We start from the raw sequence: 144,179 nt of genomic DNA on the forward strand, positions 1-144,179 counted from the left end.
ACAGAGGAACATTATTCAGCCATTAAAAAAGGGGGGGGATACACCTGGGTGGCTCAGTCAATTAAGCGTCTGCCTTTAGCTCAGGTCATGATCCCAAGGTCCTGGGATCAAGCCCTGTGTCTGGGCTCCTGGCTCAGCAGGGAGCCTGCTTCTCCCTCTCCTCCCCTGCTCCTGCTCTCTCCCGCTATCTCAAATGAATAAATTAAATCTTTTTAAAAAGTGGGGAGGAGGATTTTGACATTTGCAACATGAAAGGACTTTGTGGGCATTACGTTGAATGAAATAAGTCAGAGAAAGACCAATACTACATAATGTTACTTATATATGGAATCTAAACAAAACAAAAACTGAGCTCACAAAGGACAGACTAGTGGTTATCAGAGATGAGGTGCAGGTTAAAGTGAGCAAAAAGAGTAAACAGGGTCAAAAAGTATACAATCTTTCAGTTATAAAATACATAAGTCATGGGATATAATGTACAGTATGGTGACTACAGTTAATACTGTGTTGTATTTTTGAAAGTTGCTAAGAGAGTAGAAGTTCTCATCAAAAGATAAAAATTTGGGGCACCTGGGTGGCTCAGTGGGTTAAGCCGCTGCCTTCGGCTCAGGTCATGATCTCAGGGTCCTGGGATCGAGTCCCGCATCGGGCTCTCTGCTCAGCGGGGAGCCTGCTTCCTCCTCTCTCTCTCTCTGCCTGCCTCTCTGCCTACTTGTGATCTCTCTCTGTCAAATAAATAAATAAAATTAAAAAAAAAAAAGATAAAAATTTTAACTTTGTGGTGCGCCTGGGTGGCTCAGCGGGTTAAAGCCTCTGCCTTCGGCTCAGGTCATGATCCCAGAGTTCTGGGATCGAGCCCCGCATCGGGCTCTCTGCTCAGCGGGGAGCCTGCTTCCTGCTCTCTCTCTCTCTCTCTGCCTGCCTCTCCGCCTACTTGTGATTTCTGTCAAATAAATAAATAAAATCTTTAAAAAAAAATTTAACTTTGTAACTACAGTATGGTGACATGTTAACTAGATTTATTGTGATCTTTTCACAATATACACAAATATTGAATCATTATGCTGTACACCTGAAGCTAATATTATGTCAATTATACCTCAATTTTTAAAAAAGAGAGAGAAAAGGGACTCCACCTTAAGTATTTGGAAATGTTTTCTCCATGACTCAAGTTGTAAATTCCCACTGCTCTAAAACTATTCCTTAAGCAGTTCTGAAGACTGAGAATACCACTTCCTTACAAGCAGCAAACTTAAGACTCCTATCCTCCCAAACAGCTTCCCTCAATTGTCCTGACCTCTTGAACCTCAGTTTTTTTATTTCCAATCAGTGCATGACCACTTCCACTAAGTTTCTCTGCCATTAAACAGAACTCAAAATCAACTGTTTCCTTTAATATCTAATTTGTACTGAGAATCTCCTAGTTACTAGCAGTCTAACTTCAGACTCTCACTTTCATCTTCAAATCCTTCTATTCCTTTTTCATTCTATCATCATTGCCTCTGTAATTATCTCACAATAGAATTGTTACAATAGCCTCCTTCTTGTTTTCCATTTCACTATGTTATTTTACCCTGCTTAAAAATTTGGGGCTCAGGGGAGCCTGGGTGGCAAAGTTGGTTAAGGTCCAACTCAGGGTTTTGGCTCAGGTAGTTATCTCAGGGTTGCGAGATCAAGCCCTGTGTTGGGCTCCATGTGGAATCTGGTGAAGATTCTCTCCCTTTCCCTCTTCCCCTCCTGCTTATGTGCACCCTCTCTCTCAAATAAATAAACCTTTAAAAAATTTTTTGAGCTCACCCCAACATGGCCTTTAAGATTAATCTCCAACTCTTCAGGCTATTTCAAAACTTTCAATAATCTAACTCAACTCTACTTATTCATTTTCTACTAATCCTTTATATATACCTAACTAGTGATAAATTAATTCCTGACTATACTGTGTTGCTCACATTCTACTACTTGAAATGGAGCAACAGTAAGTGCTCAAAAAATGCACAAATGTGTATTCTAGTTCTGGTTCTGGTAACCTGAATAGGGTTTTTCATTTTTAAGTTGGAAACATTTTCACATTACACTATTGTTCTAAGGAATGGAAAAAACACACATGCACAAAATTCAACACGGTGGCTATCTGCTGTGTTCTTCAAAAGCTCTCAAAATCCATTTATTCAACAAATAGTATCAAAAGTAAAACTCTATTGTATATAAACATTAGATTGATACAGTGAACAAGACATAGTTTCTGTCCTCATGGAGTTCTCAAGAGGATAAAAACAAATGTTATTTTAATAACTTTACAAATAACTGTAATTTAGATCAATGCTAAGAAGATCTGCTCTATTTTAATGCATATCACTCTACATTCCAATTTACCTCAGCACTTACAGTTGAAGACATTTGATTCATTATAACTACCTACCCAAATACTACTTTCATGTTATTTAAATGTCTCTTGAGTATATGACATCTTTCTAATTAGACTGTGAACTCCTTAAGGAGTATTTCTCTGTAAACATGATAATGCTTACATACACAGTAGGCATTCATACTTGTTAACCCAGAGGTTTCTCCCCAAAATCCAATTATCAGCTTGCTAACCCTGGAGCTAAGGCCATATTCACTTTCTCCTACTAACTTTCTGGTTACAAGACGTATATGAATATGCAACATTTCTCCTAAAATAACATTTGTACCCAGAAGCATCATTACAATTTGATTTTGAAAAGCCTCAAAGAAGATCTCTAAGAGGGAAGTTGGCTGGCAGCCCAGGCAAGTTACCATAACATAGAATTTATCCTAGTGATTTCATCAACATTTAGGGGCTAGCCCTCTCAGTCCTAAAAGGTCTTATTTTATGTGCAGAGTAGATCAGTTTTTCACAGGCAGATTCACAGCCTGGAAGTGAACAAAGATTGATGATGCAATGATAAGAATCCTCACTTCCTAGCCTCCAGTGTGAAAAAATTGGCAAGGGACCAGATACTTAAGATTTTCCAGTTAACATATTCTCTCTATACAGACATTTTACCTGGGACATCAAAATATAAATAGAACGACAACGAAAAATATAACTACTAATGGGAAACCCTTTAACTGTTAATGGTAATGAGTACATGAATCCTTCGGTTTGCATAAACTCGCCAGTTAGGCAGAACCGGAAAAATAAGAACGATCAACGGAAGGGGGTCGACTTAAAAGATCTGGCACTTACGAGGAAGGAGACTTTCTGAGACACATTAAAGACGACTTAAATAAGTGGGAACATACACAAGCGTTACAAAATTGACTCTCGTAAGCACGTCAGTTTTCCCCAAACTGATGCTAGAGAGCGCCAAGAGACGGAACGAAACCCTTTGTCTATAGGAACCAACTAAGATGAAACAAAACTCACCTCACATCACTCCAGCCTCAACGTGAAAGTCCAGGGAAAGAAATACTCTCGGCTGACATTTAACGAAAACAGCTCATCAGGAGCCCAGTCTCTCTTCCGCGGCTTACACTGATAAGGGAAAAAGCAGCTCCTGCTGCGTCTCCCCTTACCCCCGGAAGAGAAGAGATCCCAGAAGCGCTACTGACAATAAAATAAAACTGTTCCCAGAGAACAAGACAGGACCGTGACGCCTAAGGGTCCTGACAGACAGATCCTCTACTTTTCAGGCGAACGAGGCTGCTCCCTCCCTCAGCTCTCCGCAAAGCCCGCAGCCGGCCTCAAACCTCCCAGGACGCCGCGCCGCCTCCCGCCGCCGCCAGCGCTTCTTGCTGAAATCCCGCCTCAGTCCGCTCCCCACTTGCGGGTGTTTTTCTCGGGCCCCTTTTCCTCTCGTTTATACATCAGAAAAGGGAAGACAGAGACTAAGAGAGCGAAATTGCTCACCGAGTTCACCGCGTCCTGCAGCTGTGTGAGCCGGTCCGCCATGTTCCTCCTGCAAGCTAAGGAAGCTAAAGCAGCTGCTCGTACGCGATTGGGCAGTTTCAGGACTCGTGGTGACCAATCACAGAGGAGCGTTCTTAGAAGGGGTGGAGTCAGCAGAATTCCACGCCTGGCGAGAAGAGGGTGGGTGGGACTTTCCCGAGGCTTTATTTAGGCTAGATCCATCAGCGAAGCATCTCTGCTGCACGTATTTTGAGTAACTTGGAGGTTGTTGGGAGTCCATTCGTGATTTGCGTCCAACATACTGTTCTCGAGGTTTTTGGGTGTTAAACATTCTACAGGGATTGTTAGATTCTGCGGTTTGAAAAGTAATTTTCTGGGGCGCCTGGGTGGCTCAGTGGGTTAAGCCGCTGCCTTCGACTCTGGTCATGATCTCAGGGTCCTGGGATCGAGTCCCACATCGGGCTCTCTGCTCAGCAGAGAGCCTGCTTCCCGCTCTCTCTCTCTGCCAGTCTCTCTACCTACCTGTGATCTCTCTCTGTCAAATAAATAAATAAAATCTTTAAAAAAAAAAAAAAAAAAAAGAAAAGTAATTTTCTCAGCCCTCCCTTGTATTCATGTTTAAACATTGCCTTGAATACTTGTGTTGCATTGGGTTTCCAGGTGGAACGCAAAACATATACACAGCAGGCAACTCAAGAATCCTTGGGGGTCGCGATACCGATTTTAACGTCAACAAATCCAAATTAAAATTCACCAGGCAGTCTTGGTAAGCATTCGGGTGCCGCCTCTGTTGCTTTTGGAGGCGGGGGTGGGGGTGGGGTGGGGAGGATCTCCCAAGTGGAGACTGGTTGCATACTTTAATTCTGAGTGTGGGTGTGCTGGGGAAGCTGACACACATGGGATGGAAAACATCCGAAAAATTAAGTACTAAATCGAACTATATTGATGGTGTAAGAAGAGAATGGTTAGAAAAGAGAGGTTTCTGTGGGCAAAGGTGAGTGGCAGAAGAAGAGCCATTTGGAGTTCAGAGGTAAGGTGTGAGCGTAGGCAACTAGTAAGAATCTCATTCCTTTGACAGCGAGGAACTCACTGTGGAGAACAAAAGAGGGTTTGTGGAAAGGAGATTGGAGGTTGCAGTGTGTAGCTGGGAGAAAGAAGATTCCTGGAAAATGAGCCTTATGTGTAGGTAGGGTGGCAACAGTTTTTAAACAGGTAAGATGTGCAATTTAGACTTTAGCCTTGAGACCCGTTGAGGGTTTAGGTGTGAAGGAAGATAGTAGAAACTTGGTATCTGGCTGCTTCGGTGACTGGAGCATGTGATGCTTGATCCCCTGGTCGTGAGTTCAAGCCCCAGGTTGGGCATAGAGATTATGTTAAAAAAAAAAAAAGAGAGAGAGAGAGAGAAGAAAGAAAGAAAAGAAAAGAAAAGAAAAGAAAAGAAAGAGACTTGGTATCTAAAAAAAGTTATAGCCTGGGGATAGTGTGGCAAGAAATGAGCCTGAAATCAGCAAATGACTGGTTTGCGGGCTTGGGACAAACTCATCTCTTACACCCTGCTTCTCTTGTTAATTATCCCTGATCAGCCTACTGGGGTTGGGGGAAATTAGGGAGAATTATCCACTGAAAACTCAGCTTGTCGGATTTACCCCCAATGCTAGCTGGTAAACTGTACTTCTGCTTCACCACTCCTTCCTCTCAATCCCTCTTCATATCTGCTGGGACCTAATTAGAAACCTCTCCAGAGGGGCGCCTTGGTGGCTCAGTGGGTTAAAGCCTCTGCTTTCGGCTTGGGTCATGATCTCGGGGTCCTGGGATTGAGCCCTGCGTCAGGCTCTCTGTTCAGCGGAGGGGCCTGCTTCCCCCTCCCTCTCTGCCTACTTGTGATCTGTCAAATAAATAAATAAAATCTTAAAAAAAAAGAAAAGAAAAGAAAAGAAACCTCTCCAGATGAGACACCTCCCCTGACCACCATGGGATTAATGAGAAAGGACTCTAATTTTTTTAACCGCAATATGGAATAATCTTGTGATTGTTTCTTCTCAACCTCAGTTTAGAGTATACCTTATTGAATGCTTGCCATGTACCAAGAAATATGTTAGATGCTGGGTTTGCAAAGATGAATAAGCCAGGGCCTCACTGGGAGGAGGGCTTCGCAGTTCCAAGAATGAAATGGGTTGGGCCTAGACTAGGGGGTTGACTCTGATAAGAGAAGAAGAAAGGCTCGTTTTGAAGGAAATGTTAGCAGGAGTTGGGCCCAGTTAGATATAGAGGGATGGGGGCACCTGGGTGGCTCAATCAGTTAAGCGTCTGCCTTCTGCTCAAGTCATGATCCCTGCGTCCTGGGATCAAACACCACACTGGGCTCTTTCCTCAGCTGGGAGCCTGCTTTTCCCTCTCCCTTTGCCTGCCATTCTGCCTGCTTGTGCTCTCACGCTCTCTCTCTCTCTTTCTCTGTCAACTAAATAAATAAAATCTTAAAAAAAAAATAGAGAGAGGGATGAATAAGAGAGCCCATACTGTTTTGGAGAGATTCTGTTTTGGAGAATACTGTTTTGAGGCCCAATTGAAGAGAACTTGGGCACCTGGCAGAGAGGTGCCACTTGAAGACAATCATGTTATGACAGAGCTTTTGTCCTGTCATTATCTTCTTACAGGTTTTCAGTAGCTCCACTGAGCCCTCAGGCTGGTGTCTAGCCATCTCTGCTGAGTTTTCAAGGGTCACTATGATCTGTCTCCAGAGAACAAATCCAGCCAACTCTCCCAATAATATTTTGAGTGAAATCAGAATATTCACCCATGGGGACATCTGGGTGGCTCAGTCAGTTAAGCATCTGACTTTGGCTCAGGTCATGATCCCAGGGTCCTGGGATCAAGCCCAGTATCAGGCTCCCTGTTGAGCAGCCTGTTTCTCCCTCTGCCTGCCACTCCCCCTGCTTGTGCGCACATTCTCTCTCTCTCTCTCTCTCTCTCTGAGAAAATTAAATAAATAAAATGTTTTAAAAAAAGATTATTCATCTATTATTTATCCCTGGACCCCTGGGCTTCTTAAGACTGTTTTGGCCATGGACACCTTTATGAATCAGATGAAAGCTATGGACCCTTTCCCCAGATCAGGCTCAAAATTTTGCATACATCTTTAAGGGGGTTATGAATCTCTTGAAGCTGTGGACTTCAGGGAAAACTCCACCCGCCCAAAACAGTCTCTTGTGTCTAGCTTGGGATTTCTTTTCTTTTCTTTTTTTTTTAAGATTTTATTTATTTGACAGTCGGAGATCACAAGTAGGCAGAGAAGCAGGCAGCAGAGAGCCTGATGCGGGGCATCCTGGGATCAGGACCTGAGCCGAAGGCAGAGGCTTTAACCCACTGAGCCATCCAGGTGCCCCTAGCTTGGAATTTCTCAGCAGCAACACTATTGACATTTAAGCCTGATTATTCTTCCCACCCCTTCCACCCCCAGTGCTGTCGTGTATTTTGTAGAATGTTTAGAATGATCACTGTCCTCTACCCATGAAGTAATGATGGCAAACACCCCTTCCAGTGGTTACAATAAAAAATATCTCCAGATATCCCCAAATGTCTCCTGCAGGGCAAAATTGCTCCCAATTGGGAACCACTTCTTTAACTCTTTCCTCATTCTTTACCTTCATCCAAATGATTTCTTTGCTGTGATTTCTTTACTCTTTTACAGTTTTACCTTTTTTCATATAAATTTTATGAATTACTGGAGTCTACATGGACCTCTCCTTTTTTCCTTATATGATTCTGTCACTTTTTCATATGCTTTTTCACTTGCTGTTCTTGCATCTCCAACTGGATTACATGGTTTGAAGAGCAGAAACCCAGTATTACGTATCTCTTAAACATATAATTTTGGTATGTTCTTTTAAACTTCATATTATTTTTATTTACTTATTTTTGCGGTAATTTTTACATCCCGTGTGGGGCTAAAACTTATAACCCCGAGATCCAGAATCACATGCTCTTCCCACTGAGCTAGCTAAGCACTCTTAAGCTTCATATTATTATAAGTTTCAAACATATACAAAAATTAAATAATAAGGGGCACCTGGGTGGCTCAGTTGTTAAGCGTCTGCCTTTGGCTCAGGTCATGATCTTAGTTGTACTGGGATCAAGCTCTGCATTGGGCTTCCTGCTCCACATTGGGAAGCCTGCTTCTCCAGCTCCCACTCCTCCTGCTTGCGTTCCCTCTCTTGCCGTGTCTCTCTCTGTCAAATAAATAAATAAAATCTTTTTAAATATAGAATAATAAGGTGGACACTCATGTATTCATCATCCAGCTTTAATTATCAACTCATAGCTAATCTTGTGGTTAGTACTTTCATTTTTTCAAATCTGTAGTGACTCCTTATCTTTTCAGAAAAAAAATAATTAACAATTCTTTAACCTAGCATTCTAGACTCTTAACTACCTTTATTAGCTACTTGACCACAATTTATTAAATATGTAAAACATTTCAAGCACTGGGATGAAATACTATAAATAAGAATTTGCAGGCACCTGGGTGGCTCAGGGGGTTAAAGCCTCTGCCTTCAGCTTCGGTCAAGATCCCAGAGTCCTGGGATCAGCCCAGCATAGCTTAGGGATCTCTGCTCAGCAGGGAGCCTGCTTCCTCCTCTCTCTGCCTGCCTCTCTGTCTACTTGCATTCTCTATCAAATAAATAAATACGATCTTAAAAAAAAATAAGAATTTGCTATACTAGATTCCCTTTGTTTCCTTGTTAACCATCCACTTACCTTAATTTAAATATTTCTTGTTTTTTATAAAACCCTCCCTGAAACCCTACAGTAGGGTAATTGTTCTCAATCTTCACCACAATTGTTCCTTATACTTTTGTTATTGCACTTAGCATATTGAAATGTAATTATTCATACATGAATAATTGACTCACTACCATGAGCTGCTTGTGGGCAGAAACATTTAAATTTCCTCCATATTTCCAATACCTAGCATTTACCTGGCACATAGAAGCCAATGCATGCATACTTCTGGACCAAATGAATACATTTTCTAGGATAACAATTTCCATATAATAACTATTAAGTAAACATTTATTGGATTTAATTTAGTAAACACAGTCAAAATAATGTAACCCATAGAAACAAGAATTTAAAAAAAAATACAGAGCAAAAGTGAGATTAGAGTGAGATAGGATGAACGGGCAAGTTTCACAGAACGTCTTTCTTGCCTTTCCCCTAGAAAGATGGAAATATTCTGTTCCCATCTCTATCCAAGGTCTTGGGTTTTATAAAATATCTAGGATAGGTTACTTGTCTTCCTTCCTTCCTTTTCTAAATTTTAAGCAGACTTTAAGGCACTAGTAGTTATCTTTATCTTCGGTTTAGGAATCTTCTCAGTTTTTGCATTTCCTTTCTTTTTTAAGAAATAATTTATTTACTTATTTGACAGAGAGTGTGAGAGAGCAAAGGCCAGGGGAGTGGCAGAGGGAGAGAGAGAAGTAGACTCCCTGCTGAGCAGATATCCAAACATGGGGCTCTATCCCAGGACCCTAGGATCGTGACCTGAGCTGAAAGCAGACACTGAACCAACTGAGCCACCCAGGTGCTTCTGCATTTCCTTTCAATTCATAAGAGTGACAAACTCATCTGCAAAGCTGCTGAGCCCATTTGTTTCACAGGTTGCCAGTGGAACTCTGACATGAGCAAGGAACCTCAGCCAGTATTCTTCCCAAGCTGTCACGGTATTTCAGAGCCAAGGTACTAAAGCCCTCTTCTGACTGCTGACACATCTGTCATCAGCTGTCCTCTGCAGGCAAAGGGAACTGCGATGCAAAGGTATGGAGGGGAGACAGTGGGATGAGTTCAGGAAACTGTTGGGCGCAGCTATGTACATAGCAGACAACATGGCGCTTGTGCCTGCGGCTAAACAGAGGACTTGCGCACCACCTGAAAGATGATTAGCTATGCCCAGAACAGGTAGCCCGAGGACACTGCGTGCTTTTTATCATGCTATCAGGCTTCCTTTCACATGTACAGTCTGCTGATGGGAGGAGCGGGGATACAAATAGGGGTAAAGATCCGGTAAATTCGCAAGCTTGTCACTCCGTGTGTCCGGGTCAGTTCTTGCTGGCGAGAGTGACAGGAAACTGCAATTAATTCAGTGTGGCTAGCGTAGAGGAATTGAGTTTAGTTGCCACACGAACCTGGAGAGGTGGGCAGGGGCTATATTATGAAAACAATTGTGTCATACTCAGGAAGGTGGACTGTTATCCTGAATGCTTGTATAAGAAAAATCTTTAAAATTATACATCTCTTTTAAAAATTAATATTTTATTTCAAAGCAATGCATATTCAATGTTGAATTTTTACAGAGTGCAGAAACATGGAATGAAAATCATTCTTGGGGCACCTGGATGGCTCAGTCAGTTAAGCATCTGACTCTTTGTTTTTTTTTTAATATTTTATTTATTTATTTGACAGACAGAGATCACAAGTAGGCAGAGAGGCAGGCAGAGAGAGAGAGAGAGAGAGAGAGAGGAAGCAGGCCCCCTGCCGAGCAGAGAGCCTGATGAGGGGCTTGATCCCAGGATCCTGAGATCATGACCTGAGCCTAAGGCAGCGGCTTAACCCACTGAGCCACCCAGGCGCCCCAAGCATCTGACTCTTAAACTCATCTCAGGGTTTTTTTGTTTTGTTTTTAATTTGAGAGAGTAAGTGAGAGAGAACATGAGAGGGGAAAGGATCAGAAGGAGAAGTAGACTCCCCGCTGAGCAGGGAGCCCGATCCCCGATGTGGGACTGGATTCCAGGACCCCGGGATCATGACTTGACCTGAAGGTAGTCGCTTAACCAACTGAGCCACTCAGGAGCCCTCAGCTCATGTCTTGGATCTCAGGGCCATGAGTTCAAGCCCCGCACTGAAGTTAATTATTAAAAAAGTTAAAAAATAATCATTCTTAATCCAATCACCCAGAGATAGCTCTTTAAAACATTTTATTTTTTCAACTTTTCTATGTATATAAATATGACTAAAGTGAAAACAAGATAAAGCTCATATTGGGTATATTTGGCGCTTTTTAACTTGCCTTTTCATAAACACTTCACAATGAGATGCTTTCTAAAACATGATTTGAGAAGGGCTACACAGTATTCTACTATACAGATGCATCATGGATTATTTAGTCAATTCCTTATTGCTGGGCATTTAGACTGGGTTTTGTTGCTCTAACACCTTGATGAAGGGGCCACTGGGTGTCTCAGGTAAGTGTCCTACTCTTGATTTTGGCTCAGGTCATGATCTCAGGATTGTGGGAATGGGCCCCACGTGGGGCTCTGTGCTCAGTGTGGAGTCTGCTTGTCCCTTTCCCTCTGCTTCTCACACTGCTTATGTGCTCATTCAAATAAATAAACAAAATATTTAATACTCGGTAGTTTTGTGCACTAATTTTATACAGGTATGTAATGTTTGTACATATATATGTACTTAAATCTCAAAGTGGAATTATAGTACCAAAGGTATGAATATTTGTAAGATTTTTGTGCAGATTATGTTATAAAAACTTGTCAATACATTTCCAAAGTTTCCAAGAATGTCTGCTTCTCAGTTCTTGCACCCACACTGGATATTCTTCTAAAATATTTACAACTTAGGTCTTAATTTTTTTTTAAGACTTTTGTTTTGGGGGTTCCTGGGGAGCTCAGTCGGTTAAGCATCTGCCTTCCGCTCAGGTCATGATCCCAGAGTCCTGGGATCCAGCCCCACACTGGGCTCTCTGCTCGCGGGGGAGCCTGATTCTCCCTCTGCCTTCGCCTGCCACTCCCACTGCTTGTGCTTCTCACTCTCACTCTCTCTCTCTCTTTCTGTCAAATAAATAAATAAAATCTTAAAAGAAATAAGGATTTTTGTTTTCTTTCTTTTTTTTTTTTTTAAGATTTTATTTGTTTATTTGACGGAGATCCAAGTAGGCAGAGAGGCAGGCAGAGAGAGAGGAGGAAGCAGGCTCCCCACTGAGCAGAGAACCCGATGCGGGGCTCGATCCCAGGACCCCGAGATCATGACCTGAGCCGAAGGCAGAGGCATTAACCCACTGAGCCACCCAGGCGCCCCAGGATTTTTGTTTTCAATTTATTTGAGAGAGAGTGCACATATGCAAGTGGGGGGAGGGTAGAGGCAGAGGGAGAGAGAATCTCAAACAGACTCCAGGCTGAATGCCTAGCCTGAGGCAGGGCTCCATCTGATGACTGTGAGATCATGACCTGAGCTGAAATCAAGAGCCGGAAGCTTGACTGAGCCATGCAGGCACCCCCCTCAACGTCTTAATTTGATTTTTGTTGTTTTTGTTACTAATGAGTTCAAATGTTTTTCTTTTATTGGCCAGTTTTCTTTTCTTTCTTTCTTTCTTTCTGTCTGGTCATTAAGTTGGCTTTTATTTCTTCTTCTTCTTCTTTTTTTTTTTTTTTTAAGATTTATTTATTTATTTATTTTAGAGAGAAAGAGCATGAGCAGGAGGTGCACAAGGAGAGAGAATGTTAAGCAGACTCTGGGCTGAGTCCAGAACCTGAGGCAGGGTGGATCTCATCACCATGAGATCACAGCTGGAGCTGAAGCCAATAGTCATTCACCTGCAGGACTGGGCCACACAGGTGCCCCTTGACTTTTCATATTGCTGTTGGAGTTTTTTGACTTTCATAGAATTTTAATTTTTAAGTAGCTAAATCTATCTTTTCCTTTATGGTTTCCTCCTTTGTTTTTTTGCTGAGAAATTTCCTCCCCTGAATGCTTCTACCCACTTCCTGCTTGGTGCTTCCAGATTCAAATAGATTTTTGCTTAAATGAACTCTTTTAAAAGGAGGTTCCTTCCACTTTGAGATCAAGTTTTGTTTTGTTTAAAAGCATTTATTTCAGGTCACCTGGGTGCTTCAGTACGTTATTAAGCATCTGACTTGGCTCAGGTCCTGTCTTGCCATCCTGGGATCAGCCCCACCTCTGGCTCCCAGCTCAGCGGGGAGTCTGGTTGATCGGCTTTCTCTGCCTCTATCCCTACTCGTGCTTGCTCTCTCTCTCTCTAACAAATAAAGCCCTAAAAAATAAGAATCACGTATTTCTTCTACTCTTATGGTTTTAACGAATACTTTGGAATTTCATTTTGCTAGGGTGAGATAAGAGTTCTAATACTGCCTCCCCAACAGGGTGCCATCAGTCATCAGATTAACTCATTTGATGATTCAGTTATCATCAATGGTTGGTAACTGAATGGTAGATAAAATAAATCTACCCATTGATTCAAATGTTACCCTTATTATAACCACTCTTACCATCATCCTGGGATTTCATCTACTGAGAGTTACAGGAATGAGGACATGTAGGAGACAGTAGAGGGAAAACAGGAAAAAAATTGTGCCCTTTCAGATTACGGTGATTGCTACTGGTTTTAGTTTAATAGTGGAATAACCGAATGTGTATTTTTCAAGATAGTTGCTCATTAAAATACCTAAATGAAAAGTTTAAAGAGCAGGCAAAAGAAAACAGAGCAATCTTCCCCCAAATAACTGAGTCTCCATACCCAATTACTCAATGCGTTCCCGAGCTGTCTGTCACATGGTCTGCTGTCCTTTAAACAGCCCTCAGGTGTCAAGTTTGAGAGAGCAAGCTGGGTCAAGGTCTAAAGTCTTCGAGGATATTTCGCTCAGAGAAAATGAAACTTTATTGTTAAAAGTGGAGCTCACCACTACAGAAACACGACCCGCCCCGCATTTTCCTACTAACATCGGCCTGAGCAGCGAAGGGAAAGCGCCCACTGATCGTGGGTTTTGAGTCCGGGCTTCGTGTCTTTCCCTTTGGCGAAGGGCAGTTAAGCCCGGGAACAGGAGCCTGGAGACGTTAGGCCGCAACAGAAAGTTATTTTTTACTCTAACGGCGGTTTTCGTAAGCGATAAAGATACAAAACTGAGAAGTAGGGGTTACACCACAGAACTTTCCGGGGTCTCCTCTGCCCCCACCCCCCGCGCGCCGGGCGGCGAGGACCCGCGGGTGCGCGGCGCTCAGCAAGCCGGCTGGGCGCAGAGAGATAGGCGCGCGCCGGCCGGACCCGCCCCTCCGCCTTCGCCCGCGGCGCGGGGGGACCCGCGGCGGTGACGTAAAGGGGGCGGGGCGAGGCGCGGTGTCTGCTTGCGGGGTTTCTGCCGGAACAGGAAACTTCCCGGTGGGGCGCAGGCGTGCGGCTAGCCTTGGACGCCCGCTCTGGGGGGCCGGCAGGTGTGCAGTGGGGGCGCCTGGCAAGTGATGGGACCGTGCGCCAGCGCCCCGGGATAGCGCGGGTGAGGCGACAGAGCCCCGCCCGGGCAGCCATGGGGCTCCTTCGGCTCCTGGTCCTCGCGGTGCTGGCGTCCGAACCCCGCGTGGCCGGAGGAGCCGAGACCGTCGGGAATTCCAGCGAGGGTAAGGGCAGGGGAGCCTCAGTTCTGCAACCTCAAGTTGGTTTTGCATTTCTTGCAGGTCCGCAGTCCACCTCGGGATCTGTGCATTTCGCAGGGCGGGTGGTGAATTCAGAACCGGCGGGAGTGGATCAGGGTCTTTTCCAGCTGAAGGAGATTCCCATTGCCAAGGAGGCCTCACCGTCAACCTACTTTAGGCTGAGGGAATGGGAAGGGTTAAGTAACTCTCCTGGTCAGACACGTTTTTAATCTCCCTTAGGGAGCAACCATGTGTTTGTAGGTTTAAGTTGACTCATGAAAACACTTCTTTGCTCTCAAGTGGTGTATCTGAGACTCGCCTGGGAACTTAGTGCAGAATGAAGGGCTTTATTAATCATGTTCCCCCAAGCTGCTGCGGGTTTTTACACTCCAGAATCTAGATGCTTTTCAGATTGGTTATGCTCTACGGAGTTTGAAAGGAAAAGTGAACCCAGAGTGGGACTTAGGATGGTATAGGTCATGTGCTCGGTGAATGCGTTTTAGCAATAGCTCCTGGTTTGTTAATATAAACCATAAAAAAGCAGTAATTGTGCTAGGCTGATGATAATCATGTGCTTTTCCGTGAGCTTAATCACATTCTTAGTTTTATTTTGAGCTTAAGAGACCAGTTGCACTTCTGAACCAGTGTATTTTCTGAATAATGTGGTTGTGTTCCTAATTGCTCATCTTAGAAAAGCTTTTGTGCAAACTGAATCTTAGAGTCATTGCACAGGAGTTAAGGCCAGAGCTGAAAAGGGCAGTTATATTTATGCAGAGAAAAGCCTTGTTAATGATAGGGCACTGACATTTCACTGTGTGCAGTAAGTGCCAGGTGCTTTCCATGGCATTGTTAATTAATCCTCACAACCCTATGAGATCATCACCCTCCTCAGAGAATGGTAAGGCAGAGGATGAAACTGGGGCCACGATGATGTTCATTACACAGGTCAACAGTTAAGAGGGGCACAGGTAATATTTGAATTCATGTGTGTCTGGCTGTAGTTTTAATTTTCATGGTCCTTCCACTTCGGCAAAGCTGGCCTCCAATAAAGATATTTTACTTAGTATGGTGCTTTACATTTAATTCTGTGAATTCTCATTCCTCAAAATAACCTTATGAGAGAGGTAACGGTGATATTATCTCCATTTTATTTATTTATTTATTTATTAAATATTTTATTTATTTATTTGACAGAGAGAAATCACAAGTAGTCGGAGAGGCAGGCAGAGAGAGAGAGAGAGAGGGAAGCAGGCTCCCCGCTGAGCAGAGAGCCCGATGCGGGACTCGATCCCAGGACCCCGAGATCATGACCTGAGCCGAAGGCAGCGGCTTAACCCACTGAGCCACCCAGGCGCCCCATCCATTTTATTTTTTTTAAAGATTTATTTTCGAGCGAGCGATTGCGTGCAAGTGGGGAGGGGCAGAGGGAGAAGGAGAATCCCAAGCAGACTCCCCACTGATTGCAGAGCCTGATGTGGGGCTGACTCCTCCGACCCTGTGATCATGACCTGAACCTGTGCATTTGTATTTAATATTATCTTCCATTCTTGTTTTACATTCATATCTAGTAGTTTACATGGAATTACAATAGTAATTGGAGTTGAGCAGAATGCCATGTGGGCCTTCTAGTATTTGTGTTATTGCTGGTTCTGGATTTAAGGCAGCAGGCTATTTCATGTGGTTCATTGCAAGTGATCTCTTTTAAAAGTATGTAAAAGGTAGTGTGTACATTTCTGTGTTTCCTTTCAGCTTTTTGGGGTAATGAAAATTCGTAAGATATAAATAAGATATGGGGAGGGGCAGTTGAATGCCTACCAACTTAAGTATCTGAACTGTTTTTTTTAATAGTTCATCTGAAGAGGATTATGAAGACAAGATTTCACAGATCTAGAATTTGGTTGTGTCAAAGCACAAACAAGTAAATTTTAGTAAAAAAAAAAAATAGAGTTGGATAATTATACGGTTCAAGTTTAGGATCTGATTGAGAAAGAAAAGGAAAAGATTAGTACTGGTCAGCTCTTTTTAGAAAGAAATTATTAGAAGGAAAAATAACTTGGGGTGGGAATGGAGGAAGGGTATGAAAAATAGAAGAGAGTTCCTGGCTGTGGGTCAGATGGCAAAAAAATACCTTTGGCAGAAAAAGCAGAGCCACTGTTTTTTAGAGGAGAGCCACAGCCAGAGTGCTCTGTCTCCATGTTATCCATTTGCCTGCAGTATCATTTGATGCGCTGTCTTTTTCCTTCCCACTCGCAAAGTCACAAGATCTAATTATGCCTCATAAAGTGAATCCTTTTCCAGGTGGCTTAGAGGAGAAGTTCCTGTTAACTTCTTCAGGGTATAGTTTGGATACATGTCTTCTTTTGCTTTTGTCTGTTTTATTTTATTTATTTTTATTTTTAAGATTTTATTTGGCAGAGAGAGAGGGGGAAGCTGAACAGAGAGCCTGATGTGGGGCTTGATCCCAGGACCCTGAGATCATGAACCGAAGGCAGAGGCTTAACGGACTGAGCCACCCAGGTGCCCCTGTTGTCTGTTTTTATAAGTAGAAATTAAATGCATTTTCTGCCATTCTATAGTGTTAAAGTCTTGATTTTTTGTATTTTTCCTTGTCACTCCTTGGAAGTCTCTTTCTCATTTTGATGTTTATGATGGACATGCTGGACATGTATAGTCCCCTTCTTTCTACTAGTTTATTCGTAGGGCCATATTGAATCCCTGACTTCTTTTTTAAGTAAGGAGATGAGTCCCTGAAATGCTGGGAAGCTAAGAGAAGTTCATAATGATACTTTATTGTGTAGCGCTGGACAGTTTAAAATTTGTTTCTCCTATTTATTTTATACTTTCAGCAGCCAAATGATGTATGAGGTACGTGACTTCCATTTCACCTTGGGGAAACTGAGGCCTAGAGGAAGTAAATTACTTTTTTGAGGTCATAACATTCAGCCATCCTTCACTAAACATTTACTGTGTGCCAGCTATGTGATTGGTACTGTACTAGACACCAGAGTGTCAACTATAACAAAGCCCTGCGTAGCCACAGCTGGTTTGGCGAATATTCAGTCTTCTCTAAAATTGCAAAGTGATTTAACAGACTGCCAAGGTAATACTGCCAAAGGATTTTCACGCAGAAGTTAGGTTAAAGATGACTAAGAATGGGAAAAAATGTATTTATCCTTTCCTAATTCATCAGATATCATGTTAGGAGTTCTCAGACGTGGCTGAACATTAGAATCAGCTAGAGAACTTTTTTTTTTTTTTTTAAAGATTTTATTTGTTTATCTGATGCACAGAGAGAGATCACAAGTAGGAGAGAGGCAGGCAGAGAGAGAGGAGGAAGCAGGCTCCCTGCTGAGCAGAGAGTCTGATGAGGGACTCCATCCGAGGACCCCAAGATCACGACCCGAGCCTAAGGCAGAGGCCCAACCCACTGAGCCACGCAGGTGCCTTGTCCTGGAGAACTTTTTAAAAAGGCAGTTTGTTGAAGAGACAATTAGAAATTGAAATGTAAAAGAAAAAATGAATTTCTGTTAGCATCAAGGAACATAGAATATTTAGGGGTAATTATAATGGAATATGTAAAGATCTTTACAGGAAAAACCATATACCATTCTTGAGACAAATTGAGAAACTAAGTAAGCAGAGGGATATCTCAGATTCATAAATTAGAAAATTTTATGTTATAAGGATATCATTTCTTCCTCAATTAATACATTCATTGCCATTCCAATCAGATTGCTGGCAGCTTATTTTGTGGAAATCGACAAGCTGCTTTCAAAAATATATATGGAGATGAAAAATGGCCAAAATAGTCAAGACGGTCTTGAAGAGAAAGAACAAATTTGGGACAAAATCGACACCAATGCAATATTGGTGTTAGGATAGACAAATAGACCACTGGAATACAAGTAAGAGCCCAGAAACAGACCAACACATATGGTCACCTATGTGAAAACTGAAATTGCAGAGTAGTAGGGAAATGGTGGTATTTTCAATAAAGGGTATTCTGTCAACTCAGTATGCATATGGAAACATGAACCTTGACCCTCTGCCTCACACCATATGTAAAAATCAACTTTATATTGATTTTAGTCTTAAATATCAAAGGTAAAACAAAGGTTTAGAAGTTAACATGGAGAATGTGTCTTCATAATCTTAGGATATGTTGGCAAAGATTGGGTTAGAATGACACAAAAAGGACTAAGCATAAAAAAACCTCAAGAAATTGGTCTACATTAAAACTAAAGTTTCGGGGTGCCTGGGTGGCTCAGTGGGTTAAGCCTCTGCCTTCGGCTCAGGTCATGATCCTCAGGGTCCTGGGATCGGACCCCGCATCAGGCTCCCTGCTCAGCAGGGAACCTGCTTCCTGCCTACCTCTCTGCCTCCTTGTTATCTCTGTCAAATAAATGATTAAAAAAAAAAAAAAGTTAAAACTAAAATTTCTGTTAATCTAAAGGTAGTAAGAGTGGAAAGGTGAGCTAGCAGAATAGAAGTACACTGACAGAATGCTCATATCAGTGAGGTATAAAGAACTAAAATACAGTCATGACTGTCTTTTTTTTTTTTTTTAAAGATTATTTATTTATTTATTTGACCGAGAGAGAGATTACAAATAGGCAGAGAGGCAGGCAGAGAGAGAGGAGGAAGCGGGCTTCCCACTGAGCACAGAACCCGATGCAGGGCTGGATCCCAGGACCCTGGGATCATGACTTGAGCTGAAGGTAGAGGCTTTAACCCACTGAGCCACCCAGGTGCCCCAGGACAGTCTGTTTTTAAAGTGGGCAAAAGTCTTGAACACAGACCTTTTTACAAAGGGAGTGTCCAGATGGCTCATAAACAAAACAAGATGTTCTTAACCTCGTTAATGATTAGGGAAATGCAAATTGAAATCACAATGAGATACTACTACGCATCCAACAGAGACACTGATGATACCAAGTGTTGGTGAGACAGTTGGGCAACCACAATACTTTTCCACAAGTTGATAGGGGTATAAATTGGCAAAACCATGTGGGATAAGTGTTTGGCAGTAGCTACTAAGGCAGAATGTAAGTGTACCCTATTACCCGATGATTCTACCCGTGGGTTCTATCCAATAGAAATGTGTACGTATGTGCACTAAAAGACATGTACAAAAAATTGCTTGGAGTTACTCATAATAACTTCATATTAGAAGTAATCCAAATGTTGATTAACAGAAGAAAAGATAAGTAAACTGTGGTATATTCCTTTTATGAAGTATACAACAATGAAAATGAGTAAGTCATGGTTACTTAAGAGTAGCTTGGATTAATTTCACAGGTATGCTATTGATTTTTAAAAAGCTAGACACAAAAGAATTCATCCTTTGTGATTCTACTTAATTAAAGTTCAGAAATGGGCAAAGCCCATCTGTGGTGTTTGAAGTTAGGATCATGGTATTTCTGGGCGGGAGGGAAGGCTTAGTGATTGAAAGGGACCACAGACCTCTAAGATGGTAGAATGCTCTTTCTTCACCTACCATGTAAACTTCATGTTCTTCTCTGTATGTATGTTCAATAAATGTTTTTTAACTGACACTTGTACCCTAGCCCCTTTGATTTTTATTTAACCAGTCTGGATAGGGGCCCAGGCAGCAGTAGTTTTTAAGGAGCCCCTCCAGATTGTTGTAATGCACAGCCAGAAAGGAGAACCACTGTATTAGATTTCCTTCCAATAAGGCCACCTTATGAGTGCTGTAGGAAATTCGAAAAGTAAAGAAATGTGCAAAGAAAAGGGAAAAAAATCGTTTAAAATACACCCCCAGAGGGCGCCTGGGTGGCTCAGTGGATTAAGCCGCTGCCTTCGGCTCAGGTCATGATCTCAGGGTCCTGGGATCGAGTCCCGCATCGGGCTCTCTGCTCAGCGGGGAGCCTGCTTCCTTCTCTCTCTCTCTGCCTGCCTCTCAGTGTACTTGTAATTTCTCTCTGTCAAATAAATAAATAAAATCTTTAAAAAAAAATAAAAAAATAAAAAAATAAAACAAAATACACCCCCAGAGGCAACTGCTTTTAAACCCCTACTTATCTTGTAAAGTGATCAGGTTTTCAAATCGTGGATACGGTTTCTTTTATTATCTTGTATCTGCCAGGTTCCTGCTACAGGTATTTGATTGGGGAAAAAGGGTTAGTGAGGCATCATCTTTCACATAGCTTCTGGAAATCCAGGAATTAATAAGTGAAAGCTGTAGCCAGGTGCTTTTCTTAAATTTAGAAGCAGAGACTGTAACTTAATGTTTTGATCCTAATCATTATATATTTTCAGATGGACTGCTTGTTTTCATTTCTGATTTTCTTAGAGAGCAGGACTTCTTAGGTAGTTAACCATTTAGGATGAAAAGTGATCTGTTACACTGTCACAGGAAAAACCTCAGATAGGTTTTACTGCCTGAAATGTATGTATGCTTTCTAGTAGACTCTTTTACAGAAAGAACTATTTCTTTATTTTTATGCTGGAATGGTAACAGCTGGTATGTTCATCAGTACGGGATTTGTTGAAAAAATATGGTTACATACAGCATGAAATATTATGTAACTTGTAAAATGCTAGAGCTAGAGTTATCTATGTTGATATGCAGAAATATCTAAGATCTATTAAATGGGCTATACCAAATGTATTTATATTTTTCCATTGTATGTAGAAATATTTATTATATCTGCCAAAGTCCTAAAAGATATATGCCAAACTGTTAATATTGATTATTCCTGCAGAGTATATTTGCTGTGGGTATTGATTTTCTCTGCATTTCTTACCTTTCTATAATAAAGGTTATGTATTATCTGGAAAAATATTACGATTTTAAGGGAAAAAGAAAACAAGTGATGGAAGTGTTGAGAGAGTATCATCATTTTGTCTAGGTTCTTATTTTATCTGTGTTCTTGTTTTTATAAATTTGAGATGAAGACTTGAGGTAGAATCTGTGTTTTGAGTGCTGTCAGGAATGGAGGATTTTTCCAAATTGTACAGTTTCAGTTTTTGGTAAGAACATCTCACCATCATTATAGAAATTTGATAAACTGTGAAATGTGTAAAGAAAAGAAAAATCCCTTAAAATATACTCGCAGTAATACCTACTTTCAATACCCATACTTACCTTAAGTTACCAGTTTAATAATGTGTTTTAATTTTTTTTTAAGATCTATTTATTTATTTGACAGAGACCACATGTATGCAGAGAGGCAGGCAGAGAGAGGAGGAAGCAGGCTCGCTGCTGAGTAGAGAGCCTGATTCGGGGCTTGATCCCAGGACCCTGAGATCATGACCTGAGCTGAAGGCAGAGGCTTTAACCCAGTGAGCCACCCAGGTGCCCCTGTGTTTTAATTTCTATGGTTCTTCTTCCTTACTGTCATTTGAAACACTGAAAGTTTTGGTTCTCCATGTATTTTTGAGTTGCAATTTACTTTCACCCCTGTGTGATAGGTTACGGGAAGATTAAGAAAACCTTGACACCAAGACTTAACTAGTTGATAGCTTTATTTATTTAAAGAGTTTTTATTTATTAGAGAGACAGAGAGCGCACCCACAAGCAAGGGGAGTGTCAGGTAGAGGGAGAAGCAGGCTTCTCACTGAGCAAGGAGCCTGATGTTGGGCTCTATCCTAGGACCCTGGGATCATGACCTGAGCCAAAGGCAGAGGCTTAACCCACTGAGCCACCTAGGCGCCCTGGGTAGAGTTTTTATTCAAGGTCTTTGTAATGGGGGATAAACATACAAGATTATCTGAACAGTTTCTAAGATATACTCAAAGGCAAATTAGTGAGAATTATAGAAATCTTGGACAGCCTTCACATATACATTTGAACCAGTTTTGATCACAGTACCCAATAGGCAGAACAGCTGGTCCATAAGAACTTCATAAATATTTGTCAAATAGAGAAAATGGGGAAGAAGAGGAGAAGACTTAAAAAAAAAAAGACTGAAAATATAACTAGAAAAGGCAGTGAAAAATTAAAAATGAGCTTAGTGCTTTGAACAGTTAAAGGATGGACAGTTAAAGGACCAATTAGTTCCTAGGAAAATAAACATACTGCTTTCAGATTGGCAGACTAGAATTTGTGGGTATTTTTAAACCTTGGAAACTGAGGATAGATGGGACCAAAATTAAAGTATGATACATGCAGTATTTTTAGTGCCACTTAATGAGACTTACTTAATTTTATGTATAATTTGGTTCCCTAATAAAATAATCATGATGATGGGAAAGCCTGAAAAATGTAGAAGTGTTTTTCTTGTTTCCCTTTATAAAAAGGGACTTCCCTGTCCAGAGTCTATTAAATTCTTCCTAATATTTTTACCTCTGTTCTGGCTGGAGCTTAGTTTTACATAAAAGGTAAAATGTGGGCGCCTGTGTGGCTCAGTGGGTTAAGCCTCTGCCTTCCGCTCAGGTCATGATCTCAGGGTCCTGGGATCAAGTCCCGCATTGGGCTCTCTGCTTGGCAGGGAGCCTGCTTTCTCCTCTCTCTCTCTCTGCCTGCCTATCTACTTACTTGTGATCTCTCTCTGTCAAATAAATAAATAAAATCTTTGGGAAAAAAAAAAAAGATAAAACGTGTTTCTGCTTACATAATTGGGAGGAAATATACCATCTTCATTTGTCATTGTTGCCACTAATTAAAATTTTCCCTGGAGTTTCAGAAATTAAATTGTAGCCACCAGTAATTTTTTTTTCTATAATCAATTATAAAAAAATAATGAAGGTAATATAACGGCATCACGAAGTTTGGGGAATTTAGGCAGAGTGAACTTTGATCTCAGCCTAGCTTTATTCATTTATTCTGTTCCACTTCTTGGTTAACCATTGTTCATAGTCTTTTTAAAATCATCCAGATGGAGGGGCGCCTGGGTGGCTCAGTGGTTTGGGCTGCTGCCTTCGGCTAGGATCATGATCTCAGGGTCCTGGGATCGAGCCCCGCATCGGGCTCCCTGCTCCGCAGGAAGCCTGCTTCCCTCTCTCTCTCTCTCTGCCTGCCTCTCTGCCTACTTGTGATCTCTGTCTGTCAAATAAATAAATAAAATCTTTAAAAAAATAAAATAAAATAAAATCATCCAGATGGAGTATTTGTGTTTAAAAAAAAAAAAAGGTGTTGGAAATTAGCCTGTTTGGGAAATAATACATAAGAATGAGTTTGAAGTTTAATGTCTGGAGTATTTTCCTTTACCACCCACTGACTCTAATTTCCTTCCAAAATAAAATGATAGTTCCACAGTGGGACTTACAATCTATTGTCAACTGTTTCATTTCATTTTATTTTATTTTATTTTTTAATATTTATTTATTTTGACAGATATCACAAGTAGGCAGAGAGGCAGGCAGAGAGAGAGGAGGAAGCAGGCTCCCTGAGGAGCAGAGAGCCCGATGCGGGACTCGATCCCAGGACCCTGGGATCACGACCCGAGCGGAAGGCAGAGACTTTAACCCACTGAGCCACCCAGGCTCCCAACTGTTTCATTTTATTAAATTTAAATCTTTTTTTTCTATTTTTAGACTTGAAATCTGCCCCACCCCCACTCCTAAGGACTGCTTATGTAATGTGTGGGAGCTCCTCTGTTATTTCTGCAGAAAGATGCCAGCTACAGGGTAGAGGATGGGACGGGCATCCAGGACCACACACATAAAAGCAACCTATTTAGTGGATTGTTTGAGAATTGGGTTGATGAAAGAAAGAACTGGGGTGCAGGTGGGAGAAAGACACAGTGCGTGGATGACTAAAACACAAAGGGAGGCAAGCAGACAGATGACAAAGGCTTAGATGAGGTGTTGTAAAACTCGTGTGGACTTTGAACTTGATTCTTGAACCAAAAGCTCCTTTTTCCAGCATGCCCAGGGTTCAGGACTGCATGTGAAGTATATGGTGTAGGCACTGAGACATTTTTTGTCAGTGTTGATGGCACCTTCCTTTGCAAGCTAGGTAATAACAGACTCATTTGACAGATGAAGAAATAGAGCTTTAAGGGGATTAAGTAACCTGCCCAAGATCACACAGCTTATAACTGGTGGGATAAAATTGAAGCCCCCATATCCCTCTGGGCTGGGCTGACTTCAGAATTCACTAGATCAAGTTCTGTATTTAATATCAGTGTATTCATAATTGTTAGTGCTTTCTTAGGGTTGTTAAACCCTTAAATTCATGGGCTCTGTTTTTGTTTTTAAAGGTTTTATTTATTTGAGAGAGAGAGAGAGAAAGTGTGTGCAGGTACAAGGGGGAGGCGGGGCAGCGGCCCCAGGACCTGAGCAAGGCAGATGCTTACCCCATTGAGCCACCCAGGCACCCTGTTTTGTTTATTTAATTAAAAAAGTTTCGCTTTAAAGATTTTATTTATTTATTTATTTATTTTAAAAAAGATTTTATTTATTTATTTTACAGAGAGAGATCATAAGTAGACAGAGAGGCAGGCAGAGAGAGAGAGAGAGGGAAGCAGGCTCTCTGCTGAACAGAGAGCCCGATGTGGGACTCGATCCCAGGACCCTGGGATCATGACCTGAGCCGAAGGCAGCGGCTTAACCCACTGAGCCACCCAGGCGCCCCTAAAGATTTTATTTATTTAACAGAGAGATACAAAGCAAGAGAAGGAACTCAAGTAATGGGAGAGGGAGAAGGGAGAAGCAGTCTTCCTGCCGAGCAGGGAGCCCAATTCGGGGCTCAATCCCAGGACTCTGGGATCATACCTGAACTGAAGGCAGAGGCTTAACAGCTGAGCCACCCAGGTGCCTCAAAATAAGCTCTATACCACGTAGGGCTTGAACTCATGACCATGAGACCAGGAGTCACATGCTTTACTGACTGAGCCAGCCAGGCACTGCCTGGGGCTCTGTTTTGACTGGAATTGTTAAGGCTGCTTACGACGGGGAATGTTCTGGCTCTGGGCACTGGGCATCTAAGGCATCCTGAATACTTTTTTTTTTTTTTAATATTTTTTTTTATTTATTTGACAGAGATTACAAGTAGGCAGAGAGGCAGGCAGAGAGAGAGGAGGAAGCAGACTCCCTGCTGAGCAGAGAGCCTGATGCGGGGCTCCATCCCAGGACCCTGGGATCATGACCTGAGCTGAAGGCAGAGGCTTTAACCCACTGAGCCACCCAGGTGCCCCCTGAGTACCCAGGTGCCCCCTGAGTACTCTTTTGTTCGAATCTTTCAAAACACCTATCTTATGCTTTAGTGCTCAGTTACACAATTGAGTAGCTGCTTCCCCTTCTTAAGCTTAACTGTCCTCATCAGTAAAATAGGGGCAGCAATAATTATCTCCCCAGGTTTTTCTCAGGATTAAATTAAGAATGCATGTATGCTTATGTCTGTGATTTCTACAAGTTGATATTACAGGTATAAATGTCACAATGAAACGTTTCTCCCATGGCAGGTCTTCTTGAATTTTCCGTAGGGAAGTTTAGATACTTCATGCTCAACAGACCCTCTCCAGAGGATGCCATTTTGCGTCATATTTCCAGCAATGCATCTTTCCTTATTTTCCAGATACACTCACAGTATCAGAATACAACAATTTCTTTTACTAAGGTAAGTACGGAGAGTTATTTCTTTAAACACCATTTCCAAATTTGGGGGTCTTGTATTTAGTAGAAACATGAGAATTTGATGCCTCTTTATGTGTGACTTTATGTCCTTCAAAGAAAAAAATCAAGATTGGAGCCTGTCAAGTAGGTGGTTTAGACTGGCTAAGATGTGTGCATCTCAGGCCTTTCTTGAGTGTGGTGACCTCTGACTTAAAGAGGGGGTGAGCAAGTGCCATGTTTCAGAGTAGGATGGTCTTTACCGTCTCCTGGTCGCAGTTAAGCTTTTCTTGTGATTTCTCACCATTTTTACTTTCTCTTCTGGATCTTTAATGATTTTTACCTCTGCATATGTTTTAGTAGGTTTCCATCCTTGTTCAGCCATATAGTGTTTATTGAGTTTAAATATAAAAATATATATTTATATTATATAATAATTTATATAATATGACAGTTATAGCTCAGTTTTTTTTTTTTTAAGATTTTATTTATTTGACAGAGGGAGAGAGATCACAAGTAGGCAGAGAGACAGGCACAGAGAGGGGGGAAGCAGGCTCCCTGCTGAGCAGAGAGCCCCGTGCGGGTCTCAATCCCAGGACCCTGAGATCATGACCTGAGCTGAAGGCAGAGGCTTAACCCACTGAGCCACCCAGGCGCCCCATATAGCTCAGTTTTTTAAAGAAACTTTCCAGAACATGAATTCTTTAGGGGCTCATGTTTTTGTTTTCATAATGATAAAGTTAATTTGTATATTGGACCTACAAGATGGAGTCTGCCTCAGTGGCCTGCTCCATGTCACAAATCTAAACCTGAGTTAGCTTGTACTTACCGGGAAACACCTGTCCAGGAAACCTAACATGACAGTCACCATCCTCCAACTCTGCTGTAGTTCCTTTACGAACCATAGAGAATAGGACCTGCTCTCCTTCCTTATAAGGAAATTCCTGACCTCCTAGCCAATTATGTCCCGTTTCTGTTTCGCTTTTTCTAACACCATACAACTCACTGTTGCCCCAGATCCCTCAGCTGCTTCTTCACTGCTTCTAAGGCACTACACTGCCCTAATCTGTGGGTTGTTTTTCCTTGAATAAAGGACACCAAAATGACACCAATAAAGGACACTTTACTGAATTGTTTCAGTGTTGTTATTTGACCGTAGTCTTAGTACTTGACATAGTGAATCTTAATTTGGGGAATTGGAAAACTTGGGAATTAAACTGTGCATCTCCTATTCCTATCAAAGATCGTGTATTGAAATAGTTCTTTGTGCATATGTGTGAGCATCTGCGTGTAGAGATGGATTCTTTTAAGGAAGGTCTGTGTTTCTTCCTTCTTGTTTTGAGAAGGTTTGGAATAGGACATACAGACGAAATCCAGCCTAGAGTTGAAATATTTTGCTCAACTCCCTATTCACAATGACTCTCTTCTACCTTATTGCAGACTGTCCTTCACAATACCTCAGGAACAGGCACTGACAAAGGACTGGTTTTCATTCTTAGACCAGAGCAGAGTATGTGCACTTGGCACTTGGAGACTTTAGACGCTGAGCCTGTCCAAAACATGGCCATCCCACTCTCCTATTCAGAAAGAGGTAACCTTTCTATCTTCGACTTCCTATTGACTCTCCAGAATGTGGAACTTATTTATGAAAACTTAAGGGAAACTGTAATCCTTGTAAAAGTATTGATTGCAAATACAGTATATTGAGTCAAAAATTTTTAACAGCAGGGGAGCCAAAGAATTACATGGTGATTGAAAGCCCAGGTAGGGGTGTTGGAGAATGCAGTCATTAACCTCCCCAAAATTTAAGGAGGCCTTGGAGAAGCAGGAACAAAGGCAAGACACAGTCCTGAACACTTTACCAGGCAGAAGAAGGCATGGTAGAAGAACTGAGAGTATTTGGAGAATGGCAGAATGGGGGGTGTGGTTGAAGCCTGGAGTGTGAAGGGCCTTGTATGTAATTTGAGGTTTGTATTCTATTCTGAAGGAGCACAAAGAATTTTGAAGCAGAGGAATGATATGCATTTCCTCTGTCAGAAAGTTAACTCTAGAAGCGGTGTGGGGAGTGTTGTGGAGCAGGCATAGCAGGGTCAGGACTCAGCTCACCTTTAAGGGCTCAGAGTGAGAAAATGGAGGGTGGCACTGATGAGACACAGTGAGCAGTGGTTATGGATTATAAAGGGAAGAGCATAGGCTTCCCATTTGGGCTGCAAAGAGATAGTGATGCAAAATTGGGTTGAGAGAGAGTTGTGCTGAGCAGTTTATGCGATCCGGATGGGAAAGATGGTGACTTTGGTTTAGGACAAAGGAATCTGAGATGCTGTAGGACATCTGGGTGGAAATGTGTAGTAGGGAGTTTCAGGGCATGGAGTGGAGACCTGAGGTTAGATATCCACCTGCAAGGTTCTGAGTAAAAGCCATGGCAGCGAGTAAGATTGTCCAGGCGTATACTCAGAGATTTAGGGGGAAAAGCAACAGTGGATACTTTCATAGTGCCTACCACGTGTCAGGCACTGTTTCTGGGCGTTGCTAACTGCTGAGGAATTAGCATACGACTAAGGAGGAGTCAGGCGGGTAAGAGAAGAGCCCAGAGGTTCTGCTTTAAGTAAGGAGTGTAAATAGTCTGTTGTAGAGAGGTTAAGGAAGTGACTCAAAGTGTCCATGTGATAGTGCAGTGAAGGGTGGCCTTTAGGGAGAGTCATTTTAGTGGCACAGTGGGGATGAAAACTTGATTACGGTGATTGAGGAATAAAGGTGAGCTGAGGGTATTTAGACTACTCTTACGCAGTGTTCTAGGGAGCAAAAGGTAATGACCTGGTAGAAAACCACAGACTTTGGGTTTTCATCAAGGGTAGTGTACAAAGAAGAATTAGAGTAGAGCTTCCGTTGCAATGCATATCATTTTCTCGGGTGTGGTAAAGATTTGTAAATGCAGGAGAAGGAGAGTGTGGAAGAAGATGGAGACAGATATGCATGTTGGGTTTCTCCATTCCAGATCTGGCCAGGGGGCGTCCACCACCAGAATTCCAACAATTGATGGAAACCAGGACCCAACTGTGGGAATGATTGCATGAGTGTATCAATTTGAGATCTTGAAGATCTTTAAATTGGTTTACCAGATAAGATCTGTCTTATTTTAACCTTTCCACTTGGGTCTATCTAGACGGTTGTTTGCATAGAATCGAATGCATGTTAAGTGACTTCTCTAAGTTTTGTCATGCTTAAGGTCATGAATAGGATTCCTAATAAGAAAAGAAGAGCTGTTTTAACCACATTATTAAGAGGATGTAAAATTTGTATTAAATATCCAAATGCTATTCCAGTACATGGTCTTGGGAGTCTTTTGAGGTCTTTTTTATTTTTACTCTTTTATGTGCACAAAGACTCCTCCAACACTGAGGGTGATGTCATCTTTCTTTTTTTTTCTTTTTTTTTTTTTTTAAAGATTTTATTTTTTATTTGTCAGAGAGAGAGCGAGCGAGAGCGAGCACAGGCAGACAGAGTGGAAGGCGGAGTCAGAGGGAGAAGCAGGCTCCCTGCGGAGCAAGGAGCCTGATGTGGGACTCGATCCCAGGATGCTGGGATCATGACCTGAGCCGAAGGCAGCTGCTTAACCAACTGAGCCACCCAGGCATCCTGTCATCTTTCTAACAGTTTAAAGGAGCATGTGAAAAGTAGACACCCCTTTCTTTACTGCCAGTGGAGTTCCTTTTCTCTTTGGCACTGTTTTTTCCCTTCTGTCCCTGGATTCTTAAGCTCTTTTTATGGGATCACAGACACCCCCCCCCCCCCCCCGAAATCTAATAAAAACCTCTCACCTTAAGAAATGCATGCATTCAGGGTGCCTGGGTGGCTCAGTGGGTTAAGGTCTCTGCCTTCGGCTCGGGTCATGGTCCCAGGGTTCTGGGATCTATGCTCAGCGGGGAGCCTGCTTCCTCCTCTCTCTTTGCCTGCCTCTCTGCCTACTTGTGATCTCTGTCAAATAAATAAATAAAATCTTTAAAAAAAAAAAAAGAAATGCATGCATTCAACCTTTGGCATACAATTTCAAGGTGTTCATGGGACCTCCAAAGCCCGTTTTTGGATACCAGCTTAAGAATGTCCGTCTCCAGACCTTTTCAACTCTAGAGCAGGGTTGACAAACACAGACCAAAAGTCAAATCCAGCCTCTGCCTGTTTTGTACATAAAATTTTACTAGAAACAGCCACGTTCCTTTGCTCATTTTGCCTATGGCTGCTTTCGTGCCTCGAGGGCAAGGCTGAGTGGTTGCCGCAGAAACCATCTGGTGTGTGAAGCCTAAAATATTCATCATTTTACCCTTTACAGAAAGGCTTGCTGACCTCTGTTCCAGAGCCCTCAACCTCAGTCAGGTTTTCCCTCTTTAACCTCAGTTCATGAGGTAGTTACAAAACCAGAAGCTCTATTATATTTAACTCCTAAATGGAAAGTTCTTACAAGAGTAGAGTTCTGTTTTTCTGAGTACAATTTGAATGTAGAAGGATTCTGTGTTGAGTAACTTCCTTATTTTTCATACAGATCCTGTCCCTGGAGGCTGTAATTTGGAGTTTGATTTAGATATTGATCCCAACATTTACTTGGAATATAATTTCTTTGAAACAACTATTAAATTTGCCCCAGCAAACCTAGGCTATGCAAGGTATGTCTATCTTCCTATCTCCTAAAACTGCTTATAGGACATCCATGAGTAGCTGTTGTGTTGATTCAGTGAACTCCCCAAATCCATGGTTCTCTTTACGGAAATGGTTTAATTTTTTTTGGAACGGAGGTCATTTCAGCGTTGTAAGTAATAGTTGATCTGTCACAATTAATATTGTTTCCCTCCATCCTTAGAAAGAGCTAGATGTTGAGTTTCTGTTGTGAGCTTAGAAGTACATTTAGTTTCTGTAGAGTTTTGAATATAGAAAGCATTCTGAAACCATGAAACACCCTGTATTTTTTTTAAGGATTTTGTTATTTTAATTAAAACTCTGCCTTAGTTTCTACTTTAATAGTAATGGTAGCTAACATTGAGTAACACTTCAATGCTGTCTGTGTATCATCCGTAGTGTTCTTGGTCACTGAATCCTGACAGTTTTCTTAAGAAGGGGTGGTGGTGCTTTTACCGAGTGGCGCCCAAGGGTCAATGAGATGAAGTGACATGCTCATGTCCACACAGCTAACAAACGGCAAAGCTGGCATGTCCCTCTGGGCCTAACATGATCATGCGGTTATTTCACCATACTCCCCCTCAGTAGCTTCCTTTTAGTCATAATGCCAAAATTGGAATGGATGCAGAAGTTTGAAATTTGAGCTTTTGGTTCCTTTTATAGATGGGACATGCATCACAAGAGATTGATGTTCAGTTTTGTTGGTTGACTTTAGAGGCACAAATCCTCTGCCGTGTGACATTGGGACGGGCCGGGACTCTAGGTGGAGGTTGCTGTATGATGTCTATCAGTATTTTCTGCCCGAGAATGACCTCAGCCAGGAGGGTTTGCTAAAGCATCTGCAGAGGATGGCAGAGGTGCCTCAGGTGAAGGCCAATGCAATCAAGGTAAATCTGGTTCTTATCATTTGTGTGGCCGAGGCTGTGGCCCTATTGTCAGAGTCGAGAAAGGAAGAAGCTACCAGGAGCTTCTTCCTTTACTGTTCCTTGGTCTTTCTGGGATTCTCACTTTATTCTCTTTCATTCTGTTATCATATCTATTATGATGTCACTATGCTAGTGATATCCCCAAGTAATGTTGGCTTTTGAGGAGGTGCATGTAAATTATGTTATGTTTTAATTGCTGTCACATACATGACCTGGTAATCTTCAGCTACAGATGGAAGTGATTTTTCTTTGTATTCCCATAACTATTATATAAAAACTTTTGGCAAGTATAAAAGTTATAGTGTCTTTTAAAAAACAAGGAGAAACTGTTTCAGGATATACACATTGTCATTAATATTTACTTATTTATTTATTTAAAAGATTTTTGTTTTTATTTATTTTAGGGAGAGAGAGTGTAGATGTGCATGTGGAGAGAGGAGATGGGTAGAGGGGGGGAGGGAGAGGGACCGGCAGACGTCATGCTGAGTGCAAAGCCCCATGTGGGGCTTGATCTCATGACCTGGAGATCAGGACCTGAGCCAAAACCAAGAGTCAGCTGCTTAACTCACTGAGCCACCCAGGGGCCCCTGACATTAATATTTAAGCCCAAACTCAGAAGTCTCTAACTTGAAGCAGAAGTTTTCTCCGACCTTTGGAAGCCCTGTAAATTCTTGGAATACCAAGTGTGGGGTATGGGCCAGCAGCATTGGTAACACCTGCGAGTTTGTTAGAATTGTAGACTCTTTGGCTCTACCTGACCTACTGAATCAGAAGTTGCATTTTGAGGGCCCCAGGTGATTCCTATGCATATTAAAATTTGAGATTCATGCTATAGATGATTTTTGTGGAGGGCAGGATTTATGTCTTAAAAAGTACTTGATAGCAGTCTGATAATATAGAAGTTCATCCTTCAGTCTAATGGTTTATGGGTATAGTTTTTCTAGACTACTCTGATTCTTCTAGAAGGTTGATAGTTTACCAGATTTTATAGGAAGCAGTGGCCTTCGTGATTAGCCTAGGCCCTCAGTCTGTTGCAGAGCAAGATCTCATTTTGTCGTCTTGTCACCTAGGATGTCATGGTCATATGCTAAGAAGGAGCCTTACACAAGAAAACTCATTGTGCTTATTCACAAATTTGGAAGCTCTTTTGGATAAGTTTACCGGTTGCCTTTTTACGTAGAAAATTTTGAAGATCATTTTATTTTATTCTCATGAAGAATGTAAGAATCATATACTTTATAACTTTCAGGGAAGAGTTAGAATTTTGTATGCCAGAGTTGAGGGAAACCCTCGTTGACTAATGAGGGCATGTTGAAAAGAGTCAGAGCCTGTTTAAAGAGGCTTGCCCTGACCAACTTTGGGGCAGTTCAGTCATCAAAAAGAGTAATGATTGGTTATAAGTTTTGAATAAATAAAAATAAGCCCATATATGGGGCGCCTGGGTGGCTCAGTGGGTTAAAGCCTCTGCCTTCGGCTCAGGTCATGATCTCAGGGTCCTGGAATCGAGACTGGCAGGGAGCCTGCTTCCTCCTCTCTCTCTCTGCCTGCCTCTCTGCCTACTTGTGATCTCTGTTTGTCAAATAAATAAATAAAATCTTCAAAAAAAAAAAAAAAAGAATTACATGTGATGACTTTATAAAAAAAAAAAAAGTCCATATAAATACTAACGAAAGGGGGTAAAAAAGAGAAAAAGAAAACTCCTCAGCTGCCAACATTGGAGGAGACTCCTGTACCAAGTTACTCTGGAAATCAATACAGGGGAGGAATTTATGCTGTGTTTTCAGAAAGAGGCCCTGTAATTCATCCTCCTGGATGAGAGAAGGCTCTTGGAAGAGTGCCAGCCAGTAGATGCGGAAGGAATAATAGGATGAGAAAATCACCATATTCCACCCTCAGTGAAATAAGTCAGGCAAGGATCAGCAGGATCAACGACTGCTGGGGAACAGGATAGTCTCAGCATGCTCAGATTAATTCTGTTTGCAAAGGAAAAACTTACTTTTGGAATGGAATGATTTGGTGGTCTTGGTCTTATCTCTATGGTCTGTGGGGTTCACTGATAGTGGGTAGCTGGCCTTATGTGCTCATATGACTCCATCTGACAGCGTCATGACCACCTGTGAAATGTTCTAGCAAAACATGTTTAACCTGAATTCAGTCCACTGGAGTTGCTGTTTATAGGATTTACATGGGGTTAAAGAATAAGTTGGACACCTTGAGCATATCCAGACTGTGGAATGTTCTATAAGGCAACTGCTCTTTTTTTTTTTTTTTTAAAAGATTTTATTTTTATTTTAAGAGAGAGTGTGAGCAGGCGGTGGGGGGTAAGGGCAGAGGAGAGGCCAGAGAGGATCTTAAGCAGCTCCAGCACTGAGTGTGAAGGCCATCGAGGGGCTCAATTTCACAACCATGAGATCACAACCTGAGCTGAAACCAGGAGTTGAAGGCTGAATTGTACCACCTAGGCGCCCTTTAAGATTTTATTTTTAGTAATTTCTGTACCCAACCTGTGACTTGAACTTAGAACCATGAGATCTAGAATCACAGGCTTTACCAACTGAGCCAGCCAGGTGCCCCTGTAAGATAGGTGCTCTGGGGGTGCCTAGGTGGCTCAGCATGTTAAACAACTGACTCTTAATTTCGACTCAGGTCATGATCTCAGGGTTATGAGATTGAGCCCTATATTGGGCTCTGCACTGGGCATGGAGCCTACTTAACATTCTTCTCTCCCTCTCCGCCCCACAATAAAAAAGCAAACAGAAAAAGACAGCTGCTCTTAATCTCTTTAAGAATCATTGGTGGGGGGCGCCTGGGTGGCTCAGTGGGTTAAAGCCTCTGCCTTCGGCTCAGGTCATGATCCCGGGGTCCTGGGATCGAGCCCCACATCGGGCTTTCTGCTCCGCGGGGAGCCTGCTTCCTCCTCTCTCTCACTCTCTGCCTGCCTCTCTGCCTACTTGTGATCTCTGTCTGTCAAATAAATAAATAAAATCTTTAAAAAAAAAAAAAAAAAAAAAAAAAGAATCATTGGTGGGGCACCTGGGTGGCTCATTGAGTTAAAACCTCTCCCTTCCGCTCAGGTCATGATCCCAGGGTCCTGGGATCAAGCCCCACGTAAGGTTCTCTGTTCAGCAGGGAGCCTGCTTCCCCCTTCTCTCTGCCTGCCTCTCTGCCTACTTGTGATCTCTGTCTGTCAAATAAATAGATAAAATCTGGGACGCCTGGGTGGCTCAGTTGGTTAAGCAGCTGCCTTTGGCTCAGGTCATGATCCCAGGGTTCTGGGATCGAGTCCCGCATCAGGCTCCTTGCTCGGCCGGGAGCCTGCTTCTCTCTTTGCCTCTGCCTGCCTCTCTGCCTGCTTGTGTGTACTCTCTCTGGCAAATAAATAAACTCTTAAAAAAAATAGATAAATCCTTAGAAAAAAAAAAGAATCATTAGGTGGGTGGGAGAGAGCGATGGGTAGGACTGTCCTAGATATCGGAGGTAAACAGCATGCATAAAATGGTTGGATTTTGGTTAAGGGGGAAAAAGCTATGAAAGACATTGTAGGGGCATGTTTCTTCTATTACATATATTACCTTCCTAAAAACCACCTTTAAAATGGAAGGTTTTTTTGAATTTATTTTTATGTGAGAGAGAGAGTGAGAGAGAGCATGAGAGGGAAGAAGGTCGGAGGGGAGAAGCAGACTCCCCGTGGAGCTGGGAGCCCAATGCAGGACTCTATCCCGGGACCCCAGGATAGTGACCTGAGCAGAGGGCAGTTGCCTAACCAACTGAGCCACCCGGGTGCCCCTAAAATGGAAGTTTTGAAGTGAAGAACCACGCATAACAACTTGCATGGAATGTTTTCTTATTGCAGAGTCTGTTGACAAAGATAGCTGGGTCCTCTCCACAAGATGTTAATAAACACTTGTCTGTTGGCAGTTCGTAGCTAGTAGTAATAGCTAACATTTGTTGAACACTTACTCTGTGCCAAGCATTGTGCTAAGAACTGAGGAAAGAAGGACTAGGGAGCAAGATAAATGCAGTTCTTGCTGTTGTGTTGTTTACAATCTAGTAGACGACAGGAATTTTTTAAAAATTTTGTCCTGATTAGTGTTTACACTTTATATCTTATTTTACTTAAATTGTTACCATTTGATGCTGTGCAAAATCTTTAGAAGCATATTGTATAAGAACTTGCTTATATTAGCACATATAACTATAACTGTGCAGGACAGTTGTTTGAGAGAGCTAACTGGATTGGTATATATTTTAAACAAGAATTATAATATAATTTAATATCAACTGTAGGTGGGATTATAATAGAATAGCTTTTTAAAAAAAATCTGAACACTAATCACACATTACTTTTGGCTTCAGGTGGTTACCCTAACAGCTAATGATAAGCCAAGCGTTTCCTTTTCCTCTCTCCGAGGACAAGGTGTCATTTATAATGTCATTGTTCGGGATCCACTTCTCAATACATCTGCCGCATATGTTCCTGTTCACACGTACGCTTGCCACTTTGAGGCCAAGGAGGGTAATTGTTCTTCCCTTGGTGAGTATGTGGATTTAAACTTCGAAAATTTCTTCTTTGGCTTTGCAGATTGAGGACAACCAATCCAAAACTTAAGAAGATTAAAAAATGCTTTTGTCTGGTCTTCATTCATTCAGCAAAGGCCTTTTGAGCCCCTCTGTTGTTCCACTCTCTGTTTTAGGCACAGGGATATAGCAGTGGAGGAAACAGACAAAATACCCGCCGTCCTGGAACTTATGTTTTAGCAGGGGCGATGAGACAGACAAGATAAATTTGTAAAATATTCATCATGTGAGAAACTGCTGAGTGCTAAGAAGCAAGCATGAAGTAGGAAAGGTGGGTAATAAGCAAGTGACAGTGAGGGAGGAAGTTTGAGAGCAACGGCCTGAGGTGGAAAAGCTAACCTTTAGGTGGAGACGGGAGGCACAGCGGGGAGCGCTGCCCGCCTTTGGGCAGTAGTGCCTGCAGAGGGAACAAAGACCCTCAGCAGGGAGCCTTGTAGTGTGTTCCACGAACCCGCTGGGAGAAGGGACGCTGGGGGAAGGGGAGAGGTGCAGCCTGCCAGGTCTCGGCTGGGTGGAAGCTCCTATTCAGAGTGAAATAGAAAGGCAGGGAGGGTTGAAGCACAGAGTGCGGTGATCTGGCTCCTGTTTTGATGGGATCACTGGGCTGCTTTTCTGAGAAAAGTCAGGGGCAAGAAGAGGAACAGAGATGGATCAGACTATCTGGTAATTTCCGGTGAGAGAGGACAGTGGTTTGATAGAAAGGACAGTGGTTTGGATAGGATGGTGGTAGTGGAGGTGTGGCAAGAGCATTCTGTGTGTGTGTTTAACATTTTATTCTGAAATAGTTTCACAGAAATGCAAAAACACGAAGAATTTCTATGTAATTTTTACTCATATTCCTCAAATGTGAACATGTTACACTTTGCTTTCTCTTCTTTGTGCTAGCGTGCACGCTCTCCGTATGTATGTGCTCAGATACTACTCTCTCTGAGCCACTTGAGAGTAAGTTGCAGACATAGACATTTTTCCCTTAAATATTTCTATTTTTTTCTTATGTAACCATAGTAAAAATGATCACATTCACAGAAATAACTTTGATGCAGTACTATTATTTAACCTATAGACGTCACTGAATTTCACTAGTTATTCCACTGATGTCCTTTATAAAAAACTGTCACGTGTTACATTTAACTGACTTGTCTCTTTAGTGTTCTGTAATCTGGAACAATTCCTCAGTCTGGTTTTGTCTTTTAAGACCTTGACCTTTTTGAGGAGTATAGGCTGACTTTTTAGAACGTCTTCCAGTTTGGGTATATCTGATGTTTCCTCATGATTAAATTCACATTATGCATTTTTGGTGGGAATACAAAAAAATGATATTGTAACCTTCTTAGGAGGCATTAGATATCTATTTCTCCCATGACTCATGGTGATAACCTTGAATATTTGCTTAGTGTTATGCCCGAGTTTTCGGGTCCGAGAGACCACCAAGGAGCCAAGCACTGATGGGATCACATGAGGGTTTATTTGACCAGCTTAACCTTGGGCCCAAGTATACCCCGCATAGCCGAGTAGGGACTTGGACCCGGAGCTTAGTTAAGGCAGGGGAATTTATGGGTAGTTACAAGAGGCTGGGGGCGAGGAGAGAAAATTTACTAAAGCAGGGTGGGGGTTTCTGGAACCAAAGCAGGGTGGGGCTTCCTGGAACTAAAGTAAAGTAGGGGAAAGTTCAGCCCTTGGGTACAGGGGTCTGAGATGGCTGTACTTATGCTAAGGCTAAACCTGAAGTGGGATGGCCTTAATTTTTCTCGGCCTCCACAGTTAGGGGTGTTTCAAGGGAGTGCTGGGATAAGCCTTCCTGGAGTATGTTCAAGAACAAGTAAGAGGAAAGAAATTGGAGAAGAGTCCAGATAGCACTTTCCAGGAGTTTTGCTCTAAAGAATAAAGTCCATTGTGTTCGGGGACAAGGCTTCCTTCTTCTGCAGTAGAGCTGTATCCCATCTGTCTTCCATTGCCATGCTCAGGATCCTGGAGAGTTACAATGTAGGAAACCCAGGCAGTTATATGTTCTGCATTTTTCGCTGGTAGACTTAACCTAGGTTCCTCTAGGCCCCTTCCCTTGAGCCCATCTACACCAGAGCCTCCCCCAGTCCGAAAGCCCCTCTCCCCTGGGTTTCCATCTCTGTGTGTTAGTTGAGGAGAAAGGGAGCTCTGATCCTATTCCTTCAACTTAGAGTTGACTACTCCTGGTGATGTTGGTCCTATTGTTGCTTTCATTTTCAAGCTTGATGTGTATGAGGACATTTTTCCTGAGGTTGGAGTAGGGAGGAGGTATCCACATTGCCTTTTAATTAAAACCTTGGCCCTACGTATCATAACCTAGGTGATACTGTGATGAATAAAGACTCTACTAGGACTGTCTTCTGTCCTTCAGACCATTCACCCCTTTGTCTTCATTGCCCCCCAAAGTGCCCCTTTTGTCTTGAGAATTGTCTCTAGATTCTACTTCTTATGAAACCTGCCATCTGGTTTTTCCTGTATCATTTTTTCCTGTCCTTTCCTGGTTCTGTGATTGGGGTTTCCATTTAGTTCCTCCTTGTTGTCTGGTATCATGGAAGCAAGCTAACTGTGTGTCTGTTTTTATTGGGTTGGAAGATCTTGCTAACCTTGCTGGAAACTGCCACTAGATTTTCATTAGAAAAACTCAATCCCAGCAGACTCCATGCTTGTGGTATAAAGATTAAATCATAGAACAACAATCAGCCACAGTTCTGAAATAAGCAGAATGTGGTGTCTTATCTTTTGTTTCGTCTTTCTTTTGGGTGCTTTGTTCTCAGAAAAGCTGCTGCGTGGGTATGTATCATGTCCTGCAAATTCTGGTCTTCTGCCTTGTGTTTCTTATTTCAATGCAGGTCTTCCTGGTATCTCTATCTGAGCACTCTTAGGTGTTTTTTTTTTTTAAGATTTTATTTATTTATCTGAGAGAGAGACAGTGAGAGAGAGCATAAGAGGTGAGAAGGTCAGAGGGAGAAGCAGACTTCCCATGTTGCTGGGAGCCTGATGCGGGACTTGATCCTGGGACTCCGGGATCCTGACCTGAGCCCAAGACAGTTGCTTAACCAACTGAGCCACCCAGGCGCCCCCACTCTTAGGTGTTTTATGTGTTTTGATCTATGGTTACATTGTAACATTTTCCACATGAGCTTGTATAGGTGTTTTGTTTTTGTTTTTAGTTCAGGGATTATTTTCTTCTGTTTATCTCAAAGGAGGCATGATGGTGAATTTAGTGTATTTTTCTCTTTGGTTAGTTGTATATTTTGGTTCATGTTATTTATATTTGAGTTGGTGCCTATTAAGGGCCATGAGATTTGGGATTCGTTGGCATCATGAGGTATATTGTGCTTGATTGTTAGTTATAATGTTACATTTTTTTCAGAAGCAATATGTGTAATGAATATAGGCAATGATTTGTTCATGTGTGACTTATGGTCTAGTACATGTTCTTTTATTTTAATGTGAGTTTCAGTTAAGATTTTTTATGGTGAAGAACTTCAAAGAACCTTCATATACTAATTTTTCAGCATTAATGATTTTGATTCATGGTTTGGATTTCAGCTATATACCCACCTGAGTCTTGGCCTCCTAGCGCTCCTTTATTACTGATTTTTTTTTTTAATAGCAAATCTGTGGCCATCATTTTGTTCACAAAATTTCAGTGTGTATGCACATACTGTGTGTATGTGTGTGTGTGTGTGTGTGATATAGGCACAGTAATCACTGACGCAAGTTTCAGTGAAAAATACCAAAGACAATTCCCTAATACCATCAAATTAACAGCCAATATTTACATTTTCCCAGTCATCCCAATTGTTTTTCTGTTTTTTGTTTTTTGTTTTTTTAAATTTGAATCAGGTTTCAGATGATGTCTATACATTGTATTTACTTGGTGTGTCTTTTAAGTCTTTTAATCTGTAGTCCTTTCCATTGCCCTCCTTTCTTCTTGCAGTTTGTGAAGAAATGAAACTATTTTATACACACACAGTTCCCCAAGAATATGTCAACAGTAGTGCTGCATATTTTGTCGGAAGCAGAGATTGTCTGGTTCCTCTTTTGTTATAGTAGTAGCATTGATGGTCATTGCCCACATAAAACAATTTGTTAAGGATGGCGAGGGTATTTCCAAAGTAGGTTTATAATTCATATGCTTATATTTGTACATGATCTATTATAAATTAAAATAAGTGTACATACTATTGTCAGTGCCCTTTGCTTTTTTCATGAAGCTTTGTTCTCGTAATTAAATAAAAGGTTTGGATATATTACCCACTAAATTTTTTATTATTTTTAGGAAGAGTATCAACCAAAGTGTTCTTCACCCTTTTTGCCCTGCTTGGTCTCTTCATTTGTTTTTTTGGACACAGATTCTGGAAAACAGGTATTACTGATGTAGTTGCTGTTTACGTGACTTATGGGTTATTTTGCTTAAATTCTGCTGGGGAATTTGAATTTTAAGGAGGCGAAGCAACTGCTTATCTCTAGCTGTCTTCATAGATTTGTGGCTGGGTTCTTTTCAGTAAAGATTTTACTTAATTTACTTAGTTCAGTAAAGATTTTACGTAGTGCATTTTAATTTTTTCTTTTAGTAATGGATTATAACCTCCTCTTACTAAGAGGGGAACAAAACTGGATTTATTCAGTGAACTTCAATTCCTAGGTCGGCTAGCTGACTAAAAGTAACTGGGGTTGGAAATCAGGACATTTGTGTAAGCATGTGTGGATTTTGACAGTGGTGACTGATGTGGTTTCACATACATCGAGCAGCAGGTCTGTGGTATAGGTATATTGAAATGTCTCCTTAGTCCTGGGAGGTTCAGACTGCAGATAGGAGCTCCACAATCTTCTCTGCGAAACCCATTTGGGGAGTGGGACACAGTAGTTCCCTCTTATCCGTGGGGCATACTTCCCAAGTCTCCTAGTGGATGCCTGAAATACGGATAGTACTTGAACCCTATACATATATATATATATATATTTTTTTTTTCCTATCCATGCATATCTATGATAAAATTTAATTTATAAATTAGGCACAGTAAGAAATTAACAATTAATAATAAATAGAATAATTATGGCAAGATAATAAATAGAATAATTATGGCAAAATATCTTATTGTCTTGCACTTGTGAGATGATAAAATGCCCATACAATGAGATGAAGTGAGGTGTAAGATGCAGGTAAGAATTGTGACATGGTGGGACGCCTGGGTGGCTCAGTTGGTTGGACGACTGCCTTTGGCTCAGGTCATGATCCTGGAGTCCCAGGATCGAGTCCCGCATTGGGCTCCCAGTTCCATGGGGAGTCTGCTTCTCCCTCTGACCTTCTCCTCACTCTCTCAAATAAATAAATAGAATCTTTAAAAAATTTAAAAAAAAATTAAAAAAAAAAAGAATTGTGACATGGTGTTAGGCTATTGTTGACCTTCTGTTGGAACCTCAGAAGGAGGATCATCTGCTTTTGGGCTGTGGGGTAACTGAAGCCATGAGAAGAGAAACCGTGAAGAAGGGGACTACTAGATAAATTATGCTCACTGAATTGATTTGAATTTTAGGGCTGCCCTTTGTGTAACAGTGTTGGCAATCACTAAAAAAAAAAATCCTTATTCATTAACACGAACTATAACAGAGCATCAAGGAAAGAGTGAAAATAATACTGATCTCAGACTTTTTAAACTTGCTTTAATAAATTATGAATTGTGGGGGTGCCTGGGTGGCTCATTTGGTTAAGTGTCTGACTCCTGATCTCACTGTCATGAGTTCAAACTCTGTGTTGGGCTCCATGCTGGGCCTGGAGCCTACTTTAAAAAAAAAAAATTATGAATTGAAATATGCAACCCCTTTATTATTATATTTTCTCCTTGATTGAGTAGAAAATATTCTGAAGAATGTTTAATTCCTCAAAGTATAGAATGATTCTATAGTAAAGAATATAATTGCTTAGCTCTGGGCAAGGTTCCAAAGATATTACTAGGTATTTTAATGGATGAAGAGAATGATTAATTATTCAGCATAGATAAGAAAGGATGAATTAAAGGAAGGTATAGAAATTACTTTAAAAAAATATTTATTTATTTATCTGTCAGAGAGGAAGAGAGAGTGCATGCACAAGCAGGGGGAGCAGCAGGCAGAGGGAGAAGCAGGTTTTCTGTTGAACAAGGAACCCAATGTTGGACTCGATCCCAGGACACTGGGCTCATGACCTGAGCTGAACACCGATGCTTAACAGACTGAGCCACCCAGGCTTCCCAAAAGTCACTTTTTACTTTGAAATATTTTGTTATTTTTCCTTACATTTTATTTTTCTCATGTAACAAATTAAATCTATTGTGTAGTTTCAGATCAGACACAATGACAGAAATATACCATTCTTGTTTTCAGTGGGAAGCACATGTATATTAAAATGAGCTATGAAATTAACAGTTAACGACTTACCAATGATACTGACCTCTATGCAGTGTATCTAATAGTTAATACTTTAATACTGTATTCATTTAATATTTACTCCCAGCCACTTGTAAATTTTTCCTGTCTTTCAGGTGTATCTTTCCTCAGAATGTCCTAATATGTGTGAATTCTGAATGCTTAAGCATGTATTTGTAGGTTTGAAATTTAAATTGCACTGTGAAAAGAATACCTAACCATAACTTCTATTTTTTTTTTCTTTTCTTCTTTTTCTGGTGGTTTGCTACTAGAATTATTTTTCATAGGCTTTATCTTCACGGGTTTCTTCTTCTACATACCAGTTACAAGACTGACACTTCTTACGTATGATGGTAAGTGAAAATAATAGAGTTTGGGAAGAAAGTGGTTGTGTTCATACTCCCCCTTTCTTTCTATAGTTTGAACAGTACTGTGTGTGATAGCTTGTTATGTGTGTAAATAATGAGCCACTTACACTTGAAACAGCTTTTCTGTGCTGCTCATTTAGACTTTCTCTTCTGGAATTTTAATTAATTTATTTATTTGTTTTTAAGACTTTATTTATTTATTTGACAGACAGAGATCACAAGCAGGCAGAGAGGCAGGCAGAGAGAGAGGGGGAAGCAGGTTTTCCGTTAAGCAGGGAGCCCGATGCAGGACTTGATCCCAGGACTCTGGGATCATGACCTGAGCCGAAGGCAGAGGCTTTAACCCACTGCGCCACTCAGGCGCCCCTCTTCTGGATTTTTAATTTGCTTGGTGAATTCCGTGGTACTTAGGGAAGTGAAGGGCTTTGTTGCTGTAGTCCACCTATGTGGTATATTGAAGATATGAGATTTACAACTATCAAAATATTAAGATTTTCTTTATCTTCAAACACAACCCATCCTTCTTTGTCACATTTAGCAGAATGCTTATTGCCCCTTCTTCCTTAGCCCCAATTTAAGGGTTGTGCCACACCTATCACTTGCCCAGGAGGTTTAGCTCACCTGCTGGTTTCTGCAGCTCTGACCAGCCTGTCCTTAGGGAAGGCCTCCCCGTGCTGGAGTCCTGACATTGCCTCAGTGCTTGACCCACAGAAAGGCTAAGGCTTCCTCTGGCAGTGGCATCGTGTGTCTAAGGCATGTGGTAGAAAAAGCTGCCTCTGGTCAAACAGTTCATCTTCTCCTTCCGTGCAGTTCGTCTGATTTTGACAGCCGTCGCTGGAAGCGTTGGTGGGATTCTCCTGGTAGCTGCTTGGTGGCGATTTGGAATCCTCCTGATTTGCATGCTGTGTGTTGGATTAGAGCTGGGCTTCCTCATCTCCTCAGTGACGTTCTTTGCCCTGCTGGGTAGGAGAAGTGTAATGTTTTCTGCGTTCAGTTTACTGTTTGCAAGACCTCGTTTGGGTTCTCTAGGGGCAAATACTGCCCCATCAGGGACTTGGGGCCTTGCCTGTAGAGTTCTGGTAATTTCTATGGATGATATGGCACTTGAGGGAGGGCCAATACAAAGTGACTCATGAGCACTGAAGCCCAGTGTATCCCACAGATGAGCTTGCCACAGCTGTGCTGGCAGCTGGGTTGGGAACCTGGTGCTTCATTCCTGGGTTGTCTTTTATCCTGACCTTCACTCCCACCATCTGCCAGACTACGGGCGTTCTCACATACCTACTAAAGGGTGGCAGCATGGGATGGTTCTGGGGATTTTTTTTTTTTTTTTTTAAGTAATCCAGTTTCTATCAGTTTTAAGAATGTGGTTAACTTGTAATTTAACTATCTTTTGTAGGGTTGGAGAAATTTCCCTTTATCCTTCTAAGGTTCCTCAGCTGGTCTAGTCATTAAATTAACATAAGATAGATTAACAAAAGGACAAATTTAGTTTTGTATGTATAGGAGCCCCTTAAAAATATGGGCCCAAAGGCTGTCCAGCAGCTGAGGCTTCATTGTCATCCTAAGCTAAGGAATGGGGTAGGCGCCTGGGGTTGCAAGGTGGGGAGTGCAAGTCGCAAGCAAAGAAGAGCAGACGTGTGGTAATCAGCTGTTTGCCTTCCCAGGCAGGTGAGCCTCTCAGATAGAATAGTTACCATGCGTAGCTGCTCTCTTTCTGGGTCAGGCTCCCTGTATAAATGCTTGTAGGCAGTTAGTGAAGCAGTTAAAGTTTTTCCTGACTCTGCTGGGTCCTGATTGCCTTCAACTCAAAATAATCCACATGCCGAAGTGTGCATTTTGGAGTGGCACGTTCTCTCCCCTTCTACTTTGCGGTTGTATAAGAACTTAACGTTTCCTGATTGTTGTCAAAAATATTAAAAAAAAAAAGTATTTATATTCTAAGGTACTCTGCTATATTGTTTTCTTTTTGTGGTAATGTTTAGTTCTTCTGTTACGTATATCAACATCAGATTAAGGTTGATAGAAATGTTAGATCTAAGAACTATCTCTTGAGGCCGTCATCTCTTGAGCACACATGATATAATTTACAGAGTGCGGGTGGCTCTCTGAAGATATTTTTTTCAAGACCAGACAAGCAGTGTGTTTACTGTCCATCCCAAGTCCCTTTGTTCCGATTTTAGCCAAACCTACAGTCAGGTTCATTCTCACGGGTCCCCTTGTGGGTAGCTTTTTAATCTAGATTGATACAAAGTAGCAGTGTTTAGATCTGGCTAAAGGATAGGTTCGCAGGGACATTTGTTGAAAATGCAGATTCAGGGCCCTACTCCCTAAGTGCTAAATGAACTGCTTAATGAGCTCCCTTCCCTTTCTTTGCCAGTGCTTGGAGAATAGAGGCATGATTGGTTCGCATTTTTAATAGTTAATGTGTTTATTTGTGAACTGTCTCATTGATGAAGGGCAGTTAGGGTGACCTTCTCCAGTGGGTGCAAAATCGTATTTTTTAAGCATTAAAATTTGAGAAATACTAACCTCTCAGATCTAATGCAATCTCTACTGTTTTCACTTGATGATGTCAATAGCAAAGAGTTTATGCTCTGAAAGGGTCAGTCTTCACATGCCTGCATCACAACTACTATTTTTAATCCCTGGATTTCTTGACTTTTTTTTTTTTTTTAAAGCTACATGTGTCTTTTGTGGAGGTTAATGCAGTTAAACTACAGAATATGATCCATAAATTCACCTCCCTGCAACCTGTTGCAGTTCACTTTCTGAGAACGTGGAGTCCCAAGGTCACATCTTACTATGGAACTCTCCCCCTCTTCCAGGATTTCTGGGTCTCAACATATGGGCCACCTCCAGTTGGACTGAGTGGTGGTGCCAGTATCAGTATAACTGTCTGGCTTACGTCCTTGATATTTAAATGTAAGGGTTTAGTGGAAGCTCTGGCAAGTGGTTAGCCCCCGTCTTTCCTGATCTTCCAAGATGCAGGGCCTGGCAGGAAATTCACTGATAGCAAAAATCTAGTGAATGGATTTTGCTGCTCATATTGGGTAGGAGTTCATATAGTTAGCTCTGAATGCCATTTACTTGCACTTTTTACTTTACAGTACAACATCATAAAGTGATAGAAACATAGAGCAAGGAAGGATGATATGGAGCTTGGACACGAAATAGTTCAGTCTTCTCATTTTATAAGTTAGGAAACTGGGTCCTAGTATCATGACTAGTGAACGGAAGAGCTTGGACTAGTCCAGCCTTTTCTAAATTTTCCAGGGACTAAAAGCAGAGCATTTACCTGCTTGATTGTCCTCTCACTCCTCATCCTTCTCAGACACATCCTTCAAAGGGGATTGTACTGGCAGTTAAACGAAAAACATCAGAATTCATTCCTAATTGCCAGCCTGTTCCCTGGTGGTCATAATAAACCTTCGATGCCTGTCTGTGTTTAGATGTTGAGAAAATGAAATTGAACTTGGTAAACCTGCTATTAACTCTTGCTTTCTTTTTGCAGGAAACTTGAAGATTTTTCAAGACGATGGTGTGTTCTGGGTGACCTTCTCTTGTATAGCTGTTATCATTCCAGTAGTTTTCATGGGCTGCCTAAGAATAGTGAGTGTTTTCATCCAGTGAGATTTATTCATGCTACTGTCCCGGGCCTTCAGTTGCTGTTCACTTACTGCATCACTTTGTATGTTTTATTTACTGGGGAGAGCTACATGAGAATCTTTAGGAGATGATGAATTTTATTTTATTTTATTTTATTATTTTTTTTTTTTTTTAAGATTTTATTTATTTATTTGACAGACAGAGATCACAAGTAGGCAGAGAGACAGGCAGAGATAGAGAGGGAAGCAGGCTCCCTGCCGAGCAAAGAGCCTGATGTGGGGTTCGATCCCAGAACTCTGGGATCATGACCTGAGCTGAAGGCAGAGGCTTTAACCCACTGAGCCACCCAGGTGCCCCAGAGAGATGATGAATTTTAAATAGGCTTGTTACTGTGAAAGCAAGAGAAGTTCTGACTACAATTAGTACACAATGTTTTTTTTCATCAAGTGGGGCAGATCGCCATTGTCTGTCTGCTTTAAATGGTGGGAGCAGAGAGGTTGGGCTCATGTAAATGCACAAGCAGATAGATTGTTCATTTCAGCAGTCTCTCCAGATGAAGCGTTCTTCGTCTAGTTAGACTTTATTAATGAGGTCCTTCCCCAGGAAAGAACATTTCTATGATTAAAGTAAACCATGTTTTAAGAACTCACTGTGGGTGTCAAAGGTGGTTGTCAGTTTAACCTTACAGGTAACCTTTATTCAGCTCTGAGACTTTACCCCGTTTCCTGTGCCCTAAGGGAACAGAAGTGAGTTCCTGTGAGTGGGGAGGGTTAGAATCCACTCCTTGTTCTGCCAGTGGCGACGCCTAAACACTTGGACTCTTCCACAGCTGAACATACTGACTTGTGGATTTGTTGGCTCCTACTTGGTGGTGTTGGCCTTTGACAGTTACTTGTACACAAGCCTTTCTTACATCACTTTGAATATACTCAAGAGAGCACTCCACGAGGACTTCCACAGAGCTTTCACAAATGTGCCTTTTCAAACTAATGGTAAGACTAAATCTGGAACACTAGCCCACTTGTACTAACAAGAACACTTGGTAACTAGATTGAAAGAAGGTTAACTGGACAAGAGGAGGAAACTCACACTATACAGATGCTATTAGAGTCTTCTGTTAATGTTCCCTTATGACCATAGGAGCAGAAAATTCAAATTTGTAAGGAGGTTGAAGTTCATACTTCTAAAAATCTTCTAAATGAACTTTGTTAAGAAATTTCTTAACCAGGATTACTCTGGTTACCTGGTCCATTTCCAGTTGGGGTGGGATGAGAATGACAGTCTGATTTTTTTTTTTTTTTTTAAGATTTTATTTATTTATTTGACAGAGAGAAATTACAAGTACACTGAGAGGCAGGCAGAGAGAGAGAAGGAAGCAGGCTCCCTGCTGAGCAGAGAGCCCGATGCGGGACTCGATCCCAGGACCCTGAGATCATGACCTGAGCCGAAGGCAGCGGCTTAACCCACCGAGCCACCCAGGCGCCCGACAGTCTGATTTTTAAAGTTATTCCTTTGTTTCCCTCCTTTAAAGAAGCATGTAATTTGCTACTTGAAAGAGAAAAAGTGATTTTCAATCAGTAGGTGTTACTGTTTCTGCAATTTTAAGATGCTACCCATTAAAGCTTCTCCATTAACTGTTTGAAGAAAAAAAAGTACTAAATTAGATTACTAAATTACTAAATCAGATGTTCACAACAATGTGTAGTATTGGTTTCAGATATGTTAAAATATGGAATATGGAAAAGCATGTCTTGGAATTGAAGATCTATAAGCATAGTCCTGATTGCTGTGAATATTTAAGGGCAAATCTTTCCCTCTACCATCCTGAGCCTGCCCTCACTGGATAAGAGGTTGATGGTAGAGACCTTGAAATCTACGTGTCTTGCAAGTTTTACATACAAAACAATATATTTTTTTAAAATTTTTTTTAAAAATTTATTTAACAGACAGAGATCACAAGCAGGCAGAGAGGCAGGCAGAGAGAGAGGGGGGGAAGCAGGCTCCCCGCTCAGCAGAGAGCCCGATGCGGGGCTCGATCCCAGGACCCCGGGACCATGACCTGAGTCGAAGGCAGAGGCTTAACCCACTGAGCCACCCAGGCGCCCCAAAACAATATTTTGTCCAACCTTTGCCAGCAGCTGTTAGTCTGTTGAACTGTTGAACCTTCTGTACCTGCTCTGCATGAAGGGGTGGCCCCCGCATTGAGTGGAATGGGAGAAAAGAGAGCAGAGTGGCGTCTCATGGTCCGCACATGTGTTCCGCAGATGTGTTCCACACATCTCATGATGTGTGTTTGTGGGGTATAGCTGGAGGACTGGACTACTTTCTCCCCACCCCAGCCCCAAGAAAACACAATGAACAACCACACCTGTGGGCACTGGTCATAGAGTATTAGAACTCCAGGGATCCAAAACGGACTTTACAGCCTTTCTGGACTTTCAAGTGCCTGTAACAGAAAATTCCCATTTTAGAATTTAAGACTAGCTTCCTTATTCATTCCTCGGTTATAAGTGAGGAAATACACATTTGGCCAAACTCACCAGAAAGTCTAATATTGCTGAGAAAGAATGACACAGATTTAAACTCTGAAAGGTTAAGTGTTAGAGCTCTTTTAGGTTGCGAAATACAAGAGTTCAAACTGCTGTTCCGCTGTTTTTTTAGACTTTATTATCCTGGCAGTATGGGGGATGCTTGCCGTAAGTGGAGTGACGTTACAGATGCGAAGAGAAAGAGGGCAGCCATTTTTTCCTGCCCACCCGTACAAGTTATGGAAGCGAGAGAGGGAGCGCAGAGTAACGAACGTTCTGGACCCTAGCTACCACATCCCTCCATTGAGAGAGAGGCTCTACTGCCGACTAACCCAGATCAAAGAACTCTTCCGGAAGGAACAGTCAGCTGGAGAGAGAACACCCCTGCTTCTGTAGATGCCAAAAGGCTTGGTCAGTGTGATCTTGAAGTACAAGTCAAGCGTTGCCCCAGCTTTGGTGTGTATGCCCAGTCTGCTTCAGCCATCTCCAGTGCAAATCTGAGAAGAAAGTAGGCTTTTGTATCTATCTGTGCTTTGTACTATATTGTGGTGTCCTTATTGATATATTATCAAAAGGTACCCTTCTTTCGTTTATTTTTAACTGTGGTAAAATTACACATTTACTGTATCAATCATAAAGTGTATAGTTCAGTAGGCACTTTGTTTTTGCCTCTTACTGCTTAAAATGCTAATTTAAATATTAAATTATGTCAGTTAATTGAAAACAGGTCAACTTATATAGATAATAAAACTTTGATATGGATATAATGGCCTCCTTTTTTCCTTTAAAGCCCTTAAAGGAATGTTGACATCTCATTTCCAATTTAAAGTGCATTAGAATTGTTTCTTAGGAAACCAGTTGGCTCCTACCCCAATCTGTAGTCCCATAAGTAAGGAAACCTTCTAAAATTTGCATTTTGTAGTTCTTTCTACTAAATTGGTGGGTATTAGCATTGATGTCAAATACAGGTTTCAAAAATTTTCTTTTATGTACTTTGTACCATCTGTGTTTTAGTGATGAGGAGGGAGTCAAAAAGGAGTCATGTAATTTAAAGGAGCTGCTTTGAATTAGGACCTTGGATTCTGTAAGGAAAGTCCTTTCAGTTTTGACCCTTTTCCTCCATAAGCGAGCCCGTGGATGCCCTGCACTGCATACTCACTCCTCATGGCCTTTTGTCTTAACTGTCAGAGAGGCTGCCTTTGGTTCTGCTGTGGATTGTAAGCTGGGGACTGTGGCATGCCTGAGTCATAGTGACGGTGCTTGTTGTTGGTTGCATATATATCTGTGAGTTAACCACTATTTAAATGATGCTGCTTTTCACAGTTTTTCGTAGATTTCTGAAGTTTCAGGTAACTGGAAAATTTTCAGTTTTTGCATTTAAAAGTGTTTTGGAAAGGCTGAAACAAAGTGCAGACATACAAAACTAATCATTTTTGCTTTGCAAAATTAAACACAGGTGTTAACTATTCTGTAATCCTGTTTATATTAACTTCAATAATACTTGAAATTTTTTTAATCCCTTTAGGGCTTCTGACTTCTGTCATATCTTTGCACATTCTAACAAAGTTCTGTGGAATGTTTGTGAGTTATTTTTCATACCATCAAAATGTATTGCCACTGAAGACTAAAGACAGAGCACACTTTTTTGGAGGCTTGAAACAAATTGTTTAAAAATTTTCATAATTTGAGTAATAAAAAGCCACTTTGTATAATTTTTTTTAAATAATAAATGCCTATTTTGAAAAAATGCTGAAGTCTCATTAAATTTTTTTTTTTATGATTTTATTTATTTGTGACAGATCACAAGTAGGCAGAGAGGTAGGCAGAGAGAGAGAGGGGGAAGCAGGCTCCCCACTGAGCGGAGAGCCCAATGTGGGGCTCGATCCCAAGGACCCTGAGATCATGACATGAGCCAAAGGCAGAGGCTTAACCCATTGAGCCACCCAGGTGCCCTTCATTTTTTATAAACTTTTTTGACCAACTCTATTTGTATGATAGCAATAAAGACATGATAGAAGTTTCATAGGTATAAAATGACTTCCATCTGGAGAATTCAATCTTTATCTTAAAAATTAGTTTAAGCCTAAATGGAACAATAGGAAATGAAGGAAATTTGAGGCAGTGTGTATAACATTTATATCGCTTGTTAGAAGGAAAGCTGGTATCTTTGGTGGATTAATTCATGTTGGTGTCCTTAGCACTTCAAGTTTGTCCAACTGAAGAAAAGTAAAAAGTAGTAGTATCACCAGAAAATTCATTATGCTATTCTTAAAATGTTTTAGTTCTGATTAACCTGTTATAGGTTAGCTCCCAGGTTATCAAACCACAGCAGTTAACTAGTGCTATGCAGAAGGTTGGGAGAGAAAATGGGTTCTACCAAGGAAACAGACTATTAGACAAGGTACAGACCTTAGAGACCATGAGATTTGACCCTTTACTTTATAACTGAGGAAATTTTTTTTTTAAATTTATTTATTTGACAAAGATCACAAATAGGCAGAGAGGCAGGGAAGGGAATAAATAAATTATTTATTTGACAAAGATCACAAATAGGCAGAGAGAGAGGAAGGGAAGCAGGCTCCCTGCTGAGCAGAGAGCCCGACGTGGGGCTCGATCCCAGGACCCTGAGATCATGACCTGAGCCGAAGGCAGAGGCTTAACCCACTGAGCCACCCAGGTACCCCTAACTGAGGAAATTCTTGGCCAAGGAGTCATTTAAGTCACTATTATCAATAATAGTGCCCAGATCAAATTTGGGATCCCTAACTTCCATTTAAATGTGCTATATACTGTATCAGAATGAAAATATAAATCATTGATTATTTTCAGTTTTCTTCTGCTGGTGAATTGGTGACAACACAATGAGAAGGCAGCCTTCTGCAAGCAGAGGAGAGGCCTCAGTGGAAAACAACCTCAATCTTGGACTTCCAGCCTCCAGAGTGGTGAGAAAATAAATTTCTGCTTAAGCCACTCCGTGTATCGTATTTCATGGCAGGCCTAGCTAGAAACTAATACACTTTAGAAATCATTTTACCCTGAATGTTGATTGGAAGACTTCTGGGCAATTTGGCCACTGTGATCATAAGGACCACTCTATGAAGTGGAGGTAGAGAGGGGCTCAAGCTAGTGGAAACTTGGGCTTACCCAGGGACTACCATATAATCATTACACTCCGGAGGTTGTCAGTCTGGATCAGGCTATATCAGCAACAACAAGAAATCCCCCACATAAAATGATAGTAGTTTTATTTTGATCTCACTTTTACTTATTACATAAATAAGTGTTGAATTCCTAAGTGCCAGGCTGTGCCTTGGGTACTAGGAAGAAGATGGCGGAATATACTGGCATGGCCCCTGCTGCATCGTTTGGAGAGTGATGAGACAGGTACTAGAGTAGTTACCCAGAGGAGGTACGATATGCAGTGAAATTTAAAATGGACGAGGGGGGGACGCCTGGGTGGCTCAGTTGGTTAAGCGGCTGCCTTCGGCTCAGGTCATGATCCCAGCGTCCTGGGATCGAGTCCCACATCGGGCTCCTTGCTTAGCAGGGAGCCTGCTTCTCCTTCTCCCTCTGCCTCTGCCTGCCACTCTGTCTGCCTGTGCTTGCTCTCGCTTCTCTCTCTATGACAAATAAATAAATAAAATCTTAAAATAAAATAAAATAAAATAAAATGGACGAGGGGGGCGCCTGGGTGGCTCAGTGGGTTAAAGCCTCTGCTTTCGGCTCAGGTCATGATCTCAGGGTCATGGGATCGAGCCCCACGTTGGGCTCTCTGCTCAGCGGGGAGCCTGCTTCCTTCTCTCTCTCTGCCTGCCTCTCTGCCTACTTGTGATCTCTGTCAAATAAATAAATAAAATCTTAAAAAAAAAAATAAATAAAATGGACGAGGGGATGGAATCCAGGATGCCAGGCGAGAATTCCTTGAAATGACACTGAAGCTGAAATTGGAAGATGAGTAGGAGTAACTAAACCACCAGGAGGCTGAGTGCATGGTTGAAACCATAAGGAGAAGCTTCGAGGCCTTCCCTTCTCTGTGGAGAGCCCCCAGGGGCGTCTCTCCCTCTCCCCGCCAGTCCTTGCAGCCCTTCACTTTGGTGCTTGGTGGGGTCAGCAAGCCCATTCTCAGCTTTCCACATTTCGATCCAGAAAGGATGTTGTTGGTGTTGTTTTTTAAAAAATGGAGATGTAATTGACCTCCCACACTATGTAAGTTTAAGGTATAGTATGTGGATTTGGTATATTGAGGTTACGGTAGGATTACCACCAGAGAGTGAGCTGATGCCTCTGATGTGTCACATAATTATCATTCTTTTTGTGAAAACAGGATCCAGTTTCTTGGCAGCCTTGAAGTTTATAATACAGTAGTGTTGACCATAATCCCTAGTGCATTTGAGCTCCAGATTTTGCCTATTAATTCTGAGTTCATTCCTTCCTTAAATAACATTTCCCCAATTCTCCCACCTTCAGCTGCTGGTCACCACCATTTTGGGGTTTTTGAGATTCCACGCAGAAGTGGTATCATCTAGTGTTTGTCTTTCTCTGGCTTCCCTCACTTGGCATAGTTCTCTCAAGGTCCATCCATGTTTTTGGAAATGGCAGGCTTGCTTTCTTTTTCACGGCTGAACAGTGTTTAATTTTATATACACACACAACCCCTCCACATCTTTATCTGCTCATCCATTGATGGACGCTTAGGATGTTTCCTTGTTTTGGTTTTTGTGACTAATGCTGCAGTAAACATGGGAATTAGCCATTTTTATAAGATTTTGCTTTTCATTTCCTTTGGCTATATACCCAGAAGTGAGATTACTAGATTGTATGTTGCTTCTGTTTTTATTGTCTTCCTTGTTAAATTTTATCTATACTATAAAACTGCACAGAGCACACCTTGTCTTTTGTTTACCTTTTTCTTTTCCTCCCAAGACCCTAGAATTTAGCAGGTGTTGCCTGGCAGCTGGGTCAGAACACTTGAGTGATCTGCAAGCTGTGGTCGTCAAATTCTTTCCTTTTGTTGGAGTCCTATTAATATACCTCTATATAAGTATAATATACCTACTCCATTGCCCCCAGGGTGAATTCCTTCCTTTGGAAGGAGGTTAAAGGATGGCCATATCAACCTTTTTTTCTTTGTAGTTCTTAGGGGCTAGAAGGCTTGTTCACCTGAGGTTCATGGCTCCTCCTGGTAATGGGTTCTCTATTGTCCAGACTGGCTTGTGTGTTATCTGGCCTGCCTGAACTTGTGGTGAGTGCACTGGGCAGGACATGGATGCCTGTGTCTGGGAGCTTTAAGGAAGGGGGTGGAAGATTAGAAAGTGATGCAGATGGATGAAGTAGTTGAGACACACTAAGTGTGCCTTTGCTCCCCAGTTTTCCAGTCAGCAATTGAACTGGACCTCAACACCTTTTAAAAAAAATTTTATTTTAGGGCGCCTGGGTGGCTCAGTGGGTTAAAGCCTTCGGCTCGGGTCCTGGTCCCGGGGTCCTGGGATCGAGCCCCGCATCGGGCTCCCTGCTCAGCGGGAAGCCTGCTTCCCCCTCTCTCTCTCTGCCTGCCTCTCTGCCTACTTGTGATTTCTGACTGTCAAATAAATAAATAAGATCTTTAAAAAAAAAATTTTAGAGAGTCGCACAAGGACACAAGCAAGCACATGAGCAGGGGGAAAGGGCAGAGGAAGGAGAGAATCCCAAGCAGACTCCACAGAGTGCTGAGTGCAGGGCTCTATCTCACAACCCTGAGAGGACTTGAGCCAAAACCAAGAGTTAGACAGTTAATCAACTGAGCCATCTAGGAGCTCTAACACCTTTATTTAGAGCAGGAGACCGTCCATATATCAAAATTACTTGACAGTGAATATATGTATTGCTAGGGCTGGGCCTAGGGTCTAGAGGACTATTTTCATGGACAGAATTAAAGGCTTTTCTCTGAGGAAAAAAAAACACAACAAAAAACTCTCATCTTGCTTATTAATGCCTAAAGGTTTTGGGGCACCTGGGTGGCTCAGCCAGTTAAGCATCTGCCCTTTGGCTCATGTCATGATCTCAGGGTCCTCGGATGGAGCCCCGAGTCATGTCTGGCTTCCCTACTCAGTGGGGAGTTGGTTTCTTCCTTTGCCCCTCCCCATGCTCATACTGTCTCTCTCTTCCTCTCAAATAAAATCTTAAAAAAAAAAAAATGCCTGAAAGTTTTTCAACACAGGCTAGTCTTCCATTTCACAAGTAGAACTACTCTTCTTCCAAACCAACTCTCCCTCCTGAATTCTTTCAATAATATATACCGGTGATTCTCTACTGAATTTTCTCCTGAATGATGTTTTTAACCTCTTATATTCTATAGGTCTAGAGTCTGCATGACCAGGAATAAAATTATTATAAAGATTTTTATTTAAATTCAGTTAGTTAGAGATAGGTCTTAAAATGAACGTATTCTAGAAGTTAACATTTGAGGTATTCATTCACTTGATCTCACATCAACCATTGATTTGGGAGCACTGAGTATTTGACCACTGAGTGTAGCTGAAATCTAAGATGAAGCTGATACATCCGAGGCATTTTAAAGTAGCCAAGGGCCAGCCCTATTCGTCTTGAACTGTCTGTACAGACAAAAGCAATTTGCTGAGGCTTGGGGTTATGCAGTGACAAGCTCTTGGAACCCAGATTCTAACCAGCTTTCCTCTGTTAGATTTATAGAAAGATGAAAATGTAGCTTTCCTAGCAATGTCTGATACCCAAAAAGTGTATATCCTGTGCTTCAAGATAAGGATGTATTTACTCTGGGTCTAGTTCTACCTACTGTACTGATTTCAACCTAGTCAATTTTCTGACAGCTTTAGTTATTCCAAAGCCATGGGGTTTACACTTTGCCTTTTATGTGAGTTTAATCCTTTATTCCTTATGTGGCAAAAACAAACAAACAAACAAAAACTTGCAAGGGTTATCATTAACTGAAAAACAAAACAAAACAAAACTGAGGAACCAAGGTGTAGTTGAGATTCCAATTGTGTGTGTGGGGGTGTGTGTGTATGTTTAACAGCACTTAATAGATTAAGTTTTTCTGATTCACCAGAAACTTGTAATTACCTTTGGGAAGACATGGGTTGTAAGAGACTGACTTTGAACTGTAATATTTTCTGTATGCTGGATTTTTAACTGTATACCTTTATTTTTCCTTTATGTAAAAGATAAATTGTAACAAAAAGGAATATAACAAACTCTTGAGAATTTATACACTGGAATAGGTATAGTACATAAAATACATACACAGATGTTTAGGGAAGCATTGTTTTATGTTAACAAAAATTGAAAACAGTCTGAATTTCTATCACTAGGAGAAATAGTTGGATAAATTATGACATCTATACAAAGACAGTTTGGTTTTCAGGCAACAAAGTTTTTTGTAGCTAAGTGTCTAGTGTATGTAAAACAATGAATTAGAAGCATACTGATGTTATTTGCTTCTGGACATTTCTCCCTATGCCTTTGATTTTTACGTAGTTGTATGTTCAATTTAGTATTAAGGTTTCTGTTATGCAAATTTAGGTACATGTTTTTGTTCCTGTTGCTAGAATCTTTAAGCTGTGGTATATAATAAACTACATTGGGTAGATGTTGATTGTAAATTAATAATTGACATAAACTATTTCCCTATTGTATGATATTTAGGTTGAATCTAATTTGTTCACTCTAGCACGAATCATAATGTGTGTTAACCAGGGGAAGCAGTGGAGATAGTGAGAAATGGTAGGATACTGATATATTTAGAAGGGAGGGTCAATAGGATTTGCCAATGAATTGGGTGTAAAATAGAACAGGAAGTAGAGATGAAGATGCCACCAAGGTTTTCGGCTGAAAAGATGGAGTTATCATAAGCTGAGATGGCTGGACAGTGAGACTGCTTTGAGCATGTTGAGTCTGAGATCTCTCTTTGATAGTTACACTTGAAGGAGTCTGGAGTTAATGAGAGGTTTAATGAGAGCTGTAAAGCTGGGAGTCATCAGCATTACAGGTGGTATTTAAAGTCATGAGATTGGATGAGATCACCAAGGAAGTGAGTAGGAATAGAGTAGAAATAAGGACTGAGCTCTGGGGCTCTCTAATTTTAAGTCAGAAGAGAGAACAAAAGCAGCCACAGAGGTAAAAAGAAAGCCCCTTCCAATTAGAAATTATTCTTCATTGCTGTTTAACTAAAAACTGACTCCTATTTTACTCTGTCAGAAAAGGTGGAGATCATCAAATGAGTTAATGATCTATGATCTTCCAATCATTGAGGCAATTTAGAAATAAAATACTTTGTAAGTCACCTTTATATAAAGGATATCAATTTGAGCAGATAATACTTCATCTGTAAGGTTGTATATAATTGGTTTTTTAGAATAGTAGTGGATAGATGATAAATAGATATTGTTTTTTAGGGTTGCCGTAACAAATCACCATAAGGGGTGGTTCACAATTCTGAAAAATTAAGAAGGCCAGAAGTCTGAAATCAAGCAGGGCTGGCCCCTTCTGGAGGCTCTGAGGGACAAGGCATTCCATACCTTTCTCCTGGCTTCTGGTGGTATAGTGTGGCCCCAAGGCTTGCATAACTCCCCGCCTGTCTTCACATGGCTTTCTCCTCATGTGTCTGTTTGAAATATCCTTGTCTCTTATAAGGACCCCAGTCATTGGATATAGGGCCCATCCTAAATTCAGGATGATTTTATCCCAAGATCCTTAAATTTTCAAAAACTTAAATTATGGTCATATTCACAGGTACAGAACATCAGAACCAGGACTGGACATACCTTTGAAGGGACACTCTTAAACCCACCACATACAATAAAAAGGCTTGCAGGATAAGGAATAAGTTGCAGGCAATTCCTAAGAAATACAAGTGTAAGTTGTTGCTAAGTACTAGCTTTGTGGTAAGAGATGAGATGCCATAAAAAAAACCTGTATGTAAGGATAAATGTAAGCATTGTTCTCAAATTAACTTGGAGACCATATCAATTTCAACCATTTGTCTTTATTGATAAAATGGCTCCTATGCAGTACACACTCTCAGACATATATTTAAGGTTTTACTTTAAAAAAAAATATGGATGGAAAACTGTTGCTATATAGTGAAGTAAATGTCTTTAAACACCAAGATCTTAAAATTATATCCAAGTAAGAAGACCAAGAATAAATTAACTTATTTATAAAAATAACTATCAAGTAACATTTTGTAACAGAGCTGCCTCAATGAATTGCCTCAGACTTAATCTCAACTGTGTAGCTTATTTTAATTATGACTTGGGATAAAAACTGTATAAATGAATGTGTCACCAAATTAACAGATACTTACCCCAAAACCAACAGAAAAGTTTAAAATAAAAACTGTCATTTATAAAATATCAATTAAGGCCTCTGAGAATCTGTTCAGTGTTTGGGCCATTAGCCCTTTTCAGTCAGCCCCATCGACCCTACTCACTCCAAAATTAGTATAGAAAATTCCAAGGTGAAAAGTAGTTTTCAATTTTATCAATATATGAAATTATACACAAAAATTACCATGTGAATATTTCTTTAACAAATTATATACCCCAAAGTGGAATTTCCTATTGTGCTAATTTTAATATAAATGAATATATTTGATCATATGTGACTTTTTCTTTTATCCTTTTATTTTATAATCACAAAATAAGAAAAATTTAGATTTCAACTCATGTTAAAGTACATTTATGTCTAGTGGCTTTTAAAAATTTACATACTGGATATATATTTTGTAAAAAACAAAACAAATACTTATAAATCCATAGACTTCCTTCCCCTCACCCCCCTTTGACTGAGAGGTTATAAGAAAAATCTTACAGGTTATGAGGACCAGATAGAGGTTAAGAATAGATCCAGAAAACAATTTTTTTTTTTGAAATTTTAACTTACTTTCTGTATCTCTTAAGAATACTTAAAAAAAAAAAAACTTTTAAAAAAGGGTTCAGTGAGGCAGAACAATTCTTAATTTACTCTGAAATTACCTTACCTATGCTGTATCAAACATTTCAACTCTTTCAGCTAAGAGCTACATAATATCCTTAAGATCAACCAGAGAAGAGAAAAATCTCATCTTCATTATTGATTTAGAACCAAAACTTAAATCTTTCAAAGGAGTAGTTTAACCTACTAATATGTCTAAGATCTTCTTTCTTAGAAAGTAATATTCTTTCTCTTTCATTCCTGAAATATTTCATATACTTAAGCAACTTATGGACAATTGTTAGCTATGTTAACTATGGCAAGTTAGCTAAAATGAAATCACCTCTTGTTTATGGTGCACATAAAACATTCTTATGGCCTTGCTAAATGAATTTTCTTTGACAAAAATTTACATTTCTGGGAAGGTAGGCAATCATTAAAGCTGAAGTCTCATGGTACGTAAAGCTCTCTCTTAACTCTGATGCCATACAAGGAGGAGAAATAAAATTTAGTATGACAATCTTTCTTCATAAAACTGTGGCAAAATGTGAATAATTTCATGAACTCCCAAACATTTACTGGGGATAGTCAGGCTTACCCAAGTGTCATCCAGAATGCCACCTGCACTGCTGGAAGCTCTCGACAGTTTAGCACTCAGAAAATCTTTAGTTTGTTCATCCATTAACAAAGTTTCTATTTTAAATTTTATTTTGGAATAAAGTCTATGACCATTAACTATGCATTTTTTTGTTGCTATCTCAAGAATTATCATTGCCAGTGCACTGTACATACTACAGAAAAAAAATAAAGCAAAGGGTAGCTTGAGACAGATTTTTCTGTTAATTCATTCACTTTAGTAGACCAGTCCTGGTGACCATTTAGAGCCTTGTAAGAAGCTCACACACTTACAGGCTCTTCAGCTCTTCCTCAGACTCAGGTCACTATTGGTCACTAATGCTGACAAAGATGAACTTTCAGACATATCATCCTTCCTAAGGTTCAGAAATGATTCTCGAGTTATTTGAAGGATCTCTCTCAAGCCTTTGTTTTCCTGCTAAAAGAGGGCAAAAAAACAAAGATGCAGTCAGCAGGACAGCCCCGAGAATACAAACATATCTTAAGCCAAACATATGAAGGTATGACAGAAGGTTCTATCATTGGCAGACATATACTAAATGATACATGCAGTTGAAGTTGACAACTTGAATCCAAAGAATACTTTTTTTTTTTTGAAGATTTTATTTATTTATCAGAGAGAGAGATAGGGAGAGAGAGTGAGCATAGGCAGGCAGAATGGCAGGCAGAGGCAGAGGGAGAAGCAGGCTCCCTGCCGAGCAAGTAGCCCGATGTGGGACTCGATCCCAGGACGCCGGGATCATGACCTGAGCCGAAGGCAGCTGCTTAACCAACTGCGCCACCCAGGCATCCCAAGAATACTTTTTTTAAAAAAAGATACAGGAACTGTGCTCAGTGTTTTCCATCAGTGCAAAGCCTTCTTTTTTATGCAGCTCTGATTGTAGATGGAACCTGAGAAATTGCCTTATTTTAAACTCACAGTATAGATGAAGAAAATAACATCTAGGTTTATATTTCTATAAACTCAGCAAAGCCTGTGAATAATACCCTGGGACTAGGACCTCCTAGTACTTTAGTCCTTTTACTCCTTTCCATGAAAGCATGGAATGCAGGACAAGCCATCTGGTCTGGTTTGTTTTCTTCCCTCTAATTTGAAAGCAGCAGGGCTGGCTGAGTGAATTGGGATATTTTTCAAAAAGGCAAGTGACCAGATCTAGCACTAATAACTACCACCTCCACCCCAGATTAGTTACTGTAAGAAATAAGCAGACATTTAAAAATAACATTTGTAATTCTCAACCACTTTGTCTTCAGTCTTTCTAAATTTTACTGGTACAAAGCAGGGATCAGCAAACTACATACAGCCTGGCTTGAGGTCTGTTGTTTTTAAATTAAACTTTACAGGAACATAGGTAAACTCAGTTTTTTTTGTGTATATTGCTGCTTTGTGTTACAATGGCAGAGCTGAGTAGTTCCAACAGAATGTTTGGTTTGCAAAGCCTAAAATATTTCCTATCTGGTCCTTTACTGAAAAAGTTTGCTTAACCCTGTTTAAAGAATGCTTAGAGACAGAAATCACTTTAGGCCCTCAATAACCAAAAGTATCTCCATTATGATTTCAAAATGAAACTTTTAAAACATAAAAGTTGGGGCACCTGGCTGGCTTAGTTGTTGGGCATTTGCCGCTGGCGCAGGTCATAATCCCAGAGTCCTAGGATCGAGCTCCACGTTGGACTCCCTGCTTGGCGGGAAGCTTACTTCTCCCTCTCCCATTCCCCCTGCTTGTATTCCCTCTCTCTCTGTCAAATAAGTAAAATCTTTAAAAAATGAATAAAGTATAAAAGTCTGTTCTACTGATCTGAATTATCAACAAATGACTGATGCTTTTGCTGCCACAAATAAAGGACGGAAAAGCTTTTATATTCCTCAGAAAAATACAAGTGCCCTAAGAATATCCGTGGTTTAAAAAAACTTTTCCTGCATCATCATCATTTCCAACAGAATGAAGAAATTTTTTAAATTACTAAATTAAAAAGCATATTCACCCAGTAACAGGAAGCAACACAGGATCAAAACATCAATGTTCTCAAATACTGCTTTAGTGATCCTGGACTCTTCTATTACTATGGAAATGGTCTTGCATTATATGCCCATATAACCAGTATCCAGGTTAAGAAAGAGAACATTGCCAGTTTTCCAGAGAAGTGTATACATATATTTTTAAATGGGATGTATTTTCTGGCATAAATCTTTGTATGGACAGTTTTTATCCACATTTGCAATTTAAAACTTACTTCAAGTTGAAATATTCGCTCCTGTTCCTTGCAACCCTGTTGCTCGTCAATTTCAATAGCTTTCCTCATTACTGCTGCCATTTCCGTTATCTGATCAACATGTGCTTGTAATTCCTGAAAAAAAGAGATGGGAGTTGCAAATCAGTGAAATACTTTAGTCTTATTTTTGGATCCTCTCCTTTTTAAAAAGTCTGCATTGCCACTTAATATGGATGTAATATTCTTATATTGCCATTTAACATGAAGGTACTTTATAAACCAGTTTTACCAGACTGACCATGAATGTGCTTTTGAAATCAGAGTTTTATCAGTGCTACAAGTAAGGATAAACACCACAATATAACTAAACCCACTAGCAAGAAGAAGTGTACTCATATTTCACATTCCTCTCACCCTAAAAATGATCAACAACTTTTCCTTTTTTATACCTACATATAGTACTAATTAAAGTAATGGGGAAGACAAAAATTGACATATTTGATCTCTTTACCCCTAACATCTTCATGATTCACAAGTCTTTTCTGTATTATCCATGTCTAAAAACTGATCTCAATCCAACCTAGAAGCTTTTCCAGATTATAATCTTCCTTGAGAGCAGGAACTGTATCTTGTTTATATTTGCCTCTGTCTGGTACATAATGGATAATAAATATTGAATAAAATGAACAGAAGTCTGCTTTTGAGTATTAAAATATTAAATGTCCTTCTTTGCAAACTGTTCAAATATCACTTAGGTATAAAATGGCCACATTTATTTGGTGTAGCAGGTAGTACAAATTTCTTCCAATCTCATGCTATTATTACTTTTTGCACACCTATGATACGCCAGGCACCGTGCTAAGGAATGGGAATAGGAAACCTATCAAGACATGTTCCCTGATTTCAAGGAGCTTAGAGTCAAGTGAAAGAGACAGACATGAGGTTTAAAAATCAACAGAAACTTGAGAATAATAATTTTTTCAACAAATAGCTTCTAAGATCATTGTTCACTGGCAGTTGGGGGTGATTTTTATTATATTAAGGTCAAACTCAAAAGCTAAAATCTCCCCCAATAACCTTGTCTCTTAAATTGTATATATCTGATTTGTAAAAAGGATTTGGAAAGGACCTCCAAAACTTACAAAACTAGTAAACTGTGGAAAAATATGGAGAACAAATAGTATCTTTAGCAAACCACACATTTAGTACATTCTAACCAACAAAAATGCAGATCCTTAAATTATTTTAATGGGGACACCTATACAATGCTAGTATGCAGAAAGGCAAAACAAAAGGACTAATCTGCACTACCCAATATGATGCTATGCAAATGTCAATTAAAATTAAACACCTTTTAAAAAAGTTAATTCAGTCCGAGTTGCACTAGTGACACTTGAAGTGCTCAATAGCCAAGTGGCACTGGTGGCTTCCATGTTGAATAGCACAGATAAAGAACATTTCCATCATTTCAGGAAGTACTATTGGACAGTCCTGGATTAGATTATGGTAGCAACAATAATATTAAGACAAACATCTATCATATTCTGAAATAGTTTTTTTAAAAAATTATTAAAATCTCTCCCTCTGGAAAGGAAGCATAATGTTTAAAACCAAGCTTTAAGTACAGACAACTGTAGCAACAGACTGAGGATGATGAGTAAAAATTCTGAATACCAACATTTTCTTCAGTTTATCGTTTAGTGTCCTTTAAGGGTAAAAGGCTGTACAGGAAGCAAATAATTCTTTGCCTTTAAAATGGAAGAAAATGAGATTCCACTAATTTTTTCAGGACAGAGTCTGTTCTAATTAAATCATGAGAAAAAAAAAACCACCAAGATTTCAAACAGAACAGTTTTATAGGCCCAGTTCACGGAGGGTTCATTTATTACAATAAAATCTTTAGGGAGGTATCCTAGGTCTTTTAGTGAACACAGAGGCTAAGAGCTGTGCTTTCAAAACTGTCTGAAAAGCAAGAAGAGTCAGTAACATAATCCTTGAACTGTCAGTAATACAATCCTTGAACTTCCTTGAAATGCCTTTCATTTATAACTTTTTAGGGTTATTTCAAATTTGCTCAATAAAGACCTGCCACAATAATTAAAACAAAAAAGACAATGTAGCATATATTACTAACATATACATATACATATAGTATGAAACCTAAACAAAGGCATCTTTAGGTTATTGAGAACTCAAACTAAAGAACTACAAACTATTACAAATCTGAGTTAAAACTGTTCCTTTAATAGTTCGAACAAAACTTCTATGAAATCAGATTAAAATGACTTCCAAGAAAATACTTTGATGTCCACAAAGAGGGTAGCTGTTTACCCAATTCTGCAGCAACAAAATGAAAATCTGGCTTGAACAACCTTTAAAGCCTGCCATTACCTAACAGGCTGTGTATGATACAAAGGGAATTAATGACAGATTTAAAGTTTCTACACTGAATATTTTTGCATGGCTATCAAAAGCACAGTATATATATATTTAAGGCAATTTCATTTATTTGATGATTTAAACTGGCAGGAAAATTCAATGTCAAAGAATGTTTTAAATGGACCTTCCCCCCTTCCATCCACACCCCAAAAGTTGACTGTTTTATTTAGTGTACATTCTGATTTGCTTCCAAGTGCCTCCTCTCCAGTCCATGTTGAGATGCTTCAAAGATGTGTCGAGATGCATCAAGGAAGAATCCTTCGGAGCTGTTACGATGTACCATGTCAATCTGTAGTATAGAGTCATTATAATGTTAATACGGATATTATCCGTAATTTAAAAACTGAATGAGTGTTAGTTCATGCGTGTTAGCCAACTGTTTGAAATGTTTGTTTTTTTAAGATTTCCAAAAAGGCATCTGTTCAAAAATAATGTAAAAATGAGTATTTGGAAAAAATGAGTTCTTCTCAAACTTTTTATTGATTTTCCAGTCTGTACTCAAAAACTTCTAAGTGAGGGTAAAATTCTGTACTACAGTTGGTCTTAAAATGATCTCTTATGCCAAAATGCTGTTATGTGTAACTCCGCTTATTACCCCTAAATGCATTATAAAATTTTTTTGTGTTTAGGCTCATCAGAGTATCAACACCTAAACACATCTTGGAATATTTCTGCACCTTTATCATACAAGTTTCTCTGCTCACCCACTTCTGCTTGTTGACCCTTCCACCCCAATAATTAATTCAAGGCTAGACTTGGATGAATTTGTCTTCTTGACACTTTCCCAGATTATCTTCATGAGAACTTATCTTGCTCCATTAGTACTCCCGTATTAAATCATATCTCTATTTTAGGATTCATCACATCCTACCTTATATATTCTGTTTGTATTTCCCTTTATACTCTAAGCTCTTATGGCAGAGTGATGGAACTTATTATTTACTCATCTTATTATAATAACTAAGCCAGGACAAGTGTTAATAAGTGTTTGTTTAATTGAGTTGAAGTGTCTCCTTTTTGGGAAAAATCAAAATCACAAACATTAATATGTATTAGTTGGAATTAACATACAAGTCACTGAACAGTCATTTTATGGAAGGATCAGCACTCAGATGAATTCAATCTACATAATAAAAGATGGTCTACAGTTATCTTAAGAAATGTTTAACTTTCCTAATTAATAACACTGCACTAGTGAATGGTAAAATCTAATGTGTTCTAGAAAATATTTACTTTTGGAATAGCTGCTACCAGATGGAACTAGCAACCTGCAGTATCTCATGCTAAACATTCTTTGGTAGAGCAATCTCTTTAGATCTTAACAAATTTCTTAGGTTTTAAACATAAGGGCCTTTTGCAATTTCTCACGATTATATTTATTTTACCAACAATTTCAGTCAATTCATCTTTGTACCTTTAAAAGAAACACTCAAGTTATACATTTAAATTTTTGTTTTTATAATGATCTCATTAAAGATAGATAAATTTATATTCAAAAGATTGCCACTTAAACATCCAAGATTCTTCCTTCTGGTTAGAAGATGAATAGTTTAATTAGATAACATTAAACCCATATTTATTAATTTATTATAAAATTGACACAAGAGTATCTATTACTAATTCTCTTAATAGGAAAACTTGTCACACAAAGATCTATTTACTAGGTATTAATTTTAATAGAATAATTTATAATTTAAAAATACCTACAAGCACCAATATGGGAGAATTAATTTAAGGATTCTAAAATGTGTTTCAGTTATTGAGAAAGATAAATGCATGTCTTAAAACAATATTTCTTATATAATGTTAGTTTTAACTAATAATAGTTAGCTCATCATTATCCAATACAGGTATAACTAGAAATCACAATATTCTAATATTTTTATTCACAGCAGCAGTTAAAATTCAGCTTAAAATGTAAATAGGAAAGAATTATTCTACTTGTCTTCATAGCAGTTGCTAATAAACAAAGGGACATACACAAAGGAAAGAGACACAGGGATGTAAATAAGTGAAATGAACAGAGGAGGAAAAAACCAATTTCTAACCAGTTTAGCTCTATCTCTAAAAATGGTGTTAAGTGATATGTGATTGGGCAGTGGGGGTGGGGTCAAATCTTAATATGTTGGTTCTTTTCCTCCTTGCACCACCCCCACCATGGTTTTTCCATCATGATCAGTAAAATTTACAGTCTGGATTAATTAGCCTCATTCAGAAAACACTCTTAAGAAAAACAGATCTACCTTTAGCTGGCTTCAGATTTCTGAAAACGTTTTTCGGCATTTCAATTTTTGTTTTTGCAACAAATGTCAATACACAAATTAGAAGAACTATTTCTTAAAAGCAGATAAGCTTATAAAAATATTTTTTAATATACTTACCTTTACTTCCCAAATAAAGTTTATTTTTGAAAATATGTTAGAGCTACTGGGAACAATATGAGTTAAGAGAGTAAATAAAACAAAATATGTAACAAGAAGTGACAAAAATGAGGAAAAGCAGAAAATATCAGAAAGATGAAATATTCGGTATGTTATATACCTGTGATTTAAAAAAAATCTCAACACAATTAACCATTTATGCTTCTTTTTCATTTCAAATTATACTTATAAAATGGATTACCTTCGAGTGCTGTTCTTTTAACTTCGTTATTATACCCGGATCATCTTTTTTGCTAGCCATTAGCAGTCTAAACATTTGCTCTCGATACTTGCTCATTATAAGTTCCAAGGCAGACTGATGTTCTTCCAGGGATGTACGTAATTCTATCAGAATCACAAGAACAAGAGTATATTTTACTCAAACCTGAGTTAAAGATGTACACAATAGTCTCTTCTCCACTGTATTTACCAAAAAAGCAACTTACAAAGAGGGTGTTTTGAAAAGAAAATGTGTAAAAATCTTGCCATAAAGCAAGCACACCAAATGGGAGTCCCTTATTAGTTTTTTAAATGATCATTTAAAGCGTAGTTTTAAAGAATCATTTCAACAAATATTTACTGAATAATAATTAAGTATCAGATAATGCTCTATATTAGGAATACACACAAGACCACGGAGCTCAGGGTCTAGAGGAGAAAGCAAATACATAAATAATTATAATACAACGTGTAAAGTACAGAGTAGAGCTCTACCCAAATATATATAAACAAAGTCTGTGAGCAGAAACTGGTGAGTTTCATATTATTGAGATGAACTTGGATTTCTAAAGATGAAAAAGGGAAGGGCATGCTATGCAGGGAGGCATGAAAGTGGGTTTTGTGTTCAGGAACTAGTGCGGGGCAGCAAGAACAAAGGTCTCATGGAGAAAAGAGGTATGGGAAGAAGACAGAGAAAGAGGCCTCGAGTTGATGTTGAAAGCTCTGGATAAGGAAATAAGTTTACAATGAAGGTTCTAAAGCAAAAAAATAACAACCAGATATATCTTTGAAAAATGAATCTGATGCCTGTGTTGTAGAAAGACTGAAGGGGGAAAAGAGATTCAAATCACAGAGGCCAATTAGGACAGATCAAGCAAGAGACTTTGAACACCAAAGCAAGGGACTGAAGTAGAGAAGAGAAGGAAAGGGAGTTATTTCATAGGTAATAACAATGGCATAAACTGGATATTGAGGCTAAGAATCTAAGATGACTCCACACAAGGTAGACATTCATATGTAGTAAAGGATAATGACGAATACATTATGGTTGGGGCATATGGATCACAAATGAGAATACCAAAAAGAAAATTTAGTTGGCCATTTCCCCATTTTTGAAAATATGAATTGGTCCCAAGTTAAGAGTCCAGTTGTATATTACAGCTCTTTTAATTTTTTTTTTTTAAAAGATTTTATTTATTTGACAGACAGAGATCACAAGTAGGCAGAGAGGCAGGCAGAGAGAGAGGGGGAAGCAGGATCCCGGCAGAGCAGAGAGCCCGATGTGGGGCTGGATCCCAGAACCCTGGGATCATGACCTGAGCCGAAAGCAGAGGCTTTAACCCACTGAGCCACCCAGGCACCCCCTACAGCTCTTTTAATTTTAACTAAATTCAATTTTAACTAAAATCCAATGAACTGTGCCCTTCAAAAGGGTATATTTTATGGTATGTGAAACATCTCAATAACAGTAATAAAAGAACTTATGCAAAAGAAATGAAAAATTATTTTTTTAAAATAAATGTGAATCTAACTTTAAAGCCCACTCCTTTATTCTCAAAGCATTCTGATAAGCCCCTTAGCAACATAATTCATTATAGCATTCTTGGTTTTCAACTTTAGTTGTCAAACTCCTTTGTTTTTTAAGATTATGTATCTTACCTTTGTTCTCTTGTTGCAGTTCTCTAATTTGTCTGTTTTCTTGCTGGATTCCCATAACTAATGTGGACCGTGGCCGATGCCTTGCAACTTCATTAAGTTCTTGAATTTCTTCCTGATACTAATGAAAAGATCAGAAAAGAACATGTGGAGAGAAAATATTTGAAAGTATGTATCTCAGATACATATCTGATAAGGGTCTAATATCCAGAATATATAAAGAATTCTTACAACTCTCAGTAACAATAAAAATAATAATTCTAATTTAATAATAATAACATTAAAAAGTAGGCAAACAAGATGAGTAAGTTTTGGGGAATCTAATGTACAGCATGGTGACTTTAGTTAACAATACTGTATTATACACTCAGAAATCAGTAAGAGTAGATTTTAAATGTTTTCATCACACACGGTAATTATGTGAGGCGACACAGGTGTTAACTAACTTTATTGTGGTACTCATCTTGCAATATACACGTGTATCAAATTATCTTGTACACCTTAAGCTTACACAATGTTATATGTCAATTCTATCTCAACAGAACTGGAAAAAAGTGGGTAAGGGATCTGACAAGACATTTCTTTAGAGAAAGTCTACAAATGGCCAATAAACACATAAAAAGATATTTAATATTACTAGTCATTAGGGAAATGCAATTCAATAGAACAGTAAGATACCACTTCACAACTACTAGGATGATTTTTTTTTTTTTAAAGATTTTATTTATTTATTTGACAGAGAGAGACACAGCGAGAGAGGGAACAGACAAGCAGGGGGAGTGGGAGACAGAGAGGGAGAAGCAGGCTCCCTGCTGAGCAGAGAGCCCGATGCGGGGCTCGATCGTAGGACTCTGGCATCATGACCTGAGCCAAAGGCGGGTGCTTAACCGACTGAGCCACTCAGGTGCCCTACTAGGATGATCTTAATCAAAAAGTCAAATAACAAGTGTCGGGCAGAATGTGGAGTAATTGTACTGTTCAGTGGAATATAAAATGGTGTAGCTGTTTGGAAAAGTCAAGCAGATCTTCAAAAAGTTAAACACAGAGCTATTATATGACCCATTCATTCTACCCCCCAGGTATATACCCAAGATAACCGAAAATATATGTCTACACAGGAACTTATACACTAGTATTCATAGGAGTATTATTTATAATAGCCCCCCAACAGAAACAATCCAAATGTCCATCAACTGATGGATAGACACAATGCACTATGTCCTTATGATGGAATATTTCAGCAATAAAGAGGGATAAAAAACTTATAACATGCTGCAACACGGATGAACCTCAAAAACATTATATTAAAAAACCAGTTACAAAAAGCCACATCCTGTGATTCCATTTATATGAAATGTCCAAAAGAGACAAATCCACAGAGATAGATTAGTGCCAGGGGCTGAGGGAAGGGAGAGCTAGGGAACATCCGTTAATGGAGGCGAGCCTTTTGGGGTAATGACACTGTACCAGAATTAGTAAGTATGGTTACACAACCTGTGAATATACTAAAATCAATGAACTATGCCCTTCAAAAGGGTTAATTTTATGGGTGTTGTGAATTATATCTCATTAACAATAGTAAAAGAACATGTGCAAAATAATTAAATGATAAATAAACGTGAGTCTAACTTTAATATTGTTCTACTTCATTTTCAAGGCATTTTGGTGTGCCGCTCAGTAATGTATTTATTCATTATAACATTTCTGGTTCTTTAACTGTTATATTCCTTTGTTTTTACAACTCAATTCAGATATATGTTCCTTGGAATACATGAGTCAAGCTGGACAGTTAGGGAGATATGTATCTGTTTAGGGCAACAAAACAAGTAAACTTGCTCCATTATTTCTAGTAGCAGTATCCCAGGATGGCTTCCTTTTACAAAATGGATGAGTTTCAAAAGAAAGGCTATGAATATACATTCCCCTCAACTCATTACCATCAAAATACAAGAAATTATATAATTCTCTTTGAGTTGAAAATTTTTATCAGAAGAAGCCTTTTAAAATGGTAGCTAAACTCCATGGATCACTGGAAAGTTCTTATATACAAGTTATTTAAGAAAGTTCTTACATATATTCTATGGATTATAAGGATAATAAGAAGTGAAGTCCTTTTCATTTCTTAATTGGTAGCATTAAGTGAAAATGAAGGTAGGAAGTACAAATTCAACAACTGCATAATGTATAAACCAGATATATCTCTGTCCAAAAAGCAAATAATCAAATATACAGCTTTTAGAATATACAAACATATATATATATATAACTTGGACATTGAAAAAATTATAGGGTAATCTACAGTAAAATTAAAACCTACAAGTCAGGGTACTTTATATTTTAATTTTTTTAAAAAAGATTTTTTAATTTATTAATTTGACAGACACAGATCACAAGTAGGCAGAAAGGCAGGCAGCGAGAGAGAGAGGGGGAAGCAGGCTCCCGCCTGAGCAGAGAACCTGATGCGAGGCTCAATCCCAGGACCCTGGGATCATGACCTGAGCCAAAGGCAGAGGCTTAACCCACTGAACCACCCAGGTGCCCCAAAGTCAGGCTACTTTTAAGTTTTATAGAACATTAAGAAAATAACAAATATTAATTAAGCAGAAGTTTATGATTCAAGCAATGCATAAATGTCTGACTGCTTTTTTCAAAATGTAATCAACAAGAAAGAAAAATCAAACCTGCTTCATCGCTTCTACTCGCTTATTGAGAGCTGTGGTTTGCTCAATCAGAGATTCTGCTGCATCGTCATGATCTCTCAATCTTTCAACAAGAGCTTTGGCATCAGCTAGTGCCTTCTCGATTGTGCAACTCATTTCTAAAGGAAAACCTGTAAAATTAAAATCAAGATTCAAAACGAAGCCAGCATATCATCTTACTATTTTAGTTTCATGTTAACATAGATATGCTTAAGTTACATTTGTTACAGGATTGTTCACTGCACAGAAAAATACATAAGAACACTTGTGGTTTTGCTTCTGCTGGGGTGGCCCAAGCTGGAAAGTGAATTTATAATACTAAAAAAATTAGAGCATATATAAATGATTTGCAGACATAATCAGAGCATATTTAGAACTCCCTGAATTTATGGTGGGGGAAAAAAGTACAAACCAAGTGAATATATTTTATATTATACAGAAATTGTGCTCTTCATGAGAGCACTCCCTTATCTTGTTATTTGTCAAAAAGATTACTTTATTAGTTCGTACACTGAGGTCCATGTTTGTGAGTTGCTAACTATGAGATCTTTCCTAGCCTCTGCTTGGTCAGGTGACCTGAGACACTATTCACAATACATACTTACTGACCACCCATGGTGGTCTGTATGTGTCATGCTGTGTCAAAGTGTCCTTCTTTTGGAGGAACTACTTCTTGTATGAACTACTATAATCCTAACTCTTGCGCTTCCTTAGTAAATGGTTAAAAAAATATGACTTAGAATACCAGCCATTATGGGAAATTTTCAATACATTAAAATCAATAAATAATGTGTTTAAGAGAAGCTCAAAAAAGTAGGAGGCAAAATATGAAACACGAAATAGTTAGCTTCTTTCTTCACTTAGTATTCAGAGACCTCAAAATAAAATTGTAATTTTAAAATAATCTCTCTCGAAGACTTTAACCTTCTGAATCTTACTATCTTTGAATTTTTCTCTTTATACTAAGTTTTATCTTACCTTCTATATGAGCCATCCTTTCTTCAGAGCTTTCTCAAAAAGTAAAGTCAAATTACTAGTAAATTATTTTACTGAAGTAAAATTACTAGGCCAAAAGCCAAGTCTACAGATGTTAAATTAAAACTCTGTGATGGATCCAAGCCAAGGGCTATAATTAAGGATTTCACCAGCTTTAGGAAGACAGAAATTTGCTACAAAATGTAAGATTGTTAGATTCTACTATACTAGTTCAAACCTGAGTAAGAGGATTTAATTAGAATAAGTTAAAATATAAAGCTGCCAACTTAGAAAATACTCAATATATGACATTACCAGAGAGTTTTAAAAATTAAACAAGCTAGAAATTAACATAATTCTGGCTCTCCAGATAAAACAGCCAAAAGACCTGTCTTCTAAGATTTGAGAGATTTAGAAAAAGGTACTTGAAAAAACCATAAGCAAAGTTAAAGTTCATTAAAGTTACAAGTCATTAAAGTTAAAGTCATTAAAGTTACAGCTGTCCCATACTGGCTAAAACACAAAAGGACAACTATCCAATACCTGTCTAAGATGCTGCTCCAAGGAAGACACTGGATTCCAACAATGCCCTGTCCTTTCTCTTAACTTCCAAGGAGATATACCTAAAATTATAGATGGATAATAATACAGATTTCTTACTCATATGGGAGCCACCATATCTCCCCATTAACCCCACTAGTATGACATACCAGATCCTTCAGAGTAAAATTTTGAAGTTACTTAAAGCCCCCTCACCAAAAAGAAACAAAAACAAAAACATAAAGTTTATCTTGGCTTAACAGAACAACTCAACTACTAAGACCTCTAACAATCTCTGGTCCCAGCCTGTAAATAATATTATTGGGACCACTACCTGAAGACTACTTCTTTATGCTCTGTAACAAAACATCTACAAATATAATACACAGGATCTGTTTCCAAATAGAATACAATAAGGCTCCTACATATGATTAGATTATAGGTGATATAGACATTAAAAAACTATACTGTGCATAATTTGGTAAGCATTATGCATAATTCGGTCTCCTTCACCCCCCACCCGTAAAAAAGAGGGTAGAAGGGAAAAAAAAATTAGCTCCTAGATTCCTCTAGGCAAAAGAATCCAGAGACTGACAGATTAATTTGGAAGAGAGCCCTGAATCTAGATGGATTCTTCCTAGGTAATCCTGATTTTCTTTTTAAAATATGAAAAAGTTATGCTGTGTTCTGGGGATATTAACTTCACAACATGACACCAAAGAGCCACTGCTTATTAAATCCTATGCCTTAAGTGAGTAGCTAAGATATCCTTTTTTCCCTCAGAGAAATCACAGACTTCAACTAAATTGGTTAAAGCATCTTCCGAACTTACCCTAGGGTCTTTAAACCTAATGTTGCAATGTTGCAAAGCCCTACTGCTAAAGGAAACTACTCTACATTTTCTACTAGTTGAATAATTATGAAATATTGTTACTTTCTGCTTTTCATATTACCATCCATTAGTGACACTCTTACTCCAACAACCAACCTACTGAATGAAATCTCATGATTGTGTTTCCATTCCGTAAATCAAGAACTGTCCAACCCACAAACAAAATTCATCCTCTAGGGATAAATCTTGACATTACTGCTTGTTAATAGGTTTCACAGTAAGCACAAAAAGTGACAATACCAGAGTTGATATACAACAGGTAACTGCAGTCACTCTGATAAAACTAATTTTGTTACTGGAAGCCAAACTGATCCAATGAGTTAACTGTGGTTGTCTAAGATAGAACAACTTGCTTAAAAAAAAAAAAAAAAAAAAAAAAAAAGCAAATTTATATACTAAGAGCTGGATCATTTTTGGGATAATTCACTTCTTTGAAATACTGCAAAAAAAAAAAAAGTTCCTCAGATATACCTTAATAAACAATGAATGCAATAACTATTTAATGGCTTGATACAACCTAAAGTAGCAGAGACACACAATAAAAAAAAAATACCATACAAGCTAGGATGCTATGTTTTAGTATACATAGTATAATAATGCAACTGCCTTATACTATAAACAGATTTTTTAAAAAAGATTTTATTTATTTGTTTGACAGAGAAAGAGACAGCGAGAGATGGAACACAAGCTGGGGGGAATCGAAGAGGGAGAAGAAGGCTACCCATTGAGCAGGGAACCCAGTATGGGGCTCGATGCCAGAACCCTGGGATCATGACCTGAGCTGAAGGCAGACACTTAACAACTAAGCCACCCAGGTGCCCTATGCGAGGGCCTCATATATAACAGTAAAATCATAAATCTATGGAGAAGTTCAAAGATTCCATCACAGACACACAAATCTGGCCTGATAAATTCCAAAAAGAAACATGCGATGATCAAGTTGTAAAATCCTGAGGATAAGAGCTGCCACAATCAGAATGGTAACTTGATAGCACCAGATGAAACCTCAAATGGACACTAGAAACTCCAGAAAACATTTCATTCCAGTAGGAAAAAAAACTGGCCACAATATTAGGAAAACTGATGGGAAAATTTTTTGGACAGCAGGGGATATGGCCAGTGCATGCTTTATTTGTAAATAATCTGGAAAAATTTAAAAGATGAAGTGAGGACTAGAACCATTCCTAAAGGATTTTTTTAACATCTCCCAGTGGATTTTATAGAGCTGTCCCTCTATGCTCTAGGAATATGTAACTTTCTTTAATATACTAGTATGTTTATGTTATGGACAGGTTGAAAAAGTCCTCCACTGAAAAGCCATAATAATTGCAATAATTAAAATACTACTATAGTTTGTATTTCCCACCAAAAACATTCTAACTTCTCAATCAAGTACTATGGAAATGTATTTAACTGGCACAGTTATTTATTAATTTAAATTATGCAACACGGTCTCTTCCTCGGAAATCTTCTGTCTTCATCATTCCTAGTCCTCAAACAGGATGAACCCAAGGTCTAACTCACATACAACATTACCAAATTTCTGAAAACTAAATACAAAGAAAAATTCTTAAAAACAGAGACAAACAACACTTATGAAGAACAAACAATCTGAAGGATAGCTAGAAGCCAAACTGATTGAAATTGAAAGTGGAACAGTTAAAATGCAGAAAGAACAGAACTGTCACCCTAGAATGAAATTGAAAGTAGAACTGTTAAAATGCAGAAAGAACAGAAATGTCATCCCAGAATTCTATATCCAGCAAAAATACCCTTTATATATGAAGGTGAAATAAAAATCACTCCCAGAAGAAGAAAAAGAATTCATTTCTAACAGATTTGCTCTAAAGGAATTTCTTCAGAGAGAAGCAAAATGGTATCAGAAGGAAACTTAAGAGCATTAGGAATAAAAGAAGAGTAACACAAAGAGGCAAATATCATAAACTATTCTTGAATGCTTTAAAATGTCTGATATTTGAAAATAACTATAACTGCTGTCTGACAGAATTTTCAGTTTACATATACATAATATATAACTATGACATAAAGGTAGAAGGATAAACGTATCTATACAGTGATAAGGTTTTAACTTGTCACCTGAAACTTTTATATGTCAACTGTAAGTAAAACAATTTTATATAAGTATATATATATGTATATACATATATATACACACACACATACATAAATACATAATTCCTAGACAAACTCCTAAAGAACCTGTACAGAGATAATAGCCAAAACCACAATAGATGAATTAAAATAAAAAGTGTTCAATAACACAAAAGAATGAAAAGGTGGAAATAAAGGATCAAAATATTGAAGGAACAAATTACAAGATGTTGGACCTAAATCCAAACATATTAATAATTACACTAAATGTAAATGTTCTAAACACACTAACTCTAAGATATATTATCAGAATGAATTAAACAGGACCCAGAGAGGGACTAAGATGGTAGAGTAGGAAGATCTTCAGCTTACCCTGTCCCACAAACACACCAAGAAAATAGTCACATCTGTACAACTGTAAAAATGACCTGAAGACTGGCAGAACATACCTTCACAGTTAATGGCAGAGATGAGGCTATATTAGAAAAGGCAGGAGAGGTAGAGACTCATTGGGAACCAAAACCCTGGTGAGACAAACCACAAATGGGACAGATGCCATAAGCATGGAGAATCTAAAGTATCAGACCCCACCTCAGACACTCCAAGCACCTCGGGCCCTGGGGCCCTCAGAAGACAAATCCCCTTAACATCTGGCTATGGAAACTAATGGGGCTTAACTTCTGAAATTCTTAAACAGTGGGGCTTACTTCTGGGGACTTGAAAAATCAGTGGGCTTAACAAAAGAGGTAGGAGGCAATAGGAAACCGAGTCCTTGCTCTTAAAGAGCCAGCTTAACAAATAATTCAGGCACGGAAGCAGCAGTTTGAAAAGCGCGTGGGGTATATGTGAAGGAGATTTATTTCCTAGTCTCAGAACATACGCTGGAGGAGCAAAGATCTTCAGGAGATTTCCCTAAAAGAAAAGTGATGGTGGGAGCCATTTCTCTTCCCCTCACCTAGTCTGGATAGCTGGACACCTGCAGGAAATAGCACTAATACTTGCTAACACTACATGCCCTGCCCCCACATTCCTCTGCCACCTTCCTGTTCCAACCCACCCACCTTGGTAGGCATCCCTTCATAGAGGTTCCTGTTCCTCCACATCCTGCAGGCAGCTCTGGCAGGGAATGATGCCATTGCAAAGAAACTCCTCCCTTGAGGAAGAGGCACCTAATCCTATAAACTAGCTTGCCCACAGTTCCAGGAGCCAAGTCTTTCAGCAGACTGTACAGAAAGAATGCTCTGCCATATGGTATGCCTGCAGCTTCAGCGACAGGCAGACTGTAGATATCTACTCTGACTGCCAGTTCTGGCCCTCAACAAAAGCCTCTGTGGGCTCTGTAGGGAGAAAGCCCTTTCTTTCGATGTACCAACAGAGAGGCTAATTGCAGACAGCAGGCCTGACTGTTGACCCTGCCCACCTCACAGCCAATCAAAATCTCACACAGGCTCCCCAACAACTGAGGGACTAAATACTGTCCAGTGTCTCCACAGTAGGCAAAGCAGGTAAACATCAACTGGGCTGAAGGCAAACATGGCTCAGCCACAACAGGAGGGCACATATAGCCCACACAGGGGACACTGCTGGAATACCTGACCCTGGTGACCAGGGGACATTGTGCTACAGGGCACTACCTAACTCTTCTGCATAAAGTCATGAAGATACTAACTGAACTTGAGAAAAAACTGAATGAACTTATGAGAACTTCAACAAAGAGAAAATATAAAACAGAACCAGCAAGAAATGAAGAATTCAGTAATGGAAACAAAAAACACACTAGAGGAAATCAACAAAGGATTAGAGGAGGCAGAAGAATGGGTTCAGCGATCTGGAAGACAGGGTAATGGAAAACAACCAAGCTGAACATCAAAAAGAAGAAAGAATTAAAAATGAGATTACATTAAGGGAACTCGGTGACACTATTGAGCATAATAACCTCTGCAATATAGAGATCCCAAAAGGAGGGAAAAAAAAGGGACAGAAAACCTATTTGAAGAACTAATAGCTGAACACTTCCCTAATCTGGAGAAGGAAAAAGACATCTAGATCCAGGAAGCACTGAGAAGCCCCAACAAGATTAGCTCAAGAAGGTGTACACGAAGACACGTAATGATTAAAATGGCTTAAAGTAATGATAGAGAATTTTAAAAGCAGCAAGAGAAAAGAAAGCAATTATATACAAAAGAAACCCTAGAAGGCTATCAGCTGATTTTTCAGCAGAAACTTTGCAGACCAGAAGAGAGTGGCATGATATATTCAAAATGCTGAAAGGAGAAACTAGCAAAGTTATCACTGAGACTAGAAAGAAAGATAGTTTCCCAGATGAAAAAAGTTCAAGGAATTCATCACCACTAAACTAGCCTTACAAGGTATGCTAAAGTGAATTCTTTGAATGGAAAAAAAAGGCCCTTAGGAAAAAAAATTCACAGGTAAAAACAAAACTATAATAAAGGTAGTAGATAAATCACTTATAAAGCAAGTATGGAGGTTAAAACACAACAATAATAAAATCAATTATGTCTACAAAAATTTGGGGATACACAAAATAAAAAAGATGTAAAATATGACATCATATACATAAAATGTGGAGGGGGAAGTACCAATTTAGTGCTTTTAGAATGTGTTTAAACTTAAGCAACCATAAACTAAATAATATAGACTGCTGTACATTTAAGTTATTATATATGAACCTAATGGTAACCACAAATCAAAACCTATACACACACACATATACACAAAAGAAGAAAAGAATCCAAGTCTAACACTAAAGAAAGCCATCAAACCACAAGGGATAAGAGCAAGAGATGAAGAAAGAAATAGAGAAGAACTATAAAAATAACTAGGAAACAATTAACAAAATGGCAATAAGCAAATACCTATCAGTAACTACTTTAAATATAAATAAACTGCTCCAATAAAAAACACAAGGTAACTCAAGAGTTAAAAAAAAAAAAAAGCAAGACCCATTTAAATACTGCCTATAAGAGACTCACTTCAGACTTAAAGGCTTGTACAGACTGAAAAGGCTGGAAAAACATATACCATGCATATGGAAAAAAAAAAAGAAAAAACCCAGGTTGGCAATACTTTTATCAGACAAAATAGACTTTATTATTTTTTTAAAAAGATTTTAAGTAATCTCTAAACATGAAGCTTGAATTTACAACCCCAAGATCAAGAGTCTCATGCTCTACCAACTGAGCTAGGCAGGCACCCCAGACAAAACAGATTTTAAAGCACAGACTGTAGCAAGAAACAAAGAAAAGCAAGAATTTCATAACAATAAAAGGATCACTCCATCAAGAGGATATAACAAATGTAGATTAACTATGCATCCAACATATCAGCCCCCAAATACATAAAGCAATTAATAACAGACATAAAGGGAGAAATGAACAGTAATACAGTAATAGTAGGAGACTTTACCACCACATTTATGTCAGTGGATAGATCATCTAGACAGAAAGTCTACAAGGAAACAAAAGGTTTGCACAACAAACCGGATGAACCTAATAAATATATAGAACACTGGATCTCAAAACAGCAGAATACACATTCATTTCAAGTGCACATGCAACATTCTCCAGTACAGATCACATGTCAAGTGGTAAAACAAATCTCAATAAATTTGAAAGGACTGAAATCATACCATGCATCTTTTCCAAGCACAACAGCGAATGAAACTAGAAAAAATCTGGAAAGAACATAAATACATACAGGTTAACAACATACTACTAATGAATGTGTCAACCAAGAAACCAAAGAAATAAAAAAAAAATACATGGAGACAAATGAAAATGAAAACAGAATGGTTCAAAATATTTGGGATAAAGCAGAAGCAGTTCTAAGAGGGAAATTTATAGTTATACAGGCCCACCTTAAGAAACAAGAAAAATCTCAAATAAACAACCTAACTTTACACCTAAGAGAGTTAGAAAAAGAGCAAAGTCTGAAACTAGCAGAAGGAAATAATAAAGATTAGATCAGAAATAAGTGAAATAAAAGCTAAAAAAAAAAAAAAAAGGAGAAGATCAAGGAAACCAGTCACTGGCTCGGTGAAAAGATCAACAAAGCTGATAAACCTTTAGCTAGATTGATCAAGGAAAAAAAGGGGAATTACAAACACTAACCAAAGTTAGAGGGTTAATAAGCACAGGAAAAGATACTCAACATGATCAGCTATCAAAACCACAATGAGATGCTTCACACCCACCAGGATAGCTATAACAAGACAGATAATAAGAATTGGTTACAATGTAGAGAATTTTTTTCTCAATAATTGATAGAACTTCCACACTGAAAATCAGCAAGGATACAAAAGACATGAATAACCAACAACGAGGTGGATTAATATCAACAAGAGCAAAACACATTATTTTTAAGTGCAGATAGGTCATCACTAGGATATATCTTATCCTAGATAATAAAACAAACCTTAACAAATTTAAAAGAATTGCAATCATACAAATTATGTCCTGTGACCATAATGAAGTTAAACTAAAATAGGTAACTAAGAGATAAGAAAATCTCCAAACATCTGGAAATTAAAAAACACAAAAGTAATCCAGAAGTCAAAAAAGAAGTCTTTTTGGAAATCAGAGAATATTTTCATCTAAATAAACATGAAAATACAAGGTATCACAATTCTGTCTTGCATATATAGCAGTACTTTAAAGAAAATTTGTAGCATTAATTTCTTTTATTAGAAAATTTAAAAGATCTCAAATCAATCAATTACCTAAACCTCAAGCTTATGAAACCAGGAAAAAAGCAAATAAACTCCAAAGTAAACAGAAAGAAGGAAATAATAAAAGAGCAGAAATCAATGAAACTGAGAACAGGAAAGCAACAGAGAACCAATGAAACCAAAAGCTAATTCTTTGAAAAAGCAAATGAAGTGGATAAACCTTCAGCAAAACTGATCAAGGGGAAAAAAATAAAAAAGAGAAAATATGTAAAATAACCAATGTCAGGAATGAAAGAAGGGCTATCACTTCAGACTTCTAATTCATTAAAAGAATAAGTGAATACAATAGTAATTTTCATACACATGAATTGGATAATTTATTTATTTATTTTTTAAAAGATTTTATTTATTAGACAGAGATCACAAGTAGGCAGAGAGGCAGGCAGAGAGAGAGGGGAAAGCAGGCTCCCCACCGAGCAGATAGCCTGATGCGGGGCTCAATCCCAGGACTCTGGGATCATGACCTAAGCTGAAGGCAGAGGTTTTACCCCACTGAGCCACCCAGGCACCCCAGAATTGCATAATTTAGATGAAAAGGATTAATTCTCTAAAAACCACAAACTGCATAGTCACAAAAGAGGGAATAGAGAATTATTAATAGTCCCATAACCATCAGGTATAGCAATTATAACTACTAATATCCTATAACTATTCTATAATAGTCCTAGAACTATTAAAGAAATTAAATTTGTAGTTAAAAATCTTCCACAAAAACGTCTCTATTTGGATGATTTCAATGGCAAATTCTACCGAACATAAAAGAAATAATACAAATCTTGTACAACCTCTTTGAGAAAATAAAATACTTCCAAACTCCTAAAATGATACCAGCATTACTCTAAAACCAAAACCAGACACATTCCAGAGAGACAGAGAACCACAATGCAGTATCTCTCATAAACATAAAATGTAAAATATCCTCAAGAAAATATTAGCAACTCAAATTCAACAACATATAGAAAGAATAATACACCATGACCAAGTAGGGTTTATCCCAGAACTCAAGGCTGTTTCTATATTTAAATATTAATCAATGTAATCCACCATTAAAAAAAAAAACAACAACCTACTTCATTATACTAATTGGTGCTTTTGGTGGGGGGAACCCAACGACATCCTTTCGTAATAAAAATTCTCTAGAAATAGAAGGGGATTGCCTCAAAATAAGAAACAGCATCTTTAATATAGTCAACATCATACTTAAGTGAGACTGTATTCAAAAAATGAAATTTTGGGGTATAAAGATAATAAAACATATGTAGGATATGCACACTGATAGCTACAAAATGCTAATTAAGGAAACCAAAGAGGGTCTAAATAAATGGAGACACACTGTGTTAATAAATTGGAAGACTCAACATAGTACGGATGTCAATCTTCCATAACTCATCTACAGACTTAATGCGACTTCCAATCAAAATCACAGCAGGTCTTGCTGTAGAAATTGACGAGCTAATTCTAATATTTCTATGAAAATGCAAAGAGACTAGGATAGCCAAAAGAATTTTGAAATCAAAGTTGGAGAAATCACACCACCAAATTTTAGGACTTACTATAAAGTTACAGCAATCAAGACAGCATGGTATTGACAGAGACAGAAGAGAATAGAGGTCGGAAATAAGTCTAAAGAAACATGGTCAACTGTTCTTTGAAAAAGATGTACAGACACTTCACAGGGGAAAGGATGGTCTTTTTCTTTTTCTTTTTTTTTTTTTTTTAAGACTTTTTATTTATTCATTTGAGACAGAGAATGAGAGAGAGAGGTAGAGGGAAAGTGAGAAGCAGACTCCTCGCTGCGCCAGGACCAGACTCGACTAAGGGCTCAATCCCAGGACCTGTAGATAATGACCTGAGCCCAAGGCAGAAACTTAACCATCTGAGCCACCCAGATGCCCAGGAAAGGAAAGTTTTGTCAACAAATGGCTATATGCCAAAAAATTAACCCCAACATAATTCTTACACTTTATATAAAAATTAACTCGAAGTAGACCATAGACCTAAACGTAAAATGAAAAGTGGAGAAAATCTTTGTGACCTGTGATTAGGCAAAGATTTTTTTAGACAGGATATCAGAAGCTTGATTCATCAAAATAAATAAATAAATAAATAAATAAAACAAACAAACTAGACTTCATCAAAACTAGAAACTTTTTTAAAAAAACCCAGAAACTTTTGCTCTGGGAAAGGCATTTTAAGACAATCTGAAAAGACAAGCTACAGACTGGAAGGCAAAATTTGCAAATCACATATATCACAAAGAAAGGGCTTTATCTAGAATACATAAAAAACTCTCAGAACTAACATTAAGAAAATCATCTAATTTTTAAAATGAGCAAAAGACTTTAACACTTAACTAAAAAGATATAAAGGTGGCAAATAAGCACATGAAAATACTCAGCATCATTAGCTATTAGGAATAAGCAGTTAGAACAATGAGATCCACTATACCCCTATTAAGGTGGCTAAAATAAAAAGTACCGACATTTCAAGTGCTGCAAGGATACAGTATGACTGCAACTGCCACACAATGCTGGTGACAATGGAAAATGATATGGGTATTTCAGAAAATGGTTCGGCAGCTTCTTATCAAATTAAATATCTAGAGCTAGATATGGTCTTTATGACCTCGCAATACTACTTTGGGCATTTACTGTAGAGAAATGAGTGGAAAAGCAAACTGTAGTACAGCAATCCATGGAATGTGATACTGATACAGACAACAATATAGATGAATCTCAAGGGCATTAATGCTGAGTGAAAGAAGATAGTTTCAAAATGTTACATATTGTTTCCATTTACCTGGCACTGCCAAAAAGACAAAACTATAATGCACTTCCTGTCCCCAAGGTTTTGCCTTTGTCATTAATTCATCTGGTTGTTATTTGCATGTATGGTATAAGGAAGCTATCTACTTATATTTCCTTTGTTTTATGGGGACAACTAGTTGCCTCGATCTCATTTATTGTATAGTACATTTTTCCAGCACTGAATTTTTTTCCTATTGAAATATATTTGACATATAACATTATGTAAGTTTAAGGTGTACAACATATTGATTTGGTATTTATATATTATAATATGATTGCCATTGTAATGATAATAGGCATCTCTATTATGTCACATTATTTCTTTCTTATGGTTGGAATATCCCCACTCATTTTAATGCCACACGTGTTTTCTCAATAAATGGATGGGTATGTTTTTGAGCACTCTATTCTACCTCTGGGTCTTTTTTTATCTATCTCCACATCAATACTATGTTGCCTCAACTGTTACAGTAGTAAAATACACCCTTACTATCTGGCATAGCAAGTAACCCTCTTCTCTTTCAAAATTGTTTACTTATTCTTAGCTTTCTCTTAAACCTAACTCAATCCAAATGGACCTCTGGGGCACCTGGGTGGCTCAGTCGGTTAAGTGCTGGACTCCAGATTTCCCTCCAGGGCACCTGGATGGTAACTCTTGATTTCTGGCTCAGGTCATGATCTCAGGGTTATGAGATTGAGCCCTGCATCAGGCTGGGGTGAAGCCTGCTTAAGAGTCTTTCTCTCCTTCATCCTCTGCCCTTCTCCTCCTCTAAGAAATCATTGGAAAACAACAGCAACAAAGCCAAATGGACCTCCAGAGCACTCTAGATCAAACTGCTAGGTATTAATTTTAATGAATTCAAATTGTTGGTAGATTTCTAAACCCAAGGAATACCACCTTATATTCTTTTGGTCAACAGGACAAGTGTTATTCCCATTTCATCAATAAGGAAATAGACTCTGGGATCCCAAATGTAAGGAGCTGAATGGCAGCACATGCAGCAAGGAAGGAACCACGCTAGTACCAGAAATAGAATTTCGGATCCTGAGTCTAGCACCATACTTAGAAGCCTCCGTGGATCCTCAGGACCATTTACCTGTAGCTATGTAAAAACCATCTGTCTCCCTGGGTGAAAAAACAAATTCCCTGACCTGCTTCACCAATGGGATTTCTGAAATATTAGAAAAACTGTTTATCAAGCCAGCAACAGAAAATAAAAGGGGGTGTAAATGAAGAAAATATTAAAAAAACCCACCAAATTCCAAATATTTTCCTTTATAATTAATAAAAACCTACCATCCACTTTAAATAGGCATCACAGTTAATTATAAAATCAATTAATGTTTACTGACAGGTTTTTTGAAGTTAAAATTAACACCCACTTTAAAAAATCTTCTCTAGATTGCATAATGAAATACTGTCAAAATAAACTATATTTAAAATTTGCTTTATAACTATAAAAATATACCTATTCAGAAAAAGGAATTCTAAACATCAGGTAATTGAAAGCATAATTCTGTTAACACTTCAGAAAGATAGTGACACAGAGTTTCTAAGAATCTGCATGCTCATTTCCTGTATGTGAAACAACAGAAAAGTTTAAAATATTTTATAACATGCATTTACTTTGCCAACTTTTTTGAAAATCATTGTTTTCTCTCCCCTTTTTGGCTAGTAAGTGGAGTGGGAAGAAGACTGCTTTCCAAACTCTTTAACGATTGTTAAATATTTAAAAATAGACTCCAGTAAAAAAAGGGAGTATTTTCCATTTATCTGCCTATTTTTACAGTGCTTGTCATAACTGGTCACGGTGCACTCACATTGTTTTCTATATGTAGGTAAATTATAGGTGAAATTTTTCTAAAGTAGGTTTTCCCCTGCCTGCACTAGCCATATTCTCGCCCACTTTGCCACCCAAAGATATCGGCAGACTCCTGGCAAAGGATTCAGAACATTCTGCTGCTTATAAAAGAGAAACCACCACCCACTCAAGACAGCAACTGCCAGCTGTTTAGTTTTACATTTTGGTCAAGAAAAATGTAAAGAAATTCAAGTCACTCTTCTAACCAAAAATCTACTATCCCATAGCTGGACATACACAGAAATTATGACTGATGGTTATGACTGGTGACTACTGATACACCACAGATTTGTCTTTAAATATTAACAACCAAGTTTAGTTAAAAAATTTTATTGGACTGTTTAGGCAGGTACTGCAAATATTAATTAGTAGATGATATTAACAGATACATATTGAGGGGCGCCTGGGTGGCTCTGTCAGTTAAGTGTTTGCTTTTGGCTTAGTTTGTGGTCCTGGGGTCCTGGGATGGAGCCCCACATTGGGCTCCCTGCTCATTGGGGAGTCTGCTTCTTTACCTCTCTCTCTCTCAGATAAATAAATTAAAAAAAAATTTTTTTAAAGATACTTAAGGAAACAGAAAAATAAAAAGGCATAGTTAAAAGTTTCTTAGAAACTTTTAATCTAAAGAAATCAAGAATGTATGTAAATTACATATGTAATTAAACGTCTTATACAGACAATATATTATTGTATTTGAGAGCGCAGAAAATTTTCACAATCTTTGAAAATGATGGGAACAACATGTTTGGAGCTTTATGAAGAAGCTAAATTTTTAAAGTTGGAAAGGTAGAATTTAAAAGGACACAGGAGAACTTTTTTTTTTTTTTTTTTACCTTAGAATTGTAGCTAAATATAAGTTGCCTATACTTATAGATTCAAACAGGTATGACAGGTCAAGGAACTAACCTAATCTAAACCAGTTATTTATAATCTATGGGCCAAGGAGCCATTGGAAGAGTTACATGGATGTACACACACCAAATATGATCTTTAGTCTAAAATATTTTTCTCACATATATAAATATTTCTCTATTTTTCAAATACAGACAGATACTAGTATAATAAAATATAAAATCATTTAAAAGCAGTTTTTTCCCATTATGCATAATCTCAATTAACAAATACTAAAAATACAATTACTTGTGTTGGGGTACAGAGTTTCTCATTTTCAAAACAGGTCAGGGGACTTTAGCTAACATACAATGTTCCTTCTGGCTCTAAAATTCTGTGATTTTTAAAAAGCACTAAGGACTCCTATTATGAATATTTAGAATTACTGAATTATAAATATGTATACATATTTACAAATGTATATACAAATGATGCCTATTATGTATATACAAATAATGCCTGCTATCCCCTAAACACTGGACTAGCTTTTGTTACAAAGATGAACAAGCCAGGATTCCAGACTTAATCTCAAATTGACACAAGAGACAGACACATGAACAAATTATACAGCCTAATAGATACTCCAGAAGAATCATTTCAAGTGCTCTGGGAGCACCAATGGTATTATTAATATCAACTGGGGGAGTCTGAGAAGACAAGAATCTATGAATTGGGTCTAGATGGGTGAAGAGTGGGGTAGAGAGAAAGAGTAAGCATTCTAGACAGATGATACAGCACATACAAAGGCACAGAGCTGTGAAAGTGCATGACATGTTTGGGCAGCCAGTTCTGGTTTGGTTGCATATTAAGGTATTTGGAGGAAAAGAAAGAAGAAACTAAAATATAAAATGAACTGGAACAGATAGTTAAAGATCCTGAAGCATATCATGCTTACCAATTAAGACTGAACTCCATTAGGCATAGAGTTAGAGGAAAAGTTTAAGGAAAGGAGTGATATAAACATTTTAGGATGATATCTCTATGGAAGGATGATGGTGGAGAAACCAGTGTGTGTGTGTTGGGGGGGGGGGGGGTCGGGCAACTGCAATAATTCTGGTGAAAGAAGGAATAATATAGAGCAGAGCGAGTGGAAATGCAGAATCCAGGATAAAGGTTTCCATTGGGACAGGAGAATAGATACTGGTACCATTATCAGAAATGGGATACGGAAGAAAACCAGGAGAACAGCAGCATTCCCTGGAAGGCAGTTTCAAGAAAGAGGGAATAGTTCCATCCATGAAATAGGCTGCAACGCTGAAAACTGAAAACCGATAGGGTCCCTCTTCCCTCCTCTCAATGGTAAGCTCCGGTGGGTTTAGGCAGGAAGAAAAGAGACACGAAGATGCGTCCAGACAAGGTTCGGGCCAGACTTCAAGAAACTTTCCGCACCTGAGAGACCCGGAAAGAGGAGCTGGGGCCCGGGAAAAGGAAGTACCGCTCCAAGAAGCGGGAAAGGAGCCCAGGGAATCGGAGGGCGGCCAGTAGTTCCAGAGATGCGAAGAACGACGGCGGCCCTGGGAAAGGAAACTTCAACTCCCTACGCCCGCTCTTGTCCCTCGATTTATTTCCACTTACTCTGGTCTCAATCCCTCGCAGCCGTCAGTTGTGGCGTTACGACTCAAAGCCTCTGCTAGCAGGAACCTAAGCAGCCAAGGGAAGAGACTCCTCTCGCCTCTTCAGCTTCTTCGGCCAGCAGACGCAGAACCCAGCAGGGACTGTCAGTCGAGGGGCGGCTGCAGGGGTCAGCGGAGCTCAGCCCCATCACTGGCCCGAGGAATACCTCCACTGATCGCCTGCGACCAGAGCTCGCAGAGCCCTCAAACCTCGCGAGATTTCCTGCCTCACGTTGCCGGGCGGTGGGGGAGGCAGAGCCAAGAAATTTATTCGAGGCTTCTCGCAGACATGCGCGAGAGGTGGAGGCGGTTCCCTTCTACGTCCCTCCCCATCAATCTACTCAGGCTTCTGCTTGCCTTCTCGCAAAGTGTCGCGAGTTTTGCCAGGGGAAGCCGACCTGGGTGGAGAGGCGAAGAAGGGGAGGCCGGGTGGGAGGGCCGTGCGCTTAAGGGCCGTGGCTGGTTTAGCCGGTGCTGTGGTTGGTACTTCGCTGTTGGGGAGGCTCTGAGTTCGCCCGGATCAATCTTCCCAAAGGGTTATTGGGAAAATTAGCGGGTAGAAAATCTTGGGGTTCGGAGGCATTTTTTTCTTGGCTCCGCCCTCTTCCTGTTCTGAGAGCTGGGCGTCTGGCCCACCGAGGGGGAAGGGCAGCTTGGCGGGGCTGAGGAAGAGGGCTTTGCGCACGCGCGAGTCCGAGTGTGTGTGTGAGTGTTTGTGTTCACGCGCACGCGCGCGCGCTCCTGCATTTAGGAAGCCTGGGAAGGACCGGTGTGCTAGGAGATGAGCGGGGAAAGCATAGTCCCCAGTCTTTGGTACCAGACACTCCTGACTGTGCGCTGACCCTCCCCACCCAGCCAGCAGCCTTTTCCAGAGAGGCTGTGGTCCATAGCCTCTGTTCGTTTTCACTGCAGGACCAGGCACGAAAGTAAGCGAACCTCGATCCTGAGGTCTTCCCTATCCACTCACCTTGTACTTTCCACCCCCCACCCTCCAGCAGAGTGTGTTTAGGTTTCTCAAAGAGTTTGCATGAAGGGGAAATGCGTTTGAAAGCAGAAGAAAATAGCTAGGTCGTAGAAAGTCAGTTCGTTTTAATGAACACTTTTGCTCTGCTTACCATGTGCTTTTTGAATGTGGATTGTCTTTTCAGTGTTAGGTTTTATTAGCGAAGCAAGGGAGTTTTTATAAGAAAAAGTTTAAAAGTTTCTCCTCCCCAGCAGTGTGGATGGTAGCAACTGAGTTTTTCTGTTCTACATGATAAATTACTGTGGTGTTACAAAAAGCTAAAGGGGAGACTGTATTTGGGGTCCTTATTCCTAATGTGAAGACCCGATATGCAGTTGTCTTAGGACATGTTTATTTGGGGGCTTTTCTTTTGCTGTCACTTCTCTTTCCTGTTAATTCTGGCCCACCTCAACCTTATTCAGAAGTCTTGAGACTTTGGAGGGAAGTCCAACTGCTGACTTGGGTTAGTTTGAGGGTTTATATGTGATTGATGTCAGTTAGCAAGAATCATCAGAAGTGTATTTTAAGAGTATTTGTCATTGATTATGTTTGGTATTACGTAAGGGAATCAAGTGCAGTTATTTGTAAACATTTTTTTTTCCTGGCAATTTTAAGTTTATTCAAAAAGCAAAAAATATATATACTGTAATTTTGCCTGTGACTGATAGAGTGACAGCTTACTATGGTGTAGCTTATCCCTCCAATTGATAGTTACTTTCTGGTCATGACCTCCTTAAATCTTGTCCTTTGTTGGATAAATTTCTTTGAATACTGATTATTCATGTTCCCTACCAAATCTTTTTGAGGAAAAAACATTAATTAGGAACAATTTAAGGATATTAAATGTCATATATGAGACATTTGGCTAATATATTTTATCCCTTACAGGTTAAAACAAAAATGAAGATTTTTTCTGAATCTCATAAAACAGTATTTGTTGTAGATCACTGCCCTTACATGGCAGAATCATGCAGACAGCATGTCGAGTTTGATATGCTGGTGAAGAATAGGACCCAAGGAATCATCCCTTTGGCACCCATATCTAAATCATTGTGGACTTGTTCAGTAGAATCTTCCATGGAATATTGTAGAATAATGTATGATATATTTCCTTTCAAAAAGCTGGTGAGTGTGAAGTACAAGCAAAATCATCATTGGGGGTGGGGGATGGACTTAAGTGTCTGTTATATTTTTTACATACGAATTTACTATAGTTTTGACTTACAGCTGTTTACTACTTTAAAGAATGTGGTATGTGGAACTCTTTTGGGGGATTAACATGCTATCTATATTTAATTAAGGCCAATAACAATAATAACAGCTAACAGTTATGGAGCATTTACATGTGCCAGTCATTTCCAGAGTGCTTCATATTTATTAACTTCTTTAATTTTCACAACAATCCTGTAAGGTATCTACTGTAATTACTGGGACAATATTCAAAGTGTATAATAACCAGAATAGAATTGAGAATAACCATTGAGACCGTTGCCGGTCAAAGCAGAAGGGATGTTGGGTGTAAGCAATGTCAGATTGTTTTGGTAGATATCATGTGAATATCAGCTTTGTTTACTATTGCCATGTTGGAGATCTAGAAATTGAGGTAAATAGAAGAAACTTGTCCTGAGGCACACAGCTAGTTAGAAACAGAACTAGCATTTGAACCTAAGCAGGCTGGCTGCTTATAGTTTTAGTGGATACACACTAAATTGCTGCAGGATTTAGCCTTATTACAAGAAAAGCTCTTAAGAATGCTAAGTGGAAATTATTTTTTTCCATACGAAGAGAGATTGAGGATTGATAGATTCCAAATATGAAAATTATCTTCAGGTTTCATCATCTCAGCTGTTTTATTTTGGGAGTCATTTGGTTACCCACAAGTGGATGATTTGCTTTGTCTCATTTGGAGCAGCCTAGGCTGAGACCTAGCCAGTCTCTTAGACTACCACAGGCAGGAAAGTGGCAGTAAGGCTGAACGTAGAGAATCTAATACATTCAGATATATTCCAAATTAAAATGTAAATTGTTTTTAGTCCCTCTGCAAATTGTGCATGATGTAGGGTAAAAGAACATAAGGAAGATATGAGGGGAAGATAAGTAGTAATTTCTGATAGAGGCTTTGGTTCAAATTCTGGCATCATTAGCTACCACATTGTGACCTTGACCATATTGCTTAATTTTTCCAAGCCTCAGCTTCCTCACATGTAAGCATAACACCTCTTTCTGTGATGTAAGATTTCAGTGAGATAATATAACTAAAATGGCTAGTAGAATATGTCCCTGTTAGAGAAGACTTCAGAGAGAAAACCACTTACCAAATATATTAGGGATGCAAAACTCATATTTCATGGATAGTTAGAAAAAAGATCATGGATTAGATCATGTAGTCCAGGGGAAAGAAATAGTCTTATCCTCCTTCAAAAGGGAGTAATCATCCATCATCTTATATACTTTCTAATATATCCTTCTAATATATCTATTATCATTTTTCTCTGTAGTATTTTTTTGTTTGCTTTTTACTTTAGGATAAAGTCCAGATGGACTATTTTGACATTCAGTGCCTTTCGTGGTATGGCTAGTACCTGTTTCTCTGAGCCTATCTCCCACCCGTTTGCCTGCTGGGACCTTTTCACTCTTCTGAGGGTACACATTTAGAGGCCTATGCATTTGCTGTTTGCTGTACCAGGAATTCTCTATCCCCAGCTCCATTTATGGCTGGTTTCTTTTGGTCATTTGGTTTGCAGTCAGTTGCCAGTTCTGTGGAGAGCCCTTCTCTGACCACTGAACCTAAAGCAGCTAACCAATTTGGTTTTCATAGCATTTATCACTCACTGAAATTCTCTTGTGCATTTACTTATTTGGATTCTTCCTATACTGCCCTCTATCTTACCACTGCCCCCAAATGCCTGACTTACCCCATATTGTGAGTGATAGAATTTTTATTCGTTGCTGTATTCCCAAATCCCCAGTGCCAAGGATAGCACCTGGCATATACTAGGCATTCTAGAACTATAAAGTGAATGAATGAATCAGCAAGCCAGTGCTAGAGACTGCATATTAAATATGATATGATTGAGTGGAATTGGATGTGAATATTAATTATGTCTTTGAACTCTGTTAGGTGAATTTCATTGTGAGTGACTCTGGAGCACATGTTCTAAATTCTTGGACTCAAGAAGACCAAAATTTGCAGGAGGTATGGTTAGGTTTTGAGCTATAGCCATTTCTGAAAATTATCTGAATGTGGTAATAGTTTCTTGGAAAACAATTTGAAAGATTATTTCTTTTTATCAGTATACTATTTGCTTGTAGTTTTAAAACAATACTAAATGAAAAACAGCTGTCTTCACTCCAGTCTTTTCCCACTTCCTAGAAGCAAACTTTCAACTCTAGCTCATCTAGTATGTACTTCCGTATTTCTTTTTTTTTTTTTTTTTAAGATTTTATTTATTTATTTGTCTAAATAATGGTTTTTACTGCTATTGATTGAGTTCTCAATTTAAACTTTATTTTTTATCATTATTGTTAATGAAAATTTAACTTTTAGATTTCTTGTCACCCATGCTTACCCTCTTACCTTCCCTCATTTTCTCAGTGTTGTTATATCAGAATTTTTGTTAATTTAGAATTGCATATTTGCAATGATATCTGTATAAAGTGTTATTTATTGCTAAGCTAAGTAGTATATATGGGTATATCCTTTCTCTTTTTTAGGTTTTACTGAGATATCACTGACTTACAGCTCTGTATAAGTTTAAGGTGTACCACATAATGATTTGACTTAAATATTTTTTCCTTTTTTGTGTAACTTTTTGTTTATTGCTTCAATTTATCATTTCCTTTTTTTCTTAATTTGCTTTATTTTATATGTATCTTGCTGCTTTTCCTCATGTCTCTATAAAACCTGTCAATATATAGGGGTGCCTGGGTGGCTCAGTGGGTTAAGCCTCTGCCTTCAGCTCAGGTCATGATCTCAGGGTCCTGGGATCGAGCCCCGCATCGGGCTCTCTGCTCAGCGGGGAGCCTGCTTCCCCATCTCTCTCTGCTTGCCTCTCTACCTGCTTGTCATTTCTGTCTGTCAAATAATAAATAAATAAATAAAATCTTTTAAAAAAAGTTAGTATTTTTATCATAAGTGTATGAGAAATTTAGCAGCTTGTTTTTTGCTTGAAATACTTCTTGGAGCATAGTCTTTTGCTCTAGTTTGAACTAGCTGCTTTCTAGGCCTGATGGTTTTTAAACATTATTTGTCTAAGGATATTGAGATTTGTGATAGATTATGTTCTTTGCTGTTGTTGAGTTGGGTGACAGACTTCAGTTTCCTGGGTTCTTTACTGATGAATATGAATATGAGAGGCATTAGTGAAATATTTGAATACATTTTTTTGAATGATTTCATGTTAAAGTTTTTTTGCTGATGGATATCCTTCAATAGAAATAATTTCATCTAAATATGTTGTAAATGGAACTTTTTAAAAAAAAAATATTTATTTATTTATTTATTTGTTGGTCAGAGAAAGCACACGAGTGCACAAGCAAGCAGAGTGACAGGCAGAGGCAGAGAGAGAAGCAGGAGCCCGATGCAGGACTCGATCCCAGGACCCTGGGATCTTGACCTGGGCTGACGGCAGCAGCTTAACTGACTGAGCCACCCAGGCGTCCCGTAAATGGAACATTTTTAAAGAAAATGTGTTTATCACAGTGTTTGGTCTTAAAATGTGATTAGTGTTGTAATATGTAAACATATCTAATCTTTTATTCTTTTGAGGTAATACACTCGCGCAGTGGGCTTTTATTGTTTTGGCTTTGCATTGATATTACTCTAGAGCATTCTTAATTCTTTCTTTACTTTAAAAAATAATGTTAAAGACTCTGTACATTCTCTCTGCATTTTCTTTTTGAAAGGGCATGTATTTTTGCTTTACTTTTTTTAAGAGGTACTATGAAGGAAGCCTGAAGCCTCTTTAGTTGTGTCTGAATAAAAATCAGTACAAATTTGTATAGGTTTTCTTTACTCACCTCTGCAGTGCTATAAAAGTTGTGCATTTGATAATGGTATGTATAGTAATGATAAAAGAATTGCTACTTCCCTCTGCTTTCTGAATGTGAAGGCACATTGTATCATGCTGATTGCTTTTAAATTGTGAACAGAAGGGGAAACTAGTTAGGAAGGCAACTATATAGCAGATCACTGGTGTTTAAGATTATATAAAATAATTGACATTTTGTATACATTATGTATAATCTTGTTTGTGTTAACACATTTAATGTTTAGCTTTGGTTAACCATGTCACACCTTTCCCTAATTATTGTGAACAATCATGAGTAACAAGTGAAGTAGACTGAAGATGAATTTTGGGGCTAGAAGGGTTGTAAACATCCTTTGCTTCGACTCCTTTCATGTGCAGGTGAAGGAACAGAGGCCCACGGGAGCCAGAGGTGTTTTGACTTATATACCTGGGACCAGGGCTCTTTCTGTTACAGCACATGACTCTATCCTATACATCTTAAATTTTATCACCCAAAATTGTTGGAGTTCAGACGTTTGGGTCTGGTTTTTGTAGGCTCAATTAAATAAAGTTTGAAAGTATTGCACTAATATGGGACAGATTATATTATTTTCACTTTTAGGTTAGGAGAGATTGACCAGGGTTACAGTGTTTAAAGGCATAGCCAGAATTTCATTCCATCTCTGTCTGATTCCAAAAGTTAAGCCTGCTTTCTGCTACTTTCTCTAGGACCACAACATCCCTAAAAAAGGTACTTTTTTTTTTTTTTTAAAAGATTTTATTTATTTATTTGACAGACAGAGATCACAAGTAGGCAGAGAGGTAGGCAGAGAGAGAGAGGAAGGGAAGCAGGCTCCCCACCGAGCAGAGAGCTTGATGCGGGGCTTGATCCTAGGACCCTGAGATCATGACCTGAGCCGAAGGCAGAGGCTTAACCCACTGAGCCACCCAGGCGCCCGGAGCTACTTTTTTAATTGAGTTTCTCCTATGTACCAGGGACTTTGTATAGTCATTTATACACAGTTTTTTTCTTTCTTTCCTGATTACTTTTCATGAATAGGTAATATTTACATAGTTTAGAAATTAAATTTACATATATACATACACATGTACTTATGTACACATATACATATTTGTATGTGTAGTAAAAGGTAGACCTTGAAAACTTTCCGGTTCATCCCCTGACCCAATTAGTGGTGTGCTAGACCCCGGTTATACCAACTTGGGACGGTGAATGTGTTCAACTCCTACCAACTCTGTGTTCAGTAAAGCTTGAAATCTGCCATGGTGGGAGTATTTTATTTAACCATACATACTGGCAAAAACAAGTTAGGACTTCACTGCACCCCCAACTTCAGAGAGAGCTGATTTACCAGCAAATTACTGTTTATCCCCACCACTATTAGTTTTTTATGGCTCATTCCAGAGTGTCTATGCATATACAAGCAAAGTCCTTCCAGTTTGTTCTCTTTCAAGATTGTTTTGGCTGTTCTCTGACTCTTGCAATTCTATATTAATTTTAGAATCACCTTGTCAGTTTCTACAAAGAAATCAGCTGGGATTCTGACATGGATTAAGTTTTAATTGTAGTTGAGTTTGAGTAATGTTACTATTTCAACAATATTAAGTCTTTCAACCCAGGAACATGGGATGTTTTACATTCATTTAGATCTTTCATTTCTTTCAACAGTGTTTTGTAGTTCTCAGGGTATAAAATTTGCATTTCTTTTGTTGATTTTTTCCCAGAGATTTTATTCTTTTTGTGCTATTATAAATGGAATTTTTTTCTAAATTTTTGGGTTATTCATTGCAAATGTGTTGCAGTACAATTTTATTTTTTATTATTGATTATGTATCCTGCAAATTGCTGAACTTGCTTATCATTTCTAATAGTTTGTTAGGGGATTCTTATGATTTTCTACATACAAGATCATATAGGGGCGCCTGGGTGGCTCAGTTGGTTAAGCATCTGCCTTTGGCTCAGGTCATGATCCCAGGGTCCTGGTATCGAGCCCTGCATTGGCTCCCTGCTCTGCAGGGAGCCTGCTTCTCCATCTCCCTCTCCAGCTCCCCCTACTTGTGTGCTCGCTCACTCTCTTTTTCAAATTAATAAAAATATATTTTTTTCTTTTTAAAGATTTTATTTATTTATTTGACAGAGATCACAAGTAGGCAGAGAGGCAGGCAGAGAAGGGGAAGCAGGCTCCCCGCCGAGCAGAGAGCTCGATGTGAGGCTCGATCCCAGGACCCTGGGATCATGACCTGAGCTGAAGGCAGAGGTTTTAACCCACTGAGCCACCCAGGCGCCCCAAATAAATAAAAATCTTAAAAAAAAAAAAATGTCACGTCATCTGCAACATAGAGATAATTTTACTTCTTTCTTTCCAATCTGGATTCCTTTTATTTCTTTTTCTTAATTGCCTGGGCTAGGACCTCCAATATAGTGTGGAATAGAAGTGATGAGAGAAGACAGCCTTCTTCTACTCCTGATCTTAGAGGGAATATGTCCAATCTTCACTATTAAAGATGATGTCATCTGTAGGTTTTTTGTTGGTGCCATTTTCTGCTTGAGGAAGTTCCTGTCTATAGCTAGTTTGTTGATTGTTTTTATCATGAAAGGTCCTGGATTTCGTGAAATGCTTTTTCTGTGTTTATGAAGATGATCATGGGGTTTTTGAAAAATTTTATTGGTATTTATGTTAATTAATTTTCAGATGTTAAATCAACTTTGCATTCCTGGGCTATAAGTCATGGTGTATAATTTGTCATGGTGTATAAATCTTTTTATATGTTGCTGAATTTGGTTTGGTGGTATTTCGTTGAGGTTATTTGTGTCCATATTTGTAAGATATACTGGCTGTAGTTTTCTTGTGATGTCTTTGTCTGACTTGTACATACTCTTGTCAATATAATCATTTTCTCTTTTTCTTCAGCTAATGGCAGCATTAGCTGCTGTTGGGCCTCCTAATCCACGAGCAGATCCAGAATGCTGCAGCATTCTGCATGGTCTCGTTGCAGCAGTGGAAACCCTGTGTAAAATTACAGAATACCAACATGAGGCTCGTACTCTATTAATGGAAAATGCAGAACGTGTTGGAAATAGAGGACGAATAATTTGCATTACTAATGCAAAAAGGTGAGACATTAATCATAATAATTCTTTCACTAAGGGAATTTTAATGTCTTATTACAGTTTTTATTTGAAAAAACAGGGACAGCATGTTAGTGTTTAGGCATATTTCAAGTAGCCTTTCTAATATTGAAGCCGTATTTATCCAGTTCTAAAATACTCATTTCAGTGAAATCTACTTAGATTGTCATCATATCGGTTAATTTGACTTTTTTTCTCATTAGTTTTTCAGCTGATTCTTTGGTATTGTGAGTGAACATGCTAAAGACAGTTCTTATTGAAGTAATTTTAAGTGCTTATAACAAGATACTGCAGCTGAATAGTGTGTTTAATTTTTTCACTGTATATTCAATTTGTTCTTTTTTATGCCATAGTGATAGTCATGTACGAATGCTTGAGGATTGTGTCCAAGAAACAATTCATGAGCATAACAAGCTTGCTGCAAATTCAGATCAGTGAGTATGATCATAAGTGAAATAAATACTCCATTTTATAGTCCTGTGTTTCATTATAATTATTGCAATGATTATAACAGTAATTGGTAGCATTCCCTTGAATTCTCCACTGGCTCTACAAATTAGCCAAAAAATGTATGTTTGATCAGAAAATTTTTCCATTTTCTCTTTCATGTTAAAATTTTACTTTTTTTTTTGATAGGAAAGGTGATCAGAAGGGTAAAATAATACATACATTTATAAAGCATACTTATTTTGATGGCTTGCTCTCATACTTTGTGTTACAAACTTGTAGTTGGTAGGATTATTTAATATGTACCAAATCAAAACATAACTAATTGCATTGTATGAATTTTTTAAAAGGATTAAAGTTGGGGCACTTGGGTGGCTCAGTTGGTTGAGTGTCTAATTCTTGGTTTTGGCTCAGTTCATGATCTCAGGGTCATGAGATCAAGGCCTGCATTGGGCTTGGCACTGAGCATGGGGTCTGCTTAGGGTTCAGGGTTCTCTCTCTCTCTCTCCCTCTGCCTCTTCTACCACCTCCCCTCCACTCACAAAAAAAAAAAGTAAATAAAGCTATTAAAGACATGTTTAGGACAGTTGCAATGTGGAGTTTATATTTGATTGAACTATTACTAATTTTCTTAATTGGAGTACTGGTATTATTGTCAATGAGTGGGATTATTTTCTATTATTATTACCTGATTTTTGTCCTTAAAAATCATTAGTTTTTGTTTTGTTTTGTTTTAAGATTTTATTTATTTATTTGACAGCCAGAGATCACAGGTAGGCAGAGAGGCAGGCAGACAGAGAGGAAGGGAAGCAGGCTCCCTGCTGAGCAGAGAGCCTGATGTGGGGCTCGATCCCAGGACCCTGGGATCATGACCTGAGCCGAATGCAGAGGCTTTAACTCACTGAGCCACCCAGGGGCCCCAAAAATCATTAGTAAAAGAGAAACAAATACACAATATATTCATTTTCTCTGTGGCGGTTATCTATTAAAAATTATTCCTGATTACAAGACATTTTCCTTTATTTTTCAAACACAAGAAAGTATCATTTTTGCATTTGTAGTAAATTCATATTCGTATTAGTACAGCAATTATGTGGTTTTTCTAAATATTTAGCTTTTATGTTAACAACAATATCCGATTATAGAGATATACTGTTTTGATATATTAAACTTTCAATAGTTTACCAACCTGGATTCTTTACATACTGTGTATTCTTATATTCTAAGTAAGAAGTTTCTCTTTAAGTCTCATGCAGATTCAGAAGTGTGAGCTGGTCTTGATCCATACTTACGCAGTTGGTGAAGACAGCCTTGTATCTGATCGTCCTAAAAAGGAGGTAAGTGCGGAAGTAATGCAAGGACAGATCACTGTTATTTATTAATAAGAAGCGCTGAGAAGGGTTAGCATAGGGGCGCCTGGGTGGCTCAGTGGGTTAAGCCTCTGCCTTCGGCTCAGGTCATGGTCCTGGGTCCTGGGATTGAGCCCTGCATTGGGCTCTCTGCTCAGCGGGGAGCCTGCTTCCCCCTCTCTCTCTGCCTGCCTCTCTGCCTACTTGTGATCTCTATCTGTCAAATAAATAAATAAAAAATCTCTAAAAAAAAAAAAAAAAAGGGTTGGGGCGCCTGGGTGGCTCAGTGGGTTAAGCCGCTGCCTTCGGCTCGGGTTGTGATCTCAGGGTCCTGGGATCGAGTCCTGCATCGGGCTCTCTGCTCAGCGGGGAGCCTGCTTCCTCCTCTCTCTCTCTGCTTGCCTCTCTGCCTACTTGTGATCTCTCTCTCTCTGTCAAATAAATAAATAAATAAAAATTTTAAAAAAGGGTTAGCATAAAAATGATCATATTGCCAACATTTTCTGCCAAGGTCTTGAGAGTTTCAAAGCAATCTCTATGGCAAAACACTTAGGATGATTCTTATGTTACAATCATAGATGTTAAAATGCTTTCTGTTTTGCTTGCCTGTTGAAGTTTAAATGTGTTGCAAAACCATACATAGTCTGTATTGTTCCTAAAATTTCAGTTACTGTAATGGATTTCAGTTGCTTTAATGACTTTTTATTGTATAAAAATCTATTTTTCATCATTAGAAAGGCAATATACTTTTTAACAAAAATAGACTCCGATAAAATTAATTTTACATGTCCAGAGGACAAAGCTAAAACTAATTTTTAATCTTGGTTTTACTTTTTAAATAAATTTGAACAATTTTAAAGGGAAAAGATGAGTCTGCTGATTTTTAAATAGATTGTATCACATAATATTCTCCATCAGTGTTGTGTTTAGAAAATAGATGTATGGATTTATATAGTTATATTAAATGTGTATGTTCTTATGTTCTGGTTTTTCACTTAGCCTTAATTTATATAAACATGGGAAGTATTACCTTACCCAAGTGTTCAATAGTTAAGTGGTATTTTTAGGTCATTAACTCTATCATTGTGTTTTTAGGTGGTTTCCAGTGAAAGCCCCTCCTTTTTTTTAAAACGTTTTTCTGCCTCTTTTGATAATGTGGGTGCATGTTGGCTTTATTTTGTGATAACTAAAAATTTATTTACACTAAATATTATACCCTGGACTGAGTGAAGGCTTATATAATCTTGTTATAAGTAACTTTTGGTAGCCTGATTGCATTTTTTGGTGATGAAATATGACATTTATGGCAATTTCCACATTCTTTATTAAAATAAGTAATTTTAGTTACAGGGCTTTTTCCTCTCCACAAAATTAATTGTTTTCTATAGTATTTCTCTCGGCCATTTCAAATCGTTTTGCATATAGATAAATAGAAGTAAAAACTATAAACTAAGATAAATATTTAAATCAAAGACTATTCCGCACTTAAGTTGCAAGAGAACAAAGACTTTGCCTATTTGCTACATCTTCTAATAGTTCAGTTTCTGGCAGATAATATAGTGAGTTCTTAGTATTTATCTGTTGAGTGAGTGTATGAGAATTTTTTGCTAAAATAATGATCATAGTTAATTTATGGGCCTTTTTATTTTTTCTAAATTCTAAAAAGTAAAAATACTTATATTCCCATCTGTAAACATATTGGCACTAGGTTACACTATATTAATGTTTTATGGGTTTTTTTTAATACTTTTTTTGTAGTTATCTCCCGTTTTAACCAGTGAAGTTCATAGTGTTCGGGCAGGACGGCATCTTGCTACCAAATTAAATATTTTAGTACAACAGCATTTTGACTTGGCTTCAACTACTATTACAAATATTCCAATGAAGGTAGGCAGCTCCTTTTCTTGCTATTTTGAAAGCTCTGCTTTGCTTTTTAAATATTTTTTTTTGACATGTATTGTTTATTTTAATTGAACCTTAACTTTTTCTCCCCATATCATATTTTCTGTTTTGCTAGCCCACATTCAGTGTCTTTGACCAGGTCAGTACATAGTGAAAAGCAACAAGAAAGTATCACAGAACAAAATCCTGTATTTTTCTTTTTAATAAGAGCACTGTATATCAGCTTTTTTGTTTTTAACTATGTTCTCATTATTTTCATCAAAATCTAATCTGTGTCTTAAATGATTACTTTTTCTGTGATTCTTTTCCTGACAAGTATGTTACTAGATTTTATTTTGTGCATCCTAGTGGATCTTTTATTTCCTTTATTATTGTTCTTACTCATCTAGTATGAAGGTGTTTGTAACTAATAGGTCTGACGGGGAAAAAATAGCTTGTAGTTTTAAAAGTTTATTATATTCCAGCTGAAAAACGGAAGATGTAAGTCACATGATTTTACTAATGGATTTTGTTAGGAATCTGTTTTTACCTATTCATTTCCATTATTTTATCACTCAGTTGCCTAGGACCAGCACAACGCCTGGCCCATAATAAGCTTCAGGTTAATTTTTACTGAGCAGAGTTGAATTTAATTTTATTGGTTACATTTGCAAATATGAAGTAGTCACCATATCTAAACATTCAAATTGGCTTTAAGTCCAGTTTCATTGTTTTGCTGCCACATGATGAACACTAAATTTTGTGAGAAATATGATCAGTTTATTATTAATTTCCTCCTTATACCAATGGCTGGCTCTCTAATAGAGATTGTAGCCTTATCCAGTGGAATGGTTTGGATGCAGAAGCAATTATCAAGTAAATTAGCGTAATATATTTTAATATATGTAATTTCATGAATTACAAGAAAAATACTCTGAGGGTGACAGATACCTTGCTTTTTAAATTTGATCATATTTGTGTGCAACTGGTGTGACTCTTTCTTCATATCTTTTTCTTGTAAATAGATAATATTGAAGTTCTTATATACTAATTAGTGAAAACAAGTTACTAAACTTGTTTATTAGTCTGTATTTGCTATTTCATATAACTGGTATTTGCTAATTTCTTATAGGTATTTAAAGATGCTATTTCCTCCTGTAAAGAGCTACTTCACTTTTAATTTGTATAAACTCTTTCAATTATATAATATTTACATATAAATATATAAATATTTATATTTATATATTTATATGTAAATATTATGGCAGTGTTGGCAGGACGGTACATTTGGAGTAAAAAATCTAACGGTTTGGAAGAGTCATCATTTATGATAATTCTGATGTAAGAAAAATCATTAAATACTTTATTACTTATATATAGCTAGTAATTTTTATATAGGTTCATATTGCCTTGGAAAACTATTGCATCTTTAAATAGATTAATCACTGAGCAAACTTTCCCATTATAGCTAATTATTGTTGGGTGTATTTTACCTCACTTGAAGTAAGAAGCAAAACGAACAATAAGTAACTTAATTATTTTGAAAATAAAACCAAGTTATTTTAAATTTTGCTTGAAGGAAGAACAACATGCTAACACATCTGCCAATTACGATGTGGAACTGCTTCATCACAAAGACGCTCATGTGGATTTCCTGAAAAGTGGTAAGTAAGAGATGTTGGAAGCTAGTATTCTGTAAGATCTGACATATGAAAGCATACTAACAACTTTGAGAAGTTTGTCAGTAAACAAACCTGATGGATAGTAGCCATTTCCTTCCACACTTATTCCACAGTATTATCTGTTAATGACCATGAAACTAGCATTCTGTAGAATTTTCCTCTGGGAAACACGAGGTGACTAGAACAAATACTAAGAGGGATAGCCATGACAGTCATGTCATAGTTTCCTTTTGCAAGCAAACTGCTTTGGGGAAAAAAAAAAAAAAACTGCTTTGGGAAAGCAAAAAGAACGAGAACTGACTTGAAAAGTGATAGACTTCCAGCTTGCCTGCATAAAAACCAGTTGTTTTTAAATTTAAATTTGTTTTCTTTCCCCTAAAAATTAATTGATTCAGTAGATCCCATCGCCAAAATCATTTCTGTAACTGTATCAGCATGGTTTGGGGGAGAAGACTCTGGAGATAATAGATAAGAGTTTTAGCTAAATCTTTGCCACCATCTAGCAAGACCCATGTTTCTAGACTTCAGTTTGCATACTTTACTGAATTGAAGATTATTAGATGAACTGTAATATTCCATCCATTCCTAAAGTTCAGTGATGTTGCCTTTAAGTTTTGGCATTTGTGTTAAGTCCTTTAGAATATTTTCTATGGAAGTTGATGCTATCAGAGAATAAATGGTTGACTTTGATCATGTTGTATACAACTTTTCTGAAGTTAGTACCTTCAACCAGTCATAACATTTGTTACATGTATAAGGAATCTTGAAATTAACCTAATACAGATTTCTAACATGAGAAAAACTGTTAAGATAAATGGTTTTATTTATGTTTAACAAAGGAATGTAAATAACTTGTTTTTAAAAATATAGTATGTGGAAATTACTAAGAATCTGTGAGGTAATAACCAACTTTTAAAATGTTTACTTTTTTTTTTAAAGATTTTATTTATTAATTTGACAGAGAGAAATCACAAGTAGATGGAGAGGCAGCCAGAGAGAGAGAGAGATAGGGAAGCAGACTCCCTGCTGAGCAGAGAGCCCGATGCGGGACTCGATCCCAGGACCCTGAGATCATGACCTGAGCCGAATGCAGTGGCTTAACCCAGTGAGCCACCCAGGCGCCTATAAAATGTTTACTTTTTAAAACAAAAATATTAAGAGTGTTCTTTGTGACACAAAATATTTCTTTCAGATAGTTATTGATTGACCTGTTGTATGTGTGACATATGGGCAACCTATGTAAAATGCTAGCTTTGCAGTAGGAACAGGATGCTGTGAGAATGTAGGGATTGCAGGTGATTATGCCTCCATGGTTAGGCAAGCTTTCCAGAGATGACATTAGAGCTGGATTTTGACGAGTAAGCTTACACTTTAGCCTGCACATCTTACCTGAGCTCCAGATCTACAGATTCTACTGCTACTGCCTAATTACATGTACTGCCTCAGAGTCCTAAAACTCAACACTCCCAAAACAACTGAGGAGCTCTGAGCCCTGAATTGGTAGTCATTGTCGCCTTTATCATTATTTTTTTTCCTTAAGATTTATTTATTTGAGAGAGAGCGTGTGCGCATGCACACGGTTTGGAGGCGATAGACTGAGGGAGAGGGAGAAACAGACTCCTTGTTGAGCTAAGTCCCAGGACCCCGGGATCATGACCTGAGCTGAAGGCAGAGGCATTAACCCACTGAGCCACCCAGGTGCCCCTCTACTTACCTTTTAGATGAAAACTAGTTTTCACTTTCTCAAAGAAACTGTCCCCTGATATCTTAGATTAGGTCAGATCTTTTTATAGATGCTCCTGGTACTGTATACATCTTCTTCAAAGCTTTGTCAACTTTATAGTTTGCATTTGTTCATTATTATTTTATTAGCACCTAGTCACTCTAAATGTTGTGCTTTAGATTCCATTAAGGCAAAACATGCTCACTGTTCTATCTTTTTTTATATTTACTTTGCAGACCCTTCATTTTATGTTTCTTCTCATAAATTCATTAGGATTCAGGATGATCAGTTGTGTATTTTAGATTTCTGAAGCTTTCTTTAAGTATTTAACCTTGTTGTCTTATCATTTAATGGTGTCAGAGGGGAGCAGTTGTGGATTCTTAAAATTTAAAAAAAAAAAATTGCTCCTAAAGCGCCCGGGTGGCTCAGTAGTTATGTATCTGCCTTCTCATCAGGTCAAAAAGAGGTCCTAGAGTCCTAGAATCAAGCTCTGCATTGGGTTCCCTGCTCCACACTGGAAAGCCTCCTTTTCCCTCTCTACTCCCCCTGCTTGTGTTCCTGCTCTCACTGTGTCTCTCTCTGACAAATAAATAAATAAAATCTTTAAAAAAAAATTTTTTTATGTTGCTGTTGGTTTTCAGTGCAGTGACTGAAATGATTGATTAATAAGAAATATGGAGGATAGTTAAATAATTTATTTTAATCAAAGCTAATATCCAAGTTTTACTTGGTATCTTTCTAGGAGACTGTATAAAAATGATGTTTTCCGAGAGGTATTTTCTCTCCTAGAGTTTAAACTGTTCTGGAAGTCTTGGGTTAACAATTTGAAGTTTGTGATCTATTTCATATTGTTTTTCTGGCTTATTCTTAAAGGTGATACCCACATAGGAGGCAGCAGTAGAGAAGGCTCGTTTAAAGAAACAATAACATTAAAGTGGTGCACACCCAGGACAAATAACATTGGTAGGTATTTTAAAGAAATTGAGAGAGAAAAGAACCAATCAAAGGTTCTTAAAGTATGTATTTCTTTTTGAATTTTTGTTTTTCATTGTGTTAGGGCCTCAATGAACATTTTTTTCTCTTTTAATTATGGAAATATTTCTTTATATTCTTTCAAATCAGTGTTTTCTTCCATTTCAGAATTACACTATTGCACTGGCGCTTACCGAATTTCACCTGTAGACGTAAATAGTAGACCTTCCTCCTGCCTTACTAATTTTCTTCTAAATGGTAATTTTCAACATTTAGTTGTTTTGTCTGAGAATATTACAAGTGCAATTATTAGTAAGAAATGTGAAAATCTGAATTCTAGAAAGCTCTCTTTAATATAGTCTGAACATATTTTATCTCCTAAAACACTTCTAAAGTTACGTAATAGTAAGAACCCTTTTAGCAGTTTTACTGTTTAAAAATAAGATGAGTTTATGCCTTTCAGATTGTTGTATCTAAAAAAAGTGTTATTTAATATATTTTTTAAGTATTTTTAAAGATTTTGTTGTTAGAATCTAAGTTGATTTTTTTGGTAGAATAGTACAGACTATTTGTTTTGGCCTATTGAATTTTAAATTGCAAGTATATATGGATTTCTTTTTTGCACAGTTTACCTTAACCATAAATAAACACTGTATTTTCAATATTATACCATATGATTCTTAACACATGACTTTAAATCCATGGTTTCCTTGTGCGAAAATTGAAAAAAAATTATTAAGAGTCCATTTACTGGATTTAGATTCTTAAAATAGCTTTACCAGTGATTACAACCCAGGTTTGAAAGCACTGATGTGATGGGTCAAAATTAAGCAAAATTTGATTATCAGCCTCCATAAAGTCCAGATTAAAAAACCTTTCGTCATGTAAAATAAAAAGTAGTTAGAATAACCATGCTGATATATAGGAGGTATTGTGGAAGTGAATGGAGACTTTTTGCTTTCTCCCCCAAATATTGTATAACTTTGATAATTGAAGAGTTATCCAACAGTTGTCTCCATTTTCTTCTTGATGTCCGGGAGGAAAATCTTACGTACTTGTAATGTATAAATTTTGTAACCAAACATTATACCAGAGACCACTATACTTACTTTGGAAAACTGCATAACTATGTAAACTTGGCATGACCAAGAGAAAACTGAGGCTAGAATTCAGGCTCTTAGGACTTGAAATGCAGATATACTGAATTAGCCAATGCTGCTTAAAATATGAGGCTTAATGAAATGAAAAATCTAGACATAAATTTTAAGGGAAAAAATAAGAGTTTATTTGAACTTCATCACTGATAGAATAATCTTGTTTTTGACAGGTCGTTCTGTTTTATTGGAACAACCACGAAAGTCAGGTTCCAAAGTCATTAGTCATATGCTTAGTAGCCACGGAGGAGAGATTTTTTTACATGTCCTTAGCAGTTCTCGATCCATTCTAGAAGATCCGCCTTCAATTAGTGAAGGATGCGGAGGCAGAGTTACAGACTACCGGATCACGGTAAGATTCCAATATTTATAAATTTTATGTTTTGACTCTGTCACCATTTAGCAGGTAGTTACTGAATGGCTGTTACATGCTAAGATCTGTGACAAATGGGGTTTGGAGAAGTTAATGATATATTATTCTTCTGATTTGACTTTTCTGTCAAAAGAGCTCTTTATCACTATATACTCTTCCTTATATATTCAGTGTGTATCTAGAAGTATATGGGTAGCAGTGACCCCTGAAATTGTAGGAAGGAATGGAAATTGATTTGAACTAGTATTTCAGGTGGAAGTTTATTTTGTTTTAAGTTATTACTTAATGGCAAATAAAAACCTTTCAATATTTGGCCACTGCTGCTTTGGAATAACACTAAATTTTTGTTATTTAAAGGTATATGTAAGGAAGTTTTATTTTGGGTAGAAGTTCTGTTCTGATTTTAATTTTTTCAATCCCCCTCCCCTCTTTTACATTCGGTACTTCAGAGTTGTTTACTTTGAGGTGGTGGTAAAAATTAAATGTGATTAATGTCTAGGATATACTTTGTAAATCAAAAAGTGTTACATACTGCAGGTAATTATTTTTGATTAGGCTTTTCTTTTTTTTTTTAATCTTTTTTAATAAGGAGAAAACTAATAAACATTCATCATAGAAAACTTAGGGAATACAGATTTCTTTTTTTAAAATCAAAAACAAAGACTATAAATTACCTATAATTCTGTCATTCAAAGATAACCACTGTTAACATTTTGATGTTATGTCAAGGTAATTTTTTAAGTAAGCATTGGTATTCTAATATGATTAATCCCTGATATAAAAGAGTTAAATTATAGAAGGGAAGAAAAATGAATGTTCCTTGGTTTTTAAAAAGTAGAACCATGAATGCATTTATGTTTGAGACTTTCTTCATCTCCCCTGTAATAAAGGCAAATAGGTTTCATGTTCAAAAAGAAAGGAAAAAATTAGTAAGGGGACTGTTACAGGAAATACTTTGTTGCATATCACAGGACAGAAGACATCAGGGAAACAGACTATTACATGTAATCCATACTGAAACATTAGAAAATAGTTTCTAATTTTATTTTATTTGGTTATCATTAGGATTTTGGTGAATTTATGAGGGAAAACAGATTAACTCCTTTTCTAGACCCCAGATACAAAATCGATGGAAGTCTTGAGATCCCTTTGGAACGCGCAAAAGATCAGTTAGAAAAACATACCCGTTACTGGCCTATGATTATTTCACAAACCACCATTTTTAACATGCAAGCGGTAAGTATTAAATAGTTTTCAATCTTTCTTCTAGATTGGTTATATATTCTTTATAGATATCATTTCTCGAGCAAAGAATCAAATATAGGAGTTTGCTGTAGATTAAGAATTACTAATAGAAAATTGAAATGATGGTTATAGGTTATCTCACCATGGTGATGTTTAAAATCAATTGAAGTTCTCCCTAGATGCTTTTGATATTTGTTTTTCAAGACAGATTTTCTTTTTATTTCTTAAAAAAATTCTAACAGGTAGTTCCATTAGCCAGTGTTATTGTGAAAGAATCTTTGACAGAAGAAGATGTGTTAAACTGTCAAAAAACAATATACAACTTAGTTGATATGGAAAGGAAAAATGATCCTCTGCCTATTTCCACAGTTGGTACAAGAGGAAAAGGCCCTAAGAGGTAGTTTTTTTCTTACTTTCTCTGTATATCACATTACTTGATACATACTGTTTTTAAGCTAACTTATTTCATATGTAAATTATATGGTTGGAGGTATGATTGAGATGAAATGATACAAAATACAGAATATCAGAACTGGATATTATAACTTAGAGTTACATCATGAACTGTCTAGGAAGAAAAAGTCCATGTGTAATGATTCCTTTTACTTTATTTTACCAGTAGCAAATGACCTTCAATATTATTTAAAGAGTATTTCTTAAGAACCCAATTTTAAATCTTTACTTCAGAGATGAACAATACCGTATCATGTGGAATGAATTAGAAACCCTTGTCAGAGCTCATATCAACAACTCAGAGAAACATCAAAGAGTCTTGGAATGTCTGATGGCATGTAGGAGCAAACCCCCAGAAGAGGAAGAACGAAAGAAACGAGGACGAAAGAGGGAGGACAAGGAGGACAAATCAGAGAAGGCTGTGAAAGATTATGAACAGGAGAAATCTTGGCAAGATTCAGAGAGGTGACTCTTTTTTTTTTTTTTTTTTAAGATTTTATGTATTTATTTATTTATGTGTCAGAGAGAGTGAGAAAGAGCGAGCATAATCGGGGGGAGTGGCAGCCAGAGAGAGAAGCAAGTTCCCCGCTAAGGAAGGAGTCTGATGTGGGGCTTGATCCCAGGATCCTGGGATCATGACCTGAGCTGAAGGCAGACTCTTAATCAACTGAGCCACCCAGGAGTCCCAAGAGGTGCCTCATTGACAATAGGGTACCATGGTGCATTTTGGTGTATCACATGCTGCATGTAGCACATTCATACATTCATTTAATGCATGTTTATTTAATTTTATAACTATGATTTTATAACTTAAAAAATCTAAGATGTCTTGTGGGGTTGAGTTGTAGGGACACCTGGGTTGCTCAGCTGGTTAAGCATCTGACTTAGTTTCGGCTCAGGTCTTGGTCTCAGGGTTGTGAGATAGAGTCCCAACTCTGGCTCCTCACTAGAAGGGGGAGCCTGCTTAAAATTCTCTCCCTCTCCCTATACCCCTACCATGCTACCCCGATGTGTGTGCATACTTGTGCATGCTCCCTCTCTCAGAAAAAAAGAGTTGTAATTATTTTTACTGTTGGGACAAAGTAGTGTTCAATTTTTTCCTAATAAACTTCTAAAAATCATAATATACCATGTTTGATACCAGTTTTTGCTTTATGTAGTATGAATATTTAAAAAATGGTTTTATTTCTTTATTCAGTAAATACTGAATGCCTTGTTTGTGTTGTGAATTTGGTGTAAGATTCTTGCCCTGGAAAAATGTACAATGTTGTGGTAGAGATAGACATGTAAGTCATTGATTACAGCAAAGTGTGGAAAATGCAGTTCTAAAAATAGGCACAGGATATCCTTGGGAGCATAGAGGAAGAGCATAGTCTTATTTCTGAAAACCTTCCTCAGTAATACACTCTTTTCCCTTAGTTTGTGATTTAGACAGTAACATCAAGGTTAACATTTTTAAAAAAACATAAAAAGTAGTAAATACTTTTTTTTTTTTTTTAAAGATTTTATTTATTTATCAGAGAGAGAGGGAGAGAGAGCGAGCACAGGCAGACAGAATGGCAGGCAGAGGCTGAGGGAGAAGCAGGCTCCCTGCCGAGCAAGGAGCCCGATGTGGGACTCCATCCCAGGACGCTGGGATCATGACCTGAGCCAAAGGCAGCTGCTTAACCAACTGAGCCACCCAGGCGTCCCAGTAGTAAATACTTCTAAATAAAAGTATCATAGCATTTCAGCTGGCTTTGGCTTCTACCTCCTTGCCAGAAATCAGAAAAAGAATCAGGTAAATACTATAATGGCCATGTTAATAAGTCCCTTAAAAATGAAACAGAACCTACTATGGAAAATTTCAAACATCTATAACAACAGAACAAATAGTTACTCATTTATTTTTAACAATTCATGGCAGATCTCATTTCACATATATCCACAGCCACTCACCTCACCACCACCACCACTTTTCCTCCCACATGGGAATATTTTGAAGCTAATTCTAGAAATCATATCATTATATCCAAAAATAAGTAGAACATTTTATTCTCTTTGACCATAGAAGTTCATTTCTTTCTTAGGGCTACTGAATTTCTGGAACACAATTAGCTCACTTTAAGAAGAGTGGGAAAAGGTATTCTCATTCAGACACCACTGATGTTTATATATTTTGAGATGTTTCTGTTCTCTGATGAAACTCAAAATGAGATTAGAGTTTAGTTCTTAATTTGTGAACTGTAAATACATTTCCACTGCATGTAAACTGGGCCACAAATGTTAGTAGATTTCTTAATCTTCAGTGTAATTTGAAATAGTATTTTGTCCGTATTTGTAAAAATTAAAATTGTGACATTTCTTCCAAAGATCACATTTCTGACATTTTAAAATTTAACTTCCTAAATTTTTCTCCCATGTTTTCTTATTTTACAGTGAACTACATTAGTGAATTATTACCTTATTATGATGAAGGAGAAGGGAAACATTAAGTTTAATTCATTAAGTTCTCCTACCTGATTTTAGGAGGAGGTTCATCTTTTGATTAGTTTCTAGGTTTCCTCTGTGAGAGCAGCTATCTTTTATTAAAACCAATTTGCAAAGTCTAGTTTAATTATTGAACCAGTTAGATTTAACACTTTCAATTTTATTTTTTGTCCCTCTGAAAGATTAAAAGGAATCTTAGAACGTGGAAAAGAAGAGTTGGCTGAAGCTGAGATTATAAAAGATTCGCCTGATTCCCCAGAACCTCCAAACAAAAAGCCCCTGGTTGAAATGGATGAAACTCCACCAGTAGAGAAATCAAAAGGTAGAGTGGGAACTGTGGTGACAACTGTGTTTGTAAAAAAGTTTTCCAATTTAGTTTTTCTGCAGTGTCATTTAATATTATTGCATATATGAGGAGTAGCTACTAACTGCTCCTGGATGTGGTTTGGGAAATTCTCCTTACAGCCTTGGAAAACAAAGGCAGAAAATGAATTTGTTGGTATTAAAGGAAAAGTAGTGTCATACCTTCATTATCGAAGCCTTTGGAAAATAAACACTTTTATTATAAAATCTGTGTTTTAGGAAATTTTAATTATGTGAACTTGAATTCATTTATATTCTTGACTCTATATTAGATATGCTAGGTTTACTGAACTCAAACTCTTCCTTAAACTCGTACTGAACTTAGGGAAAGATCTAATTTACCTGTCTATAATTTGGTGTGAATGACTTTCAGTAAAGGTATTATAAGTAATGTTTTCATTGTTAAAAACAAACAAACCAGGGGCGCCTGGGTGGCTCAGTGGGTTAAAGCCTCTGCCTTCAGCTCAGGTCATAGTCTCAGGGTCCTGGGATCGAGCCCCGCATCAGGCTCTCTGCTCAGCGGGGAGCCTGCTTCCTCCTCTCTCTCTCTCTCTGCCTGCCTCTCTGACTACTTCTGATCTGTCAAATAAAGAAAAATCTTAAAAAAAAAAAATTAAAAAACAAACAAACAAACAAACAAACCAACCCACAATGTTTTAATTTCATTTTATCTCTTACTTATAGACTGAAATGCTTAATTTCTTCTTTAAGGAATTCTGGCTGTCAGAGATATGAATTGGGCTTGGAGCTCCTGAAATTGTAGGCTTTACTTGTCTTGAAGATAAATTAGAGTTAGTCCTTTTAGGATAAATGGCAAATGGTGTAACAAGGACTGTCTGGTTTCTTGCTACTGTGCCTTCCCTAAGGCAGTAAATAAGACTTGGGGCTGGATGTATTATGACTTTTGGAAGCTGATCCTAGGGAGAAGCCTTGTTTGTTTTTTATATACTTACATTGTGTATATATAATGTGATACATGTAAATACTCTCCATTTACTGATTTCTTTGAAGTCAGAGATACGGGTGATCTTACCGTATTTGCCCTTCAGGCATTTGCCAGAATGCTTGAGAAATAAATAAATGTCTGATAAATTACTCTATTTTTCACAGGCCAAAATTTGCCAATTGATTAGGGTGAGAAATTTAGGTTTAATCTAAACAATGTTTCTATGTTCCTTGGAAAATAGAACTCTAAAAATTATTTATGGCAGAGTTAAAAGAAGTTAAAAGAAGAGTTAAAAGAAACCAAAATCCTATTAATAAAAAATAACTAAATAAAAGTGTGTCCATAGGGTGGAATTTATATAGCCCAAGAATAGTAATTACTGTTCCCTTTTGCTAATGTGTATCATTCATATTTCAACTTAAGCAAATCCTTTTTCAGGAAGGACTTCCCTGACCTCCATTTATAATTAAGTTAGATGCTTCCATTGCATCCCAGGATTACACTAGGTAGCACTTAGAGTCTTGGACTGACATTGCTTATGGACATCCTGCCTCTACTACTAATCTGAAACATTTAAAAAGATTGGGCTTTTTATTTTTAAGAAGGCTCCATCCCCAATGTGGGGCTCGAACTCATGGCCTGGGGACTCAGAGTCTCACGCTGTACCAGCTGAGCCAGCCAGGTGCCCAAAATGCTAGGGCTTTTTAAAATTTACTGTTGTGGGACACTTATGTGGCTCAACTGGTTAAGCATCTGCCTTCCGCTTGGATCATGATCCCAAGGTCCTGGGATCGAGTCCCTCATTGAGCTCCCTGCTCAGTGGGGAGCCTGCTTCTCCCTCAGTCTGTTACTCCCACTGCTTGTGCTCCCTCTCTCTCTGAACAATAAATAGATCAAATCTTTAAAAAAAAAAAAAAGAAAAAAGAATAAAATAAAAGTTAGTGTTATATCATACCACTCAATTTCCTGGCGCATAGAAGTTAAACTATTACTTGTTGAATGAGTGAATGAATGAAAATATAAGGTAAAGGAGAAAAAAGCAGGCTACGAAAACACATATACCATTATCTCCATTTTATTTTATTTTTTTTAAAAGATTTTATTTATTTGACAGAGAGAGCGGGGAAAGCAGGCTCCCTGCTGAGCAGAGAGCCTGATGCGGCCTCGATCCCAGGACCCTGAGATCATGACCTGAGCTGACGGCAGAGGCTTAACCCACTGAGCCACCCAGGCACCCTCCATTTTATTTTTAAAAAGAAGTTTGTGTACACACCTACATCTGCTGGTCACTTTTTTTTTTCTTGTCATTCTAAATAGATCCCTGATGCTTCACAGACTGGAAGCACTAAATAGATTGGCCCCTATGAGAAGCGATTTGGTTGCAAATCACTCTCTTCAACTTTTGTAACTTTCCTTTCAAGGCTGATACTTGAAATTCAGGTTTTTTTTTCTGTTCTCTTTTACAACCTAAGTCATATGTCTCTTCTGATTAGCAACTTCTGCAGGTCTTTTATTATATACTTCAGTTTCATCTGGTTTGAAAAATGACTTCCTGGGACTGTCCAAAGTAAATTTTGTGCCAGACATATACTTTGCATGTAAGGTTAGGCTATTCCAAACAGACCCTCTAGATTTGGTGAAAATCTCTTCAGCTCTTGTTTTGATGGGCAGTTCTGTGAGTTAAACAGTTCCATCACCCAGATGATTCTCTAGGACTATGCCTTTGTAATCATCCTACACTCTCCTTACTCTCAGTCCTGCATAATCATTGATACATTTTCTTTTCCTATAATTGTGCCTTTTTCAGAGTGCCATATAAATCATAAAGTATGCAGCCTTTTGAGGTTGGCTTATTTGATATAGCATAATACATTTGAGATTCATCTGTGTTGTGTGTTTGTCAATGGTTTTTTGAAACACATAGATAACTAGTTTTATTAGAATCTGCCAATTTATTTTTCCAAACTGGGTGTGTCATTGTGTGTTCCCACCAGCAGTTAGAGTTCTGGTCGTTCTGCATCCTCCAGAGCCTTTGCTGGATTTCTTTTGTTTCTCCTCTGATTGGTATGTAGTAGTATTTCATTGTGGTTTTAATTTCCATTGCCCTCATAACTGATGATGGTGAGCCTCTCTTCATTTGCTTATTTTCCATCTGTATGTATTTTTTTAATAAAGGGCTCATTCAGATATTATGGTTACATTTAAATTGGGTTGTTTGAGAGTTTTTTGTTGCATTTTGAGAATTTTTTGTTTCTTCTGGATACAGATGCCTCATTGGATACGTGATTTGCAAATACTTTCTCCCAGTCTGGTTTGTCTTTCTCCTAACTGACTTTTATGAGCAAAAGTTTCTAATTTTGATGAAGTCCAGTATATAAAAAAAAAATTTTATGGTTATGCTTTTGGTGTTATCGATAAGAAATTTTTGCATTGCCCAAAGTCACAGAGTATTCCTACATACTTTTTTAGGAGTTTTATACTTCTAGATTTTACATTTAGGCCATGATCCATTTTGAGGTTTTTAAAAAAAATTTTTCCATATGGTATAAGATATGAGTCAATGTTCTTTTTTCTTTTTCTTTTTTATGTAATGTCCCAATTGTTGCAGCAGCATTTGTTGAAAAGGCTATTTTTTTCTTCATTGAATTGCCTTTGCACCTTTATCAGATATCAATTAATTTTATATGTGGAAGTCTGCTTCTGGGTTTTCTTTTCTGTTCTATGGGTCCATGTGTCTATTCTTTTGCTAATACAACACTGTTAGGATCACTATAAGCAGAGTCTTAAAATCAGGTAGTGAGTCTTCTTTTTTCTACTTTTCAAAATTGTTTTGACTGCGCTAGTGCTTTGCCTTTTTCTTGTATTGTGTAGGAACGAGATAAAATAGCAAGCTTGAAGCTGTTATCATTAAGTTTGGCCATTGGTTGGCATCTAGGAACTTGGCTTCTAACACATTCCCTGAATGATGAAGTTATTTTGTCTTACATCGGAACACTTGCCTTCTACCTGAGAGTCTAGACTTTGGTAATTGTAGTTTGGTAGAGAATGCTTTTGTGTCCAGCTCTTAATAAAAACCCACGGTTCTGAGTCTTACACGGGCTTTTGGGGCAAAAATTTTCTACACACACAGCTGCATTTTTGCTGCTGGAGGGACCGTGCACTTGGTGTGAACCCTCTCTGTAGGGAGAGAGCATGGAAGGCTTGCAAGTGGATTCTTCTGTCCTTTGCTTGGTGTATCTCTTCCTCTTATCGATCTGGCTGTGTATCCTTACTCTGTTGCTGCAGTGGTTCTTAGCCCAGACTGTAACTTTATATTTAGTTACTTTAATCCTTCCAGCAAATCACCAAATTAGTAACTGGTCTTGGGGACCCCTGGACATTTAGAATAAGGGAAAGATGATATTGCTTTAATTTTATAAGATGAACAATGGAATTAAAGGTGAATTTTTTAAATTTGAAAATTTTTAAGTAATGAGTTCTACCTTGTTTCTCTTCTTTCATATGTAACACCAGGGCCAGTGTCCTTATTATCCCTGTGGAGTAATAGAATCAACACTGCCAATTCCAGAAAACATCAGGAGTTTGCTGGACGTTTGAACTCTGTTAATAACAGAGCTGAATTATATCAGCATCTTAAAGAGGAAAATGGGTCTGTATTATTTATTGTAGAAATTGTTTTTTTTAATTGCTTTATTACAAGTTAAAGTAATAAACACTGCTTATTTGTTGTGTTCAGCATTTTTTTATTGCTAATATGAGTTGATACATGTTACCTATAAAGAGAAAAAATTAACTCCTTTGATTCTTGGTACTTATAAAAGACTTGATTATATTGATTGTAACTCTTGGAGGATTGTATTGTAATCTATTGTAATCCTTAGAGGATTTCATTGCTCAATAAACATCATAGAGGGAAAAATCAGGGAACACTTAATATACAATACTGACTCTTATAAAAAATGGGAGAGAAATACATTTCTATTAAGTACTACAGTATTAGAAATGTTGATTTTAATTAAATAAATCTCAGGTCTGATGATTTTAACATCCTTTTTGGAAGACCTTTTGAAAATGTATTGGTAAAGGAGTTCTTTAGTGGAAAAGGAAATAAATTTTTGAGTAAATGGTAGAGGTTTTTTCCTTAGTTTTAAGCTTGAGTGGGTACCATGAAAAAGTCGGGAAAGTGACTTTATTTCTCTGAGCTTCAGTTTTTGCTCTATCTGTGAAACAAGGAAGGTAGAGTAACCAGAGAGACCCAACTGTAGTCCTTTTCTAAAGGACAGATGTTCTTTTGTCCTATGAATAGTTTAATTTCGTGTGAAAGTTGGAGAAAAAATATGGGTAGTTACTGAATGTTTTGTTTTACCACTCATTTTTTTCCTTCTGTTTTTCAGAATGGAGACGACAGAAAATGGCAAAGCCAGCCGACAGTGAAGAATGACTTGAGGAACTAAAATTTACTATATTGCATACATATTTTGGGCAGAATTTGATATAGTACTTTTACAGCAAGATTGTATAGTTATGTTGCCTGGACTGGTTTTTACATTTTTAAAATATTTCAACTAACTTTATCTTTTTTGTATTAATTGTAAAATTGGCACATATATCAAAAAATATACATTTGAAATTTGTCCTCCCAAATCACACAAATTTATTTTATGGTAAAAGGATGTTCCCTCTGGAAATGTTTTTTAAAAAATTCTTAGGCTTCTCTTTGCCAAATAAAAACTAAAAATTTCTGAAGTGCAAAATATTGGAGTATTCTTTGAGAAGACAGGTAATTTATTTGATGGCTGTCATTTTTAGAAATTTAAAAAAGAACTATCAGGATTTAGGTGAGATTTGTAATACTCAATATAAAATATTTTCTCTTAATCTGCAGCATATATACAGTGCTTTTCCAAATAAGAATGTTGTTTTTGTTTATTTTATATTTTATTTTGTGTAGGTGGTGTAGGTATTAGCCATTTATTTATTTATTTATTTATTTATTTATTTATTTTTAAAAGATTTTATTTATTTATTTATTTATTTATTTGACAGAGAGAAATCACAAGTAGATGGAGAGGCAGGCAGAGAGAGAGAGAGGGAAGCAGGCTCTCTGCTGAGCAGAGAGCCCGATGCGGGACTCGATCCCAGGAACCTGAGATCATGACCTGAGCCGAAGGCAGCGGCTTAACCCACTGAGCCACCCAGGCGCCCGGTATTAGCCATTTAAAAGCAGAATTTATATTATCCATTTGAATAATGTTGCATGTTATTCCTGCTAAAAATGTACTGTCCACTGACTTCTCATATTAAAGAGGATTATAAAGATTACTTCATAGACTTAGAAGAAAGGAAGTTACTAGGTTGTTTGCTTTTAACTCAGAATAGAATCTTGGTCTCCTTATCTGTCACATGTCATGGTTACAGGGTGTATGTTTGGTGAGACTTCTTTTGCTGCTTCTTCTGGAGGCTTATAACATGCTACAAGAAACAGGTTTCAGTGTTAAATGCTAATTCGAGGCTTGTTATTTTTCCTTGAGTGTTTACTAGAGGAGACAAAAGCTTTGCTTAAACATAGAGATTCAGTATTTTCTATTTAAACTACTGCAGTTTAAACAAGGGTTTGGTGGGCTCCCTTGTCAAGCCAGTGAAATTTACATTGCTCTCTTTTATCAACTCCTGTCTTGGTCCCAGCCCTTGCATCTGTCCACTCCTCTAAGCTATAGTGTTTTTATCTTCACAACTGTGTATAAATATACACCTATGCACAGGAATGAGCAGGCCTGATTAGTGCCTTGAAGATTTAAGGAGTTATAATCCCATCTTGAATTATTGCATCATATATAATTCTGTTTGTGTTCTGATCTTCTGATCTTCTGTCTTGTTCCTGATACCCAGTTTTCAACTTGTGCCCACTTGGAGTCCCTCGTTTGTGTCTTCATCCAGAATCATTCCTTTGCAGTGCATCTTCAAAAGCTGGGATCCGTTTGTACTCTTGACTTATGCTTCTCCCTTTCCAGTGTGCTGGGACCATGCTACCTGTTGAGTCTTGTCTTTTCTAAACTGCAGTCTCCATTTTTAGGTACCACTTATGAACTGTTGTTGTTATATTCTACCAAGGGGAAGGGGAGATATTTCTGTGGCTGCATTTAGAACTGCTGTACCAATGGCCTTCTGTATTATTCCATGTTGTTGGTTGTCAGCGTTATCCAGCTGACTCTTCAACTGCATAACTGTCTTTTGAGCATCTCCCAATTCACCACCCCCACAGAGTGTCAGGCTATACTTGGCCTTATCTTGAGATACATACTCCAGCCTTTTGATGAAAGTGACCATTTTGGGACAAATATAGAAGAATGACAGTTAGTTGTTGGTTCTTTTGAAACAGGAACTATATTAAGGACTTACTGGTCAAGAGAAATAGAATTTAAATTTTAAAAAAGTTACCCATTCAAAACTGGAATCTAAGCTTAAGTCCAGACTTAATGATTGCAGGAATCAAAGTTACTCTAGAGAGAACAGGTGCACTTCTAATTAAAAGATTTTGACAATAGCATTATGGTAGCAAAAGACATCCCTCGTTTTTATCTCTCCCCAACCCCAAAAACAAAAATTTGGCTTTCACCCAAGACAAAAGTACCTTTGAGGGAACTGCGAGATCCAGCATCGGATGCCAAAGAACCTAGGAGGAATCTCGCTTACCTGTGTGTCAGGTAATGGGTAGACAGACCTTGGTCCTAGCTATGGACTATGCACTAGTTTGTGAATTGGATCCAGTCCCTCTCTGCCATGGTCCAGGAGCCCCTAGAATATATTACCTGAAACAATTACCCATGAACAAAAAGAGCCTTTGTGGAAGTCCATATTTCTAGAGAAGTTTTAACACACCACTAGAGCAAAAAACAAAACAAACAAAAATACAGATCTGGAAACATTGAAGTGGGTACAAGAAATAGCTTGACTTTACCTGCAACACCCTTCAAGGCAGCACAGCCTAAGGCTTAGAGAGACCTTAGCCCATTATCTGTCCCACAGGTGACAGGGAGAATGTGTGAGCGTGCACCTGGTTTTCCCAGCTGTGCAGGACACTACCAACGGGTCTCCTTTACCCATCCAGAGTACTGAGTCATGAGTGACATGACTGGAAGGCAGAAAAAGACTGGGAGAGTGATAGAACTCTTGGCATTGAAGGTATGTGAGTCCTACTGACTGCATTCAGACTCTTGAAAGAAACACACCCACAAGCTGTTGGAAATGTCTCACCCATACCTAACCACAACTGGCCCATGGGCACCCCCCAGCACTCTGCATGTCTCAATCATACCCCCACCACTCTGGCCACCTTGCTGTGCACACTCTTGCTGGCAGTGGTGAGAAACCTGATAGATAGTTGGTGGACATATGCAGAAAGCTGGCTCAAATTTGCAGGCCAAAGAAAGATCACAAACTTGAGTGCCACATTTGGGGAAGTAAGAGAGGTTGACAGCATTCTGCCCTGTCCAGTGCACTGCAGGATCCAGAGAAGGTGTACGAAGTAAAAAATGTTGCCACAAGGGGGAGCAAGAAGTGTGGAACAGATATAACCAGAGATGGTTTCGAGATAGCCTTAGAATCCAGGAGGGCTGAAAATAATCTATCACTCCCAAAGGCAGTTAATAAAGATTGGAAGAGTTGACTGCTACTTGGAGAACAAAGGCAGCTACGCAAAACTTCAAGGCATGTGAAAAATCGAAGTAATGACCTCACCAAGGGATCATAGGCTTTCTGTAACTGATCCCAAAGACATGGAGACCTATGATCTACCCAATAAAGAATTTGAGTTAGCTGTTTTAGGAGACTTCCCATGAGATACAAGAAAACACAGAAAGATAACTCAACAATATCTGAAAATACATGAACAAAATGAAAAGTAGAACAGAAAAATAATAATGAAAAATTCTGGAAAGGAAGAATACAGCGGATGAAAAGGAAAACGCAATAGAGAGCATCAGCAGTAGGGATCAATCAGAAGAAAGAATCTCTGAGATAGAAGACAAGGACTTTGAAATTATCCAGTCAGAGGAGAACAAAGAAAAAGAATGAAAGAGTGAAGAAAGCCTAGGTTGCATTTCAGTTGCATTTCTCTACACCAACAAGACAGAAGAAGAGAAATTAAGGAGTCAATCCCATTTATAATTGCACCCAAAACTATAAGATACCTAGGAATAAACCTAACCAAAGAGGCTAAGAATCTATACTCAGAAAACTATAAAGTACTCATGAAAGAAATTGAGGAAGACACAAAGAAATGGAAAAATGTTCCATGCTCCTGGATTAGAAGAACAAATATTGTGAAAATGTCTATGCTACCTAAAGCAATCTACACATTTAATGCAATCCCTATCAGAGTCCCATACATTTTTTTTTCCAAAGAAATGGAACAAATAATCCTAAAATTTATATGGAACCAGAAAAGACCTCGAATAGCCAAAGGGATATTGAAAAAGAAAGCCAAAGTTGGTGGCATCACAATTCCAGACTTCAAGCTCTATTATAAAGCTGTCATCATCAAGACAGCATGGGACTGGCACAAAAACAGACACATAGATCAGTGGAACAGAAGAGAGAGCCCAGAAATAGACCCTCAACTCTATGGTCAACTAATCTTCGACAAAGCAGGAAAGAATGTCCAATGGAAAAAAGACAGCCTCTTCAACAAATGGTGTTGGGAAAATTGGACAGCCACATGCAGAAAAATGAAATTGGACCATTCCCTTACACCACACATGAAAATAGACTCAAAATGGATGAAGGACCTCAATGTGCGAAAGGAATCCATCAAAATCCTTGAGAACACAGGCAGCAACCTCTTCGACCTCAGCCGCAGCAACGTCTTCCTAGGAACATCGCCAAAGGCAAGGGAAGCAAGGGCAAAAATGAACTATTGGGATTTCGTCAAGTTCAAAATCTTTTGCACAGCGAAGGAAACAGTAACAAAACCAAAAGACAACTGACAGAATGGGAGAAGATATTTGCAAACGACATATCAGATAAAGGGCTAGTGTCCAAAATCTATAAAGAGCTTAGCAAACTCAACACCCAAAGAACAAATAATCCAATCAAGAAATGGGCAGAAGGGGCACCTGAGTGGCTCAGTGGGTTAAGCCTCTGCCTTCGGCTCAGGTCATGATCCCAGGGTCCTGGGATCGAGCCCCACGTCGGGCTCTCTGCGCTGCAGGGAGCCTGCTTCCTCCTCTCTCTCTGCCTGCCTCTCTGCCTACTTGTGATCTCTGTCAGATAAATAAAGAAAAAATCTTAAAAAAAAGAAAAGAAATGGGCAGAAGACATGAACAGACATTTCTGCAAAGAAGACATCCAGATGGCCAACAGACACATGAAAAATGCTCCACATCACTCGGCATCAGGGAAATACAAATCAAAACCACAATGAGATACCACTTCACACCGGTCAGAATGGCTAAAATGAACAAGTCAGGAGATGACAGATGCTGGCGAGGATGTGGAGAAAGGGGAACCCTCCTACACTGTTGGTGGGAATGCAAGCTGGTGCAGCCACTCTGGAAAACAGCATGGAGGTTCCTCAAAATGTTGAAAATAGAACTACCTTATGACCCAGCAATTGCATTACTGGGTATTTACCCTAAAGATACAAACGTAGTGATCCGAAGGGGCACGTGCACCCGAATGTTTATAGCAGCAATGTCCACAATAGCCAAACTATGGAAAGAACCTAGATGTCCATCAACAGATGAATGGATCAAGAAGATGTGGTATATATACACAATGGAATACTATGCAGCCATCAAAAGAAATGAAATCTTGCCACTTGCGACAATGTGGATGGAACTAGAGGGTAACATGCTGAGCAAAATAAGTCAATTGGAGAAAGACAACTATCATATGATCTCCCTATATGAGAAGTGGAGATGCAACATAGTTAAGGGGGTAGGAGAAGATTAAATGAAACAAGATGGGATTGGGAGGGAGACAAACCATAAGTGACTCTTAATCTCACAAAACAAACTGAGGGTTACTGGGGGGAGAGAGGTTGGGAGAAGGGGGTGGGGTTATGGACATTGGGGAAGGTATGTGCTATGGTGAGTGCTGTGAAGTGTGTAAACTTGGCGATTCCAGACCTGTACCCCTGGGGCTAATAATACATTATATGTTTATAAAAAATAAAAAAAAAAGAAGAAGCAAAAAAAATATATATATATACATTATGCTAAAACACTAAAAAAAAAAATCAAAAACAGGGAAACTTAAAAGCAGCAAGAGAAAAAAAGGCTTTTAACTTTCAAGTTAATCCCTGTAAAGCTATTAGCAGATTTCTCAGCAGAAACCTTACAGGCCAGAAGAGAGTGAGATCTAGCAGGAGTGCTGAAAGAAAACAAAATAAAACCAAAAAACCAAAAACCTGCCAAACAGGAATACTTTGTGACTAAGCTGTCCTTCAGAAATGAAGGTGAGGTAAAGAATTTTCCCAGACAAAAGCTGAGGGAATTCATCACCCCTAGACTTGCCTTATAAGAAATGCTAAAGGGAGTTCTTCAAGTTGAAGTGAAAGGACGCTAAATAGTAACATGAAAATATAAAACATATAACACACTGAAACAGTAAGTATAGTCAAATTCAGAATGCTGTAATACTATACTGTGATGAAGTGCTATCCACTTAACTCTAGGACAAGATTTAAAGGACAAATATTTTTTTTAAAGCTACAGTTATCATAATTCGTTAATGAGCACAAAATAAAGAGAAGTGAAGTGTGTCATCAAAAATGGGGAAGGGGAAGGAGTAAAAGCATAGAGATTTTGTACATGCTTGAAGTTATCAGTGTAAAATATACTGATACAAGATATTTTCTGTAAGCCTCATAATAACCACAAAGGAAAAACCTACAGTACATTCACAAAAGAGAAGAGAAGGGAATAAAAACAAATCACAATAGAAAATCATCATTTCACAAAGGAAAGCAGTAAGAGAGGAATAAGGGAACAAGAGAACTATAAAATAGCCCACAAATAGTAAGATAACATTAGTAACTCCTTACCTATCAGTACTCTAAATGTATATGGATTGAATTCTCCAGTTAAAAGACATGGAGTGGCTAGATGATTTAAAAAGCAAGACCTAACTGTATGTTGCTTACCAGAGACTTACTTCAGTTTTAAGGAGACACATAAGCTCAAGTTGAAAGGATGGAAAAAGATATTCCATGCAAATAGAAACCAAAAAAGAGTAGGGTAGATATACTTATATCAGACAAAATAGACTAAGCCAAAAACAGTACCAAGAGACAGAGAAATTTATTGCATAATGATAAAGGGGTCAATTCAATAAGAATATAGAGCAATCACAAATATATATGTACCTCAAATCAGACCACCTAAATATATTGTGTATACTAAGTGATCTGAAAGAAGAAAGACAACACAACAAAAGGAGATTTGAACTACCCAGTTTCAACAATGGACAAACTCCAGATAGAAAGGAAATATTTGACTGGAACCATATATCTTTTTTAAAAGATTTTATTTATTTATTTGACAGAGAGAGATCACAAGTAGGCAGAGAGGCAGTCGGAGTGAGAGGGGAGAAGCAGGCTCGCCGCTGAGCAGAGAGCCCGATGTGGCGCTCGATCCCAGGACCCTGGGATCATGACCTGAGCTGAGGGCAGAGGCTTTAATCCACTGAGCCACCCAGGCGCCCCTGACTGGAACCATATTTTAAACCATTCTATATACGTCTGTTGGTGTACCAACAGACGTATATAGAACATTCCATCCCAAAGCAGCACAAAATACATTCTCAAGCATACATGGAAAAATCTCTGGGATAGATCACACAGTAGGTCACAAAACAAGTCTTAATAAATTTAAGAAGATTGAAATCATACAATATACATTCTGACCACAATGATATGAAACTGAAGTCAATAACAAAAGGAATACTGGAAAAATCACAAATATGTGGAAATTAAACAACACACCCCTGAAAAGAAGAAGTCAAACGTGGCCCAAAGTTAGCAGAAAGATCAGAGCAGAGATAAACAGAGGTCAGAAAAAAATTGAATAGATCAACAAAATTAAAAGCTGGTTTAGTAAAAGCAAAAAGAAAAAATCTTTAGCTAAACTAAGAAAATGAGAAGACTCAAATAAAATTATAAATGAAAGAGAAAATATTACAGCTGATACTACAGAAATACAGAGAATAATAAGAGATTACTATGAACAATTATGTGCCAACAAATTGTATGATCTAGAAGAGATGGGTAAATTCCTAGAACCGTATAACTTACCAAGACTGAGTCATGAAGAAATGGAAAATCTGAGCAGACCAATAATGAATAAGGAAATTGAATCAATAATAAATAACCTCCCAACAAAGAAAAGCCCAGAGCAAGATGGTTTCATTGGTTAATTCTATCCAAGATTTATTTATTTTTCTCTCTTTTTTTAAAAAGATTTTATTTATTTATTTGACGGACTGAGATCACAAGTAGGCAGAGAGGCAGGCAGAGAGAGAGAGAGGGGAGGAAGCAGGCTCCCTGCTGAGCAGAGAGCCCCATGCGGGGCTTGATCCCAGGGCTGGACTTGATTCCAGGACACTGGGATAACCTGACCTGAGCCAAAGGCAGAGGCTTTAACCCATTGAGCCACCCAGGCGCCCCATCTATCCAAGATTTAAAGAAGTAATGCCAAAAAATTGAAGAAGACAGAATACTCCAAAACTCATTCTGCGAGACCCCATTATCCTTATGTTAAAGCCAGATAAGAACATTACCCAAAAACTACATCTGATAAATACAGATAGAAATTCTCAACAAAATAATAACACAATACTAGCAAACCAAATTCAACAGTACATTCAGAAAAAGATTATTCATACACGATGATCAAATCAGATTTATCCCTGGGATGCAAAAATGGTCCAATATATGCAAATCAGTAAATGTGACATGTGACGTTAATAGAATGAAAGATAAAAATCACTCCATAGATGCAAAAAAATTTTTGACAAAATCAAACATTTTTTCATGATAAAAATGCTCAAAAAAGTGTGTACAGAAGGAACGTATCTCTACATAATGTTATATATGATAAGCCCATCACTAACATTATACTCAATGGTGAAAGGTCAAGAGCTTTTCCTTTAAGATCAAAACCAAGAGGGATGCCTGGGTGGCTCAGTTGGTTGGACGACTGCCTTCGGCTCAGGTCATGATCCCGGAGTCCGGGGATCGAGTCCCGCATCAGGCTCCCAGCTCCATGGGGAGTCTGCTTCGCTCTCTGACCTTCTCCTCGCTCATGCTCTCTCTCACTGTTTCTCTCTCAAATAAATAAATAAAATCTTTTTAAAGATCAGAACCAAGAAAAGGGTGCCCACACTTACCACTCATTCAGCATGTGATAGTGGTAGTCCTAGCCAGAGGAATCAAGCAAGATGAAGAGATAAATTGCATCCAAATCAGAAAGGAAGAAGGGAAATTGTCTTTGTAGTTGAGATTATCTTATACATAGAAAATCCTAAAGATTACAACAAGAACTTACTGGAACCAATCAAGAATTCAATAAAGCATCAGGATAGAAAATCAACATACACAATTCAGTTACATTTCTGTACACTAACAATGAAATGTCTGAAAAAGAAATAAAATATCCCAATTTACAGGAGCATCAGAAGAATACAATACTCAGGAATAAATTTAACCAAGGAGGTAAAAGATCTGTAACTGTAAGTTACTGAACTGTAAGTAACTGAAAACTGTAAGACGTTGATGAAACACATTGAAAAAGACACACAAAAAAGTAAAGATATCTCATGTTCACGGATCGGAAGAATTAATATGTTAAAATGTCCATAATACCTAAAGCCATCTGTGGATTCAAAGCAATCCCTATGAAAATTCCAATGGAGTTTTTCACAGAAATAAAGCTATCCTAAAATTTGTACAGAACCATAAAAGATCCTGAGTAGCCAAAACAATCTCGAGAAGGAACAAAACTGGAGACATCACAACTACACTACAAAACTAATTTAAACAGTATAGTGTTGCCATAGAAATTGACACATAGACCAACAGAACACAACTGAGAGCTCAGAAATAAACTCTCACAGATACAGTCAACTAATATTGGAACAAGAAACCAAGAGTACTCAGTGGGGAAAGGCTAGTCTCTAATAAATTGTGTTTAGAAAACTGGATAACTACAAGCAGAAGAATGACATTAACCCTCTACCTCACAAAAACTAACTTGAAATGGATTAAAGACTTAAAACATAAACCTGAAACACACAAAAAAGGAGAGAAAATCCCTTGATGTTGGTCTTAGCAATGGTTTTTTGGAAAATTCCCACAAAGCACAAATCACAAAAATAAATAAGTGGGATTATATCAAACTGAAAAACTCCTACACAGCAAAAGAAACATTTAATAAAATGCAAAGGCAACTTATGGAATGGAAAAAAATAGTTGCAAACCATAGATTTGATATAGAAAAAATATAAAGACCTCATAAACTCAATAGCAAATAGGTACTGAACAGACATTTTTCTACAAAAGATGTACATATGGCCAACAGTACATGGAAAGGTGTTCAACATCACTAATCACCAGGGAAATGCAAATGAAAACTTCAATAAGATATTGCTTCACAACTGTTAGAATGGCTATCATCAAAGAGACAAAAGATAATAAACATTGAGAAGGATGTGGAGAAAACAGAACCCCTTTACTCTGTTGGTAAGAATGTGAGCAGGTGTAGCCACTGTAGAAAACAATATGGAGGTTCCAAAACAATAAAAATAGAATTACCATCTCATCCAGCAATCCCAATTCTGGGTATATATCCAAAGGAGATAAAAACATGATCTTGAATAGATATCTGCACTCCCATGTTCACCATAGCATTATTCGCAATAGCAAAGATAGGGAAACAACCTAGTGTTCATCAATGGATGAGTGGATAAAGTAGATATGTTATTTATATAAATGGATTATTCATCATGGGAATGAAGGAAATCCTGCCATTTGGGATAACATGGATGGAACTTGTGGGCCTTATGCTAAGTGAAATAAGTAGGGTAGAGAAAGATAAATGCTGTATGATATGTCTTACATGTGAGATCTTAAATTATCCAAACTCATTGAGTGTAGAACAATGGTTACCAAGGGCTAGGGGCTGGGGGAAATAGAGAAATGCTGGTCAAAGAATAGAAACATTTAAGACTGGAGTAAGTTCTAGGGATCTAACGCACAGCATTGTGATTATAATTAGTAATGCTGTATTATATACTTGAAAGTTGCTAGAAGAGTAGAAATTAAATGTTCTTACCACAAAAGTAAATTGATAATTATGTGATGTGATAGAGGTGAGAGCTAATGTTAGGGTGATAATTATTTTGCAATAGATGTGTGCATTAAATCAAGTGTATGCCTCAAACTCTCCTAATGTTATATGTCAATTATATTTCAATAAAGGTAGAAAAAAGATTCTACCTACTTAAATCTCCTTTATTTATGTAATCATAGTGTAAGACAAAATATTCACAATCCTCTTATCACCTGATATGTTTGACAAAAAATTACAGTCATAAATACTGTGAGATTTTATTCCACAAAGTTCCATTTTATTTTAATCTTGTTCAGAATCATTATAGGGACATGTACAAACATCATTATCACTTAATGTAGCAGAGACTTTTTACATATGTGGATTGATTGACATTGACATTCCTAAGTATTAGAAATCAGCCTGCACAATACACACCTTAATTTTGGAGGAAGATCACCAGGTGTTTGAATGCTCAAATACTTCTCTTGTATTCCTGACTTTACGGTACACTTAGGTACCTTTATCTGAGGATAAAACAGTCTATGGTTCTTTGTTCAAGATAATTTTATGAAGCACTGAGTTATCTGTTTTGATACTACTGACACATTTCAATTAAATTCACCAGTACAATTACACTTATGGAGAGGACAAAACTGTCCAGATGCTAATTTTGTTATGGACATGCCACAAATGTAAGCAAATCTGGAAGTTTCCATATTATTGCAAAGATCTGGAAACTTTGGGATCTGAATTTATACTTATCAACTTTGATTACACTGAGATCTCTACTTCCATAATTAAAATCAGCACATTTGATTGAACCATATGAAATTGCCATCTTCATGTGCAAGACGTAATTGAGTATTGGCAATTTCATATGGTTCAATATAAAGACGTAAGTATATTCATTCTGAATATTCAATAGAAACTATAAATGTAGGAAGTTGTGTATATCAAAACAAGTTCTTCCTATGAAACGTGAGAACTTAATTTAGTATCTGCTGAGAAATGTTCCATTTGTAACATTTTAAATTAATTCAATTGTTGCTCTGAATCAGTTGAAAATGGAAAGCTCTAAGGGAGAAAAAGTGATATTAAGTTAAAATGTCCCTGTAATTTCTTTCTTAGTAAGAAATGGGGGTAGCAACAAATCTATTTGGATTAGAATATTAAAAGGAAAGAGAAAATATTGTTCCATTTAAAAACTGATGTCACATTATTTTTATATACTTAACACCTTCAAGGACAGTCATTGGGGATCATGTTTAAAGGGGGTAAAAAAGGGCACCTGGGTGGCTCAGTCGGTTAAATGCCAGACTTGTGGTTTCAGCTCAAGTCATGATCTCATGGGTCACAGGATTGAGCTGTGTGGAGCCTCACTGTGCATACCACACTGAGCCCCCTCAGTGGAGCCCAAGTCGGGCACTCAGTGGGGAGTCTGGGATTCTTTCCCTCTCTGTCTGCCCTGCATGTCCTGGCACATGTTTTCTCTCTCTCAAATCAATCAATCAATCAATCAATCAATCAATCTTTTAAAAAATAAAATGAAGGAGTAGAAGAGAAGGAAAAAGAAAAGTTGGAGAAGAAAAATAAAGAAGTATCATAGGACCTGGAGAAATGTTCAGAAGAGTAAAGTCTAAAAGAAGGCCAACCAAAGGATATGACAACCAAGATACTGATAAATGCTTCCGAAAAACATTTTCCACGGAATGGTGAGAGCAGAAACTACCTTGCAGCTTGAATAAAGTTAGAAGTAGGAGATGTAAATGTGGTCAGTGGTTCCAGAAGTACAGTAACAAAAGCATCCTTGCCTGTTAAGGTAGCTTGATGAGAGAGCAGAATTGAGAGAAAATTTGCTATTTTTTGGTGGTCTTAAAATCAGTATGATGAGTTTGCTAGCAATCTAAAGATAAAAATACAAAGGATAACTAAAGATTCAATAATTCTTTGCTCATGTATAGTAGAATTTTAACTTATTATAGAATTTATTATTTGATGTTAAATTATTTGTGTCTTTGTGCTGAAGCTTGTAATGAGTAACTTGGCTTGGCTGTTTATGACATTTTTCACATTTGGAAGGGGCACAGCCAATGGGGCAATTTCTGTCCATAACCAATGAGTCATTACATGGTTTGTTTATGGTAGTGATGGCCTGGATGAGAACAATTTATAATTGACCATCCAAGCTTCCAAAGGGAAATAAGTGATTACAATTGATTGGTAGTGTGTTAATACAATTAACCCAGAGGATAAATTATGTATTGCTTATTTTCTGACAATTTGATTCATCAGCTGTTTATTTTCCCTAATTTCTAGATCAATTAGCCCTGCTTCTTCTGCAGTTACTGATGCACATGGATTTCTGGTAGCATTACTTACTTTTCCTTGGGTTAATGAGATCCATTTCATAATGGAACAGGGGCTAATGTTTTGGAGGTTGGGAGAATGGTGGCTCTTGTTTCCATGGCAGGGATTCCATTTTCTCCGTAAGGTTGATACTGAGAAGACAGTGGTACCCTTCTCCATAACTGAGGTGAAGACAGAGCTTCACACTCCAGGATAGGTGGGTTTCAGGACCTGAATACATACATTTATTAATCACTATTACTTACTTAATTTCTCCCTTGAAACAGGACTAAGAAGTCTTCTATTTCTTACAGAAATGGTACGCCACACTTGCTGTCGCTATTATAGTCAATATACAAATACTTTCCAACAGAGTAAGAAAAAGATTTCTCATCCAGAGACTATTTTCCATGCTAGATGAGGCAAGAATGCTGTCTTCAATTAACGACCCATTGTCTGGCTCCAGAACAAGGCAGGCTACACTCTGCGTGGTATTCTCACTTGTGCCAGTTTTGTGTTCTGATAACACAGCATAGGCAATGTTTGGATGGACATTTCCATCAGGCCTCCTTAAGATAAACATCACTTCCTAGACTCTCCCATTAGGATACAATTTTAGAGAACTGCCATTGACTACACATAAAGCATCTTGATACCAGGAGATAATAGTAGACCCTGTCTCAGAGTTAACACAGTTTGTTCAGAGTTAGTGGAATTTAGATAGTGAATTTAGTAAAAAACCAAACCAATCCTCTCTCTTTTTTTAACAAATGAGTAGAAACTATTTTTTGTATGTGTGTGTGTGTTTGTGCAGAGTATTTAACTGTGGCAAGGAGTATTTCTGCATAGCCTCAGTGCAATGGTCAAAAGCATCTGAACAGCTAGGCCCCCAGAATCTGAGACACAAAGAATAAGTTCCTGAGGGGAATACTGAAAATCGAATTCTCGGGGATCTCCATATTGTATTTGATGAGTTGCATTAAATTGCAGCCAGCTCTCTGGGGCTGAAGGCTATTCATTTGCTGATTTTATTTCAAGGGTCAAGTGAGCTGAGTTGCCTGATCATAAAATGTATCATGAGGGATTGGGAAATGAAGTCTGTGCCAGGTAGTTGCTGTTATCAATTGAATTGGATTAACAACTGTTGGAAATGCTGGTTTGAGCTAGGAGGAGCAAACAAGACATAAATTTCAACAAATACCACTCTTCATTTGAGTGCTGAATGTCTTGATGCTTGACTTGTTTCCCCCATATTTACTTTTTGACCTGCTTTGCACAGGAAAGTGGGAAGACGTCTACTGATACTCAGTAGATACATGTGTACCACATAGTAGCTCCAGGGAGGAGTGAAAGGGACTGACTTCTTTCACTGTTTTTGCCTTTGATTTGGGACACTACCTCCATCTACTCAAGAATCCATTTCATCCATCTCAGGCCCTTCCCTTCCTCTTCCATGTTCTTTCTCCCTCTTCCCTTCTCTCTTGTTCCCTTCTTAATCTTCCCTCATAATCAGTTAGTAGACTTTGCATTTTGGCTTGACGCTGCTTTGACATATTCATGGAGTTTGTTAGTTTCCAAATTTCCTAATCTTTTCAACTTCAAGTTAAGTATGAAGAAAATCTTGAAATTAGCTCAGCAAATAAACTTGGTATCTGAAGTTGTGGAGGCTGTGGGCCCAAAATCCTAAAATGATTGTGTGCGCGCGCGCGCGTGTGTGTGTGTGTGTGTTTAAGAGCTCAACAGGGAAATGTTTTTAAAGCTCAGGATATTAAAGTTATATAATTGAACAAAAATGTAGAAATGAACTGGGGCTCCAATTTCAATTAAGACATTTAATTTCAAAGAAGCTAGAAAACAACTCAAGCTCAGCATAGCTGTGGTGTGGTGCTGTCTGGGAAGGAAGATGAGGTGACTGATTATCACAAAAATGGGGATACGCTGCAACATAACAAGCATAGGGCCTTTACGTACTATGGGAAGAACTAAGTTGGCAAGATGAGGGTCATACTACCAGAAAAAGAACAATAAATTTAGAAGGCAGAATGGGACAGTCACTTAATGAACAAAAAGACCTTCGTATTTATTTTTATTTTTTATTTTATTCTTTTTGGAGAGAGTGAAAGTGTGTGTATATGCACATGTATGTCCATGTGAGCTGGCGGGGCTGGGGGTGTGGAGAGGCAGAGAGAGAGAATCTTAGTCAGGATCCATGCCCAGCAAGGAGCCCCACTTGGGGCTTTATCTCATGACCTTGAAATCATGACCTGAGCTGAAATCAAGAGTTGGATGCTTAACCAGCCGAGCCACCCAGGTGTCTCCAAAAAAGACATTTTAAAAGTGAGACCTGAGCACTGCTGCATATTTCATGAGACTGATTAAGAGTAAATGTTCTGACTCCTAAGGAGACGAGCTTCAAACAGGCTCAGGTTCCATTAATCTTACCAATCCTTGGTGATAGAAAAGCTTCCTTGTGTGTGGCATGTCCTCAGGTTTCTGAGATTCAGAATGGAGAGCACATGCCACAGTCTTTCTTGCTTGAAGCAATTCATATTTATTAAAAAACAAACTGGTTGAACCTTGTCTAAGCGATGTTTCTAGAAACCTGTAGCGAATCTATATAGAATGGTGCGCAATTATTTAATTTAGATATTGAATTCAAACATAGGAAATCGCCCAGAATTAAAAATCGTCTGTGAAATTTCCCATGAAAGTTACCATACAAGTACGTTTCCATATGAAACAGTTTCTAAGAAAATCACTCTGGGGGTGTCTGGGTGGCTCAGTGGGTTAAAGCCTCTGCCTTCAGCTCAGGTCATGATCCCAGGGTCTTGGGATTGAGCCCCGCATCGGGCTCTCTGCTCAGCGGGGATCCTGCTTCCCTCTTTCTTTCTGCCTGCCTCTCTGCCTGCTTGTGATCTCTCTCTCTCTCTCTCTCTGTCAAATAAATAAATAAAATCTTAAAAAAAAAAAAAAGAAAATCACTCTGATATGAATTATCTAGTTCAGAGATGAGAAGATGAGCAAGGATAACAGCTTGTATTTCATAAACATTCAGCACACCCCAGGCATTCTGCTAAGTGCATAGTTCATTTTATCTTCACAACAAATATACTGGGCTGTTATCCTCCATGTACACATGATGAAAGTGGAATAATAAAATTAAATACGTATCCAAGGTCACACACAGAGTATATTATAGAGCTATATTTTAAACTTCTGTGTGACTGTAGATATTGAATTCTTAATCACAATACTGCAGGTGTTTATCATTTATCATGAGACAGAAGCTAAATGAAAAAAAATTTACCAATAGAAACTGAGTTTGTTAGCAAGCATAAAGGTGCAAAAGATGATTAATGTTTTTCTGAGATAATGTAGAAATAATAGTAACTAGACAGAGCATGTTCTAAGTGATAATAGCTCAAAGTTCCTTGCAGAATTGTGAACCTTTGATATATCCGAATATTGCATTTAATGTGTATAGGGCATAAGATGGTACTGTATTTTCTTGTTGACTTTTCTTGTGTAGTATATCTTAAATTTATTCCTCCTGAAAATCACTATGTTCCTTGTAGAAATATTGAAAAACACAGAAAATGTATAGAGGAGACAAAAAAAAAACCTCTAATTTCAGCACACTGAACATTTAAAGTATTTTAATCTTAATATTTTAATGAACATTTGCTGGTTCCCACTCATTACTATAAAGATTCATTGAAAAATAGAGCAAATAGAGAAGGGAGCAAGGGTGGTCCAAGATGGTGGCAGCAGAGGAGGCCTAAATTTCTTCTGGTCCCAGGAATTCAGCTCCCTAAGTATTAAACCATTCTGAACCCTTACGAACTCAACAGGAGATTGAAGAAAAGAATAGCAGCAACTCTATGAACAGAAAAGCGACCAGCTTCCACAGGTAGGAGATGCGGAGCAATGAATCTGAGGTGATATATGGGAAGACAGACTACGGGGGAGCGAAAATTCATCAGTCAGCAACCAGCAAGTGACAGAGCAGCGGAGCACAAAATCAGAACTTCTACAAGTTTGCTCCAGGTAGGGACGTCACTCTGATGGCTAAACAGGGGGTGGGGCCCTTGTGGGGACAGTGTGGTGTCAGGACCCGTGGGGTCACAGAAAGACCGGGGATATCGGAGTGTAGCAGAGCTCCCAGGTATTAGAGCGGGGAAGCTTCTGCATAGACAGAGCCAAGGAGGGGCTCTTGACTCCAGGTTACCTTAAACCATGATCCATGGCACAGTCGGGCCACAGCTCTTCCAGCAGGGACACAAGAAGTGGCAGATCCAGCGAGACTTATCTTCCTCCCCTGGGAGGAGTGGTACAAGAGACTGACGCAGGCATCTGCCATAGGAATCTGCTGGGTTTGGAGACTCCAAACACGGCCGTGCACCAGACATAGAAGCGCTCCTTCACAAGCTGGGTGAGCACGGAGCTTGGCTAGAGACCAGGGAGATGGGAAGGATGGGCTGCTTTTGTCTGAAGGCACACTGAGGTGTGGGGCCCTGTGCTCTTGGCTCCTACAGGCCAGAGATTGGGAGGCCACCATCTTCATTCTCCTCCTCCAAAGCTCTCCAGAAAGCGTTCAGGAACAAAAGCTTCCAGGAGCAAACCTGAGCAGATTGCCTAACCTTGCCCTGGGCAAGTGTGGTGCAGTTCTGCCTTGGGCAAAGACATTTATGAATCGCTGCAATAGGCCCCTCCCCCAGAAAATCAGCAAGAAACACCTAGCCAAGACCAAGTTCACCGATCAATGAGAACTGCAGAACTCTAGAGTGAGGGGAAAGCAACACATAGAATTCATGGCTTTTTTCCCATGATACTTTCATCTTTCAACTTTAGTTTTTAAAAATTTTTTTATTTTTTTACTTTTTAAAAATTTTCTTCTCTCCTTTTTCAACCAACTTATTTTATCAATTCCTTTTTTAAAGTTTTTCAATTTTCATTTTTTCAGTCATATTCTATCCCTTCATTGTATTTAAACTTCTTTTTTAAACTTTATTTTATTTTTTCAGTGTTCCAAGATTCATCGTTTCTACATCACAGCCAGTGCTCCATGCAATACATGTCCTCCTTAATACCCACCACCAGGCCCACCCATCCCCCCAACCCCTTCCTCCAAAACCCTCAGTTTGTTTCTCAGAGTCCACAGTCTCTCATGGTTTATCTCCTACTCCAAGCATAAGAAATAACACAGAGGACATTGGGAGAAGGAGATGAGAAGGGAGTTGGGGGAAATCGGAGAGGGAGATGAACCATGAGAGACTGGACTCTGGGTAACCTTTTTTTTTTTTTTTTTAAGATTTTATTTTTTTTATTTGACAAAGAGAGAGTGAGAAAGCATAAGCAGGGGGGAATAGCAGAGGCAGAGGGAGAAGCAGGCTCCCTCCTAAGCAGGGAGCCTTATTCAGGACTCCATCCCAGGATCCTGGGATCATGACCTGAGCCTCAGACAGATGCTTAATCAAGCCATCCGCCCCATGTATTTAACCTTACTTTTTGTATATATGTAAGTTTCTCTTTCCTTAAAAATTTGGGATGCAGTTTCTTCTAAAAGACCAAAATACACCCAAAATCTAATGTGTGGCTTTGTTCTATTCACCAGCCTGATCACATTCTTTTTTCTTTCTTCTTCTGCTTCTTCTTTTTTTTTTTTTTCCATTTTCCTTTTCCCCCTGGCTTCAGGTCTCTTCTGATTTGTTTAGTGTATATTTCTCTGGGCTCATTGTTACCCTTCTAGCATTGTGTTCTCTCATTCATCTATTCTTCTCTGGACAGAATAGCAAAACAGAAAAACTAACCTCAAAAAAAAAAAAAAAAAGAGAACAAGAAGCTGTACTGACTGTCAGGGACATAATCAATATGGACATTAGTAAGATGTCAGAACTAGAATTCAGAGTAACAACTATAAAGATACTAGCAGGGCTTGAAAAAAGCATAGAAGGCACTAGGGTATCCCTTTCTGGAGAAATAAATTCGAACCAAGTCGAAATCAAAATGAAGTGCAGTGAAAAATGGAGGCTATAACTGCTAGGATAAATGAGGCAGAAGAGAGAATTAGTGGTATAGAACACTAAATGATGGAGAATAAAGAAGCTGAGAAAAAGAATTTGTGATCATCAAAACATCCCTACAAGAAATATTTGAAAGTGGTCCTCGAAGCAAAGAGAGAACCCAAAAGTAACACAGACTAGAAAGGAACAGAGACAATATACAGTAACAGTTATCTTACAGGCAATACAATGGCACTAAATTCATATTTTTCAATAGTTACCTTGAATGTAAATGGGCCAAATGCCCCAATCAAGACACAGGGTCTCAGATTGTATAAAAAAGCAAGACCCACTGGTATGCTATCTGCAAGAGACTCATTTTAGACCCAAAGACACCTCCAGATTGAAAGTGAGGGGGTGGAAAACCATTTATCATGTTATGGACAAACTGCTAGAACTCATATAGAAATTCAGTCAAGTGGCAGGATATAAAATCGATGCACAGAAATCAGTTGCATTTCTATATACTAACAACAAGACAGAAGAAAGAGAAATTAAGGAGTTGATTCCATTTACAATTGCACCCAAAACCATAAGATACCTAGAATAAATCTAACCAAAGAAGCAAAGAATCTATACTCAGAAAACTATAGAATACTCATGAAAGAAATTGAGGAAGACACAAAGAAATGGAAAAATGTCCCATGCTCATGGTTTGGAAGAACAGATATTGTTAAGATGTCTATGCTACCTAGAACAATCTACACATTTAATGCAATCCTTATAAAAATACAATCAACTTTTTTCACAGAGATGGAACAAATAATCCTAAAATTTGTATGGAATCAGAAAAGACCCCGAATAGCCAGAGGAATGTTGAAAAGAAAAGCAGAGCTGGTGGCATCACAATTCTGGACTATTCTGGACTATCTATTACAAAGCTGTCATCATCAAGACAATATGGTACTGGCACAAAAACAAGCACATAGATCAGTGGAACAGAAAAGACAACTCAGAAATGGACCCCCAACTCTATGGTCAACTAATGTTCAACAAAGCAGGAAAGAATATCCAGTGGAAAAAAGACAGTTTCTTCAATAAATAGGGTTGGGAAAATTGGACCACCTCATGTAGAAGAAAGAAACTGGACCACTTCCTTACACCATGCACAAAAAGAGACTCAAAATAGATGAAAAACCTAAGTGTGAGACAGGATTCCATCAAATCCTTGAGGAGAACACAGGCAGCAATCGCTTTGACCTCAGCTTAGCAACTTCTTCCTAGACACATTGCTAAAGGCAAGGGAAGCAAGGACAAAAATGAACTATTGGGCTTCATCCAGTTAAAAAAAAAAAAAGCTTTTGCACAGCAAAGGAAATAGTCAACAAAACCAAAAGACAACTGACAGAATGGGAGAAGACATTTGCAAATGACATCAGATAAAGGGCTAGTAAGCAAAATTTTAAAAAATGTATTAAACTCAACACCTAAGGAACAAATAATCCAGTCAAGAAATGGGGAGAAGATATGAACAGACATTTCTGGAAAGAAGACATCCAGATGGCCAAAAGATACATGAAAAAGTGCTCAACATGACTCAGCATCAGGGAAATACAAATCAATACCTCAATGAGAGACCACTTCACACCAGTAAGAATGGCTACAATTAACAAGTCAGGAAATAGCAGATGTTGGTGAAAATGCAGAGAAAGGGAAACCCTCCTACACTGTTGGTGGGAATATAAGCTGGGGCACCCGCAATGTAAAACAGGATGGAGGTGTCTCAAAAAGGACAATAGAGCTACCCTATCACTGAGCGATTGCACTATTGGGTATTTATCTGAAAGATACAAATGTAGTAACCTGAAGAGGCTTGTGCACCCCAGTGTTTATAACAGCAATGTCCACAATAGTCAAACTATGGAAAGATGTCATGTATATATATAATGGAATATTATGCAGTCATCAAAAAATGAAATCTTACCATTTGCGATGATGTGGGTGGAACTAGAGTTTATTATGCTAAGCCAAATAAGTCAATCAGAGAAAGGTAAGTATCATATGATCTCACTGACATGTGGAATTTGAGAAACAAGGCAGACGATCTCAGGGGAAGAGAGGAAAAAATGAAACAAGATGAAACCAGAGAGGGAGACAAACCATAAGAGACTCTTAATCTCAGGAAACAAACTAAGGGTTGCTGGAGCGGAGAGGGTAGAGGAAGGGTGTGGGTGATAGACATTGGGGCGGGTATGTGTTGTGATGAGCACTGTGTATTGTGTGAGACTGATGAATCACAGACTTGTACCGCTGAAATAAATAATACATTATATATAAATAAATTAATTAAATCTTAAAAAAAAAGCAAAGTAAGCAACTACCACAATCTTTCCTTATATCCTTTTAACATTATAAATAGTCTCATATCTTGTCAATGTGTTTTTGGAGTTTCATGGGTGACTTATCACCATTTCAGTAGAATCTGGGTTAAACACTGTGTTGTGTGGCAAAGGTTTGCTAGTTCATAAGAATTTGCTGAAAGCTATATGTCTTATGACTCAGTACTAGTCAGCCAAAAAAAAAAAAAAGGAATTATAATCCTTGAGCCCATAGTTTCTTGTATCCTAGAGGAATTTGCAAGTTTGGGAAACTCAGAAAGGAAGGAATCAGGTAAATCACCTAACTGAGTAAAGGATGAGGTCTCCTTAGAATAAGATTGAGTTTTCATAATCATACCACATGTTGAGCCAGATATCCTATCCCATAGAAATTTTGTATTTATGCTCATGCCAAGAGGTAAAATTGTTTCTGTAGAAATGAGGAATAAATGAATCTGTTGAGAGACTGTAGGAGTCTCTTATGCTTATGCTCATGAAGATGCTTTTGGTTGAGCTGACTTGACAGGTGCAACTGGCTGAACTCAAGGGGGAAAATGGGAGGCTGCCAATGTCTCCCTTGTTGTTTCTGAAGGTGTCAAGAAACTGTAAGATGACTGTGCAAATCGCTCCAGGTAGACTGGAACAGAGCCATTCCAGTGGCTGAGAAATGTCATTGAAGACAGTCCTTCTAAAGGTGTGGCTATATTCTGTATGAGTTCATCAGACATACAGGACCCAAGAAAATGAGAGTGCTTGGATAAGGCAAGGAGGGCTTGTGAATGCCAAGCTTGACTGATTGATTCTGAGACAAGGTCAGATGAAACAGGAGGCTTTTGTATTTTTGTTCTGTGGATTAGGGTGTGTTCCTGTATTTCCCATTCTGTAGAGTCTGGTTTTTCTAATAATATTAATACTGCAGAAGTTCTATTCTGAAGGAAGTCGACATTTGTGAATGAAGTAGCTGTTAATACCATAGAAGGAATGCCCTCAGAGAAAGCAAAAGAGGGAGTTTGGATAGCTCAGTCAGTTAAAGCATCTGACTTCAGCTCGGGTCATGATGCTGGGGTCCTGGAATTGAGTCCTGAGTAGGGCTTCCTGTTCAGCAAGGAGCCTGCCTCTCCCACTCCCTCTGCTTGTGTTTTTTCTCTCTCTCTCAAATAAATAAATAAATAAATAAAATCTAAAAAAAGAAAAGGAAAGAAAGCTAAAGAGTATTCTAGATTTGTTGTCAAGGCACTTCCTTAAATGAATTTTGTGATACCACTGTGTGTAGTGGGCTTTTAATCTTCACATGCCTTAGAGTATTTGGCATAAGGTCAGGATCAGGGTTAGGAGCGAACTAACTGTCTTAAGGCAGCAAATAAGCTAGGAATTGATGATGCCTCATCTTTAGGGATCCAGTGATCTACTCTAAGGTGGGTAATGAAACAGACAGGCTTGCTTAGTAACTGTTTGGGTCTTCTTTGAGATTTTTGAAGTAATCTCCAACCTTCAATACTATATCCTAAAACTTGTGGAAAATACTTAGAGGAAGCTTGATATTGAAAAACTTGCACTGGCTCCGGCAGTATTGCAGAAACCTCATATTCCATAGGCCAGTAGAATTGTAGACAGTGACCTCGTGAAGGAACGACATGCCCAGGATCTTCAGCCAAGACTGGAAGATTCCACAGGTGCTTGCTTAGCTTACTTTTGAATGGGTTCATAGTCACTAAAGAAGGATCCAAGTGGAAATAGTCTGCCAAAGAGATGCTTTTGAACACCAAGAACTTCAGCAGCTGTTTTCACAGTAATTTCAGCTAAAATGGTAGAAACTCCTTTGAGCCTCCTTGGACCCTGACACTGAAGATTTAAAAGAATAACACAGCATGGATTATTGCTTTATTAGCATTCCTTTAATTTTATGTAGTTCTTTAGAGTATATATAATATTCTCATATATCGTCTCATTGCTATCTCTAGTAATGAGGAGGGAGGGAATGGCTAGTATTATAATCCCTAGTTTATAGTTGGAGAACCTGATTCAAAACAGCTAAATAAAATGCCCAAAGACACACAGTAAGTGCCTGATGCTGATTCAGGTGTTCTGACTTCAAACTAGAAGACAGGGAAGTCAGTGGAAAAGTTGTGGGTTTTGGAGTTAGAAAGTTTTCCAATTCAGTTTGTCACTCGGACTAGTTATATGATCTTGAGTTATTTAACTGATAAGAACCTTAGTTTCATTTTTTCTTTTTTTTTTTTTTTTAAAGATTTTATTTATTTATTTGACAGGCAGAGATCACAAGTAGGCAGAGAGGCAGGCAGAGAGAGAAGAGGAAGCACGTTCCCCACGGAGCAGAGAGCCTGACTCGGGGCTTCATCCCAGGACCCTGGGATCATGACCTGAGTGGCAGGCAGAGTCTTTAACTCACTGAGCCACCCAGGCGCCCCTAAACCTTAGTTTCTTAAAGTAGGTAAAATGACGTTTACCTTGCAGAGCTATTTTGAGTATTAATTGATAGAAGGCACTGTGCCAGTTCCTTGGCACACAGATAAGTCCTTTACTCTACTGTGCATTTCCTGTTTCTTTCTTTCCTTTCCCACTTTGCTGGGAGCTTTCTTATCCTTCTCCTCCCTGTTTGCCTCCTTGTGTCCTTCTGCTCGCCCTACCTTGTGTCTTTCCCCCCTTTACATACTTCCTTTTATCCTGTATCCTTATCTTCCTTCCATCCTTCCCTTCATTTTGCTTTGCTAGGTTATACTTCTTTATCTCACACCTTTTGCATCTAGAACAACAGTGGATCTCCTCTTAGATGGAAGTACTGGCTTGGGAGTCACCAAATGTGCTCTTTGAAGGAAAAGTGCCCATGGTTGGGCTTCAGTTCAGAGTGGAGTCGTGACACCAATGACTAGAAGACCTTGGCTGTGCTGAATGAAAACTCAAGCAATAACTCTCCCAGATCCCAAAATACTTTGAGGGTGGAAGAGCCCCAGCGTACTGTTGAAACGAGCAGGCATGCTAAACCAAAAGATTAAGTACATAAAACTATAAAAAATATTCTAGATCTTTGAAGAGTAGGAATATATGATTTATTTTTAGGGTAAAATGAGTGGGTTATGTTTGTGATGCATTCTTTTTTAAATTTTATGTATTCATTTCAGGGAGAGAGACAGAGAGAGAACAAGCAGGAGGCAGGGGCAGAGGGAGAAGTAGACTCTCCCCTGAGCAGGGAGCCAGATGCAAGATTCGATGTCAGGACCCTGAGATCATGACCTGAACAAAAGGCAGATGCTTAACCACCTGAACCACCCAGGTGTCCCTTGTGATGCATTCTTAAGGCTTGCATTTCTTCCTTGGTCTCCAAGGCTTTCAAATGTGGTAACTCCTTGTGGGAACCACAAGGCTTGCTAGTCTCTCCATCCTTATTTTCTGCCACTCCCCCACTTGCCCTGTGTTCTAGCAATACCAAATTTCAAGTGGCTTCCCAAATACACAGGTTTGTTGTAGCCATTGGTTTTTGTAACTATTAAACAAGTCTGTACTTGTAAATCACACCAATGGTTTTTGTAACCATTAAACAAGTCATTCCTTCCACCTATAGTGCCTTTTCCTCCTTTTCTAGCTAGCTTCTTCAACTTCAAAAATATGTCATGGACATTACTCATCTCAAAAGTTTTTGCCAACATCCTCTCCCAAAATTGAGTTAAGCTACTGATTTTTTTTTTTTTTTAGATTTTATTTATTTATTTGACAGACAGAGATTACAAGTAGGCTGAGAGGCAGGCAGAGAGAGGAGGAAGCAGGCTCCCTGCTGAGCTGCTGATTTTTAAAAAAATATTTATTTAGGGGCGCCTGGCTGGCTCAGTGGGTTAAAGCCTCTGCCTTCGGCTCAGGTCATGATCCCAGGGTCCTGGGTTCGAGCTCTGCATCGGGTTCTCTGCTCAGCAGGGAACCTGCTTCCTCCTCTCTCTCTCTGCCTGCTTCTCTGCCTACTTGTGATCTCTGTCTGTCAAATAAATAAATAAAATCTTAAAAAAAAAAGATTTATTTATTCATTTGAGAGAGAGGCATGGGTGTACCACGCATGTGTACAACTTGGGGAGGGGCAAAGAGAGAATCTTGGAGCAGACTCCCTGCCATGGAGCCTGCGGTGGGAGCCTGAGGTGGGGCTCAAGCCCATCACCGGTGAGATCAAGCCAGAAATGGAAACCAAGAATCAGACACCCAACCGACTGAGCCACTCAAGCTCCCAGCTACTAATTTTACCTCTGTATCTAGCATATGGTTCTGTTACTTCATTCATTGCACTGTGATTTTTTAGTTATTATTATTAGTTATTAGTTATTATTAGTTATTATTTTTTACATTTCTGCATACCCTTCTGGACTATTAGATTGAGTTCCTTAGTGGCAGTTTATTTATTTTATCTCCTACTCCTAGCTCAGGAAACTGGCAAACAGTTGGCACTCAGAAAATTCTTATCTAATGAATGAATGAATAAATGAACAAAACAATGAGAAAAAGTTGCAATAATAAATGCAAGAACACTTTATAAATTGTGAGTTGCTACATAGGAGTTAGTTATTATTGGCCTGAAGTATACTTTTCATAGTTTTGCATAAAAATCCTTGTAGAAATGAAAAGCAACTTTGCAAAGATAAACTTCAACATTTTAGGTTAAGAGAAAGAGCAAATGACAAGGTTTCTTCCATATTGGAAAGTTATTTGAAGAAAATTAAAAAAAATATTCAATATGTAGAACTGCCTTTTGATCTATTTTTTCATAGATACTACATGAGCACAATATAAAATTCACAAGGCACTTTTTTTTTTTTTTTACCCCCTATCCTGGTTGCCCAATCTCCAGTTTCTCTCCTTCCTTTGTCATCGTATTCAGACATAGTCTATGTTTGTAAGGCATGTGTATACGGGATGCTGCCTTTTGAAGGAGAAACAGAGAAAGGAGATTGTTCAATTAATGCATGGTTCCTGGGTATAAAATAAAATGGTATAAAAAATAAAAAATTTAGTTCTCAAGATGTCACTTATCTGAAGAGGTTTTTTCCCAATTCAATGAAATTCTACAATAAGCTTTAATATCCCAGTGAAATGTCTCTACTTTTGTGAAGATTTTCTGTTCCTCACTCTTTCCCCAATGTAAGATTTTATGTCAAATCCTGCTGAGGCAAAGATTTAGATCTTTCAACCAAACCCATAAGCTAAGCATCACATAGAGCTGCCTTGGTATTTTTAATGAGGACACTTACCCATTTGGAGAAGCGATTAAGCAATTAAGCTTTCTTACTCACTCCATTCCAGGCCAGCATGTGAAGGGTAAAGATGATGGAGGCTGTTTGTGTTTGCTGAAACAGAAATCTCCAGTTATTAGCATCGTGATTTCGTAATCTTCTCTCATCTTAGAGGTCAGTCCTTGCAAGGTCTTGGTAGGAGAATTGTGTTCCCGCTCTTGACAGTTTGATTTTATGAACAATATAATGTTCAATTTCACACGAAACAAAGTATGACATTGCTATAGAAAGGAGTTTTAAGGGGCACCTGGGTGGCTCAGTGGGTTAAAGCCTCGGCCTTTGGCTCAGGTCATGATTTCAGGGTCCTGGGATCGAGGCCCGCATTGGGCTCTCTGCTCAGCAGAGAGTCTGCTTCCCTCCCTCTCTCTCTGCCTGCCTCTCTGCCTACTTGTGATCTCTGTCTGTCAATTAAATAAATAAAATCTTTAAAAAAAGAAAAAGAAAGGAATTTTAAAATTGCTTGCTTTGTCTCTGTGGCGGAGCATTGATAACAAGAGTTAAAGATCTGTTGAAGTCTTTGTCAACTTTAACCATAAATCCAGTTTTTTAAAAAAAACCCTAATAATAAATACTCTTTCATCTCATGCTTTTTTAAAAAAGATTTTATTTATTTATTTGACAGAGATCACACACAGACAGAGAGGCAGGCAGAGAGAGAGAGACAGGAGGAAGCAGGCTCCCTGCTGAGCAGAGAGCATGATGCAGAGCTCCATCCCAGGACCCTGAGATCAAGACCTGAACTGAAGGCAGAGGCTTAACCCACTGAGCCACCCAGGCACCCCAGGCTTTTTTTTTTTTTTTTTTTAAGATTTTATTTATTTCTTTGAGAGAGAGGGAGAGAGAGAGAATGAGTGGTGGGGGGGAGCAGCAGGAGAGAGAGAGAAACAGACTCCCCGCTGAGCAGGAATCCAACAGGGTGCTGATCCCAGGACCTGGAGATCATGACCTGCGCCGAAGGCAGACACTCAACTGACTGAGCGACCCAGGTGCCCCTTATCTCAGGCCTATAAAGTCCTTATGAAAAACACAAACTTTGAGAAGAAATCACAATATAG

General features: G+C 38.4%; 4 protein-coding genes across 10 annotated transcripts in view; 2 read left to right on the plus strand and 2 right to left on the minus strand.

Moving 5' to 3' along the window:
• The window catches only part of MED21 (mediator complex subunit 21), a 6,998-nt gene extending 3,018 nt beyond the window's left edge, over positions 1–3,980 (minus strand). Inside the window, exon 1 of the mRNA XM_032347598.1 lies at positions 3,875–3,980. Coding sequence (XP_032203489.1) covers positions 3,875–3,916 — 42 coding nt within the window. The 5' untranslated portion in view covers positions 3,917–3,980. The remainder of the gene's footprint in view (positions 1–3,874) is intronic.
• Positions 3,981–13,983: 10,003 nt separating this feature from the next.
• Positions 13,984–50,203, plus strand: TM7SF3 (transmembrane 7 superfamily member 3). 2 transcript variants are annotated; one of them, XM_032347603.1, is made up of 13 exons: positions 14,214–14,290; positions 17,152–17,170; positions 25,675–25,829; positions 27,263–27,413; positions 30,360–30,480; positions 31,206–31,377; positions 35,773–35,950; positions 40,283–40,369; positions 42,681–42,761; positions 43,587–43,739; positions 46,291–46,388; positions 47,215–47,377; positions 49,047–50,203. In XM_032347603.1, the coding sequence occupies exons 3-13, from the start codon at positions 25,713–25,715 to the stop codon at positions 49,307–49,309; spliced, it is 1,584 nt and encodes a 527-aa protein (XP_032203494.1). In that variant the 5' UTR covers positions 14,214–14,290; positions 17,152–17,170; positions 25,675–25,712; the 3' UTR covers positions 49,310–50,203. The 2 variants fall into 2 exon arrangements, with proteins under 2 accessions (XP_032203493.1, XP_032203494.1); XM_032347602.1 differs by lacking the exon at positions 17,152–17,170 and having other exon boundaries at positions 13,984–14,290.
• FGFR1OP2 (FGFR1 oncogene partner 2) lies at positions 48,461–87,636 on the minus strand. Of its 4 annotated transcripts, XM_032347605.1 has the most exons (8): positions 87,524–87,635; positions 72,641–72,720; positions 71,105–71,253; positions 68,427–68,544; positions 66,751–66,893; positions 64,304–64,417; positions 61,711–61,824; positions 57,892–59,894 (listed from the first exon to the last, which is right to left on the minus strand). In XM_032347605.1, the coding sequence occupies exons 3-8, from the start codon at positions 71,237–71,239 to the stop codon at positions 59,757–59,759; spliced, it is 762 nt and encodes a 253-aa protein (XP_032203496.1). In that variant the 5' UTR covers positions 71,240–71,253; positions 72,641–72,720; positions 87,524–87,635; the 3' UTR covers positions 57,892–59,756. The 4 variants fall into 4 exon arrangements, with proteins under 4 accessions (XP_032203497.1, XP_032203496.1, XP_032203495.1 ...); XM_032347606.1 differs by lacking the exons at positions 57,892–59,894; positions 72,641–72,720 and adding an exon at positions 48,461–48,831 and having other exon boundaries at positions 87,524–87,636; XM_032347604.1 differs by lacking the exon at positions 72,641–72,720 and having other exon boundaries at positions 87,524–87,636.
• Positions 87,637–87,948: 312 nt separating this feature from the next.
• On the plus strand, positions 87,949–116,467 carry INTS13 (integrator complex subunit 13). Of its 3 annotated transcripts, none has more exons than XM_032347599.1 (17): positions 87,950–88,487; positions 89,453–89,689; positions 91,686–91,760; positions 96,507–96,709; positions 97,078–97,158; positions 98,418–98,508; positions 100,279–100,407; positions 101,981–102,065; positions 104,680–104,769; positions 104,929–105,036; positions 106,106–106,284; positions 107,371–107,541; positions 107,793–107,947; positions 108,238–108,468; positions 110,655–110,794; positions 115,295–115,430; positions 116,176–116,467. In XM_032347599.1, exons 2-17 carry the CDS (start codon positions 89,465–89,467, stop codon positions 116,213–116,215), a joined length of 2,139 nt encoding a protein of 712 aa, XP_032203490.1. In that variant the 5' UTR covers positions 87,950–88,487; positions 89,453–89,464; the 3' UTR covers positions 116,216–116,467. The 3 variants fall into 3 exon arrangements, with proteins under 3 accessions (XP_032203492.1, XP_032203490.1, XP_032203491.1); XM_032347600.1 differs by having other exon boundaries at positions 104,947–105,036; XM_032347601.1 differs by lacking the exon at positions 100,279–100,407 and having other exon boundaries at positions 87,949–88,487.
• Positions 116,468–144,179: the final 27,712 nt, after the last annotated feature.

The sequence above is a fragment of the Mustela erminea genome, chromosome 6, assembly GCF_009829155.1.
Source record: "Mustela erminea isolate mMusErm1 chromosome 6, mMusErm1.Pri, whole genome shotgun sequence".
NCBI lineage: Eukaryota > Metazoa > Chordata > Mammalia > Carnivora > Mustelidae > Mustela > Mustela erminea.

What these genes read in the sequence shown, in the direction of transcription:
- TM7SF3 (XM_032347602.1), top strand. Translation starts at nt 14,200, where the DNA reads ATGGGGCTCCTTCGGCTCCTGGTCCTCGCGGTGCTGGCGTCCGAACCC. An exon ending in ACTCTCCTATTCAGAAAGAG is followed by an intron (nt 27,414 to 30,359) that starts GTAACCTTTCTA and finishes TTTTTCATACAG; the next exon opens with ATCCTGTCCCTGGAGGCTGT. An exon ending in GCAAACCTAGGCTATGCAAG is followed by an intron (nt 30,481 to 31,205) that starts GTATGTCTATCT and finishes GGTTGACTTTAG; the next exon opens with AGGCACAAATCCTCTGCCGT.
- FGFR1OP2 (XM_032347604.1), bottom strand. Translation starts at nt 71,239, where the DNA reads ATGAGTTGCACAATCGAGAAGGCACTAGCTGATGCCAAAGCTCTTGTT. An exon ending in GAGTAGAAGCGATGAAGCAG is followed by an intron (nt 68,545 to 71,104) that starts GTTTGATTTTTC and finishes TCTTTTCATTAG; the next exon opens with TATCAGGAAGAAATTCAAGA. An exon ending in TAAAAGAACAGCACTCGAAG is followed by an intron (nt 64,418 to 66,750) that starts GTAATCCATTTT and finishes TCTATACTACAG; the next exon opens with ATTGACATGGTACATCGTAA.
- INTS13 (XM_032347599.1), top strand. Translation starts at nt 89,465, where the DNA reads ATGAAGATTTTTTCTGAATCTCATAAAACAGTATTTGTTGTAGATCAC. An exon ending in AAGACCAAAATTTGCAGGAG is followed by an intron (nt 91,761 to 96,506) that starts GTATGGTTAGGT and finishes CTTTTTCTTCAG; the next exon opens with CTAATGGCAGCATTAGCTGC. An exon ending in TCTTGGCAAGATTCAGAGAG is followed by an intron (nt 108,469 to 110,654) that starts GTGACTCTTTTT and finishes TCCCTCTGAAAG; the next exon opens with ATTAAAAGGAATCTTAGAAC.